This window comes from Armigeres subalbatus, chromosome 3 (assembly GCF_024139115.2).
Source record: "Armigeres subalbatus isolate Guangzhou_Male chromosome 3, GZ_Asu_2, whole genome shotgun sequence".
In the NCBI taxonomy this organism is placed as follows: Eukaryota; Metazoa; Arthropoda; class Insecta; order Diptera; family Culicidae; genus Armigeres; species Armigeres subalbatus.
This window is the reverse complement of record NC_085141.1, coordinates 247,186,467-247,330,645: the sequence shown is the minus strand read 5'-3', so window position 1 is coordinate 247,330,645 and position 144,179 is coordinate 247,186,467. Positions and strand designations below refer to the sequence as shown.

Sequence of the window (144,179 nt, the reverse complement as noted above, 5' to 3'; positions counted from 1 at the left end):
TACAGTTGATTTACCAAATGTGTATTTTACTTTCTGGAAATTATCTTCCTCATGGAAAAGAGCAATGGTTATAGCTATGCTAAATTTTCCGTTTACAGTGTAAACAATCTATTTATTCTACAATAGATCAACAGGTTTTTTTCTTGTGTTTTGTTATTTTTAAACATCGCATTAGATTAACAGATTTTCAGATAAATAAATTGCTTAAGACATAAAGACAAATTTACAACACTGCGCATCGCCTGAATAAAAACGTTCCTTTTGAAGTTCTAATTTATGTAATAATTTGTGTTATAAACAGAGAAACATTCATTCGAAAAGTGAACAAAGATTTCTCATCTCTTCCATTGAACACATTTGGTAAGAAAGTAAGCTGATGGAAAGCCAGATAAAAGCCAATTAAACAGTAAACTGGCTGTTGTCTTTTTTTTATATTTGCTAACATTGCAATCCCTTTCTTTTTGCCAAAAACAAAAGACTGACAAGCAATAAACCTCCATCCATGATCGGAAATACTACGACTCAGAAATTACATGAACATTATATCTGCATTCTTCAAATTAGTTTCGTTCGACAGTATAAAGCAGAATAGGTCCCACTTGCCCCGTCTGAAGGGGTAAGTGGGTTTCCCATGAAAATTCATTTATGTCACTACCAATATTTTTGTAACTGAATAAATGGCTTACAACACGTCTACACTTCAACAACGGAAGCATATAATGATGTATCCGTGGTTAATGTCCTGAAATACCCTGTTTTCTAAATATGCGTTAACGATTTTGCTGAACTAGCGTTTTTTTAGGACCCACTTGCCCCGGGGTACCTTATATTTATTTTATTAGAGAGAATTTAGTCTTTTCCCACAAAATTTTGCGATACATAATTTGAAAAGCTTCATCAGTCACTTAAGAAACTATTCTTTCTGTTAATAGTCTGAATAAGATAAAACCAAGAGCTGATCATGAAAATATGTTGGCTATACATTGTCCCTATTTTGGTTTTGTCGAAGGTTCTGCATCCAAGAAAAAATATTTACCAAAGTTCTGCCGCTAAGAAAAGAATCAAATCATTGTAATTTTGGTATTACCATGACCATGTTGATTAAATGCCGGTTGACACTACCTACATGGCCACGAAGGGCACGATTTCAGTGTGACTGTTGATTAAAGCATTTTGCATAACACGTTGTTGGTAATTCAAGCAACTATTTCAAAGGTACAAATTATTAGTTGCTTCGAAAATAAAACACCTTGTTAAAGGTTGTTAAAGATCAAAAATTCTTACCCTTTTAAGCTGAATAAAAACCGGGAAAAATTGACAAAATTCATCGGGAAAAGCGGGAAAAAACCGGGAATTCGAAAATCGTATTTCAGTGGCCACCCTGTATTTACCACCTCAGCGTGTTAATCGGTGAGCAGCAAGCCATGATTCGTCCGATCTCGGTGGCGTGCACACGCACCGATGGAGAGCTGCTGTCATGGCATTTTCGCTGCAGCCATTTGGTGCCACACACATGCGAAACTGCATGGTTCTAAAGTTTCATATTGATTGTTGGTGGTCCGAAGGTCCGAAAGTGTTATATACCATGTGTTATATACCACCCATAGTGTTATATACCAATCGACTCAGCTTGACGAACTGAAGTGATGTCTATATGTGTGTATTTGTACAAATTTTGTAAACACACTTTTGGAAACTTAGCATCGTCCAAATTACTCGCAAGCGCAACAGGTTCCATTTAACGGGGAATCCTGTTCCAGTAAATGCTATTAACAATTATTCAGATCGAGAAGTTATGGCCAAAATACTTTGTTATGTCCAAAACACGATTAAAAATACTCATATAGGGTAAATCACTACTTGGGCCTATGGACCCGGTTCCCGGCTCACTGCACAGAAAACGAATGATTTATACTGTTTGGAAGCCGTAGGTTCAGGATTGATAATTTTTAAAAAGTCTCCCATTTATTTTTCATATTACTCAATATTTTTCAACCACTTGTTTTACTCCTAATTGATCCAATTGCAGAAAATAAAAATGTAGATTTCAAAATTTCGCTCTCCGATGCCACACCACTGAGCCGGGGTGATTCTTTTCACTTTTACAAAACGGTATAATCGAATAAACACCTACCTGAAAATCGTCACAGTGCTCGATACAACCATTGCTTGAAGCTGTTAATCACCACACCATAATTCTAAACACACGCACTTCATTTCTTCCTAATTTTTCGTTTCACTAGAATTTATTTAAACATATTAGAATACATTTTAAAATGTATCCTCAAACCGAACAAAAATTCACCTCGGCCCAAGAACTTCTAGCCGCACCGTGCTGCCAAAAGGCCAGGATTATGAAAATGATCCTTCATCGTTAATAGGAAAACTGTCTAATACGTTGACGCTATCATGTTATTTATAATTCTCTCGAAAGGTGAAAAGGTGAAAAAAATATTGTTTTAAAGTATTTGGAACAAATTTGAATGAGTAAATATATCTTCTCAACCAAATAAAAATTATTATGACTAATACCATCTGGCATCTTGTTGTCGTGGAACGTGCATATTTTTGTTTACGTCGCATTTTCTACCATCCCGAGAGAGAATGAGAGTAAAATGTTGAGAGATTGAGTGAAATTTTGCTTAGGCCGGGAACTGGTTTTTTGTATGCCGGAATGGGAATCGCTATGACTGGAATGAGTGCTGCACCTTGTTAATTTAAATCAAATAAAAGCTTTTTTGAACGATATTTAGCACGAATATCTATTGTTAAGTACAAGTGAACATCAATGCAGTATTATATAGCCCACAAAATTCAGGAAAAGTTGCTTCCTGTCATAAATATCAATTAAATAATGCAGTCGTACGGAACGTTATAGACGGAAGCGGAGACAGCAGACCCGCCTTTTTCAGGAGAAGAAACGCCGCCTGGAAGAAGCGGAGTGCGAGGAGATGGAACAGCTGTGCTGTTCTCAAGATACACGCAAGTTCTATCAGAAGCTCAACGCATCCCGCAAAGGCATCGTGCCGCGAGCCGAAATGTGCCGGGATAAGGATGGGAGCATCTTGACGGACGAACGTGTGGTGATCGAAAGGTGGAAGCAGCACTACGAGGAACATCTGAATGGCGCTGAGAGTACAGGCAGTGAAAGTCAAGGCAGCGGAGGAGATGACTACGTCAGTTCAGCGGACGATGGAAGCCAACCAGACCCCACCTTGAGGGAAGTTAAGGATGCCATTCAACAGCTAAAGACCAATAAAGCAGCTGGTAAGGATGGTATCGGAGCTGAGCTCATCAAGATGGGCCCGGAAAAGCTGGCCACTTGCCTGCACAAACTGATAGTCAGAATCTGGGAAACCGAACAGCTACCGGAGGAGTGGAAGGAAGGGGTTATATGCCCCATCTACAAGAAAGGCGACAAACTGGAGTGTGAGAACTTTCGAGCGATCACCATCCTTAATGCCGCTTACAAAGTGATATCCCAGATCATCTTCCGTCGTCTGTCACCATTAGTGAACGAGTTCGTGGGAAGTTATCAAGCGGCTTCGTTCACGGCCGCTCAACAACGGACCGGATCTTTACTATACGGCAAATCCTTCAAAATGCCGTGAATACCAGGTCCCAACGCACCATCTGTTCGTTGATTTCAAAGCGGCATACGACAGTATAGACCGCGTAGAGCTATGGAAAATTATGGACGAGAACAGCTTCCCTGGGAAGCTTACCAGACTGATCAAAGCAACGGTGGATGGTGTGCAAAACTGTGTGAAGATTTCGGGCGAACACTCCAGTTCGTTCGAATCGCGCCGAGGACTAAGAGAAGGTGATGGACTTTCGTGCCTGTTGTTCAACATTGCGCTAGAAGGTGTCATGCGGAGAGCCGGGTGTAACAGTCGGGGTACGATTTTCAACAGATCCAGTCAATTTATTTGCTTCGCGGATGACATGGACATTGTCGGCCGAACATTTGCAAAGGTGGCAGAACTGTACACCCGCCTGAAACGCGAAGCAACAAAAGTTGGACTGGTGGTGAATGCGTCAAAGACAAAGTACATGCTTGTGGGCGGAACCGAGCGCGACAGGGCCCGCCTGGGAAGCAGTGTTACGATAGACGGGGATACCTTCGAGGTGGTCGAGGAATGCGTCTACCTCGGATCCTTGCTAACGGCTGACAACAACGTTAGTCGTGAAATACGAAGGCGCATCATCTGTGGAAGTCGGGCCTGTGGAAGACGGGCTCCAGAAGAAACTGCGGTCGAAAAAGATTCGCCACCGCACCAAATGTGTCATGTATAAGACGCTTATAAGACCGGTTGTCCTCTACGGACATGAAACATGGACAATGCTCGAGGATGACTTGCAAGCACTCGGAGTATTCGAGAGACGGGTGCTTAGGACCATCTTTGGCGGTGTGCAAGAAGACGGTGTGTGGCGGCGAAGAATGAACCATGAGCTCGCCCAACTCTACGGCGAACCCAGTATCCAGAAGGTAGCTAAAGCCGGAAGGGTACGATGGGCAGGACATGTTGCAAGAATGCTGGACAGCAACCCTGCAAAGATGGTGTTCGCTTCCGATCCGGCAGGTACGAGACGGCGTGGAGCGCAGCGAGCGAGATGGGCAGACCAGGTGCAGAACGACTTGGCGAGCGTGGGGCGTATCCGAGGATGGAGAGATGCGGCCTCGAACCGTGTATTGTGGCGTTGATTCAGTGTTATCTGTTTAGATGTTAACTAAATAAATGAATGAATGCAGTCGTACGCAAGTTAGGCCGGGAATGGGGTAAGAAACCCTAGGTATATTTTTTAATATTTTTTGCTCGAGAAAGGCACTAACACCGCTAGGTGTATTAATCATGGTTTTTCCGTTCATGATTTCGTCCAACAAATACAACTGTTTACAAATTATTCAATATATCTCTCTGACTTACAACTGAAGATATCCTGCAACAAATGTACGCAATGAATTGTTATTAAATAATTTCCGGTTTCTTTCTACGAACAAAATGTCATAAATCAGTCAAAAAGGCGCTTGATGCCGTTTTGCAGAACCCAAAACACTTGTTGCTTTCAATATATATATTTTTGTCGAATGAACTTTATTCCTTGTTTTTGTGCCCACGGAATTATCAAACATTGTATACCTACTAAATTTTCTCTTGTTTCTCTTTTCATACATACAGGACCTTCCGGTTACACAGCCATGTTCCACCACGTGGACTGATGCATCGTTGAACATCCATTAAGCGGGTCACATGAACACTGACTCCGTTGCAACACAGCTGCCATTCGGGCCTGCTAACTCTGCACGCCTCCTGTGGACCACCCAAAAGAGTCAGATTACCGCTGCGCCCATCGTCACTGCCAAAGTCGTGGGAAGCTGCCTGAAGAATCGTTCTGCCCCCTGATGCATAAGCAACCGCTAGTAGCACACTGTCGGGAGCAGAGCTTGTTGTTGGACAAACGGGTCGCAGCCGTATCCGCATGCCGCCAAAGTGCTACGATTCCGACGTTCTTCAGAAAACGGATTTTAAAGCAGCCAAGACTGGAGCAACATAGTGACGATAACAAGTTAGAGCAGATTGAGTCAGTCAGTGTAGGGGATGAAGGAGACTCTGAGGTGGATGAAAGTGAATCTGATTCCGATTCCAATTCTTCGGGAGAAGATTGCACCTCTGTAGAAGAGATTGGAATCGAACCTACAGAAGCACAGAAACCGGTGGAAATTCCAGATCCAACAAAGTTTTCGGTGTTGAAACAGGAAATCAGTGAATATTGTGCAGTTCAGGAGAAAGTTCAAATAATCATTTCAATGCTGAAATCGAGAGCTCAAGAATTGGAGAAGGACGACGAAGTCAATGAAGTCTCGAAAGAAGAACAGGAGGCAAAGGTTGAACCGAGTGAAGCTGAATCTTCAGTGAAGAATGAACAACCAGATATCGAGATTTCTGAGTTAGAATCGTTGAATAAATATTACGAGAACTCCGATGAAGATGATGTGGAAGTAAGTGAGCAGAAACCAAAAGATGAGGATGATTCCGATGTTGAACTAGTTGAAACGGTTGACTCCAAACCGGATGTAGTTATCGTTAACACAAGTGCGCTCGACGACGAAACCAAAGATGAAAAGCTAAACGTGTTTGACTCCAAAGAGTGTGTTCTACCAACAAAGTCCCTGCGAGATATCTCCACAACGGATTTGTTCGATCCTACATTGAGTACAATAAAATTGGAACCGATAGTCAAAAAGTGTTCGGTGGTTGATTCACTATTCAGTAGGTTCAATTTGAAAATTCCTACTTCTCCTCCGAAACCAGCCACGACAACAGTAGACCTCGAAAACGATGAAGCCACCGGAAGGTTGCGTGATCGTCGGAAGATTTCTGTCAAACGCAATTACGCTGAGGAGGATGAACCGAAAAAAGTACGCCCGTCGAAAATATTCGACAAGATCCACAAGCAACTCAATCTTGATCTCGAGAATTCAAACTCCAACTCGTCGACGGAGTTCTACGGCTTCGACGAAGGTGAAGTGATTAAGCTTGACAAACCAAGCGTTCCCGGTCTGCTTCCGACACCGATTGTCAAAAAATCCCGCCCCAATGCACCCTTCTTAGCGCCCGGCACTATAGCCGAGGACATCAAGATCGAAAACCGCGATGATCTCTTCCGTGAAGAGGGTTTGATCTCGTTTGGGTCGCTTCCACCGCGACTCGAATGTCCTCGGCGTCCGGATGATATGATCCGGCCTAGGACTGTCGCCCAAAAGCGGATTCTACTGCAGAAGAAGAACGATGTACGCTATCTTATGATTGATAACGAGTCGAAGATCTTCAACGAGATCGAGAAGCGAGGCAAAAACATCGACGTCGAATTGGATCAGGAACGGATGCAGGAACTGCAGGACCAGAACATTCCTTTCACCAGGGATACATGGAAAGCGTTATCTTGGTTGCGAACCGAAAAAGGGAAATACTTCTTCCAAACGGCGAGGATCGACAATCATTATATCAAGCTGCCCGGCTGTAAAGGCAATCACCCTGCCAAAAGACTGGGAAGAAAGCAACACTCTACTCCGACCACAATTAGTCGGAAACATGTTTGCCATTGTCCGGAGTATCCAGCAAATGTGAATCTCGATCTCAGTTTAATTGAACCTCCGGAAACGAAACCCATAAAGTTAGAACCGGAAGAACCTTCCCCGGTAGAACCAGAGCCGGATAAGAAATTGCTCTGTAACCCCGCACAACTGCCAGTCCGATCTCAGCCAGGTCCGCTGTCCTCCAAATTGCGATACGACTATGAACTGCTGAACCGCACGGAAGACGGCGCTTATCTCGGTCCCCTGGAACTGTTCCAAATGCCAAGTGTTCAGATCGAGGTGTTTCCGCGCATCGATCGTCCGCTGGATCCCACGGTCAAGCCCTATCTTAAAATGATGCTTCCGTTTCATGGAATCACCGAAAAATGGGCCCGTTTTGCAGTATCCACGCTGAAAACTCCTGACCGCAATGAGGAGGACATCCCGGAAGAGGATCGGTCGTTCTCTTTCACCATGCCGTACCTGAACAACCAACGGAGGATCCTGATTCGCCGCCGGTTGGTCCCAGTGGACCCTCCGAAATCTGCAGCCGAAAGTTTGGAGAAGTTCGAGAAGGAAATGGAGGAACCTCTTGCGTTTCGCAAACATTTGGATGATCCATCGGAGGGGGACGAGGCGGAAATTGATCCCGTGGAAAGAGAATGCGCCGACGTCTTATCGGAGCTGACGAACGCGGTTGCCATTGGTTTGGCGGGGGATGTTTTCGTTGGGGAAGATCCAGACTGTGACTACACCAAAGAAGACAAGCCGATGGAGCGATCGGCTGGTCAGCAGGACTCGGTGAAAAGCGTAGAGAATGCGGCCAAGTCGAAACGGATGCTGTAAGTATACTTTGTTTATAATTATTTTGTGGGGATATTATTCGATGGCGATTGGTAAGGTAAGAACAATCGAGCGCAGATAGTGCTGACACTGCTGACAAAGTCTCTGATAGGTTTATGGCAAAACTAGTGGAGTTGCATTTTCAGGAGGGCGATTTTCTTTCAGTTTCCTCGAATGTTTATAGCCCCTTTACATATTCGCTATTTCTAGCGGACAATGCACTATCCGACGCCGCTGTCTAAAAATAGAGCAAAGAAATTGCGAGCTTTAATATCTCAAAGATTTACTCAAAAAGAATCCTGGAATATGGTTTTAGATTAAAACTTAAAATATTAAGCTTTTTTTTTCTTTTCTGCTAGTGCATTATACTGACACTGCGTCTCTTTGATACTATTCCAGCCTCGTTACACAGCACATGTTTCCGAAATGGACAAGTTGATATCGATCTAAGATACGTAAATTCTCCTCCTTTGACTTTGACCAAAAGACTTGAACGCTCGGAGGCTTTCAAGCATCCTAAAAGGAGGCTTTCAAGTCTCCTGAAAGTAGGATTTCGAGTCTCTTGATGAGAAGCTTCCGAGCATCATGAAAGGAGGCTACCAAGTATCTTAAGAGGAGGCTTCTGAGCATCTTGAAAGAACGCTTTTCAGCGTCTTGAAAGGAGGCTTCCGAGCCTATTGAAAGGAGGAGATACCCCCTGGGCCAGCGAAGGTACCTCCAGGGGTACATGTACCCCAGGTTGAGAACTACTGCCATAGAAGATGATAGACCCCCCCCCCCTCTTAAGAAACATTTCGTGTTTCAAAACAGACAAACTTTGACTACTTTGGTAAAACGGGAAGTCCGATTGAGCTGAACTTGTGAATATGGACTTTTTTCAAGGAGATGAAACTATTGAGCACTAAAAAACGTTTTTGAAATTCGAAAAGTCGATTTTCATTTGCACCCTACTATGCACCGTCGATCCATTGGACATCATTCGTAATAATGATTTTATCACTCGTGATGCCTTTTGGCATGCATAATCGACGTAGCTCGTAAAATTGAACTTATAGTCGCCCAGATGCTTTACTGCTCTCACGGACTTGACTGTGCAGGTCCCTACCTTTATCTTGGAGTAATTCTCGCTGAAACCGGGCCACTATTTGCACGAGGTTCTTAAAAATGCCTAAATTTATATTCTTTCGAAAGCTTTCGGCGAGTATATAAAGGATCCGAGTTAAATTCTTCAGAAAGATGAACCCTTCGTTAGTTATACACGAAATCCTTTTAATGGACCCCTCGATTTTTGTCAGTTCATGACTCACCAAAACCGTCATAACTCCAACATTTCTCAACCGATCATAGAAATCAGCATATCGTTGGAAAAAGGAAGAGTGTATCCTCAATTTGCAATAATAAAAATATAAGCAGCCATATTGAATTTGGCCGCCATCTTGGATTTCTTTTTGAAAACTAATTTTCGGCCAGGTTTGCAACCACCAATTTAGAATACTAATACCTCGATGGAAAGCTTAGCTTATATTGTGTATTGTGTCCGAAAATCTCAGGTGTATGTTTTTTCTTTCAAAAGTTATGTACGATTTACCAATACCAAAATTCTTGAATTATTTAATACAATAACTTGAATACGGCTCTGTTATGCTCAAAACTTTTGAGCCCTTCAAATAAAATACTGTTGTAGATATGCTTTTCATTTTTGAAACATATTTGGCTTAGAATAGTGTATGAAATCAAGGAACTGACGTCGTAGTATCATATTAACCATAAAAATAATGTTCGTTGGTCAGATGGGCCTTCAAAAAATAATTTGGTAAATCGTACATTACTTTTGATAGAAAAAACATACACCTGTGATTTTCGGACACAATGCACAATATAAGCTAAGCTTCCCATCGATGTATTAATATTCAAAATCGGTGGTTGCGAGCCTGGCGGAAAAATAGTTTTTAAAAAGAAATCCAAGATGGCGGCCAAATTCAATATGGTTATATTTTTATTATTACAAATTGAGGATACACTCTTCCTCTTTCCAACGATATGCTGATCTCTATGATCGGTTGAGAAGTGTTGGAGTTATGACAGTTTTGGTGAGTCATGAATTGACAAAAATCGAGGGGTCCATTAAAATGATTTTGTGTATAACTAACGAGGGGTTCATCTTTCTGAATAATTTAACTCGGATCCTTTATATACTCGCCGAAAGCTTTCGAAAGAATTTAGGCATTTTTAAGAACCTCGTGCAAATAGTGGCCCGGTTTCAGCGAGAATTACTCTTGGCTTCCTGCAACCCACGACTTCCATTTTGTGGTGTGCTAAGGGATCTTTCACTAATTACGTAAGCACTTATAGGGGGAGGGGGTTGTCATTTTCTCCATATAAACAAAAAATAATTTGTATGCAAAAAATCTTACAATCCCCCCCCCCCCCCTTGGGGCTCGAAAAACACAGAAAAAATGCTTAAGTAAACGCCAACCTCCTTGAGTTGAGACTCTGCTAATCGCATTACATAATCCGCGAATCCGTCTATTTTCACGCCGCCCGGGAGATTTAAACGTAATTCTCCGTCATACAGGATATACCACAGTTCCGGTCCGACGATCGATCTCTGTGGAACACCTACTGACACCTCTATCGACTGCTGACCAGCAACCACAACAAGATCCTATTCTGAAAATAGCTTTTGAGAATTCTACACGGATTATCCGGAACTTGCAAGCGGTGTAGTGAGTCAGCAATAGTTGCCCAGCTTGCGTTATTAAAAGCATATTTTATATCTAATGTAATTAATGCACAGTACCTAATACCCTTTTTTTTATTTATAAACACGCGCTATCCTAGCCGTACCCTTCACCGATGGAATTGCTTCAACGGTAGAACGACCTTTATGGAAGCCATACTGGTTGCTTAATAGGCAGCCAACACGTTCCTTTTAAACTGACAATCTGTTCAGGATCACCCTCTCCAACACTGTACCAGTTGTGTCGAGCAGGTAGATTGGTCTGTATGCCGAAGGGTCTCCCGGGGGCATCTCTAATAGCACCACTTTCTGCCGTTTCCAATGATATGATATCCATCATCCAGGCACCGTTGGAAGCAGCTCCTGAACATATCCGAATTTTCAAGAATCGCATGTTCAAGGCCTAGGCTTGGGACCTGGTGCCTTGTTCGTCTTAAGTTTTCTTGCAGTGACGATAAGCTTGTCGTTAGTCACTAGCAATCCCACGTCCACTGACTCGTACGGTGTAACGGGCCAGTGTGATGATTCATGCATTGGAAACAACCCTTCGACGATCCTGGTTAACATCTCCGAAGAGTTTTCTGAAGGTGTGCTATTAGTCCTAGCCATCACTATCCTGTATGCATCCCCCATGGAGTGTCATTAGTCATCCGCCTGCAGTTTTGAACACCTGGAGTCTTTCGATCCTGTCCGCCTCGGTTCTAGCACGTCACAATCTTCTTTTAGTTCTAAGACAGGTGCTGCGAAGATCAGCAATCGTGTTCGTCCACCAATAAACCGGTTTGAAGTTGCCGCTTGGCTTAGTCCTCCTTGGCATTGTTACGTCACAAGCTCGTGTTAGGACATCAGATAACTCGTCGCCGCTCAGGCCAAGAGTCCGATTTTCCGTGCTGCGTCCGCTTCCTCCTGGTGGCTGGTCATAGCCTCGTTAATGACCTTGGTCAGAGTGGGGGCTATCCATTTTGATCTCGTCTGACGCTTCCTCTACCTTACCACGTTCCTCTCTGTCGCCTGCCCCTGGCGATCTATGGGGCGACCGATTGAGGTCACTTCGTCTGGCAAAAGGATCCACCTTGTTGTCGGACGCTTCACATGATTTTTTTGTAGTGACAAGCTGTCATCAAACCCTACAGAAGTAGTCGCCTATGTGATCCCCTGGTTATCTATGCTTGCCGAGGTAACAGGGAGGCCATGCGAGGGTTGACACTTGCGTGTTCAGAGCCAGATCAGCGCTAGACAGGAATTATCATCTGAGCCTACTTCCACCCAGTTGGCAAAACTGGGTGGCAGGATTGGACGGCGTGCTATAAGGCCCGCCATGGTTTCATGGGACGGACGACAGCCTAGCCATTAGCCTACTCGCCGTTTCAGGTCGGTGTCATCCGCCCTTACTAAGAGAGTAGAATGTCTCGACTGCCAAGCCTCACATCCACAATACACCCAGGTTTTTTTTTTACACGGTTGGAATTCTTTAATTTCTCGGTTAACCCGAACATTCACAGCTTGTAAAATACCACCTGAATTTTCTTTGATTTTTTGTGAATTTTTTCGTGGGGTTAACTCATTGTTTCATTGACGCTGAAGGTCTTAAGGTCACTCCTGACGGAATCCAATTTTCAAAGTACTCGCGTTTTGAAGGGGACACCATTCGATACGCAAGCAACGCACAACTGTCATTTTTATTTTTTCACGCATGCTGCGACGCAGCAAAGCGGACGAAATAAAAATGACAGTTGTGCGTTGCTTCCGTATCGAATGGTGTGCCCTTGAAAACGCGAGTACTTTGAAAATTGGATTCCGTCAGGAGTGACCTTAAACGACGAAAACCAAACCGTGTAAAAAAAAACCTGAGTGTATAGCAAAAACCAAAGCAAAGTCCATTAACACCACAATTAAGACTTAACTGGCATCAGTCTCGATGCGCTTTTCAGCGCTCCTAAATCACTATAAAATATAATGCAGATAACAAAAATGTCATAGAAGCAATAGTGAACACCGATATTGCAACAAAAAAGGAAGTGTTTGGTTCTCTGATTAATAAAGATGATCGGTAGCCCATTTGAGGGCAAGTCTGGGATTTTTAGGAGCTGCCATAGATTATGCAATGCTTAGAAGGAGAGGGGGCGTTTGCGAAGGGGTCTTGCAATAAGTGTTACGTGCCGTCATACGCATATTTGTCCCATGTTTGCTGGTATTTCTTATGTACATGGGACAATTATGCGTATAACGGCAGTGTTACATATAAAAAATTCAGTTGCATCATCATTGGCGTAACTAGCCTTCTTTTCAAAATTCACGAACATTTTACCACCACATTAAGCTGTCTTATCGGTAATATTATACAAAGCTAAAAAAAGACTTTGAAGTATGCTCATTTAAATATAAAGTATTCAAATATGACTTCAAAGTGCGCTCTTTCGTGGGAGAATGGGACTACACACAAAAAGGAGTAAATATTATGCACAATTATGACTATGTTTTATTCATTCATGAAAATAGGAAAAATGTGTAAAACTTATGCCTTTTATGCATCAAATTTTACTCCTTTTGTGAGTAGTCCCATTCTTGAGCTTGAGCTTGAGAGCTTGAGCTTGATTGACTGCTCGTAGTTGCTACTCCATTATGACCAGATCAGCTGTTCTTGCACAGGGAACCAACAGATGTTTGCTTGGGACTAGCACACATCTTCAATGTACAAGTACTGGTGATCTCATTTGTTAGGTCATACTGGCGCCTGCCACGTCAGAATGCAAGTCAATGTAGGGAAGGGGGAGGAAATGATGATGCAATCACTCGCCCACTGCAAGCCGAATATACCTCTGCACTTGCCACGAGTTCATGCGGAATTTGTTGAAATTTCTGGGTTAGGTTGGAGAGGCAGAGGTCCGTATTGGTTAACGAGCTGCCAATGTGATAGATAGGAGAAGGTAACTGATGGAATTTCTAATTGGATGTAGGAAACGAGCTCTAGAGTTCATTTCCAATTCTAGCAGATTACTGTTAGAATACTGAAGTTGAAGGTATAGGAATAGTAATGGGAACGGAACAGAACATGAGAAATAAAGAGAAAGATACAAAGTAGGAGAATGGAACGGACCTGGGATTGAACCCACGACCTCCTGCGTATGAGGCAGAAGCAGTAGCCATATGACTACCAAGCCCGCTCCCTTTTGTGAGTAGTCCCATTCTCCCGCAAAAGAGAATACTTCTCCACAAAAGAGCATACTTTCAGTTTTGCGTGTAAGACAACTGCTGATCAATTACACTTATCCATATTCTCTTTTCTCAAGCACGTGCTTTATGCTGTAGCCCACAGTATCGAAGTGCGTTTGATTACCAGCAGATGATTGCTGCAACGACTCAAATTGATAACGTAAGGGGCAAGCCAGAGTAAACGCGACGAGCGATGCGATGCGACGCGACTCACGTAAAAGAATAACAATAATTATCAACAGTTTGTCAAATTACACTGTCGCGTCGCATCGCACGTCGCGTTTACTCTGACTTGCCCCTAAGGCTATTGTGTTTAATTAAGTGTAGTAGCGCTAGAGTGTTTTACACGTCCGCACTTACCGCAGTGCGAATATTGAATCCGACCACTACCTCGTTGCAGTATGCCTGCGCTCAAAACTCTCGACGGTGTACAACACGCGTCGAAGTCGGACGCCGCGGCTTAACATTGGGCGGCTACAAGACGCTAGACGCGAAGCAGCTGGAAGTGGCACTCCCAACGGAAGAGCAGCTAGGCGCAGCGTCTCTTGAAGATGGCTGGAGAGATATTCTATCCGTCATTGGTAGCACCGCAACCGCTGCACTAGGCACGGTGGCCCCGGATCAGAGAAACGACTGGTATGACGGCGAATGTGAGCAGTTAGTAGAAGAGAAGAATGCAGCATGGGCGAGATTGCTGCAACACCGCACGAGGGCGAACGAGGCACGATATAAATAGGCGCGGAACAGACAAAACTATTTTCCGGAGGAAAAAGCGTCAGCAGGAAGATCGAGACCGTGAAAAGGCGGAGCAACTGTACCGCGCTAATAACACACGAAAGTTTTATGAGAAGTTGAACCGTTCACGTAAGGGCCACATGCCATAGCCTGATATGTGTAAGGACATAAAGGGAAACCTTCTTACAAACGAATGTGAGGTGATCCAAAGGTGGCGGCAGTACTACGAAGAGCACCTGAATGGCGATGTGGCTGACGAAGATGGTGGTATGGTGATGGACCTGGGGGAACGCGCGCAGGACATAATTCTTTCATTCATCTCCAGGAAATCCAGGAGGAGATTGGCCGGCTGAAGAACAACAAAGCCCCTGGGGTTGACCAACTAAAGAATGTGCACAGCAAAAAGTGGTCACCCGAAAAATAGTGTTACAGGAAGGAATTTAAATAAAATTCAACAACATAACGTTTATTTCATAGAAAAACAAACTGAAATTGTCATACATATTCAGTGAATTTGATATTTGATATTTTGTATGCAAATGCCCGTACCTTTCTCTTAACACCATTCATGAGGTTTTGCACGGCATCATCCGTCACTAATATGGCAGCCTTTTGCCAGTTACGCCAGAAGCTTTTCTCATCATTTGCTAAATTATTTGTTTCTAGAAGATTCCTTTTAACCAGGGCCCAGTACTTTTCGACTGGACGGAGCACAGGCGAATTTGGGAGGTTGAACTCCTTCGGGACAACATTAACGCTATTAGCAGCGTACCAGCTTTGAACCAGTTTTCCGTAGTGACAAGATGCTAGACCTGGCCAGAACCTTCATGTTTCCTAATAAATGGCAATAGTCGTTTATTCAGACATTCGTCAACGTAAATTTGCGAATTTATAGTACCGATTGTGACGAAAATGTCGCTTCTTAGACCGCAGCCACACAATGCTTGCCATACGAGAAATTTCTTTTGCTACTTCGACAGTTTTTTCTGCATAAAATGTTCCGCAACACCTCTCCTTTGATTCGAGGTATAAAATAGTAATCACAGATTTAGCGATATTCAACGATTTTGAAATGTCGACATATTCGGATTTTCCACCTTTTGTGCAAATTAAGTTCGCGCACGTGTTATTGATTCGAAGCCATTTTTCAGAACAACAGAGGCATGTTGGAAATGACATTTTTACCATTTCACACATACATTTATCTTCATATTAAGGTGTTCGTATTAACTATGCATGCACTGAGAAAACTGTGTTGAACCATTTTCGGTGACTACTTTTTGCTGTGCACATTCTTTACCAGGAGAGCTATTTAAACACGGTGGTCAGGCACTGGCTAGAGCGCTGCACTGGGTCATTACCAAGATTTGGGAGGAGGAAGTTTTGCCGCAGGAGTGGATGGAAGGTGTCGTGTGTCCCATCTTCAAAAAGGGCGATAAGCTGGATTGTAGCAACTACCGTGCAATCACATTGCTGAACGCCGCCTACAAGGTACTCTCCCAAATTTTATGCCATCGACTAGCACCAATTGCAAGGGAGTTCGTGGGGTAGTACCAGGCGGGTTTTATGGGCGAACGCTCCACCACGGACCAGGTGTTCGCCATTCGCCAAGTACTGCAGAAGTGCCGCGAAAACAACGTGCCCACACATCATCTATTCATCGACTTCAAAGCCGCATATGATACAATCGATCGGGACCAGCTATGGCAGCTAATGCACGAAAACGGATTCCCGGATAAACTGACACGGTTGATCAAAGCGACGATGGATCGGGTGATGTGCGTAGTTCGAGTTTCAGGGGCATTCTCGAGTCCCTTCGGAACCCGCAGAGGGTTACGGCAAGGTGATGGTCTTTCGTGTCTGCTATTCAACATCGCTTTGGAAGGGGTAATACGAAGAGCAGGGATTAACACGAGTGGTACAATTTTCAATAAGTCCGTCCAGCTATTTGGCTTCGCCGACGACATAGGTATTATGGCACGTAACTTTGAGAAGATGGAGGAAGCCTACATCAGACTGAAGAGGGAAGCCAAGCGGATCGGACTAGTCATCAACACGTCGAAGTACATGATAGGAAGAGGTTCAAGAGAAGAAAATGTGAGCCACCCACCGCGAGTTGACATCGGTGGTGACGAAATCGAGGTGGTAGAAGAATTTGTGTACTTGGGCTCACATGGTGACTGCCGAAAATGATACCAGCAGAGAAATTCGGAGACGTATAGTGGCTGGAAATCGTACATACTTTAAACTCCGCAAGACGCTCCGATCGAATAGAGTTCGCCGCCGTACCAAACTGACAATCTACAAAACGCTCATTAGACCGGTAGTCCTCTACGGACACGAGACCTGGACGATGCTCGTGGAAGACCAACGCGCACTCGGAGTTTTCGAAAGGAAAGTGCTGCGTACCATCTATGGCGGGGTGCAGATGGCGGACGGTACGTGGAGGAGGCGAATGAACAACGAGTTGCATCAGCTGTTGGGAGAACCATCCATCGTTCACACCGCGAAAACTGGACGACTGCGGTGGGCCGGGCACGTAGCCAGAATGTCGGACAATAACCCGGTGAAAATGGTTCTCGACAACGATCCGATGGGCACAAGAAGGCGAGGTGCGCAGCGGGCAAGGTGGATCGATCAGGTGGAAGATGACTTGCGGACCCTCCGTAGACTGCGTGGCTGGCGACGTGTAGCCATGGACCGAGCCGAGTGGAGAAGACTCTTATATACCGCACAGGCCACTTGGCCTTAGTCTGAATAAATAAATAATAAACTGCGCGGTCACCTCTGAACGCTCCATCAAACTCTTGGGGGTAATAATCGACGATAAGCTCACCTTTGGTAGCCACGTCAATTACTCCTGCAAGCGTGCCTCCACAGCAGTGGCATTGTCCCTGATGATGTCCAATAGCTCTGCGCTTTATGCCAGCAAGCGCAAGCTTCTGGCTAGTGTTCCTCTGTCCATACTGAAGTATGGGGGGCCAGCTTAGGGCACGGCCCTGCGTATAAACTGCTACATAACGAAGTTAGAAAGTACGTATAGGCTCATGTGCCTAAGAGTTGCGAGCGCGTACCGTACCGTGTCGCACGATGCACTTTGCGTCATCACCGGTATGATGCCTGTTGACATCGTTATCGATGAAGACATAGAGTGCTTCGAAATGCGCGGCACGAGAAGCATCCGTAGGACTGTCAGGTTGGCCTCAATGGTGAAATGGCAGCGTGCGTGGGACAATTCCACTTAGGGTAGATGGACACATAGGTTGATACCCGAGATATGTACGTGGGTCAAGAGGCGCCATGGGGAAATCACTTTCCACCTGACACAGGTCCTTACAGGCCATGGTTGCTTCAGACAGTATCTACACTGGTTCGGACACTCGGCCTCGCCCGTGGCGCGTGAACTCGAGGAATGTCTCGTTCAGGCGCAAATAAGAGGTGGTCCAAGGGTTCGAAGTCGGCTTTATGGGTCGTACCGGTGCCCTGTGGTCGAACTCGATCCTTTCATCGAACAAGTGGCCGCGCGAAGAACAACATGGTATCGTCGCTTCCGCGGCGTCGGTCAACCGGGCAGGTTCCGAGCCCGAGGACGGAAAGGGGTCCTAGTCAAGGCTGGGACAGGCGTAGGCATCGCGTCGGCCAGTCCCTCTGTGTGTTGGCGAATAGGCCCTATCGCAGAGAGATCAATTTGAGGTGCACGCGGCATCATCATTCTTGATACCAGTCGTGCAGGGGGAAGCAGGCGCGAAGTCGACCCTTTCCACCTTTCGAGGACATAGGGCGTGGTAAGGCCACCTGAAAAGCCGGCAATACGCTGGCACGATACCATGGTGTTCTTCTAAAAAAGCGAGTCACGATGTTCGGTTTTGCAAGGACACGCAGCTAACCTCGAGGGTGCGTTGTGCACTGGCCCCCTTTGAAGCATTACTTTCTGGTTGTACCGAAGGGACGATGGGCTTGGCGCCAATGGAAACGGTTTAGCGGGTCGGGGATGTAGTCCTGCCTCCCTCGTTTGCTGATGGAGGGGGTCCCTAACCCCGCACTTCCTGGACGTCCAACCCAGGATGTCTGTTGAGCAGATTCCTCCTTCATTACTTAGGAAGAAAAAAAAACACACACACTTACAGACATCACCTCTGTTAGTCGAGCTGAATGGATTGATATATGACACTATGAGTCTCCGGGCCTACTGTATACATACAGTTGTTGTACAAGAAACTCGATTCCGACGGCAATGTTTCAAGCATTCGGACGGGAATGTTCCAGTGAATCCGACGGACATTTTTCAGAGATTCCTTCGCAAATCTTCCAGGAATTCCAACGTGAGTGGTTCAGGGATTCGTAGGCAATAGTCCCGGGATGTAGAAGCAAATCGACCCCAAATTAATCCTCCAGGGATTCCGAAAAGAATCCTCCAGCGATTCCGGAATCTTCCAGGGATTTTTTTTCTTGTGTTTACCATTACTGAAAATAATATTTTCACTCGAACAGTCACCATATCTTACCTTGCCATCGCCATCAATACATCCGGTCCATCGCCTAAATCGTCTATTCAAAATGTATCCTATTGTCACCTCTCATTAAACATTTTACACTGTAACATCTTTAAGGTGTATTCTTACCTCTTCCAGCCGCGAAATGAAACGCCTGAATGCAAAAATCATCGAAACCATTCCGGAGCCAACGCCGCACCCGACCGAGGACAGCAAACCGCGCTGCGACGAACGATACTGCGCCCGAGGTTGCATCTGTGATGTTTTCCACGCCAAGCATGGAAACGTGACTCGGACACACTGCAGCAAGCTGGATTGCATTTTTGGGTGCCAGTGTGGATACGAAAAGAAGCGTTGCTTGAGCAAGGACGTCAAACCCGACATCAGCGAGGAGGGTTTGTCGACGCTAACCAACGAAGACGTGAAGTACCTGCGAGAGAAGGCCACCGCGCAGCTGGCCAAAGAGGAGCGCGATTTTACTCCAACTGTGATAATGACCAACAATAGTACGGTATTGGTCCGGGATACGGACGCGGAGACAAGGAGGCACAAGAAGAAGCCCAAAAAGTATGAGGACTATTACAATGAAAATAGTGTGAAGAATCTGATGAACGGCATTGTCCCAGCAGAGGAAGAACCTCAGGAAACCCCTGTTGATCGTTGTAAGACAAGCTCTGTTGTTGGGAACCAACCTCTAACCCTATCCGATCGAATACGCCATACGCACGTGGTACTAAATAAGCTGCAGGATATGGAACAAATCGAGCCGTGGTGTATGATCCACTGTCTGTACCGCTGCTACTGCCATGGCAATGCAACCCAGGGAAAACCGTTCAAATTCAACGAGGAGAGTGACATTGTGTTACCAACGCCAGTTGTTCCGCCGCCGGATCCGCTTCTGGTGACATACGAACCTCGCCGTAGGCGCCTGTACTCATTCGAAAAAACGGAAACTACAATTCCAGAAGTCAAAGAACCCTTCCGCAAGCGGGATAGCTCAGAAGAGTCCTACAAACCGTGGAGCGAAAAGCGAAAGAAAAAGAGGAGAACAGTCGAAGATCATCAGTCCCCTGCAACACCGGAAAAGAAGACCAATGAAGAATCTCCACAATCCTCAACGAGAGTTTCGATTGAAGATCTACAGATAAACGATGGTCAAACATGCCGACGAGCGATTCCGGCCAATAAAAACTTCTACAAAACAAGAAATTACTACAGGAGAAGTCGCTACTTGAAGGAAATTGAAGAATCAAAGCGAAAAAATCCCAACGCCGAGAAGCGACTCCGAGAGCTACTGCAGAAGTGTGAGAATACATTCTTCGAAGAACGAAAACAGGAGCTGGAAGAACTGGCAAGGAAGGCTATGAAGAACCGAGAACGTCAGCGCCATTTGAGCGAAGGAGAAATGGATGTACGGTATGCGAAGGAATCTCCCAATGAGCCGATTTATTACGACATCGTAGGAACGGATGCAAAAATTAAGCAGAATGTTCTACTCGGGCCTCTGGTGGACCTGAACAAGACTTTGATCTACTGCGGCAAGAAGAAGTATTATGTGGAAACCGATGCGATAGCGAACGGAAAAATCAACCCTGTCAGTATTGCGCGGAAGTTTAGAAGAACTGTCTGCATTTTCAAGCGCGTGGAGAGTGATTCGCGAGCCAAACCAATAACGTTTAGCTACAGGAACGAAACGATCATGTTAAAAGGTCGCAAGTATCGATTAAGTGAGCCATACGAGCAGCGTGCAAATGAGCACATCGATTTCGATTGTGAAAGTGATGATCATGATTCCGCTACTTCGTTGGCTACCTTGGAGTCTCCCACGACCAGCGCCGACAAAGACGATCCCCAGAAAATAATGCTGGATCAGGTGAATTCCGACATAATGCACACTATGCAGCACATTCGAGAGATGATGCGGAAGAATACGACACGGCTCAATCCTCCCAAGAAGGGTATCCTTTATTTATACCGATGGGAGAAGTTTCTACAGGCGTTCAATGAAGATCAAATAGAAGTATGGGATGTTACCTTCCAAAATGGTTCGGAATTGGTAATTCTGACTACGGAGAACACCAGAAAGAACGCTCCGTCGTTCAAGAATACGAAATCAGTAAGACTCGCTCGGAAAAGCACCTTCGATTCTCGTGGCATATCGCTTCTCACCAAAATGGTCCTGCAGCAAATCGACAATCGCGAAACGAACAAGCTTTCTTTGGTTCTTTTTGGGACCGAAAATTATTGGCGTTTTTGTGGGTTCATCAAAGCCGACAGTGACTTCGTGGATAAGGGCTGCGAAGTTCGTCCAACTCCGGTTTCCCATCCGAAGCTTGCACCAAAAATTAATCGCTATTTCGAAGCATTCGTTGCCAATAGGAAAAAGAATGAAGAAGTGGCGCAGAAAACTCTCCTACACCCGCAACCCAAACCGGTTGAAGTTCCAAAACCAATCAAAGAGGAAATTCCAACGGAACCGACGACACCGACACCCACTCCAGTTATTATACCCTCGGCGATAACAATGGTGAAATCCAACATTAAACTAATGGAAACCAAAATCAAGGATTTCAAAAACATTGCAATCCCGAACGTGGGCATGCGACGGTGGTTCATGCTGAACGTGAAGAACGATTTCAGCGACATTTACTTGCCAAGCTGGAAATCCTGTCTCACCTACAGTCGTATCAAGCAGGCCATCGAATTAGCCAATCGGTACCGAAAAACCGTGAGGCTAACTTCGATTGTGCAGAAAAACAATCAGGAGGACATCCTGCCTCAAATCTATGCCGCACCTATGCAGGGCGAGTGCATCTTTCTGGGACCGTACAGCTACACGCAAAACTTTGACTTGATCCTGTGCCAGAACGTGGACGGCCGGATGTTCACCAGGGAGGAGTACGAGCGTAACAACCACATCGTACGGACAGAACAAACGACCGGGTCGTGGCTGTATATGAAACCGAATGTCACATCGACCACAACATCGACGGGACTGGTTGCGGAGCAAGAGTCGTCGCAGAAGCAGTCGGAAGAAGTACATGTAAGTTGGTCACGTTTTGTTATACAAAAAAGTAGATTTACAAAAAAAAACAAATTAAACCACCTAGTAGTGGTACTGCCTTCCTCGTATTCAGTCAAGACACCAACCTTTTCGATTTGGTTCACCATTTTCTTTATAACTTTTGAACGCAATGACTGATCGTTATCAAATTCAATAGCGATCGACAAGGCTTTACCACCTTTGACCGTACAGATCGTAGTTGCACAAAGCAGAACAAAACATTTCGGATAATCACGCGGTCGATCTGCGTGCAGTTCAAAACGCGATGAAACACGTACTAATTTATTTTCTTTACGGCCGCGCAAGGCAACCAAAACATTTTGGGTGATCGCGCTCTGCGTGCAATTCAAAATGAGATCAAACGAGCACTAATCAGGCCGCACAAAACAAAAAACCCAGATTAATCCACCTAGCGTTGGTGGTGCCTTTCTCGCATTTAGTGAAGACACCAACCTTATATGAGTTTATATGGTCCAATGTACCATTTTCTTCATAACTTTTAAACGCAATGGCCGATCATTATCAAATTCAATAGTGATCAACAAGGCTTTGTCCCCTGTCGAATAAAACTTGTTGCGAGAAAATCGGTTAAAGATTACTATACGAAAAGTTGTCTAATGTTTTTTATAGCTTTTGTGCACACACATACACACACACATACACACATACATACACACGGACAGACAGACATGTGCTCAGTTTGTCGAGCTGAGTCGATTGATATATAACACTATGGGTCTCAGAGGCTTCTATAAAAAGTTCGTTTTCGGAGTGAAATGATAGCCTTTCGGTACAACTTCTTTGTAAGAGAAAGGCAAAAACATTTTTGATGATCGCGCGAGTGTTCTGCGTGCTATTCAATACACAGTAAAACACGTACTAATTAATTAATTTTTCGGCCGCGCAAACCAAAACAAAGGATTTCGCGCGATCGTTCTTCGTGCTGTCCAAAACATGATTAAACGCACACTAATTAATTTACTTTTCGGCCGCACAAAGTAAAACAAAATATTTCGGAGGATGACACGATCGGTCTGCATGATGCTCAAAACACGATTAAACGCGCACTAATTAATTTTCTTTCCGGTCGCACAAAGCAAAACGAATCATTTCGGATGATCGTGTGTTCGTTCTGTGCCTTTCAACACCGAATCAAAAGCAACTTCTTCTTCTTCTCTTCATCACTTCCTTGCTACATTGCCAGCTGGCTAAATCATGCCAAAACATAAATGGGCCATCATGGGACTGAATGAAGAATAAAATCCAGATTTTAACGCAGATAGATTTTGCAGGGCTGTGCAGAATTATTTTTCTTTTCTTTATCTTTATCTTTATTGTTGTTTAATAAGATTTAAAGGAAAGTTTAAAAAAATATTCACATGAAATGGCGCAATGAAAATAAAAATAAACGGCGTTTGTTTTATTGCACTCTGAAATACCTACAGCAATGATTCTGAATTACCTTTTAACATCAATCTTGTTCCAAAAAATCTTCCAGTTTCAGTTCTCACCAACATCAAGCTCCCCATCTGCCTCTGACACTCACTCTAACGATAATGATTGTGTTGTTATCGATGACGAAGAGGACACCGTTGAAGCGCCTGTCGCCACGCCAGTTCCAGAGGAAGTAAAAGAGAAGACTCCCGAACCTTACTCCAAACCAGAAGAACCACCGTCCAAGAGTCAAAACAACTGCCAGCTGGAATCTCTCATCCATCAGCTCTATAATGATTCCGATTCTGATGATGACGCTCCGTCGGAAACATCGTCCACCTCCAAAGCTACGACGAGTTCCACCACAATTACAGCCAATTCATCAGAGCGCCAGAATCTTCCACCAACCCCACAAACCAAAAACCAACTGTCGCTGCTTGTTGAAAAAACCATCGCTGAAAGCAAACAGCTGCAAATCAAACCCCCTGCAGAACCTGCACCTCCACCGGCAAAAGTTCCTCCCATACCCGTTCGACGGATGTCGTACGTACCGGAGCCTACTTTCGCCACACCAGCGGCCGTCGTCGAGAAGAAAAGGATGCAAATACCGCAACGAAGACTATCTTACATTCCAACAGCCACCACAGTTGTCTCCTCCCAACGCGGTGGTTTTACAAGACTAACAGAATTGTACTTGAAGCGCAAATCCACCGGAACGACGGAAATTCAAATCCGGCCTGCAGTCGAAGAGGTGAAGAAACCTCGTGTGTCACTGCCTGCATCGGTTCCTCCTGCAGAACCTACGAAGGTTCCCGTAGCCGAGGAGATCGTGTGCTTAGATGACGACGATGATGTTTCCAACACCACACCCAACAATTCCAATCAGTCATCGGCTCCAAAATCTAAAGCGCCCTCCTGTACGACAGTTCTCAACAGTCAGCAGGCAGCAATAATTGCCAGCAAGATCAACCTTTTGAATCCCAGTCAAAAAGGAGTGGTCTACAATCCGTCCACCGGAGTGCTCCGCATCAAACGGTCCCTGATGAATAGCCTGACGGAAGGCACCAGCGTCACAATTCCAAATTCGTCGAGCTCTAAACCGGTCTCCAATTCAACCATCGTCAGCCAACCGTCAACTTCATCCAGTGCTAAAGTTTCTCAGAAAACATCAACGGTTGTAGCTAGCAAGCCGGCCCCTAGCTCATCAAAAACTCTGCCAACGACCACCGACAAGCCATTGACCGTTCCAGCAGTCGGAAGACAGAAGCACATTGAAACACCGAAGGTGCCAACAGATGGGGTGCTTCGTAGCAACATCCCTGGCCTTGGAGCGGTTCCAGTATTGTGGTCCAGCAGTGACATCATCATCAAAGTGCGAGAACTATCCGTCAAGCAGCAGTTCGTGCGACTTGCTAATTTTGAAGCGGCTGTCGTTCTCTTGAATCGGTAAGCCCTACCTAGAATTAGTTTATGGAACCTTTGGTAACTTTCAATTCCTATTTGATTCAGGTTCATTCGGAAGAACACATACACTTTCAAACCCTTTGCGTTGACCATTGGATGGAAGTTCGAGGCTAGAGCCGAGTCGCTGCCGGCGCAGGAGCAACTCATCAACACCATCAACCTCAGATGCGTAAGCAAATCAGATTCGGTTGTAAATTTGTCAGAAGCTGATTTCCACATTTTTAAACACAGGTCGTCACCACCGATGGAGTTATCGATCTGTACAAGGCGAGTGCAATCATCGCATTCCAAAATACGAAGCCCAACTTCTACGAAGAATTGCTGCTGCTACGCCTTTCGATATTGTGCTGCAAAAAGGAGCAGTACGAAGAGGAACAGTGCCATAAATACTTTGAGAACATTTTCATTAAGGTTGGTGTTGAAAATGCACTCCAACTCGGAAATCCGATCAAACTTCTTCCCATTTCAGGCCACCAATGCCATCAAGGAGCTATCAGCCGCATCGGAAGCCCTGACGGCGCAAAGTGACACGCTTCGCGAGCAGCAAAAGGAACGCCGCGCCCTGCTGGACAAGCTAACGGCCAGTCAACCGAACCACGAGGGGCAATCGACATTGCAAATGGTGTCAAAGCGAGTTGCCGTTCCGAAATCCATACTGGATCGTGTGGCCAAGCCTGCCTCGGCTGGGCCGTCAAGTTCATCAGCGCCGGTGGCACCAGCGGCTAGCCAACAAAAGGAGTCTGTGATTGTGCTGGATGATGATTAGACAGAGAATGATTTATTTTATCGTTTCTTGCGATTGAAAGGTTGACAGAAATTCATCTCCCCAGGGGAAGGTGGACTAAGCGTTATTTAATGGTAGATTGAACGAGAGTGTTAGAGTAATTGTTACTATCTTCAGTTTTATTTTGAAGCATTATGTCGAATTTCGTTTAAGACAATTTTTTGTTCTAAGAATCGTTGCCCACACAAATATTCATAGGGAGATTTTAACTAAATTAAGCGTATCGAAGTTGTACATAGGCAAAACTGAGAAATGGGATCTCTTGGCGTCAAGCACACACTAAATTGTCTCGTTTAGATAGATGTATCACTATTAGCAAGCGATAGCAATTGCATCACAATATAAAACAAAACAAACTTTAAATTTGTGTTCAAAACATATTCGTAGATGACCATTCCTTATTTGTTATACCGTGCTGTGCCCTTATTCCAATCAGCGCCTAATTCCGTTCACGCAAGACAAAATGATAAATAATAAAGAGTTTTTGTCTAAAAACAACAGAAAAATATCCTTGTACTTTTCTATGGTTATGTATGCATGAAATGAAATGAAAACCAGCGTCATTTATAGCGATTAATAGTGAAAATTTAAACAAAATTTGTTGGTCGTCACTACGAGCGCCATTTTGACTGTTTTCATTAACCCACTTGCTAAGAACGTCTGTCATAATATTTAAGCATTTTTAAGTGAAAATTTGCCCTGGATTTCAAACACAGCAGCATAACAAGACAAAACAGGTAATATTATAGCGTATTATCAAATTGTTGTCTGTATTTTCCCGATAGAAAATGCAGAAAAGTGCAAAATATCTTGACCGGAATAAGGGTACATCTAAATCTACTCGTTCTTTATTCCGTTCATCGGGTTTGGAGGATGGATTCTGAAAATTCCGTGTTTGAGAATATAATCAATGGCAAGAAAAAATACATCGTACATGAAACCATATGAATGGTGAACATTTGAAACTTTATCCCGCAAGCAGGCAGACCGAAAGGAACGACTCTACGCGAAAAGGTTATGGGACCTTTTTCAACTCGTGCCGGGAAAATATAGTTTTTTCAGTTAATGATTTAATGATGATTTATAAAGTTAATGCTGGAAAATGTTGAGAAAGGGTTTTCGAAGAATACGGACAGTTTTAAACAGCACAATCCATTTAATAGTGGCGTTCTTGTTTAAAAGCTTTATCCGGAAATTTCTTGCCTATATAAGAAAATATCTTTCATTGTTTGTATTTAAAATTTGGAAGGAAATTACATTTTAAGCTTTTTATTTGCAATAATATAATAAATGAAAAGATGGATTTGTGAGAAAAATGATGCCTGGTATTAGCATCTCCAAGAAATCAAATGTTTTTCGGGTGATTGGAATTAGGAACACGAATGAACGGAATTAGGAACAATGCCATTTCAGGCGATTGGAATTAGGACCGCATAATTGGTCAATTTTGTTTTCACTATTGGAGCCTAAGTCTATGAATGTATCCCAACATATTTTATTTTCAATTGTATATAGAAAATAACACTATGCAGCGAAATTGCAGCTTCAAAATACTAAACGGCTATTTTTTAGAGCTTTTAGACATAGCGCTTGTCTTAGGTGAACGGAATAAGGGCACAGCACGGTAGAGGCAAAATAAAAATTTAATACCATTTACCACTGAGGCACGGCAAATGCTGGATAAAGCATACCATTGATACTTCGGGTACCTCATTTATTTAGTTTACATCTAAACAGATAACACTGAATCAACAATTTGACACTACACCCACAACACACGGTTCGCCGCATCTCTCCATCCTCGAATGCGCCCCAAGCTCGCTAAGCCGTTTTGCACCTGATTTGCCCACCTCGATCGCAGCTGCGTAGAGCTGGGCGAGTTCATTCTTCGCCGCCACATACCGTCTTGGTGCACGCCGCCAAAGATGGTCCTAAGCACCCGTCTCTCGAATACTCAGAGCGCTGGCAAGTCCTCCTCGAGCATTGTCCATGTTTCATATCCGTAAAGGACAACCGGTCTCATCAGCGTCTTTTTTGACCGCAGTTTCTTCTGGAGCCCGTAGTAAGCCCGACTTCCACAGATGATGCGCCTTCGTATTTCACGACTAACATTGTTATCAGCCGTTAGCAAGGATCCAAGGTAGACGAATTCCTCGACCACCTCGAAGGTATCCCCGTCTATCGTAACACCACTTCCCAGGCGGGCCCTGTCGCGCTCGGTTCCGCCCACAAGCATGTACTTTGTCTTTGACGCAATCACCACCAGTCCAACTTTTGTTGCTTCACGTTTCAGGCGGGTGTAGAGTTCTGCCACCTTTGCAAATGTTCGGCCGACAATGTCCATGTCATCCGCGAAACAAATAAATTGACTGGATCCGTTGAAAATCGTACCCCGGCTATTATACCCAGCTCTTCGCATGACACCTTCTAGCGCAGCGGTTCTCAACCTTTTTCATGAGAGGTACCCCTTGGAACATTTGCATTAATTGAGGTACCCCCTCTCGAAATATTAGGCTTCCAATCCTTTTGAAAGAATAATACCGAGCCCTTTGAAGGGAAGCTCCTTCTAGCTTTTGAATCCCTTTGAAGTAGACTTCCGCGCCTCTTCATTAGAGACTTCTGAGCCTCTTGTAGAGAGGCTTCCGAGCCTCTTGAAGGCGGTTTTTGAGCCACTAAAAAGGAAGCTTCCTTTGCAGCTTAAAACGACGCTTCCAAGCCTCTTGAAAGAAGGCTTCCGAACCACTTGAAAGAAGACTTCTGAGCCTCTTGAAAGAAGGATTCTGAGCCTCTTGGAAAAAGGCTTCCGAGCCTCTCGAAAAGAGCCTTCCGAGCGTCTTGAAAGGAGGAGGCTTCTGAGCCACTTGAAAGGAGGCTTCCGAGACTTTTAGAAGGAGGCTTTTCAGCCTCATGAAAGGATGCTTTTAAGTCTCTTGAAATGTGGCTTCCTACCCTCTTGAAAGGAGCCTTCCGAGCCTATTGAAAGGAGGCTTCTGAGCCTGGAAGGAGGTTTCTGAGCTTCTTGAAAGGATCTTGAAAGAAGACTTCCAAACCTCTTGAAAAGAGGCTTCCGAGCCTCTTGAAAGAAGGCTTCCGAGCCTCTCGAAAAGAGCCCAGGCTTCCAATCCTTTTGAAAGAATAATACCGAGCCCTTTGAAGGGAAGCTCCTTCTAGCTTTTGAATCCCTTTGAAGTAGACTTCCGCGCCTCTTCATTAGAGGCTTCTGAGCCTCTTGTAGAGAGGCTTCCGAGCCTCTTGAAGGCGGTTTTTGAGCCACTAAAAAGGAAAGCTTCCATTGCAGCTTAAAACGACGCTTCCAAGCCTCTTGAAAGAAGGCTTCCGAACCACTGGAAAGAAGACTTCTGAGCCTCTTGAAAGAAGGATTCTGAGCCTCTTGAATGGGGGCTTCCGAGCCTATTGAAAGGAGGCTTCTGAGCCTGGAAGGAGGTTTCTGAGCTTCTTGAAAGGATCTTGAAAGGAGACTTCCAAACCTCTTTAAAAGAGGCTTCCGAGCCTCTTGAAAGAAGGCTTCCGAGCCTTTTGAAAGAAGGCTTTCGAGCCTTTTGGAACAAGACTTCCGAGCCTTTTGGAAGAAAGCTTCCCAGCCTCTGAAAAGGATGTTGAAAGGAGTCTTCCGAGCCTCTTGATAGGAGCCTCTTGGAAGGAGGCTTTTGAGCCTCTTAAAAGAAGGCTTCTGAGCCTCTTGAAAGGATTTTGAAAGGAGGCTTCCGAGCCTCTTGAAAGGAGGATTTTGAGCCTCTAGAAAAGTAGGATTTTGAGCCTCTTGAAAGGAGGGCCTCTCGTAAGGCTTCCGAGCCTCTTGAAAGAAGGCTTCCGAGCCTCTTGAAAGAAGGCTTCCGAGCCTCTTGAAAGGACACTTCAGAGCCTTTTAGAGGGAGGCTTTTGAGCCTCTTGAAAGGATGCTTTTGAGCCTCTTGAAAGGATGCTTTTGAGTTTCTTGGAAGGAATTTTTAAGCCTCTTGAAAGGAGGCTTCCGAGCTTCTTGAAAATAGGCTTCCGAGACTTTTGGAAGGAGGTTTCCGAGCCTCTTGTAAGGACGTGCCTTTTGAAAGGAGTCTTCCAAGCCTCTTGAAAGGACGCTTCCGAGCCTCTTAGAAGGAGGCTTTTGAGTATCTTGAAAGGATGCTTTTGAGCCTCTTGAAATGAGGCTTCCGAGCCTCTTGAAAGGAGCCTTCCGAGCCTCTTGGAAGGAGGCTTCTGAGCCTGGAAGGAGGTTTTTGAGTCTCTTGAAAGAAGACTTCTGAGCCTCTTAAAAGTAGGCTTCTGAGCCTTTTCAAAAGAAGCTTCCGAGCCTCTTGAAAAGATATTGAAATGAGGCTTCCGAGCCTCTTGAAAATATATTGAAAGGAGGCTTTTGAGCCTCTAGAAAAGAAGTCTTTCGAGCTTCTTGAAAGGGAGGCTTCCGATCCTCTTGAAAATAGGCTTCCGAACTTCTTGGAAAGAGGCTTTTCAGACACTTGAAAGAAGACTTCTGAGCCTTTTGAAAAAGGCTTCCGAGCCTCTTGAAAGTAGGCTACCGCATCTCTTGAAAGGAGGATTCCATGCCTCTTGAAAGGAGGCAACCTAATCACTTGAAAGGAGGCTTCTGACTTGCTCAGGAGGCTTCCGAGCCTCTTGTAAGAAGGCCTTCAAGCTGCTTGGAAGAAGGCTTCCGAGATGCTTGGAAGGTTGCTTTCAATCCTCTTGCAACGAAGCAACCGAGCATTAGTGAAAAAATTAATTTTGTTCATTCGACGTTTTGCTCGTTCGATCTTTTGTTCCGCAGCCCTTTATACATTGTGCTGGTTGTGGAAGGTAGAATTCAATTGGGATTTATTGATCGCATTGCATATTATGTACAATAGAAATTTTTGAAATAAAAATACACAATTATCGAAACTATATCAATGAGTTTTGATTGGAATTGTAATACGTCCGCCATTACGCATTTTTGTATGAGGTACCCCTAGGGCCAGCGAAGGTACCCCAGGGGTACATGTACCCCAGGTTGAGAACCGCTGTTCTAGCTTTTCTGTTGAACAACAAGCACGAAAGTCCATCGCCTTGTCTTAGTCCTCGGCGCGATTCGAACGAACTGGAGTTTTTGCCCGAAATCTTCACACAGTTTTGCACACCATCCACCGTTGCTTTGATCAGTCTGGTAAGCTTCTTGTCAGGTGTTCGGATCTGATTATGAGGTTTTCCGCTGCGATAGAAATCCGTTAAACAGCCGGAAGTCCACCGGGGGTGGAGTTATGGTAGCAGTTCAATCCGGCCTGAAAGCGACGACTATTGAAAACGCTTCTTGGGCCTGTCTAGAACAAATCTGGATATCCTTAAAATTGGGCGACCGTAAATTGTTTTTGTGCGCGCTGTACATCGCCCCGGATCTAGTTGGAGATAATCACCTTATTGACGCTCACTGTCAGTCCGTCTTCACTATATTAGAAACAGCATCTCCGATTGACGAGATTTGCATCTTTCTGTATCCAGACCCTGAACACTCGCAATATCATACTGGTGTCGCTGGACTCCTTGATAGCTACAGCGTAGCAAGGCTAACCCAGATTAATAACGTAGCGAACGAGAACCTTCGCACGTTGGACCTGTGCTTTGTTTCCATCCAAGATAAAGCACCCTTGATTTCGGTGGCACCTTGTCCTCTTGTAAAACATGTTCCTCATCACCCCCCGCTGACTTTCGAAAACCTTCAAATACCTGTTAGCAATGCTCATCCCTCTTCTGTTTCCTATAACTTTTCGAAAGCCGACCACTGCAGTATCGCGAACGTGCTTACCAGCATTGACTGGTTAACCGTTCTGGACCCCAACAACGTTGAAAGCTCCGCTCTAACTTTCTCGCACATCTTGGCGTATGTAATTGACCGACACGTGCCAAAGAGATCGCAGAAAGGATCGCACCCTCCATGGTTCTCGACTGAACTACGAAAAATGAAGTCCACTAAGAGAGCAGCTTTTAGAATTTTCTCAAAACATCGAACGCTACCTCTAAGAAACCATTATGTGAGGCTTAATCATGAATACCAACGAGCATGTCGGCAAAGCTTTGCACGGTACCAACGAGATCTTGAGCTCAAATTCGAATCTAAACCAAAATCTGGAACTACGTCAACGAACAGCGCAAGGAATCCGGGCTTCCATCGACAATGAATTTGAATGGTGGAATCACCTTAACTACTCAGGAAGTTTGCCGCCTATTTGCCGAAAAATTCGCGAGCGTTTTCAGTGACGAAAGGATGAGTGACAGCCAAGTCTCTATCGCAGCAGGGAACGTTCCCCTAAACAACCAGTCTTTGGGTGCATTCAACATCGATTATGACATGATCCTGAGAGCCGCAAATCAGTTAAAATCGTCAAATAATCCCGGACCCGACGGCGTACCGGCCGTCTTCATCAAAAGGCATATCGAGAGTTTGCTCGTTCCACTTCTTTTCTTGTTCAGATCTTCGATCATCAATAGTATTTTCCCCTCCTGCTGGAAGTTTGCACTAATGTTCCCAGTCCACAAAAAGGGAGACAAACGCGATGTGAACAACTATCGAAGGATTACGTCATTGTGTGCCGCTTCGAAGCTGTTCGAACTCGTCATTATGGAACCACTGTTTTTACGCTGTAAGCCACTTCATAGTGATGATCAGCACGGATTTACTTTCGGTCGCTCAACTTCCACCAATTTACTGTGACTCACGTCCCACGTCTCAAACAGTCTTACAGAACTGGCTCAAACGGATGTTATTTATACTGACCTCTCTGCAGCTTTCGATAAGATTAATCACTCATTAGCCATTGCAAAACTGGACCGATTCGGATTCAGAGACAGTCTGTTGAACTGGTTTCATTCGTATCTTTCTGACCGCCATCTAACCGTAGCTATTGGGGAATGCACCTCTAAAAGTTTTCATGCACCATCCGGTATACCACAAGGGAGTCATCTAGGACCACTGACCTTCCTGATTTTTTCAACGATGTACACCTCGTTATCAAATGTCCTCGGTTGTCTTACGCAGATGACCTTAAAATCTTTCTGGAAATACATAGTGCACAGCCTTATGTGCCGACACCTTCCTAAAACAATTTTAAATACTGATGGCAGTTAGATATTGTAAAAACAAGGCCGAATATATTCAATTACTCAACGCAAAGTAATTTAAGCAATCAACATAAATTTAAAATGTTGCATGTAGGAATTGTTGGGTTAATTTACTTTCATCAATTTAAAAGTTATGTGAAATATCGCATACCCTTATCACGGTTTGGCGAAACCGTCGAAAACAGCTTAGTCAGATTTACTTAACTGGAGCGCGGTGGATTGACATGTTCAAACGTGCAATATTGGACAGTGTACGATATAGCGGTACATAGCCGCGATCGTCATTGATGATGATGCATTGGCGCATATGTATAGGACACTAAGGAAAAAATTTGTTTGGGTGAGGAGCGTGGAATAATAACTTAGCCAAAATGAGAGAGACAATAAGGCCCGATGCCCACGTAGCGTCTTTTCGACGCAGAGTGCACACGGCGGTAAAACGACGCAGGTGAGAATCGAGAAAAAGCGATAACGCAGGGTCGCCGCGCTGATGCACACCTACGTTTTTTCAACGCCACGGGCACGCAGCGTTGAAAAAACGCTACGTGGGCATCGGCCCTAAGAGTCTTCATTAAATCTACATACACGTATACAGGTGTATTGATATAAAGGGGTTTGTTGCCAAGTATGAAAAACAGAGAGAACATGATTTTGTTCTTACCAATATAAACTTGAAAGGAAATATTGATATTGGGGTCTGAGTGGTTCGGAAAATTCTTTAGGGAAAGGGGAATTTAATTCAAAGCCCAGTTGAAAGAAAGAGAAAAATATTGATTGATTGATTTTTAAGAGTATACTTAAAATCAAAGAGTAATACAAGCGGTAGCTGTTAATAGCTCGGCGGTATGGTGCGCTGTTTTACAAAGAACCCATGCTGGGTTCGAATACAGATTTTTAAGTGAATGTTTTCACAACTCCGTTGGTTTAGTAGTATCATACATTATGAAGCATTTGGGACTTGTTGAACATTACTCTGTGAGACAGCAATGTTCAAGTTTAGGTGTAAAGAAAGGGGCTGGACTTAGAGATACTCATTTTATACAAAAAAATATATGAATTAATACATTAGTAAATTGAAGTAGCCACTTGAATGTGTGCTCGAAATAAGAGAGTTTCAGAGAATGGAAAGAGAACAGAATTTTTCCAAGAGAATTTCAAAGGGGACATCCAAAAAAGGGGGCAAAGTTTCGTAAAGTATGGAAGTCCAATATTAAGGCTGAATTAGCTAATCTATAACAAGAAATTAAATAACAATTGTAAAAATTTGGAATAAAAAGGAAGTTGTTTCGGAATTTATGGATTTTTCAAATAAGCTGATCAAGCATTTCGTGCAAAAGAACTTTAGGGAGCATCCATAAAGAATGCAAAGTTGAGTAATGAATGGAAGCCAAAACTTGAGGATATTTACGAAGTTTAAATTAAAACCACATAGTCTGAATAGATAAATGTGGGATGAGGAAAATGGTTACGTTATTTAAGGATTCTTGGACCTTCCGTGGGGTCCAAAGTCCAGTCTGATGCAATTCATGAAATCATTATGAAATTCAGAACTCGGATTGACTATAAATACCGTGCGCTTTTCCAAGCTCGGGGTCAGTCCCAAATATTCAGCAGCACCTTTATTGGAATTCGGCGCTTTCTAGGTTTCCCTAGCCGGCCTACCGAACACTCCAATTGAATCAGGGTTGTCCCTTAGACACCTCGACACTCGTGACTAGTGCACGAATCGAGATCTAAGTTTAAATTAATTAACTTCTTGAAAAAAAAAAAAAGTGAACAGTTAAATCATTGACGAATACATAGACGGAGGGGTGGCCATTTTTCCGGGCACCACTATATACCCCTGGGGAGTGACGGATTACAATTATTACAATCACTGGACCATTGAGAAGCCCCTCAATTCGAACCACGTCAGTTTGACAACAGTTGTCATTTTCATTTTTGTTTACCTCTGATATGTTTTTGGCTACGATCAGAGTCTAGGGGTCGTTCAAAAATTACGTCCAAGGTTTGAGGGGGGGAGGGGGGGTCCAAATTTTGTGACAGTTTGTGACAGGGGGAGGGAGGGGGTTCGTCTTTTGTGACGTCCACCCTAAAAAAAATTGAAAGTATTTTAGGGACAATTTGCATTTTAAAAACATACATTCAAACTGTTAGTAAGGGACATAACTCACTATGCTATTGTAAAAGTAGTGTAGGAAAAAGAAAAACTTAAATAATCACCAAAATAAAAAATGACACATGTACGTACAGGGGGAGGGGGGGTTCATTAATTTGTGACAGTTTGTGACATGAGGGGGGGAGGGGGGTTGAAAATTCCGAAAAACGATGGACGTAATTTTTGAACAATCCCCTATTGCATCATGACATCATCTGTCATGACAGTTCAATGTTTTTCCCTCGCGTGTCGCACAACTTTTTCGGTTGATTTTATTCATTTTATTTAAACAAAGTGTTTGCTTGTCGTGAGCGTTGTTGATGTTTTGACCATTTATCTGCTACTCGGAAGAAAGAGTACGGACCCCGAGTCCGACGGCTCCCGGCCCGGATCGTCTCTGTCACTACGTAATATCGCCGGCAATGAGGGTGCCGCCGCTAGCTACCCCCAAGAGCAAAGTCCCAGGTACCGAGGTGTGCATCGAAGTATAATATTAATATCTGCATCGAGCACAAAACCTATCAAACGAGCCTCCAGTGACAGTGTAACCTTACGTGTCGGACCGACAGCAGCAGTGACCGCTGCCTGGTGGCGGTGGCAACAACGCGATGCATCGGCAGCCATTGGGTCCGGTCCCACGGCGGTTGACAACTCCGGCAGTAATAATCACAGCTCGAAGGCCAGCAGTGGCATCTCGGAACGGATGTCAGTTAGCAGTAATTTCAAACGACAGAACACCATAAAGGAGAACACGGCCAGATTAGCCGCACAAAACCAGAGGCCGGCGTCGTCGCACCAAATCAATCACATCGGCAGATAATTCATCGATCCCAGCCTGGCGAAACCGCGTACCACCAGTACGACCACGGGCAAGTTCGACCCTAGCAACGGCAACCGGACGGTTGGGCCCAGTTCCGGCGGCATGATGCCAAGGCGGTCCACGACGCTGTACGAGAAGACGTCCTCGACGGAAAAGACAAATGCCACCACGGATAACACCATGGTGAATCTCAATAGTCTTACACCAGCCGTTAATTATTCCAGACAACCGGTTGCATTTCCCAGGAATATTCCATCGCGATCGATTTCCCACTCGGGTCAATCCAGATCCCGTAACAGTACGACATATGCCATTGCCGGAACCAACGTAGGCGACTCACCAACGTAATCGGCAAAACTTTCCTGCAAAGACTTACTACCAACTCCAACACACGATTCGAATGTCCTGCACCAACAGGAACGAAGTAAATTTGTTGTTTTGCGTGTGCAATTTATCGGAAAGCACAAAAGCTGGCAGTTAGGTTTATTGATATTGAAAGGAATTTAGAAACGCTCAGGAATTGTACAGAGAAAAAAAAACTATCTCGTTTTAAAGAATAATCCCGAATGAATTTCCCCAGGATTCCCGAAAGAATCCCCTCCGGCTTGAATGGTTGAATGATTGGTTGATTGGTAAGTCGGCTGGTTAGTTGATTAGTTGTTTTGTTGGTTGCTTGAATGGTGGATTAGTTGATTGCTTGGTACATTGTTTGCTTGGTTGATTGGTAGCTAGCTTGAATGGTTGGTTGCTTGATTGGTGGGTTGGTTGATTGATTAGATGCTTATTGGTTGGTTAGTTCATTGGTCTTCTTCTTATTGGCATTACATCCCCACACTGGGACAGAGCCGCCTCGCAGCTTAGTGTTCATTAAGCACTTCCACAGTTATTAACTGCGAGGTTTCTAAGCCAGGTTACCATTTTAGCATTCGTATATCATGAGGCTAGCACGATGATTCTTTTATGCCCAGGGAAGTCGAGACAATTTCCAATCCGAAAATTACCTAGACCGGCACCGGGAATCGAACCCAGCCACCCTCAGCATGGTCTTGCTTTGTAGCCGCGCGTCTTACCGCACGGCTAAGGAGGGCCCACTAGTTCATTGGTAGCTTGCTCAAATGGTTTATTGGTTGGTTGATTGATTGGTTTGTTGCTTGATTGATTGGAAGTGGGCTTGAATAGTAGGTTGCTCGATTGGTTAGCTGGTTACTTGATTCGTTAGTTATTTGATTGATTGGTTGCTTTGTTGGTTGAATGGTTAGTTGCTTGATTGGTTAGCTGGTTACTTGATTCGTTAGTTATTTGGTTGATTGGTTGCTTTGTTGGTTGAATGGTTAGTTGCTTGATGGTTAATTCGTTGCTTGATTGATTGGTAGCTTCCTTGAATGGTTGAATGTTTGGTTAGTTGGTTGAATTGTTGGTTGGTAGCTTGCTTGAATGGTTGGCTGCTTGATTGGTTAGTTGATTACTTGATTCGTTTGTTGTTTGATTGATTAGTTGCTTGATTGTTTGGTTGGTTGATTGGTTAATTGGTTGCTTGATTTATTGATTGGTAGCTTGCTTAAATAATGGTTGAATGATTGGTTGGTCGGCTGGTTAGTTGATTAGTTGTTTTGTTGGTTGCTTGAATGGTGGATCAGTTGGTTGTTTGGTTGGTCTATTTGTTGGTTGGTTTATTGATTGTGTTTTGATTGGTAGCTCGATTGGTTAGTAGGTTACTTGATTCGTTGGTTATATTGTTGATTAGTTGCTTGCTTGATTGATTGATAGCTTGCTTGAATGGTTGGTTGATTAATTAGTTGCTTGGATGGTTGGTTGATGGGTTAGTTGCTTGATAGGTTTGTTAGTTCATTAGTAGCTTGCATAAATGGTTGATTGCTTGATTGGATGGTTGCTTTATTGATTGGAAGTGGGCTTGAATGGTTGGTTGCTCGATTGGTTAGTTGGTTACTTGATTCGTTAGTTATTTGACTAATTGGTTGCTTTGTTGGTTGATTGGTTAGTTGCTTGATTTGTTAATTGGTTGCTTGATTGATTGGTAGCTTGCTTGAGTGGTTGAATGTTTGGTTGCTTGTTTGGTTAGTTGGTTCAATGGTTGGTTGGTTGATTAGTAGCTTGCTTGAATGGTTGGTTGTTTGATAGGTTAATGGTTGCTTGATTGATTGGAAGTGGGCTTGAATGATTGTTTGCTTGATTGGTTAGCTGGTTACTTGATGTTTGTTTTTTGGTTGATTGATTCTTGATTGATTAGTTGGTTGATTGGTTAATTGGTTGCTTGATTTATTGATTTGTAGCTTGCTTGGTTGGTTGAATGATCAGTTGTTTTGTTGGTTGCTTGAATGGTGGATCAGTTGGCCTTCCGATTGGTCAATTAGTTGGTTGGTTTATTGATTGCTTTTTGATTGGTAGGTCGGCTGGTTAGTTGATTAGTTGTTTTGTTGATTGCTAGAATGGTGGATCAGTTGGTTTTATGATTGGTCAATTAGTTGGAAGGTTTATTGATTGGTAGCTCGATTGGTTAGTAGGTTACTTGATTCGTTGGTTATATGGTTGATTGGTTCTTGATTGATTAATTGGTTGCTTGCTTTATTGGTTGGTTGATTGCAAGACAAAATTTTCAAAACGACTTATCTGCTTTTGTAAACAAAGATTCAAACGACGATTTGACGAATCTGATAGCTCTCCCACGCAAACCAACACCATCAACAGGTAGCGGAAACCTTCACCTACCTATTGATGGTGTTAGTTTGCGTGGGAGAGCTATCAGATTCGTCAAATCGTCGTTTGAATCTTTGTTTACAAAAGCAGATAAGTCGTTTTGAAAATTTTGTCTTGATTGATAACTTGCTTGAATGGTTGAATGATTGGTTGGATGGTTGCTTGATTTGTTAGTTGCTTGAATGGTTGGTTGATTGGTTAGTTGCTTAATAGGTTGGTAGCTTGCTTGAATGGTTGAATGTTTGGTTAGTTGGTTGAATAGCTGGTTGGTTGATTGGTAGCTTGCTTGAATGGTTGGTTGCTTGATTGGTTAGTTGCTTATCTGGTTGCTTGTTTAGTTGATTAGTAGTTTTATTGATTGCTTGAATGGTGAATTAATTGGTTCTTTGATTGGTTGATTAGTTGGTTGTTTCATTGATTGCTTGGTTGATTGGTAGCTAGCTCACTAATAACTGTGGAAGTGCTTAATGAACACTAAGCTGCGAGGCGGCTCTGTCCCAGTGTGGGGATGTAATGCCAATAAGAAGAAGAAGGTATTGGTTACCAAAGTTTCATGGTTTGCTAAGAACGGAATTTCAGTTCAATGTCTGGAAGCAGTTACGGTTTTACCTAGTCATTCGATAATTTTTTAAATCCAACTATTATGCGTTTACGGAAATATAGTAAATTTTATCGAGGCTTGCTATTTGCTACCAGACATTTTCCCATCAGCTATAGAGAAAACTATGCATTACCGATGAGACCTGAAGAAAGAATGAGCCATCAAAGAGATGCCACAGCAACCAGGGACATTCGGGGGCGTCTACGATATCTCACAGAGCTTTTTATGATTAACGATTTGTTAGTTGGTTGAATGATTGGTTGCTTGATTGGTGGGTCGGTTGTTTGGTTAGTTGCTCGATTGATTAATTGGTTGGTTAGTTCATTGGTACACTCAGAAATAAGTTTATACTAAATAGTTTAAAAGTCATTCTAAATGGCTATTCGCCTGGTTGACCCCAAACTCGTTTTCAATCCAACAATATGGAGATAGTATAACTTTGAAAAAATCGTTCTTTAGTATAAGTAAGCTTTATGACTGTTCAGATTACTTTGGAATTGAAGATGGTTTCAAGGTTATTTTAGATTGTTTTTATTTTTTCTAACAATTAAAAAAAACAGAATGAAAGTATTTATAGTATAGTATAATTTCGGTTTTTGTTATAATCTTTATTAAAAAAACATGCGATAGAAATACTAATGTTGTGCGATCGATCATGGAGCACCCTGGAAGTACAGAATCGGGACCTAGTACTCGCTGAACCGGAGCTGGAAGTGTGCGGCTGGTGGTAATCCTGTGCTTGAGTGTCTTCCAAATAGGACGGTAGAGCTGGACGTGCTGGAACACACAGAATAGATGCATGCGGCTGGTTTTGACCCTATCTTCAACTAGCTGGTTTTGACCTTTGGCTTTCACCGACAATTATTCATTTAGCACCAAATAAATACGAGTTGTAGATCATTTTTGGGCGAGACTTTTTTGCTTTGAGCTATTCGATCTGAAAAATAATGAATAATTATTGATTATAAAAAATCCTCCAAAAATTATGCAGGCTTACCAAAATAACATTCGCACGCCAATACAAGTGGGTAGATTCTTCTGATCGGATCATCCGCGGCAAACATCACTAATTGTGATTATCTCGCGTCGTCGCAACATCTCAGGAATGATAGGGAAATTCAATTGTTTCCAAACGTGATACTCGTGTGCGTGGCAAAGATTCAAAACGGGGAACAACATGGCCAGAATTCCACAGTCATCATCAATGAGGAAAAGTTGCAGTTCTGTTTTGAAATTGGCCAGAAGAACGGTTAAATTCCTTAGTCCATCCAATCGGTCGTCCTGATTCATGGGTTTGAAGTGCTGTATGGCAGCCTGGGGAACACCGTACATACCGTAAATATGCGGCTGTTGAGGGTGCGGGTGATGGGGATAATTCTGCTTGTCATGGTAAAAATGAAAAAACGTTGGTAAACTTGAGAAAATTAGTTAGTGATTTTCAGTAGAAAGTATAGGACTGTTAAATCTACCAAAACAAAAATGTCACTTCGAAAAGCACTTTGACAAGAGCTAAAACTTTCAAAACAAAATTTTCCTCTCAAAATGAAATGTTTATTTTACATTGAAATCATATATTAGTATTGTCAAAATAACAGGTTGCGTCATTTTCAAATTAACATGTGCCTTTTCAATTTCAGTTCGCCCAAATCAAATTCTTCACATTCAAAATTGATTATTTTTTGTTCCCATTTAATTATTTAATTTTATTTTCATAAATTTTTGGGTTTTATTACTAACATACATGATAACGTATATTGATTTTTTTCTTGATATCGGCTCGGTCAGCTAAACTGGAATCGGGCAGTAGATTTTTCCACGGTGGCTTTAACTCGCTAGAACAACTCGCTTCCAAATTGATACGTTGCATCGTTGAGCGACCGTCAATTTCGTTCATGTAGCAATTGTTCATGTTTAGCAACAGTTTAATGCTGTTGGTGGGCATCCGTTACCTCGTCCGTACCTTAGCTCTCTCAATCTAAGTTTTGTAGAATGAAATAGAGAAAAGAAAGGAATAAATGAAATAATGCATATTGAAATAATTAAGCCTTACCATTTGCTTGATCAGGGATCGGTAAAACTTCATCTGAAATCCGTTTTTGATGTGATTCGCCAGGCTGCTGTAGCTTTTCTTCATAAGAAAATAGACTAATACTTGCAACACCGAGTGACCACAATCGACCAGAATCGCATTGCGGGGCTTTTCTTGAGAAACTCGCACAACTGATTTTATACTACTGGTTCGTCTTATCCTTTGAAGCCAGAACATCGGGGTATGGTGCTCTTTTCCCTCGGGTACCAATATCAGCCCACTGCCGTTCGATCCTATGCATGAACTGCACAAGTTTGATAGGGTTTTTGCTGATGTCCTAGCGCTAAAAAAGAACCACTTCGTTTACGCCGATGTTGCGATCAGGGTGTTGCACGCATTGCTACGGAAGACGGTGGCGATTTGTTGTTTGTTTTCCCACATTTACCAACGGTACCTTTCGGCTTGATCAGCAGTCAGCTCCGAAAATCATGGCCATCGAATAGCAATACTCGCCAAGTATGACTACTTTCGAGTCGGGATTGTTCTGTACGAAAAACAAAAACAGTCATCATTTACAAAAGAGGAACGTTTTTTTACGAACTTACCAGAAAATTATCCTGATGTCGGATATCGTTGCTGCCCTTGCGCAAAATTTCGCCAATAGATTCCTCCCGTATTCCTCGCGCAGTGTAAACGTTTCAAGCGGGCATCATCGCAAAAAAGAATTTCTCGGTTTGGTTGTATTCGGCATTCAAAATGTTCACATTCTATGCTGCACTCCAGCAGTTCCAACCTATTCCGATGCGTGATAAATGCCGGCATGATGAAATTTAGTACTCCAGTAGTTTGATGCTGGATCTTGTTCCCCAAACTGCATCTGCTGCATTATTTGAGCGAACCGATACGCGCGGAAACACGATTGCAATCAGTAACCTCCTCACGTGAGGATCTGAATATTCTTCGCGTTTTTAATCCCAGAGAAATCACTATTTCAAGGTGCAAGAACGGATCTACAAGGCGCGGAACGAGCGGAACGAGCACTGCCCTTCGAAAAACAAAACAAACAAAACGGATACAAAACGATACGATGCAAAACCGAAACGACGACAGGTGAGGGAGAAAAACAAACAGACAAACTGTCAAAACGTCGAGAGGGGTAAGTCAGCGCTCGTAAAATATTTATTTATGTATAATGTAATTCGTCACCCACGAGGGGTATTTTCTTTAAAATGAAGAAGAAGACATGGTGCCCGATTTTCTGATGGCTTTGTACCGGACATTTCGGTCTATGTATTCGTCAATGGTTAAATAGTCCGTCGCGGCAAAATCGAAAATCGGTGTTAGAGTCTCAGAATAAGTATCGATAAATAAAAAGTGTTAGTATCTCTGGGAAAGACATTGTCATACGGAAAATAGTGCAAAAGTTTGTAAAAAGGAAAATATTCGAGTTTATAATAATACAAAAAGTGTTAATTGTAATAATTGTAATGAATAAGTGCTAAAATGTAAAAGAAGTTTATAATTGTACAAACAAGTGAAACATAAATAATAAAGTTTTGTTCTAACCGTAATTGAGTGTTTGAACTAAAAACCCGAAAGACCAGTGCCGCGCCGTCGGCTTAGAACACTTCATATATCGTGGTAGAAGCGTCTTAATATTCCGCTCGGGACATTTGCACTCCATTTCCACTCCATTACATACATGTTAAAAAGCTACATCGCAAAGAAGGTCCTTATTTCGTTACAATAGTATCGCCGATTGTCAGCTCTTACAACGTCAACTAGATCGCTTCGTGGTTTATTGCTCTCCAAACCGAATGGTGGTAAACCCGGCCAAATGTTCTGTCATCACGTTTTCGCGAAAAAAAAAAACAGCCCATCGTTTGCAACTACACTCGATTCTGTTTTTACACGGATTTTTTTTACACGGCCGTGTAAAAAAAATCCCATACAAAATTTTTGCAAAGTTGTTCCATTTTGCATGATTCGTCGAGGGATCATAAAACTTTTTTTACACGGATTTTCAAATTTTGAACTGAGAACTTTTTTTACACGGAACGCATCCCCCGTGTAAAAAAAGAATCGGGTGTACAGCCTTCTTGGTACAGAAATAGAGCGAATGAGCCATATAAAGGACCTCGGCGTGATCCTAGACTCGCAACTAGTATTCAAGCAACACATCTCATTCATCGTCGACAAAGCATCCAGAACTATGGGATTCATCTTCAGAGTTGCGAAGTATTTCACCGACATATACTGTTTAAAAGCTCTCTATTGCTCCCTGGTGCGCTCGACTCTAGAGTACTGTTCTGTGGTCTGGAGTCCGTCTGTTCAACGCCGTTTCCTTCGATTCGCGCTTCGTAGACTACCTTGGCTGGATCCGTTTCGCCTACCGAGCTACGAAAACCGATGTCAGTTGATCAACTTGGAGCTACTTCGCTCAAGGAGAGATGTCGACAAAGCCATTATGATCGCCGATACCCTGCAGGGACGAATCGACTGTGGAGTTATGTTGGAACAAATAGACCTGAACGTCCAGCCACGCATGCTCCGTAACAGCCATATGTTGAGACTGCCCTTTCGTCGTACAAATTATGGCATGCATGGAGCTATATGTGGCCTACAGCGTGTCTTCAACAGAGTCGCAGCACTCTTCGATTTCCACGCCACACGGAGCATGTTACGCCGAAGATTTTTATCGTTCTTCGCAGATATAATCAGACGAAAACAATGACTGCTTGTTTAAATGTTTTATACCTATTTTGTATTATCCCTTGACACCATCTTTTGATGTTCACTTTTTTTCAAATACTATACATCATTGGAGCCAAATGTAGCCTGTTGATGCAACAACAATAAAGATAAAGATAAAGCTTCCCAGGGAAGCTGTTCTCGTCCATAATTTTCCATAGCTCTAAGCGGTCTATACTGTCGTATGCCGCCTTGAAATCAACGAATAGATGGTGCGCTGGGACCTGGTATTCACGGCATTTTTGAAGGATTTGCCGTACAATAAAGATCTGGTCAAGCGGCCGTCAACGAAGCCAGCTTGATAATTTCCCACGAACTCATTCACTAATGGTGACAGACGTCATAGATCTGGGATATTACTTTGTAGGCGGCATTAAGGATGGTGATCGCTCGAAAGTTCTCACACTCCCAGCTTGTCGCCTTTCTTGTAGATGGGGCATATATCCCCTTCCTTCCACTCCTCCGGTAGCTGTTCAGTTTCCCAATTTGTGCAGGCAAGTGGCTAGCTTTTCCGGGCCCATCTTGATGAGCTTCCCTCAAGGTGGGGGCTGGTTGGCTTCCATCGTCCGCTGAACTGACGTAGTCATCTCCTCCGCTGCCTTGACTTTCACTGCCTGTACTCTCAGCGCCATTTAAATAATCCTCGTAGTGCTGCTTCCATCTTTCGGTCACCACACGTTCGTCCGTCAAGATGCTCCCATCCTTATCCCTGCACATTTCGGCTCACGGCACGAAGGCTTTGCGGGATGCGTTGAGCTTCTGATAGAACTTGCGTGTTTCTTGAGAACGGCACATCTGTTCCATCTCCTCGCACTCCGCTTCTTCCAGGCGGCGTTTCTTCTACTGAAAAAGTCGGTCCTGCTGTCTCCGCTTCCGTCTATAACGTTCCACGTTCTGCCCGGTACCTTGCTGCAGCGCGACCGCCCGCGCTACGTCCTCCTCCAGAATCTGTCTGCACTCTTCGTCGAACCAATCGTTCCGTCGACTTCGTCCTATATACTTACTTGATACTTGATGGGCTACAGCTCTTCGATGAGGGCCGAATGGAGTATCCTTCTCCACTGGACTCGATCCTGGGCCAATCGCTTTCAGTCGCCCTGAACATTGAGCGCCCTCAGGTCCTCTTCAACTGCAAAAAGCCATCGTGTACGCGGCCTTCCACGAAGCCTGCGGCCTCTTCCGGGTTCTCTACTAAATATTATCTTCGCTTGACATTCTTCCGGCATACGAACAACGTGACCAGCCCACCGTAGTCTGCCGTGTTGTATAAGCTTAATAATATCCAGCCCTTTATACACCTGGTACAATTCGTGATTCATGCGACGCCGCCAGATACCGTTCTCCTGTTTACCACCGAGTATTATCCGCAGCACCTTATGCTCAAACACTCCGAGAGCTCTCCGATCAGCCTGCTTTAACGTCCATGTCTCATGGCCGTATAAAGCCACCGGAAGAATCAGAGTAGTATACAGCGCGAGTTTTGTTTCCGTTTGCAGACTACGGGACTTAAGCTGGTTACGAAGTCCGTAATAAGCCCTATTTGCAGCTGCAATACGCCTTTTCACCTCGCGGGTAACATCATTATCGCACATCACTAATGTTCCAAGATACACTAATTCTTCTACCACTTCAAATTTTTCACCATCCAGCACCATTTCGCTACCACCACCACTAATGAACTCACGTTGATTGCCAGCGACCATGTACTTCGTTTTGCTGGTATTGATCGTGAGTCCAATCCTCGCTGTCTCCCTCTTAAAAGGCACAAAAGCCTCTTCCACGGCACGGCGATCAATTCCGATAATATCGATATCGTCCGCAAATCCCAGGAGCATATGCGATTTTGTGATAATGGTACCGCTTCTTTGCACACCAGCTCTCCTAATCGCTCCCTCGAGCGCTATATTGAACAGTAGATTCGAGAGTGCATCACCCTGCTTTAATCCATCTAAGGTAACAAATGACGTCGATATTTCATCCGCAACCCTTACACTTGATTTCAATCCGTCCAACGTTATACGAATCAGCCGTATCAGTTTCGCCGGAAAATCATGTTCAAGCTTAATGTGCCATAATTCATTCCGTTTCACTGAATCGTACGCCGCCTTGAAATCAATAAACAGATGATGTGTCTGCAAGTTGTACTCCCGGAATTTATCAAGGATGTGTCTCAGGGTAAACATTTGATCCGTCGTTGATCGGCCCTCACGAAAACCTGCTTGGTATTCGCCGACGAAGGACTCTTCAAGCGGTCTCAATCTGTTGAACAGAATACGGGACATAATTTTGTACGCCGAATTAAGGAGGGTTATTCCTCGGTAATTGGCGCACTCCAGTATGTGCCCTTTCTTAAAGAGAGGGCAAATGAGGCCGTTCAACCAGCTAGCAGGCATTTCCTCGTCTTCCTATATTTTCGACATAATATGGTGCAGAACTTCATAAAGCTGCTCACTGCCATGTTTGAGAAGTTCAGCCGGGAGCTGGTCCTTCCCTGCAGCCTTATTGTTTTTCAGCTCTTTAACAGCTTTTTTAACCTCATCTAGTGTAGGTGACTCCACAGCTTGTCCATCGTCGCTAATATTTATTCTGTTCACCGATGCACCGTCACTTCCTCCATTCAACAAAGTCTCGAAGTGTTGCTTCCACCTGGCAGCCACTTCAGTTTTATCTGTCGGCAAATTCCCTTGTTGGTCGTTGCACATGACGGGAGATGACGCTGTCTTTCTCCGCACGCCACTGACAGACTCATAAAACCTCCGCATATCGTTCTGCTCCACTTTTTCCTGCGCCTCACTAATAACTTGTTCTTCGTACTCTTTTTTCTTCCTGCGGTGGGTTTGTTTTTCGGCTGCTCTTGCTTCCTTGTACCGATCTCTATTCGATCGGGTACCCGACACCAACATCCGGCTTCTGGCAACGTTCTTCTCGTCTGTCACTCTCTGACACTCCACATCGAACCAACCCGTCCTGGGTCGCCTCTGTGCAGTGCCTACCACTTCTCGTGCTGTTGTGCTCACCGCTCCATGGATCGACTCCCATAGATCGTTGATGTTGTCGCTAACGTTGATTGCTCTTATCCGTTCGTCGAGCTTCTGGCGGTACTCAGCCGATACTCCTTCCGCCGACAATCGCTGGATATTGTAACGCATCGTTCGCTGTGATCTTTCGTTCGATACAGTTAGAGATGTCGCAAATCAATCGATTACTTCGATAAATCGATTCATCGATGTGATAATCGATTAATTTTGAATCGATTATTACCAAACGATTAATCAATTCAATAATCTAGAGGAATCGAGAGTAATCGATTAGTTACTAATCGATTAATCAGGATTTTACGACATCATAAGGATGTCGCAATTGGATTGATTACCTCGATTGATCGATTCATCGTTGTGATAATCGATTAATTTGGAATCGATTACTATCCAACGATTAATCGATTCAATAATCGAGAAGGATCGAGAGTAATCGATTAGTTACTAATCGATTAATCGGAATTTTACGACATCTCTAGATACAGTTGACAACCGTTATCGAATTTTACTGACAACGAGGTAGTGATCAGAGTCAATGTTCGGACCTATGAATGTCCGCACATCGATAATATCCGAGAAATGGCGCCCATCCACCAGAACATGGTCTATCTGGTTGCAAGTTGTACCATTTGGGTGTCTCCAGGTGTGCTTTCGGATGTTCTTTCGTGCAAAGTAGGTGCTACTGATGGCCATCCCTCTGGCAGCAGCAAAATTTACTAGCCGTAGGCCGTTGTCATTGGTAGCGGAGGATATAACCCTACCGATTATGGGACGGAAAAAGTCCTCTACCGACCTGAGCGTTGGCGTCTCCGATAACAATTTTCACGTCATGCTTTGGGCACTCTCCATAGGCTTTATCAAGACATTCATAAAACGTGTCTTTCACGTCGTCGGATTTATCGTTTGTCGATGCGTAAAAGTGGATTAGGCTGTAATTGAAGAATTTGCCCCGTATCCTCAACACACAGATTCGTTCGCTAATGGGTTTCCACCGCACCACTCGCTTCATCTGCTTGCCCATCACTACGAAACCAACTCCATGCTCTGCTTTTTCACCGCCGCTGTGATAGATGTTATACTTGAATGCAGTATTGGTCGTGGGGTCCACTGCTCGGAATTCACGTTCTCCGGATCTAGGACTTCTTGAATAGCAGCCACGTTCACTCCAACCTTCTGCAGTTCACGAGCCAGAAGGCTCACTCGTCCAGGTTCATTTAGAGTCCAATTCCAGGTACCGAGTTTCCAATCATAGTCCTTATTTCGTTGCCGGGTCGGTTGCCAAAAATAACGTTCTCTTTTTCTTCTATCTCCATTTTTCGTGGTATTTGAGAGGCTTCAGTAAGCTACCTTACCAGGGTCGCGTTACCTACATCGCGCTGGTGGGGCTGCCACCTTAGGTATAGCTGACGCGATACAGCATTTCGTTAATCAGCCGCTGGGTACCAGGCAGACGCTGTTTGAGCCGCACCTCCTGGTGAACAGACGCTCGAGGCGTACCTTCTCACTCTAGCTGATGTCAGAAGGACAACAGTGCCCAGGCTGCACTACCAGCTAAGTACACAACCCTTAGCTGGCGGTCTTTTGTCATCGGACGACCCGTGGAAGCGTGAGATAGGGACTTGTGGGGACCAGAGCTCTATTGGGCGCTCCTTCCTTGATGTCAACCCACCATTTTGCAGCCCTCGTCCTATATAGAGATGAGTGACGTTTCACGGTCGCACACTGATGTGCAATTCGGCATGTGTAAATACATGTTTGTTTTCCTTCTGCTCATAACCTCAAAATTGATCGAGTCATCACAATGGTTGCGAAGGAGTAAAAAAATATATGGAAATATACTCATTTTTACCCAAACTTTGCTGAGTAGCACCATCTAGGAGTGTTTGTTTTCCTTTTATCGCCACTCACACATTTGGACGTGAGAATCTCAATTCGCGAAGTCGAAGCAAAATTCTTCACACAAACAATGACAGTTCTTTATGGGTTTTTACTGTAGAGCAACAGAGAGGAGGAGATGGCGGCCATGTTTCACTCAAACTCTGACAGATAGCAATGGGATTTCCCATTAGGGTCTCGCCGACATTTCTCACCAACACGAACGCAGGTTCGTGGTTGCAAACAATCCCATTTGATTTTGCCGTGACAGGTTGCAAACAAACCGAGTAAAAGTGTGAGTGAAACGTGCGTGTACGCACACGATCGCTGAAAGCCTAATAGGAGGGAAGAGCAGAATTTGCTTCGACTTCGCGAATACCCGACGTTGTTTTCCGCTGCGTCGTTAATGGCTGTTTTGACTGTATTCCAGCAGTTCGCAAGAGAGGCCCATTGAGCTCACCCTCTTCCGGCAACGCTGCCTTAAGATGCTGCGCGTATGCAGTGTGACGTTGCTTCAGTCGCTCTAGGTCAATCAGAACGTGATTGATTTGTGATTCTGTCTGCAATGATGATCTCCAGGTGTACCGATACGGGAAGCTGTGTTGGAAGTAGATGCTGCGAATGGCCATATTCTGAGAGGCGGCGAAATCAATTAGTCGTAGGCCGTTTTTGTTCGTCAGCCGGTGAGCGCTGAACTTCCCAATAGTCGGTCGGGCTATGGACGTTGATTATGCTGAAGTTGAACATGCCCTGCCCATCGTACCCTTCAGGCTCTAGCTACCTTCTGGATGCTGGATTCGCCAGAGAGCTGGGCGATGGAACCGTAGAATATGTACACGTATGACACTCACCCAAACAGCTTTTAGCACCCTGCGTCTCACTATCCTCAAAACTTAAGATGCCTACCTCAATCCGCAGTCTGTTCTTTTTGAGTCCTAGGTATTTCCTTCGTTTTCCCGCCAGAAACTTCACACAACCATGCGGCACCAGCAAATCTCAAATTAATCCAAATAAATACACGAGATTTATTTGGAGTCTAGTCGTCCTTTTTGGTCACCTTCATCCAGTCGACTAGGAAAGTTGCGGTGTCCCAGATCATATAAAATGAACGATGCAGTAATGAAGCGAATGTCATGGGGTCAACTTTGAGCATCTCGGCTGATATGCGATAACTTATGGCCTGTTCGGATAAATAACACCTCACCGAACACGCTCGACGCTCAATTCCTATATTCATGTTCTTGTCAAACATCATCTTACCTGGTTGTTCAGAACTTGAGGTGCCCCTTCTCGTCCAGCATATCCATGGCAGCCAACTCCTCGGCGTGTTTCGTCTTCATATGCACGCTACGTGCTTTGTGATGTGCGAAGCCAATATTGCAGATGCGACACTGAAGTGGCCGCTCGCCGGTATGTGTCCGCATATGGACAATTTTGTGCGTGGACGTTCGAAACGCTTTATCACACATATCGCACTTGTACGGGCGTTCGTTGCTGTGCACGTAGAGATGTTTATTCAGTGTGGTTCGCATCAGGAACATTTTACCGCAGATCTAGATAGGGGAAGGGTATAAAATAAACATTTTCTCCCAATTCAGGATTTTAATGAAAAGGTGAAAAACTACCAGCTGCCTAGGTTGCATATTTGAGGAAACAAAATCATTCAATCAACAAATAATTATAACCCGGCATCTAACAAACCTGACATTCGTGTTTCTTGTCCTGAGTGTGGGTCAACTGATGGCAACGCAGCGTGCCCGCAAACAGGAACGACTTCGGGCAGAGGTCGCACTTGTACTTCCGGTCTCCCTTATGGATGCGCTGGTGCCCTTTAAGATTGTTCTTCTCCAGGAAGGCCTTCCCGCAGACCTCGCACTTGAAGTCGCGCTTCCTCAAATGCACACTGTTGATGTGCGACTGCAGCTTGTTTCGTGAGGTAAAACTCTTCGGACACTGTTCGCACTGATGTGGCCGAATGTCCTCGTGGATCACCATGTGGCTTTTGATGTTGTTAACCAAGGCTCCGCAAATCGAGCAGATGGTTTTCTCCCGTTCTCGCAACCGCTTTTTCGAGAGACCTTTCGTGCCTTCCGTTTTCTTTTTTCGCCCACGCTTGGAGGGGGAGGATTCCATCGGTTCCGTGAGTTCGCCTACCATAGTACAATCAATTTCGGTTGAGTCTTCTGGTTTCCAATCGCTGTCTGACTCTTCATCGACAGAATAGTCATCCGCGGCGTCGTCTTCATTACTTTCGACATCTTCCTGTTCTGCATGAGACGGTTCTTGTGCGATAGGTTCAGTCAGATTATTCTTTACAGTTAGTTCGGTTTCCGTAAAACTAGTCACTTCCTGCTTAATATCAACAGGCTCTATTTTGAAAGGAGCTTCGTCTAGCTCTACGCAAACTATACTCGCCGGAATGGTGGTTTCCCTCACCTTTTCAATGTTGAGCCCTTGCGGTAGCTGTAAAAAAAAGTCCGTCGTCACATGTGTCCTCTATTTCGAGAGAAACCCAAGTCATACGAACCTTTTTGAGTAATTCTTCCGGGCTCGACTTATTTTTGTGCTTCGACTTGGTACGATTTATCGCGACGGGTTTTCCCTTAGCAGTCTCCTCAGACGGCGACGGCTGATTATCCTCAACTTTAACGAGATCCTCCGGTACGATGGTTTTGTCGCGAATCTTTTCCAAGATTCGCCTCGATTGGTCACATTTTTTCTTAAAGTTGTAAATTATATTCAAATTTCGCTCACATTTTTCGCAAATAAAATTTGGCAGTCGGTCTTTTTTGTTGATCTATGAAAAAAAAATAAAGAATAGAATTTCATCTTATATGTGATATAATCAAAAAATTAAGACATACCGTTTGTTCCAGCAATCGAAAGGCATCCTTCACGAAATTCCTAACGTAAAAAACATTCCGGCCCTGAACATTTGAGTAAACGTTGACCAGATGCTCGTTGGTTAAGCACAACCGGCAGAGGCGTTCGAAATTTTCCGTGTAGTAACGGATCTGGTCCACTTCCGGTTGTTTTTTTAGCTTTTCCTGGTCGTCTCCATGATCAGCATCAGCGGTTTCCATTGCATTCAACAAATTATTCGGCGCAGATACCTAATTTTTGAAATATTTGGAGAAAAATTACAAGCCGAAAATTATTATTAGTAAACAACGCATCCAGTGCGAACATCGCTGGAGGTAAACAAAATGCACAAGTTGAGGAGAGGGTTGAGAGAGAATGAGTTTTTAGATTCCATTCGCGTGAGAACCCTGAGATGCGAATTGAGCACCACTAGTTAATCACCCCTCGAGCGTCAAGTCCAATCACACAGAAGATGTAAACATATTTTAATTTTATTCTATTTTCGATTAATATTTCATAAATTAGTGAACTAAACAGCTAATAAAGTGATGAATTTGGATAACTTCGACGCGCTGCAGAAGCGATTTGAGTTTGTGCACCAAAACTTCTACCAGCTGTGTCGATTCTGCTTGGAGTCGAAAAATCTGCTCACCATCTTCTATCAGGCTGATCCCGCTGCCGATGATTCGCAGGACGAAAATGCAGCGGAATGGGTCTACAACGACGAACGGAACATCGGAAACCTTCTCCAGAGACAGTATATTCAGGTGAGATGTGCTTTAATGTGATGCTGGGAAATTGTATTTTTGAACAAAAATCTCTTGTGAGGGGTAAACTCTCATTGGATAATAATATGTCTGGTTAGAATGAACGAACAAATATAATAATTCTTACGGCTACTATAACCATATCCGTTTTTCTAAAACACTCCTTCTAAACGGCAACAGTCAGTCCAATCAACTTGACTAACTTCTCTAGTCTTGTGCGCCCCAATGGCTTCGTTAGTAGATCCGCCACCATGTCTTCGGATGGACAGAACACGCACTTCATTTCTTGCTTCTCAACCAGATCTTTCGTAAAATGAAATTCCGTTGCGATATGTTTCATTTTTTTTGTTAGCTTCACTCTCTCCATGATCTTCAGGCACCTTCGGTTGTTCTCGTGGACTACCCGCTGCTCGTCATTCAGTTCTTTCAGTACTAGCTTTAACCAAAGTGCGATGAATTCGGCTTCGGCTGTTGATAGCGCTACACATGTTTGCTTACGGCAAGTCCAGCTTACCGTTCCTCCGTTGACCTTGAACGCAAAACCGCTATGGGATTTTCGGTCGTCTCGATTTTCCGCCCAGTCGGCGCCAGAATAACCGATGATGGTACCGGTCTCACCTTTCCTGCTTAGTAGTGGTCGATAGTCGGCTGTACTCTTGAGGTGCCATACCACACGTTTCAGCTAGGTCCAGTCTCTTGGGTGGGCCGATTCGTCTTCCTGCTCAAAATGGATACCACAGTCGCAATGTCGGCTCGGGTGTTCACAGATATGTACAACACTTTCCCGATAAGCTTCTGGTATTCGGTGTCGGTCTCCAGCGGCGTCCCGTCGATCTCTCTTTTGATGTATCCAGGGTCCAACGTTGTTTTGGATGCTTTGGCCTCCGTCAATCCGCTTGATTCGATTAGCTCTCGAATGTACTTTCCCTAGGTAATGACGAATATCACCCAGTTCGCTGATCTCGAAAGTTCGCTTCAACTTCCCCACGAGCGCTTCAATCATCGACTAATCATCACTCACCACTACGAGATCGTCGACGTACACCAGTATGTAGCACCATCGCCCCTTCAACTTCTTCCGGTACAGGCAAGGATCGGATACATAGCATTCGAGTTGCTGTCGAACCAGTTCCTTATGTAGCTTCTGGTTCTACGCTCTTGCCGCCTGCTTCAACCCGTACAATCTTCGACTAAGTCGGCAGACTTTGCCTTCGCTTCCTCTTTGCACGAATCCACATGGTTGCTGCATATATATCTCCTCCTTAAGATCGCCATCCAGGAATGCGGTCTTATCATACTGCTTCATCATGTTTTTTTTTCACTGCAACCGTCATTAGCGTCCGGAAGGTAGTTTGCTGCACCATTGGAGAAAACCCTTCGTCGTAGTCCGATCCGTATTGCTGGCTAACTAAGCGAGCCTTGAATCGTACAATCTCTTTAGCGACGCCATGCTTGATCTTGTACACACACTTGCATCCTACAGCTTTGCGTCCTGGAGGAGATCAGCCAGCGTCCAAGTGTTGTTGACATGAATCGATCTGCTTAAGCGAAAAACATACTCTTAAAGGAACTTTTGGTTACTTGGGTATCCACATCGCTGAAGCCCTCGAAGTCGCTTGAATCATATGGCCGGACCTGAGAAAAGTTTTGTACGTTTTGTTTGGTGCCGTATTCCCATCTGCTTCAAGAAATTTTGAAATCCGATATTGATATACCCCTTACCATTATCGCTCCGCCTGCGCCTGGAATTCCTTGAATCGGCCAAGGACCTCTTCTTCAGATTTGGTCTTCAGGAGGTACACGAACGATCGTCAATGAACGTCACGTAATAACGGATTCCAGATGGTGACGATACTTTCATTGGTACCGCTATGCCTTCCAGCAATTCTTCAGCTCTTGGACCGCTTTTGCTGAATGGAATTCGGGTATGCTTCCCCATCTGACACACCACGCAGTTGCTGTGCTTATCGTTTGAAATTTGGATTCCGCACGCTATTCTACCGGCCAGTTTCTTCACGCTACTGTAGAGGTGTCCCATCCGCTTGTGCCAGGTATCGATAGATGCACATGCGGAGCTCAACATTGCTTGGCCGGGTTTTCTTTCCTGTGCTAGCTTGAACAACTCGTTTTCGATAATTCCGGTTGCCACCAGTTTACCTTCGGAGTTGAAGATTTCGCAGGCCGTCGATTGAATATAACCTTGAAGCCTTTCTTCACAATCTGTAGAGTAGAGTGAGGCAAGAGTACGCACTTAGTTTTCAATCGATCATGTGGCCCTTATGAAGCAAGCTTCTGCATATCAAATCAGTGTCGATGATTCATATACTCTTCCTTTATGTTACCCAGTGGAAAAAATATTGAAATTTACCGGTGGGGTAAAAGTGCGCATTGGGTGGGGTAAGAGTACGCATTTATCCAATCATGTGCTTTAAGTATATATTAACACAGATAAGAGTTAATAACATTTAATTGATGTTTAATGAGCATATATTAGGGAATGTTTAAAGATTACGTAACTTTTAAAAGGGGAGGGGGTCCTAAAAATGTGCACTTTCATACGAAAAACCATTGTTTTTTATATATACAAAAAACTACAGAGGTAAAAATATATATCAGGTTTTGCGTAGCCACCCTATAACCAGAGACCGGCGGAGTGAAAAACTGTCGAAATAACAACGTATGAAAATGCATGAAATCGTGAAAATAATACTGGCATCACTTGGACTTTTTGCTTGCTTCTTATGGATGCAAAAAGTAAACAAGTCGAATTGGAACCGCTTTTGATGGTTCGATTGGAAACAAGATGGCGTCTTCGCCGATCTCTTATTGTAGTATTTCTAGTTTTGCGTGGCGTATACAAAGGCATTTTCCTTAAAGAAAGTCCACCAATCACGTAACGTAAAATTTGGCTATTTCATCACCCCTCCCCCCCTATCTTACACTATTTGTATGAATCCTCTAAAATTATATGGATCGTCACACATCTCACAACCCCTCCCAGCAAAACGTTGCGTAATTTATGAATGTTTCTTTTGATTAAATGAAATTATAATTTTGTTGAAATTGTGTTTTCGTACTATGTTTAGGTGTACAACAAGTCCTAATACAGTTTCATTATTTCGCTTCAGTGCTTTGTTCGCTAAGTCCTTTCTAACACCGAATTACTTCAACTTATCCTAAAAACTTGTGATAATTTCGAATTCAGTCCCTTTTTTCTTAGTTGTGGATCTTTACGCTTTGGAAGAAGTCTTATTTCAGCCGGAGATACGGGTTTGACATCATAACTTGAAGATTCATATGCGTACTCTTGCCCCACCGGTTCCTGTGTACTTTTACCCCACAGTCCCAAAAATTATTCAAGTAATAGTTTTGATTTCTTGGAAAACCAACCGGATTGGTGTTCTGTACCATAAAGTACTCTATACAATAGGTTATCGAAATGGTATAATGTTCACCTGATTGAACGTATATATGGTAATGAAATACTAGTTGCGGAAACCCAATTATTTTTAGCAAAATGACCAAAAAGTTATTTAACTCCATATCTCCCTTGTTGTTTATTCAAATCGTTTACAATGAATCGACTGCTTTGAGCGTGCTTACAGCGGCACACTAGGAGTTAACTTTCTGAAATCAGTATGGCGAAAGGCATCTAAGGTTCGATTTCTCAAAACTAAGCACTTTAATCGAAAAAATATTTGGTAGGCGTAGTAGCGGACACCATCCCTCATAACCAGTACCAAATAGTTTTTCATGTAAAGTTCCTAATTTTGAGAAAACCAGCGTTAGATGTCTTTCGCCATACAAATTTCTGGCGGTTAACTCTTGCTGGCTATTTTGTGCATATACTATAGCGCCTGGATGTGGCTGCGGCGAGTAGAAAATCAGCCACTGCCAATAATTCATTACACATGATAATAGTTGGCCAGAATACCTGTCAAACTGATGCAGTGCTGCTAGTTTATCTTTTTTTATTACTTCAAAAAATCGAAAACGTACTCTTACCCCACGCGCACTCTTGCCCCACTCTACTCTAATAGTGGGAAATAGTGGCTATACCACACGCTTCAATCTTCATCGTCTCCTTGTTGGCAGCAAAAACTACCCCGCTAGCGTTGCTCACGTCATCTAGCAGCTGCAGATCCCTCGTCGTGTGCTTAGTTGCACCCGAGTCCAGGTACCACTGGTCCGCAATCTGGCCCTGTATTGTCGACAGCACCGTGCAAAAGGCGTCAGCTTTTTTACTTCCTGGATTCTCCGGATAGAACTTCGCGATGTGGCCAAATTTGCTGCACTTCCTGCACTGCGGCTCTCTGGGCGGCGCCGATTTTTTTTTCTATTTTTCTCGTTGCCATGGTGAGCTTGTGGTTTTGTTTGAAACTTACCCCTAGCAACGAGCTCATTCAGTAGGCCGACGGAGGTCCTTCGTAGCTTAGTTGGTAACAGCACCAGTCTAGCGTACTTAGGGTCGTGGGTTCGAGTCCCATCGAAGGGAAAGTGGTTACCTCCAATACATTTTTCAAATCAATATCTTCCACATAATGTACATATTCACATATGAGTTTTCAGAACATAGTAAATTAATGTCCAAGTCGGGTGATTTAATCCCCGGAATATAGGCAATAAACTTTGATTGAACTGAACCTGAGTTGCGTGCTCTTGCCTACGCAATGCGGTCGGGTCTGAGCTTGACGACCGACTGGCAAATAGCTCACACTGTAAGGTTTGAATCTTGGTCAATTCTGGGTCTGCATACAAATAAAACATCTGTCCATAAGTACGGTTGGGGCAAGAATGACTTTTCTATTTATTAAGTGTTGCTTAGATGCATTCTAGAATCATAGCTTACTATTACATGTTCAGACCTACAATCTCCCCTTATTTTTATTAAAAAGAATCGAACGTTCAACATATTATATTTTAAAGCAAACTAACAATAGTTAATACGGTATATAATCCTTGAAATGCTGTGGCTCTTTACGTATTCTTTTGCTAGAATCTACTTCTTTAACATCTTGTAACACCAATCCTTTTTCATTCTCATCCTCATTTCCTATTCCCTTAAGATGGGCCACATTTCGTCGATATTCCTTCCCAGTTTTAATTGATTGCAGCGTGCAATCCGCTCCATTTTTTCTTGTCACCAGAAACTCTTCGTTAATGTAATCAGTATCCAATTTATTTTGTTTCTTCATCCTTTTCATCAATACTTTATCTCCAACATCAATCTTGCTGTGATTAGCTTTTCGTTTTCTGTCACTATACGCTTTTCCTTTTTCTTTTTGCAAACGATCCATATCTCTAACTTCCTCATCTTTTAACTGATACATGGGTACTTGTGGTAATTTACTTCGAATACGTCTTCCAAACATCAATTCCGACGGTGATTTTCCAGTTGTGGGATGATTTGTGGAATGATACACTAGTAAATAATGACTCAACTCCTTCCTCCAGCTCTTATTCCTGTGCGATCCGAAGCCTCTTCAATATCGTTCTGTTTTGTCGTTCTACTTCTCCGTTTTGTTGAGGCCAATACGGTATCGTATTGACCAATTCGATACCATTCTCGATGCAAAAACTTTTCAACTCATTACACGTTTCCCGCAGTTGCGGTCCATTGTCTGCTCTAATTGAAATAGGAATTCCGTAACGACCGAAGATAACGCAAAGTTCTTCAATTACATCTGTGGCAGTTATAGTCGACATTTCCTTCACTTCAATATATCGACTATAATAGTCAACTACCACAAATAAATACTGACCATCTGGTAACGGCCCAAGAAAATCTATCGCGACATCTTCCCATGGACCTGACGGCATTTCTTTCCTTACCATTGGTTCAGGTGCGTCAGGGCAGACACCAAACAGCAACCTCTGCAATCCTTCACGAATTTTCAACATCTTGATCTAGTTTTGGCCACCAAACATTCGTACGCAAATGGGTCTTCATCATTCTGCTACCAGGATGACCATCATGAGCTATTTCCAGTACTCTTTTCGAAGCTTCTGAGGGATTATCAATCGATCTGTACGGAGCAAAACTTCTCCGACTTGACATAATTCCTTTTCAATGACTTTGTATGCTAAAGGCAGTTCTTCAAATCCATTTATTCTTATCATTCTCAGTACATTTTGAATCTCTTCATCCGCAGTAGATGCCGCTTTTATTTCTTCCCAACTCAATGCAATTGAATTTGCTGCAGCTTCTACTATTTCTCGGATTATCATTTCTTCGCTGCTATCAAAAGGCTTGGGATCTAGAACCGCTAGTCTAGACAGTGCATCAGCTACGTTGTTTTCACCAGAAATATGAACAATATTATATTCAAAAGCTTGTAACCGCAGCACCCATCTTTCTATTCTAGCACATGGTTTTGATCTAGGAGTAAACAGGAATTGCAGTGCTTTGCAATCTGTAATTAAATCGAAAGACCTTCCCAATAAATATACTTGAAACCTTTCAACAGCCCAGACTAGAGTAAGTATAGCACCTAGACCCACCGGACTGGCGTCTGCTGTAACAGCTGTTCGATGGCTCACATCATAATATCCCAATTGTCCTGCTTCACTCATAGCTTTCTTAATTTCTTCAAATGATTCCGTATGTCGTGGTGTCCATTCAAAAGGTACGCCTTTTTGTGTTAATTTTCGGAGCGGTTCATCAATTGATGCAAAATTTTGAATAAATTTATTCATATAATTGGCGAGACCCAGAAAACTTCGTACTTCAGCTTATAACCGTACGCCGGACCGTCTTCCCCTTTTTGGGTACTCAAGTACGATGGTTTATGCGCCACTCCCGTAGGAGACCATCGACCGTGCTGAAATGTGCCCGACCGTTGAGACCCTCTGAGGACGAAGGTTCCTTTTATCCCAATTAAGTATGGAAGACAGGTGGCTAACTTAAATTGCGCCTGTGAAGAACGCTACTAGTAACGGCTTAATAAAATAATTGCCAGTTACCTAATTACAACCGCCGGCCAGTGATGAAACTGTGTAGAGGGGTTTATCATCACTAGTAAAGCGACTAAATTTTCCCTCAAAACCAATCGCGTCGGATTTTAGAGTTGCCCGGTTGGTTTCAGAGCCAACCTCCCGGTAGAAACATAATATAAAAAAAAAAACTAATACGGAAAAACGTGCTACATTAATTACCTTCAATCAGCTTCACTCCATCGGGACCTTAAGAAAAATAAGATGGTTTCAATTTTATGGCCTGCGGTGTATATTTGAAAAGTTTCACGTCATAGAAAAGTTACAGTGGAGCTTTTATCCCATTTTATTAAGCTTTCAGCTTACTAATACTAGCGTACATACTGTTTCTCTGATTGCCTATCTATACAGTTCTACCGTTCTACACCTTTCCCATTGATTGCTATTTGGTCCCTAGCCTCCTACCGTGTGTGCTCTCCTGGTGTGGTTCACTCAGCAAAAATATGTGCCGTGCTACGCAAACGCCTCAACTAATGTGCGTACGGTCTTAAACAGTCCTCAACATATTCTCACGGCCGAGCCGTGTCTTCGCCTAGCAACAGGTATTGGCTATGTTGCGGCGGAAATTCACATGCGCATGTATTTTATAAAGGAGTACTCACTTTGAGAATGGACGCGACGACTAGTGCGACGGCGCGTCCATGTGATGGTTGAACTAGCGGATGATGGCGGTAAACTTACACGCGGTTCGCCGGCGGGTCGGCGGCTTGCCTAGTGGTTGATGGTTGGGCTAGCTGGGCTAGCGGATGATGCTGCGACTGCGGTTGTCGCCTATGGATGGCTTTGCTCCGGATCGAAAGACTTACGGTCTCATCTAAGGCGCGACGCGGCACGTGCGTCGATGTCCGTCGGTCGTCACCAACGGAACGGAAAAACGGTTGCCTTCTCTCTTCTTCTTCTTCGATGATGCCCTGCCTAGGGCGCGTTGATTGGCGATCGCGTCCCTCTTCCGGCGTGAAAAACCTCGCAAGCTGATGGTGGGGTCAAGAATGGCCTCGATGGTTCGGTGTGGGTTGTCGGGCGTCGTAACGGTGTGGTCAGGGATCTAAATACACGAGACGACCGTTGCACCTTGCACGTGTCAGCACAATATTTCCACCAATAAATTGCACAATTTACCTATCGTTATCAACCACCAGCACACACGATAACACACCGTTTAACTTTTGCACACGACTAATAAGCTACGCTATCTGAGGGAAAGGTTTTAAAATTTAATTTCTTTGGGAAAGGTTTTATGGAAGATTCACTAAATGAAAACATTTAATGTAGACTTTTACCTTCAAGAAACTACCACGGCGCGAGAACACTTGGGCCACTCCTGCCTCTTCCACGGATCAGTTCGAAGTGAATCTGATCACTTCAATAATCCTCAGATTAACCGCCGAATTAATTTCGTCACCGGAAATCACGAAGGTAATTTCGCGATACCGACGGCTGCTCTCATGCTTCTATCAATCATTTTCGCGCATGTTCGCGTCTCTTCACACGAACAGCCTAAATTAGCCACCTTTCTGTCCATGTGAGAGGGACTTCGGAAAAGGTCAACAAATCTTCAAAGGAATCCCAACAGGTCGATGCACGCCGAAGCTCATATGCAAATTTTGCGGGATCAAGCAATCTTGGGTGGCTTACGCAATTTGATTCCACGGTATCTCACCACCTGGCTTAGATCTCATTAACCATTTTATTGAGGGGAATGCAGAAAATGAACACAATGAACTATACCGCGGTGAATCTCCGTTTTTCTCATTAGGCTGGTTTATCTTTTTTTTAATTCTCGAAATTTGTTCAACTTTAGTCTATTTAATTTATTGTAACCGTAAATATAAACGAAAACATTTAACAAGAAACTAAGAACAATAATAACAATTAGAATATTTACAATAATTGTAACGACCCGAAGGCTCGTTACAAGCTTCATTCTTTGGCTCGCGAAATGAAAGAACAGCATCTGTCTTAACTTTAGACGGTTGAATACCATCAGCCGTGATGGTATGTCCAAGAAAGTCTAGCTCTTTGACTTTGAACATGCATTTATCCCAGTTCAATTCCACATTACGTTGCTTAAAACGATTGAGAACCTAAATAATACCAAATAGGATTATTTAATTTATGCTAAATAACATTTATTTCAAACAACAATATAAAAGTAAATTAGGCTACCTCATTCAAACGACTATCATGCTCTTCTACAGTCGCACCTTCAATGATAACATCGTCTAAATACCAATAGGTGCCTTCACAGCCAGTAAGTATTTCATCCATAATACGTTGGAATGCTTCTGGAGCAGTTACCAACCCAAATGGCAGTCGTTTGAATCTGAACAGACCAAGACTTGTTATGAAAGTTGTTACATTCCGTTTCAAGCTCCACTTGCAAAAATGCTTCTCTAATATCTAATTTACTTCGTATCATTTTTCGACCTAAACGTGCCAAATACTCATCTACTACAGGCATCGGATGGCGTTCCCTTAATACCGCTTCATTAACTCGACGCAAATCCAAACAAAGTCTAACATCACCATTCGTTTTTCCCACGACTACTAATGGTGATACCCAGCTCGTTGGTCCAGTCTTGACTTCTATAATGTCCCTCGATAGTAACTGTTCAAGTTTTGTTTTCACAGCAGCTTCTAACGGTATTGGAATTCTCCTCAACGGTTGAAAAACGGGTTTGACTTCGGGATCAGTGAAAATTTGTACTTGTATTCCAGATATTTTCGAAAATGGTTTCATGACCTTTGTGACCTGATTGACGTCTACTCCAACTTTCAATATACCCAACTGCTTCGATGTCTCGTCTCCCAACAAACATTGTTGTCCACCATTCACAACGAAAAATTCAGCCTTAACACTTCTACGACCTACGCAAATATCAGCAACAAATGTTCCTGTTACATCCAACAATCTCTCGTTTCCGTATGTCTTGAGTTTTCGAGCACATCCCTTCACGGACGAATGAATCTTGACGCCAGCGTTTTTCAACTTATTCCAAACTTCTGGTGTAATCAAATTACAAACGGCTCCTGAATCCACTAGCATATCCTGGTTCACACCACCAACGCAACACGTGATAATATTCGACTTATTTCCGGAGTAAAAAGCGTAATATGTTTTATCCGAATCAGTTGCTTCGGTATGCAATTCAGATTTCGTTTCAGTAGATTCAACAAGCCGCACTTTCTTCGATGTTTTGAGATCCTTTTGATAAGACGGAACACGTTTCTTGTCTTTTCGACACACTGTCTCAAAATGACCTCGCATCCTGCAATTCCTACATTCTTGATTTCGCGCAGGGCAATGCGGAGAATTTGAAAAATGACCATGCCTTCCACAGCTGAAACATTTCATTCCATTCCGCTGAATTTGATTGTTTTCGGTCACAATACGGTTGTTGCTTGGAGCCATACTTGATCCACTAGCTATTTGTCCTTCAATACGATAAACACTTTCTCCTGGCGATTCAACATTAGACAAACCCTTCACTTGTTCCTCCACGCTCTCTATCATAGCACCCAAAGCCTCTATCTGTGATAGTGTTTGATCCTCCTTTAAAATACGACTACGCAGTTCATTAGACTTGCAACCTTGCGCAATGATGTCAATTAGCGTAATTTCAGTTAAAACCTTTAAAATGCAATAAAATTACTAGGAACATATAAATTATGCATTGAGAATTTAGTACCAATACCTTCGAAATTTCAGTCGAATATTTATCAAACCCACATTCAGAAACTTGTTGTCTTAAACGCAAAACAAATTGTGCAAACCGTTCGTCCTTTTTCTGTCGCATTTCACGTAAGCGGTGCCTCTCAAGCGTGTCTTGTCGTACTGGTTTGAAGAAATCATCCAATTTCTCCACCGCAAGATCGCACCAATGTTTTCAAGGAAACCAACGGAAACTTCTCTGTGTCGGGCAAATTAACAAAAACTCGTTGCAGCTGCGGACCTCCAAGATACAACAGTTTAGCTCTCATGATCTTCTGGTCCTGTACACCGTGTGCTTCAAAATAGCATTCGAGGCCACATTTCCATGACTTCCACTCTCTAGCCAATCGTGAACGCTCAATTTGTTCACAGCAAAATGGTGGAATAGCTCGCATTTCCATTTCCATCTGTAAGTTGTGTTATGAATTAATACATTAAGTGTTGTTCATAATTGTATTGCATCACACAAATTCGACTAATTATAATGACCATTGCCATAGCTACAACACAACAGATTTTTCTTCTACTTCCAGGTAGATACTAAAAAATAATACGTTCGCTACTAAAGTAGAAACTCCATGTGGATCCAAAATCCGACCGCTATCATAAAGATAGAATCTCCGTTGTTTAAATTCCAATTTCGATCGCTACCAAACCGGTAGAGTCTCCATTCTTTGGATCCAAGATCCGAACGCTACCATAATAGTAGAAGCTCCATACAAACCATTTTTTCTTAATTTTAAATGCATAATCCAAACATTGAAATATATATACCTATTTAAAAAAACTACCTTATCCTTTCACCTCGTCGCCAGATTGTAAGGTTTGAATCTTGGTCAATTCTGGGTCTGCATACAAATAAAACATCTGTCCATAAGTACGGTTGGGGCAAGAATGACTTTTCTATTTATTAAGTGTTGCTTAGATGCATTCTAGAATCATAGCTTACTATTACATGTTCAGACCTACACACACAACCTCACTTGATCAGTATACAGTTGCTGAAGAAGAATGTGTGTAGCCGCCAGGCATTCTAAATACCAACGTTCCTCTAATGTGAACGTGTACTAACCACATGTGTATAGTTAATTGCCTATATTCCGGGGATTAAACCACCCGACTTGGACATTAATGTACTATGTTCTGAAAACTCATATGTACATTATGTGTTGGCTTGACAAATGGATTGCGAGTGATTTGACTATGCCAATTTGGTCCAATTTGGGAATCTCGAGCTCATTCAGTAGCCGATAGGTTGCGAAGGCCGACGGAGATCCTTCGTAGCTTAGTTGGTTAAAACACCAGTCTAGCATACTGAGGGTCGTGGGTTCGAGTCCCATCGAAGGGAAAGTGGTTACCTCCAATACATTTTTCAAATCAATATCTTCCACATAATGTACATATTCACATATGAGTTTTCAGAACTTAGTAAATTAATGTCTCGGGGGATTTAACTTCCGGAGTATAGGCAATAAACTTTGATTGAACGTACGAAGCTTTTTCACTTGAAACAGTTCTTCCTGCAGCAAAATTGTCTTGATGGAATCCCCCGTTATGACCGTTCCGGAATTCTTCAGTGCCATGACCATTGGCTGATACTGCTCCGGAAGTCCGGCCAGAAGGAGAATCCCGACGAAACGTTCTGGAATCGGAAACCCAATTTCGTTCAGCTGCTGGCACGTGGAAATCATCCTGTTTGCGTAGGCCTCCATAGTTCTGCAGAACTCCAGTTTGGTCTGAATCAGCTTATAAAGCAATCCAACTTCTCGCGTCAAGCCATTCTCATCGAACGCCGCGATGAGCTTCTCCCAAGCCAAAGCCATAGCTGTCTTCGCGTCCCGAACATGGTAATAATTTGCTTGTTCGAGAAACAGGATAATCTTCCCTTTCGCTTTCTTGTCTTTCACGGGGTCCCCCGCCGCCAACGATCCATCTGTGTTCTTCTTAGGCTCGACGGCTTTCCAAAGTTCTTCCACTTCAAGATAAGTTTTGACGCCATATTTCCAAGTGGTCCAATTTTCTCTGTCCACCAGCTGTTCGATTCCGGGATTCGAATTTGCCATTACTAACTGCTAACACTGGGCCCATAACCTCTTGTGAGGAGTAAACTCTCAGTGGATAATAATATGTCTGGTTAGAATGAACGAACAAATGCGAACGATTTATTTTCTAATTATTAATGACAATAATTTTCCGTTTTCCGTTTTCTCTACAAATCTTTAATGTGTAGTTCAACCCGGAGGATGAATACAGTTTACCGAATAACATTTGCGAACGATGCGTAGATTGTCTGGTCCAGTGGCATCGATTCCAGGAGAGTTTCATTTCTACGACCAAGCTGCTGCTAAAGGTGAGAGATCATTTTGGGGTGGCCATCCAAGCGGTTGATCAGGATGATAATCAGGAGAGCGATGATCAAGAAGAAGATAGTGAATATGAAGAAGAAATTCCTGATGATAATGATTTTCCAGAAGGAAATGAAATCTTTGAAATTGAAATTTTACCCAATTTACCGGAAAACGAAACTGTTGATAATTTTACAATAATTGAAACAGTTAACGAGATAGAAGATTTTGCGGGCGAAAATGGAGAAAAAGTCGTTATAGATTCTGATTCCATGGAAGATATGAAACAAATTTTGATACTGAAAAGTGAAAAATTGAAATCTGAGCCTAGCTCAAATGAGAAAAAACAAAAGCCTAAAAAACATCGAAGAAAAACAAAATCAAAAATCAAAGAATTATCTTCAAAGCCACAGCTGACGCCTCGAGGCGAACAGTGCCCGATATGTGGCATGATCGTTAAAGCCAAAATGAAGCACCACTTACTCCGGCATTCCGATCCCGCAGGACAGCCCTTTAAGTGTCCGGATTGCGATAAGTCTTACGCGTTCAAACGGACCCTGGCGGACCACATCCGCCAGGTTCATCAGAACATCCGGTACGGATGCGAACTATGCGGGAAGGAGTTTGTCAGTCGGGATGTTTTGCGGATCCACAAGAAGCTGCACACCAACGAGGAGCACCGGTGTGGCATTTGCCATCAGGTGTTCCAGCAGAGGATGTACCTGAGGAAACACATGGCGGTGCACGATATGAAGAAGTTCAACTGCGATGATTGTGGCAAAATTTTCCGATTTAAGGAACAGCTGAAGCAACACATCAGGGTGCATACCGGGGAGAAGCCATTCAAGTGCGAGAGTTGTCCCAAGAGCTTCCGAACTTCCAGCCATCTGAAGCAGCATATGCGAAGTCACACTCAGGAGAAGGTGTTCAAGTGCAAACAGTGTCGAGCGGAGTACGCCAATAAGAAATCGTTAGAAAGGCATGTGGCCGGGACACATTCTTAGGGGTAAGTCGATATTTTTTTCAATAAAACATTGGAAAACAATCAAGATGCAAAATGATTGATCCGAACACTTCGCGACTTTGAACACTGAATTTTACTAAATGGGGCTTTCGGTAATTTTTGTAATGAACCAAAGACAACATTTCACGAACAATAATTTATATTGGTGCAGCTCACATAGCGCACGACAGAAACGTGGGACAGTTCACTTTTTCAGATAAACATTGATGAAGTTTTAAGTAGAGTAGATTCTGCTAAAACGACCATTGGATCGAGATCGATCGCAGATGGATGGAAACGAAACATTTAAGTGTCAGATACAAACGTCTTTGTAATGCTAAAAATGTCTATTAACAATCTAAATATCTAACTGGTGGGATTTATTCTTTATCATTTCTACAATCGCCCGCGGCACGTCCATTGTCTGGTCATCGATCAGCACGATGTCGAAGGTGTCCATGTAGCGCGGAAGGTTTTGCTCGGGCTGTTGAAATAAAAACGACTCTATTAAACTAATTTTGCTGAACATTGTTCACCAGTACTTACGTGATCGAACAGAAATCCTATTTTGAGCACGTGCGACGAGGTGGGAATCCCGTCCGCCATGCCAGCGTCGCCCAGTGAGTCGCCCATCACGATCACGTGGTCTCGGTCGTGCACCAGATCGTAGTATTCGGTGCCCTCCAGAGCGGTTTCGTTCTTGTTGAACGTATGGATCATTTTGTCCTGCAGACCATTGAGCGTACCGTCGGCGCTGTACTGCAGGAAGTTGGAGATTACTTTTACGTTGGGATGCATTACGTTTGCTTGCCGCAGCACCGACACCACCGAATCGCCCAAACCGGCCGAGAACACCAGACACGGTACCTGGAGCTGGTTTAGGTCGTAGAACATCTCGTGGGTGCCGTCCCGGAGGCCGTCTTTGAATCTCTTGGCAACTTCGGTAATTTCTTCTTGGGGGAGCGGGAAGCCTCTGCGGAAGAATTAATTATGAGGAAATTTGTCAGTATGATCGTTTTTATCAAAGTGAGCTTCATTTATCGGATAGTATGAAGTTGAGCAATATAAACTTTGCGCTGTGCTGGATTGTATTAAAGATACCGTTAATTTGCTTAAAGGTTCCCCCAAACACACGCGACGCGACAGTCGCGAAGCGATTCTATCGCTTGGCGACAGCGATTCTGTCGCCGTTGGTATGGAAGCGTAAATTGAACATTGCCTGCAGCGACCCAACGATAGAATCGTGGCGATTACTTGTCGCCGTCGCGGCGATGGAATCGCTTAGGTTTGGGGGAGCCTTAAATTATTTTCTCAGTATGTATCTCATTTTGTTTGAGTGTGCATATTGTTTACACTGGGACGCTTATTAGAATCTGACAACTGTGTTGTAGAGAAAATTCACTTGTAAACGGTTTTTTGCGAAATACAGACGTGATAGAAATTACAGTCCACCGAGTTTTTGATTTGACCGCTGAGTTCCGAAGAAACATGGTCCATATCGAGCCGGATGTATCACGCGGAATCAGTGGATACGGTTATTGATCGCGCTCGCGTGTTGGGGAAGTGAATTTGTGATTCCTTGCTCTGGAAGAAGCAAGGAGAATAAAATCCAGCCACGGAGGCGAAAACGAAAATTGAATCATCAAGCGTTTGAAAAGTGGCAGCCATTTTGTGTGACCGGGAGTAGTTGCGAAACCGGTGCGATTGGAGTCATTTGATGATTGATTTGTTGCGCATAAAGTGTGTCGAAATTCGATTCGTGGTTCGCGGCAAAGAAATTGGCATTGCACCGCCGAAATAAAGTGATGACAACAGTTCGACGAGAAATTTGCCGCTGGAAGAAAAAATAAGTGAAAGTGAAAATCTGCGGTGAAGATTTCGACGCCATTTTGAAAAAGAAGAATCGCATTTTTTTGGGATGCTTTGCGACGCCATTTTGTGGAAGAAGAATCGCATTTTTTTTGGGATGCTTTGCGACGCCATTTTGTGGAAGTGATTTGAAGCCAAGTCGGAAGCATGATAAATGAAAATGGATTCGTTGATGCGTTTTTTGCGGCTCCATTTTGAAAATGAACTAGTACTTCGTGAATAGTGAAGTCACTTTGTGAGAATTCGTCCAAAATTGAAAAAAAGTGAAACTCTTTGAGTGAAGTGAAGTGATATGCAGTTGAGATCCGGGAAGCAGAAGCGGATTTTATTTTACAATAATTCGATCCTGAACCGAATCTACATTGCGGATGCTACAAAGGGAACGGAGTTTGAGGACAAATTGATAAACTTTGAAGAATTGTATGAGTTTGTACGGATTTCGCTGGCAGAAATGATTGATCAGCTTGAAAAGGAACAACAGCCAACTGCTGATCAACACTTAATCGATAGGAAGTTGATGGAAGTTCAAACCAACCAGCTTGGTAGTTCTAGAGCTGCATTCCAAGTAGTACCGTCACTTTTGATGCAGCAGACTCCGCTGCCGACCGATCGTCGGTATGAAAATTGGTACAAATTCAAGGATAGGTTCATAGATATCGTTGATAAATGCGTAGGGGATTCTCCAGCTACTAAATTGCACTACTTGGACAAGGCCCTAGTTGGGAAAGCAGCAGGAGCTATCGACCAACAGACACTGCAAGATAATAATTATGATGGGGCATGGAGAATTTTGACGAAGAGATTTGAAAATCTTCGGATGGTTGTTCAGGGGCATGTCACACAACTATTGAGCTTGAAGCAGATGTCTAAAGGGACACATGGGGAACTTCGATCCTTGTTAGATGTTGTAGAGAAACGTATCGAGTCTCTGGCGTTTCATGATTTGAAAATGAAGGATAAGTTGTCTGAAGCTATTGTTGTCAACTTGCTGATATCGAAATTAGATCCTGATCAAAGCAGTGTGGTCTTTGTTTTGAATGCTTGAAGAGAGGACACCGAACAGCCAACTGCAAGATGGATACCAGCAGGTTGTGTGAATGTCAGAAGAGACACCATCCCCTAATGCATATCGACGAAAAACCAGAGAAGGTGGAGACGGCAATAGGTGATACATCGGCGAAGCAGGCTGCTGTTGGTACGGCAGCGACGAAGGAATCACCGAGAATTGTAGCAACGTGTGCGGTTCCAGTGTTGCAGAATGCAGTACAGAAGCAGGTGTTATTGGCGACAGCGATCGTTGATGTCTTCGATAGTAGCGGTGTGCCACAAAGATGTCGTGCATTACTGGACTCTGGAGCAATGGCGAATTTTGTATCCCAAAGAATAAGTGATTTACTGCGTTTACGCAAGGAAAGAGTAGACATACCAATAGTTGGTGTGAACGGAACTCGAATGACAGTGAAATTCAGAGTCAACGCTACCGTAAGGTCTAGAGCTTCGGACTGTGTACTCTCCTTGGACTTCTTGATAGTACCACGCGTGACAGGAGCACTACCAGGAATGCAGTTGGACACTTCAAATTGGCCGATACCGATGAGCTTCAGTTGGCAGATCCAGGGTTCTTCCGCTCCAGTCGCGTGGACATGCTTATTGGAGCAGATGTTTTCTATGAGCTGATGCAAGCAGGGAAAATTAGGATGTCCGACGAACTTCCATTGCTGCAGGAAAGTTTGCTGGGATGGCTGGTGGCTGGATCTTTTAATGCTGATCGAGGCGTATCCAGCGTCAAGATTTGCCAGGCGGAAGTTACCGATAGGAGGGACGATCATCTGAGTTTGTTACTGGAACGTTTTTGGATGATTGACGACCAAATGACCGAACCCTTGAATGATGCTTGCGAAAGACATTTCCGGGCTTCGTATACCAGAGGAAAGGACGGTAGATATATCGTGCAGCTTCCATTCAAGGAAGATGCAAATAGACTAGGGAATTCGAGAGACCAAGCGGAGAAGAGATTCAAGGCTCTAGAGAAAAGACTGGAGAAGTGCCCTGAAGTAAAGAAAATGTACTCGGATTTCGTGAATGAGTACATAGATTTGGGCCATGCAAGAGTTTTGGATGCTGATGAAGCTAAGCTGGGAGAAGGATATTACTTGCCACACCATTGCGTACTAAAGCCCGATAGTTCAACGACTAAGTTGCGGGTGGTTTTTGACGCGTCCGCAAAAACAACCAACGATGTGTCATTGAATGATATCTTAATGGATGCTCCAACAGTACAGAAACCACTATTTGCTATAATTTTGAATTGGCGTTTGTATAAATACGTTTTTACTGCGGATGTTCAGCGTATGTATAGACAAGTAATGGTAAATGAAAACGACATGAAGTACCAGAGATGTTTGTGGAGAGGAGACAGAGCGCAGCCAATAATGGATTTGGAACTATTAACGGTGACGTACGGTATTGGCCCGGCAGGCTTTCTAGCAACTCGCTGTCTTCTTCAGTTGGCCGAAGATGAAGGTGAAAGATTTCCTGAAGCAAGCGCGGTACTTACGAAGGCGTTCTACGTTGACGACGCACTTTCTGGCGCTGACACACTGGAAAAAGCGAAGCAATTGCGAGAAGAATTGCAGAAGTTATTAAACAAGGGAGGATTTAAGCTACATAAGTGGTGCGCTAATAATCCGCAGTTACTGGAAGGAGTGCCAATTGAGGATCGTGAGAAACATCTCAGCTTCGAAGACAATGAAGTAAACGGAGTTATAAAGACGGTAGTACCTTTGTGGGACCCTGTTACCGATCACTTTATGTTTCGTGTCAAACCGATGACGGACATGGGTATTCCGACAAAGCGTGAAGTATTGTCCGAGATTGTAAGATTGTTCGATCCCCTCGGCGTTTTGGGACCAATCGTAGTGCTAGCCAAGATAGTGCTACAACAGCTTTGGCGGAAAAATGTGAATTGGGATGACCCGATTCCGGACGAAGAGTTTGTGGTTTGGAGTAAACTGAGAACGGAATTATGTAGTGTAAACAATATGAAGATACCAAGGCTTGTGACAGTGGATAATCCAATAACGTTCGAACTACATGGATTTTCGAACGCATCAACTAAAGCGTACGGCTGTTGTGTGTATCTGAAGAGCATAACTGCTGACGGCGTGGGAGAAGTGAGGTTGCTTTGTGGTAAATCACGAGTTAAGGAATCAGAAAGGAAGGAGAAGAATGGAGCAATGCCGGCGGAAATGACAGTTCCGAGGTTGGAGCTTTGTGCGGCCGTTTTGTTATCCAGACAGATTAAAACAGTGCGCGAAACCTTAGACGTCGATATCAATCGAATTGTTCTATGGTCGGACTCGAAAATAGTGATTTGTTGGTTGAAAAGAGTGAAACCCGAACAGTCAATATTTGTAAAAAATCGTATCACTGAGATACAGAATTTGAACCCAGACTCCGAGTGGAAGTATGTAAACACGAAGGAAAATCCCGCCGATCTAATTTCGCGTGGAGTGCAACCGAATGAACTAATGTGCAGTGAGTTATGGTGGAATGGACCCGATTTCCTTCATGTTCCGTACGATGCGCTGTCCACAGAGGTCGGAGATTATGAGGAACAGTGTGTTGAAAACAGTGTTGTTGCTGGAGTAGCTGTGGTTAAAGATGAAACAAATATATACGAAGAAATTTTGGCGTGTAGCAGCTTCAGGAAGCTGCAAAGAATATTTGCATATGTGTGTCGATTTATCTTCAATTGTCGAGCGAATAAATCAGATAAGAAGAAAAGATCCGGAAGTATTGGTTTGCTCGACTACCGTGATTCTGTTTATTGCATGGTGCGCGTTGTGCAAAGAATTGTGTATCGAAACGAGATAAGCAGAATTCAACGTGGTGAACGTGTCAAGGGAAAGTTGACGAATCTTAATCCGATTTTCGACGAAGAAGAGCGATTGTTGAGGGTCGGCGGACGGATTCATTACTCTGATCTGCCGAGAGATCATGATCTGCTGAAAATCATCACTTCACGAACATCATTATCGAAACTCTACATCGGGAGCAACTACATGTCGGACAGAATGGCTTGTTGGCAAAGATAAGAGAACAGTTCTGGCCAGTCAATGCTAAGCGCACCATCAATCGTGTGCTTAGAAAATGTGTAAGATGTTTCCGTGTGAACCCCAAGGACGTACAACAGTTTATGGGAGATTTGCCCAGTGCCCGTGTGACCATAGCACCGCCATTCGAAAGAACAGGTGTGGACTACGCTGGGCCGTTCTTAATCAAACAAGGACGATCAAAGGCTCCGACGAAGGCATATGTTTGTCTTTTTGTTTGTATGTGCACCAAGGCTATTCACTTAGAATTGGTGAACTCGATGACCACCGAAGGATTTCTTGGAGCGTTGCAACGATTTGTTGGGCGACGCGGAAACGTATCCGATATCTATTCAGACAATGGCTCCAATTTTATTGGAGCTAAACGAGAGCTTCAAGAGTTTTTGCATTTGTTGAAGTCGCAGATTTTGGAGGAAAAGGTGGCAACCTTCTGTCAACCAAGAGGAATAAACTGGCATTTTATGCCGCCCAGGGCTCCCCACCAAGGAGGTTTATGGGAGGCCGGGGTAAAGGCGATGAAGACACATATGTACAGAACGCTGAAGGAGGCCTATTTAACATATGAAGAAATGTGTACGCTACTAGTTCAAATAGAAGCTATACTCAATTCCCGGCCACTGGTTGAGCAGAGCAATAATCCAACCGATTTTAGGGCACTCAGCCCCAGGCATTTTTTGGTTGGTCGAGCTGACGGCCATAGCTGAGCCGTCCTACATTGACTTGAAGCAACATACGCTCACCAGATATCAGTTAATCCAGCAAAGAAAGGAGTCGTTTTGGCGCAGGTGGTCCCGTGAATATATTACCGGACTACAGAAACCAGGGAAGTGGTATAAGGGTTCTGAGCCGCTACGCGTAGGACTTCTTGTGCTACTGAAAGAGGAAAACGTACCACCACAAACATGGAAGTTGGGAAGAATTGTGGAAGTACACCCCGGTAAGGACGGGGTCATTCGCGTTGTAGCTGTAAGGACGAAGAGCGGCGTTTATCTGAGACCGACCACCCAAGTTGCGATTTTACCTATACGTGACGAAGATGAGTAGAGCCATCCGGCTCCGGGGGGTGAATGTTAAAGATACCGTTAATTTGCTTAAGGTGAATCGCGTTGGAGTCCAATTAAAAATCTACATAGCGCTTTAAATGGCACATAACTCGAAAAGTAAACGACAGACAAAAGCGGAAAGTAGTTTTTCACCTTTGCTCACTTGCAGCATACACGAAAAAATAGTTTCCGGATGTGCTAACCGCCTAAATATTCACATTTGTGCGAGCAAAAACGCGAGGTGAGGGATAGCACGGCCATTGTGGCTGCCATTTTTGAACGCCACCGCAACTCACCTTAAATTATTTTCTCAGTGTGTATCTCATTTTGTTTGAGTGTGCATATTGTTTACACTGGGACGCTTATTAGAATCTGACAACTGTGTTGTAGAGAAAATTCACTTGTAAACGGTTTTTTGCGAAATACAGACGTGATAGAAATTACAGTCCACCGAGTTTTCCGCTGAGTTCCGAAGAAACAGATTGTTTTCACTATTTTTCATGTATTCGTCATTAGGTACAGTCGATTATGTATAAATTTATAAGTCAGACTTCCGGGTAACCTTTCAGGTAAGAATAATTATTCAAGTTCTTTTAGGAAAAGTCCCTGTCCATGGATAAGGGGCTTGACGTTGATATTTCAAGTGTCTTAAAAAGATTTTTATTTTATTTTTATTTTTGTTGTTTAATAGAGTGCTTTTTTCAAACAAAGGTTAAGTTCAACACTAAATTAAAAAATTAAGATATTTTTCCATTTTTTATATCTCCTTCACAAGAATATCGTTATTTTAATGGTAATGGTTTGAAAATAAGCTCCGTAGAGAAACTTTTATCACCTCTTACTTAAATAAGGTCAACAGTTATACCAAACACTTGAGGTACCATGCCTCCAAGTTAACTAATGGTTAGTGTCGCACGATCTAACAACAACTGCCTATTGGTAAATTTGGAGGTGCCGGCAGGGCTCAGTAGAGGTCTAACTAACATAACTCTAATACTAACAAGACCCTGAAACAAACGCTTATCCAAATAGCATACATCTATTTATACTTGTAGTAGTAGCTAACAATAATTCATTTTGTACCCGTATACTGCCGTCATACGTATATTTGTCCCATGTTTGCTGAGATTCCCTATATACATGGGACAGTTATGCATATAACGGCAGTATAGCTGAAGTAGAATTTTAGTAGTGAAAAGTAGAATTTGTAGATTTACTAATTTGGCATTGGAGATAGTGAATGTATCTATTATATCTTCTCGATAATCTTTTTATTTTAGTCTCTCTAGCTGCATGGATCAACGCAAAAAAACTGTTTCTCTCTTCCTTCTATTAGGTTAGTTAGAAAAATTAGCGGATATATAGGGGATATGACTTAGTGTTTCTCGTATTAAGACAAATTCGCTGACCTTTAACTTATAATAAAATAAATGACCGATAGTAAAATAAATGACTGAAATTTAATGATATCAAATAAATAATAAAAAACGAAAATAAATACATGACCATCGGTGGACAGAAAGACAAGAGACAGAGTTCTGTTTAGAATAGTTAATTGAGACCATTGTACTCACAAGATAGAGAATAACTAGTACCACTATTATTGCTACAAGACTAATAACTTGACCACTTACGGAAATGAGGATAGACCATATGATGCGTTCATCCACTATTATATTGAATATTGTATACCCTGAATCTGAATAACTGAATTTTAGACCTCATTATTTTAATAAATAATAAAGGTTTGAATATTAGAAAAGGGAATAGAACTTGACCAAAAAAAGCAATTACGGAACAACTGGACAGAAATTTTGTATAATGATCACTATTAGACTACTGAAACTTTAACATATGACATTACTGTGACTGATAGGATACAATTAACTCGACGACGTATTGACAAACATCCGATACTCAACCGTGTTAAAATAAGGGAAGCTCTTCAATGTGTCCATTTATTACAATAGTACTTAAATTAATCTATTTTGAAACTACCCTACCAGAATGATATCATTACATCTTTATTCGAAATTGTTCCTTGGAAATGGCAACAGTACCACCCGTTGTCAACATAGACTACTATTAGGTATTGAATGTCGGCTCCAAGTAACTAATAATTAAATTTACATGTTAACTACTTATTCAGAAAACATCTATGTACATGTTGAGCTTCCATTATTTGTTCGGTTTATAATTGACAGACTGTAGATAGAAAGAATAATGTATCGGTATGATCACAATACAAACCCAGGCCGCAGTGACCTAGTGAGCAACATAGCTTGAGTCGTCTGCTAGTATTTTGTATCACATGGAGAGCCCAGCCGAGATACCAGTCTATTAAGACTACAACTGGTAAACTCTCGAAAAAAAAAAAAAAAGAGAAAAGTTCTTTTAGGAAAAGTAATTTTAAAATAAAGATATTGCTACGTGGAGTTTCATTACGGAAAAAATATTCAACCCGTTAACGCTCGAGGTATGGGCACAGATTGCTGAACGCTCACAAGAGCTATTCCTATTTCTAGAACGCTATGATAATATGGGTTAAGGAGAAAAAACAGGTTACTGACACCTTTTTTTGACTATCTCATCGTCAAATCGTTGCCTGGATATAATAATGATAATATTTCATTTATGTATCCCTCCCCTCGGATATGTTATCTTGATGCCATGGGTGGGCTTACGCCATTAGCACTGGGATGGCAACCAAAGACATATCCTGTCATGGTGGTATCACATGTAGACTTTTTTTGTTTGGTGCCGCGTCACATATCTGGCATTGACGCACTGATTCCACGCATGTGCATTTGATCCAACGGACATCATCGTGTCTTGGAGCTTTGAATGGTAGTGCAGTCAGGCAGAGGCCTTTTTCATCAATGATAATAATGTGAGATCTCTTCTTTTCGGCAATATTTTTATGATGCGTTCCCTGTGACGATGAGTCGTAGCTACGTTTGAAACTAGCTAAATAGGTTGATGAAAAATGTTTCGGACAGGTTAAAGTGTGGGCACGTCTCGATAGCAGTTGTTTGACTGTATCAACAGCTACAAGCTGAAATTTTATTTTAGGTTAGGTTACTGACAAAATACAAAGGCATGTAGACTTACATATTCGTGTTCCTTTCTGATTTGCATTCCAAAACTGGCTTCTGACTACTGCTAACAATTATTGTTACTATGCTACCCTACTGAATGTGAAAATCTGTATCTCTAGTGAGACTATTTCAACAAACTCACAATAATCTTCAATTCATTATTGTCTCAGTCGATTCTTTGGCTTATTTAAGGTCAATTTTCCCAAAGAACCCATATTTTTTGATGACCCTAACTATTTTTAAAATCGAAAACAACAACCGAAAAATTGCTGCTCGTGTGAACCGGTCTGAAAAATTCACTCGTTGTTCGTTCAAAATCGGGACAATTTAAAAAAAACAGCATTTTTTCGAGTTTTGTTTTAAATTTTAAAAATACTTAGAGGCGTCAAAAAATATGCTTTTTTTTGGGAAAGTAGACATTAAAAAACCAAAAAATCGATTGAGCGACTAAAAATTTTTGACGGGAAAGGTCAATGGTCCCATGCACCGAGTTCATCATTGACATTTGAGCGGTGCGCTGTTTACTAAGAATGAATACTTTTTCATTCATCCAGTTCATGCGAGTGTTCATTTTTAGTAAAAGCGCACCGCTCAAACGTCGTTGTGTTCATTCGGTGCATTGGACCATACAACTTCGCATCTTCACCGTTTTAACACATTTTTGTTGCATGTGACAGTTCAGTACTCTGCCTCACTGACGTCTATGCTCACTGTCTGACTGACGTTTATGCATCGGGCGGCACTGAACTCATATCTGACACTGCGGTGCTGAACTTATTTCACAGTGTTCCCGCAACATTCCCCCGCCCGTATAGACCCGGACCATCCAGAAATCTGGAGGTCTAAGGGAGCTAACGTCACCGGCGGTTGGTTGACTAATCCGTTACCGGGCGCGAGTATTTTGATCACCCGCACTGCGCTGTCATTTTAGTTTAGTCACTCTTTTCCGTACCAGTCACTGTTTTCGGCTATCAATTTGGTTACTGTAATCCGCACCGGTGACGTTTGACGTTTGGCAGTTCATTAAATATTGTGTATCCGGAATAAATTTATACCGCTTTTTATACCGAAGTTGGATTTTTCTCCAGATACAGGCAACTTTCCCAACTTCGGAAGTAGTGCGCTGGATTCGCCTAAAGATGCGCTAAACAACGCATCAATTAGTTTGACAAATAAAACTTCGGAAAAAAGTTCGGTTCGGAAGTCCCGACTTCCGAATTCTAACTTGGTGCTACGCCGACAATAGCAGCGCTCTTACCGCGCTACCAAATTTGGTCACCTGTCAGTTGCGCTACTGGTTTAACAGCGCGTTTAGTAGCGACCGGTAAAGTGTCAAGTGATGATACTGCGCTGCCAAACGGCTTATATTCACCACCGGTAATCTTGCTCTTAGTCACGTCCATATCCATCCTCTCAGCCAACCGTTGCGCTTGCCCTCCTCGATGACCAACACAAGCTCTCGAGGTTCTAACGGCTTGACCAACTCCAACCACTTGCTGCGTCTTGTTATATTCGGTAAAAATATGCCAACGCCTCCAAAACTTCCGTCGGCTGTTTCCATCTGACTTGTGGGTTGAACAACGCCCTTAGTACCAAACAGCAGAAAATGATTGGGCGTTAGGGCCTCTTGCTCTGCGGAGTCCAGCGGGATATAGGTTAGCGGTCTAGAGTTGACGATTACTTCCGCTTCAGTTATAACTGTCTGCAGAACTTCATCGCTCGAGTAATGAGAATGGTCTGCAATTGCTTCCATAGTTGTCTTCATACAGATCGCACCCTGCACTCCCATGGTTCGCCCATGTGGGGTGCCGAAGGTGGATTGAATTCCCAATTGAACTTTCTTGTCAAAAATTGCATCTCGTTTTATTGTCTTAATAAATTTGTATTTGGTCGGCACGAATGCTAGTCCATCGAAACATCGATTCGTTGGTAACGATCGATGGACAGCAGACAGATCGTTTCTTCTAAATACTGCAAAGAGCAAGCGCTGGGCCACGACAGCCACCGAAGAAGGCGAACGTTGTAAAACCCCCGAGCGCCAAATCGGTAGGTCAGCGTTCTGTCGCTCCACTACTGCTACAGCCGTCGAGTCAGACCGAACTGTCTGGCTCAAAAAACCCAACTGCTAGCCAATCTGCTGCTCCAATTACACGAACGGTGTCTCCTAGTACGTTGCAACCCAGTCAAAACAAAATCGCATATGCTAGCGAATAAGTGTACAAGGTGGAGGCGATATAAGCGCATTCCTCCATTTGACTGCAAGCAAAATGCACGTATATGGCCTCCACTTTGTACATTTATTCGCTATGATATACGATCTTGTGTTTGCTGGGAAGCTTAACCATTAACTCTAACAAGACAAAGTACATGGTGGCAGGTAGAGATAGGTGAAGACCTAGTGGTGTTGGTGCAGAGGTATGGTGGGACGCGATGGACTGCGATGGTGGGACGCCCGCAAGAAGAATAGTGTTATTGTGGATCGGAATGATCACAATTCTGCGTGGTGGGACGCACGCATTTAGTAGATTCTTTCTTTGCGTTGGTGGGACGCCCGCAAGAATTATGTTTTTATCGTGGATTTCGTGAGAAGGGATTTCCGCCCATGGTTAAGAACAGTTTGTCGATACTGTTCCGGTTCGGTTTCTAGTATTTGTTGCTGGTTGTTTGACATTTATAGCTACACATTGAAATGTACGTGTGCTCAGGGAGAGTAAAGGTAGTATTAGTACTGATGATTTGTACTAGAAGCAAAAGAGGGTTATTAAAAATGGTGTTTCCATTGCGAGTTGCCACTGCACAGAAGTGTCTTGAGAATGATTTTTCATATTTAGGTTGGGCAGCCATAGTGATGGTGTGTCCATAGTGTTTTTCGATTATCAATTTGGACGCTCGCTGTACAGTAATGCGCAGAAAGTGGTCGTTTGATTCAAGATGCCTTTTTGTCATAGTGAGAGAGTAACCTCACCATTAATAGTATGTCGGTGGAGTTGTTTTTTCTTTAAACATAGATGCCAGCCGTTTTTTTAAGAGAAGAGGGGAGATGTGTGGCGTTGGACAGGCCTATAAACATGAACAAGTCTAATATACTGTTCCTCAGTCACATGACAGATCGTAGCAGCCATCGCATGCAAGAGACACATTCGCAGTCAGTCAATTCCTCCTTCATCACGAGATGAGTCGCGTGTGCAAGCCATGTAAACATGATGGGTGATTCATATGTGCGATGTTGAATTGCACAGTGCGAATGTCGGAAAGAATAGCGAAAACAACATTCAACAGAGAACCAGATAGGGGCCAGCGACTTCGTGGAAGGCCACGAACACGCTGGCTGTTTGCGATGGAATCGGACCTGGGGACCCTGAACGTTCGTGGAAACTGGAAAAACATCGTCCAAGATCGACGATTATGGAGCACTACAATACGCCAGGCATATGTGTATCGACGCTGTAGCCAACCAGGTATCCAGGTAGGTAGATTTGCTGGGAAGTACAAAAACGCTCGCAGCATATCGTCGTCGTTGCGCACACAACCACAACGACTTATTCAAAAAGCCAGATCGAAAGATCGAACCGCCGGCAACGATACGGACGATTCGTCCACATCGACGAGAAGTAACCGGAGCCGAGGACGCCCGCCCGGCAAGAAACAGCGATGCCACGACGGTGACGACCACGAAAACCACGGTCCCGCAGTTATAGACGGGAGAAGACGAAATCATCGTCGAGCCTCAAGCAATCGAGGCAAATCTGTTTGATTTTTTCTCGAGTCTTTACTAAGAAGAAACAGCAGAAAACGATTACAATGCAAACAACGGGAACGATTTTGCTTGCGAACGTGTTCTCCCACCGAACGACCCAACGAAGCGTGCATGGAGGAGGTACAAACAGCAGAAATTCTGTCTACCATCAGGTCGAGCGCACCCGAACGATCCCCCGGTGCAGACATAAATTGCTCTCCCGCATCCTGAAAAACAGGATGGAACGCATTATGCAGGCCCACCGCTTCCTAAGCAACGACAGAAATGCTCAAACGCAGAGCGAAACATCTTCCACGACACTCTCGCTTGAAAAGATCGGATCGCCAGTCTCCGTCAGCACCGTCGCGCCGCGCCGGTAAGCTCATCAGCTTCGATCTGGATAACGCCTTCGATCGTTCCTTTTCGAAAACATACGGTGCGGCAAGGCGACCCGTTGTCCATGCATATTTTCGTGCTCTATCTCCATCCACTGGTATATGCAGGGCTTGAACAAATGTGTAGGGATGATCTGCCCGACGAAATCAGCGTGGTTATGACGTCATCGTGGCAAATAGAAGCGATGAATCACAGACAAACAGACATAACACTCGTCAAATTTCCATCGTTCACTGATTTACTGGTCAATTCAAATAATCATTAGTAGGCTAATCGGACACTAGTGGCGCGCCCATCGGATTTGCTCGAGTTTGACATTTGCTCACAACCGCCATCTGGTTCGTGATTTGCCCAACTAACTGAAATCAACAGATGTCGTTAGTGTTTAAATGACGATGAATCTGATGAGTGAATGTTCAATGTGTTATGTCTGTTTGTCTGTGGATGAATGTAATATTTCGCCGCTTTAGGCTTGCCGCCAGCGCCAAATTGAATTTGCGAAAAACGGTTGCAGTGAAGGTTTGCGCTTTCGAAGGTAATGAAATTTGTACCCAGAGGCGTGGCGTGGCGAAATACTGGGATTAAAGAGCTTTCCTCAACGCAGCAATCCCAACTTTACCTGCTGGCAGCAGGGTTTGCAGAAATCGTTCTCAATAGATAACGAACAACGATAAAAGAAAGGCAAAAACTGTTCCGAATCATAACAAGCCATGATAACAAATGTATCCAACTTGTATACAAGTGCGAAAAAACAATATCGAATAGGCAGCCCCACAGGAAAGTGATGATTCTAGCTTTGTTTTCGCTCATTTTGTGTTGTTTACTGCACAGCTGTGTTGAACAAATTGAAATGCACAATCAGGACCAGTGCTCCCCGCGTTTGGAGCTTTTTAAAAGAATATTATCATGAGGTATTGACTTCCGAATCAGTTCTTTATCACTGCCAACACTGTGACATACAGATACCTGAAACGCTCCAGCACAAGTTCTGTAGCTGCACTCGGTCCTACAGCGGAGACTAGCCGGCTACACGAATGGTTGGATGAGATTGTCTTTCGAGGACCTCGCGATCCTTGTTTGCCAGGAATTGGAAGAGCTGCACGAGTGGAGATTCTCCTCTTGCTTGTAAAATACTTCGGCTTTGTTAGCGAGTGTCTCGTACTTGACTCAACTTAAAGAAAACAATCGCAGCTTACATCATTTTAATTGGCTGTATAAAAGTTATTTAACAGATTCGAAAAGTTTGAATAAGCGATATTGAAGCAAATTATTATTACTAAATAGTTCGGTAAAGATTGAGAAAAAGTTGTAGTACATGCTGTAAAGTAGTTGTGCAGGCACGTCAAAACCAGCTAAATAGATTTGCCAGATTTGCTGGTGAAAGGATTGAATAGAAGTGTACATATAAACATACAGTACACATATTTAGCTTGAAGCCGTATAGATGAGTTAAAATAACATTTACATTGACAGACCGCATCGTGCTTTCGTGCTGTGCGGTTCTATTTTCTCTCTTTGCGGAAGGAAGTTTTTAATACTACCCGAAGCTATTTTAATTTCAACAGTGCTTCTCAGCGCTATTTGTACCCACTGATCCCGTTACGATCTTTGCAAGGACCCGTGCCTTCGTTTTACGTTGGACCCGTAACTTGGGAGGGGAAGGAAGTGTTGATGTAGTACTTACTTGACGAGAGGCCCCCGACTCAGCGACACCCTCATAAGTACCACGGACTTGGATATTGGGGAAGATATTCGTTGGGTCAGGATTTGCCTGTAGCTGACAATATGACCGTGGTAGATCTTACACCGTAACACACCACGCAAAGGTGTCTACCCAGCGTTACGGGGGGATCCTACAGGGACACCGTTCTAGGAAAAAAAACTCTTAGAAGGTGACGCTCAGCAATGAGTATTTAAAAACAAGAGGAAGGGGTAGTCTTTGAATTCTCCACTTCCTTCTACGAAACAAGGTTTCAAGACCGTCCTGCCAAAGCGCGGAAAAAATAGAAGGAAGCTGGAGAATTCAGATATTCCGTCTAACTCTAATATCGGAAATAATTCTTCTCCTATCGAACTGAGCAATCAGTTCGATTTGATTAATGATGAAATTGAGCAAATCGAATCTACCTCTAGCCCAGGTGATTCGATTCATGCGAAAAAGCAAAGGATTCCGCCAATTGTGGTATCTGTTGCCGAGTTTTCTGGCTTCCGGAATGAGATTTTGAGTAACCTTCAGGGGATCAAGGTTTCATTTCAGATTGCTAGGAAGGGTGACTGCCGCGTTTTGCCGGGATCCTTTGACGATCGCAAACGTCTTCTTCAGTATTTAACTGAGAAGTGCCATAAATTCTTCACATACGATGACAAAACTGAGCGATTGTTCAAAGTCGTTTTAAAAGGTCTCCCTAGTGACGACAAATCACTGGATGAGATTAATATTGAAATTTCTGAATTACCTGGATTTGCACCAGTCTAAGTAATTAAAATGAAATAGAAATCTCGCTCTGTTACTTCCCAGAAGGGTATTTCTCAAGAATTTTATTTAGTTCACTTAAAAAAAAAATAACTAAATAATATGAAAAGTTTGGAAAAGGCCTGTATTATGTCCCATGTCCGTGTTACATGGGAACATTTCCGCAGGCCTGGAGGAAATTTCCAAAACCCCACTCAGTGCCAAAAGTGGGGTCACGGAACTAAACATTGCCACATGGATGCTAAATGCATGATTTGTGGTGGAACCTCTCACGCCAAGGACGCCTGTCCTGTGAGAGAGATTCCAATAAATTTAAATGTGCTAATTGTGGGGGCAATCATAAATCCAATTTCTGGGAATGCCCTTCACGCAAAAAAGTTTTGACTTCCCGTGCAAAATTTATGACGGGAAATTCCAATAGGATCCCAGATTAATAATAATAATTCATACCCACCACAATCAACGAACAAATTTTGCTCCTACCTCTCAACGGGTAACGAGCAGTTCGTCGAATTCTAATTTTTCAAACACGCCCTCCTATGCTAGCATCGCTGCAGGCAGGCAAAATTTTATTTCCGAAAATTTACCGATGAATGACTTTCATACCCATTCTTCAACGGGAAATAACGTTCGTTTTGACGACTCAGGTAGCATGTCTGATTTTTTTTATTTTCTTAATGAACAATTGCAGTTCAGGTTGGTATCAAATTTACTCAAAGAATTGTTATTGGACTTCGTTTTAATGGATCCAAATAATTCTTTGAAAATTTTAAATTGGAATGCCCGCTCTTTAAAGGGTAAGGAAGATGAATTATTCAACTTCCTATCAGTTCATAATGTGCACATTGCCATTATAACTGAAACATATTTAAAACCTGGTCTTTTCATCAAAATAGATCCAAATTATTTCATTTACCGTAATGATCGTCTTGACAGCGCCTGTGGTGGGGTCGCCATTGTCATTAATAGACGTATCAAACATAAATTATATTCTTCGTTTGAAACCAAAGTTTTCGAAACCTTGGGAGTTTCTGTTGAAACAAATTTTGGACAATTCTCTTTTATTGCAGCCTACTTGCCTTTTCAATGCAATGGGCAGCAAAAGAATTTGTTGAAAGCTGATCTTCAAATTCTGACTCGCAACAAATCAAAATTCTTCGTAATTGGTGACTTCAATGCCAAACACCGTTCATGGAATAATGCTCAAAACAATTCCAACGGCAAAATTTTATTTGAAGATTGTTCTGCGGGATATTATACTATTCAATATCCCAATGGCCCAACTTGTTTTTCATCCACTCGAAATCCTTCGACAATTGATTTGGTTTTAACGGATTCAAGTCAGCTGTGTGGCCAATTGGTAACTCATGCTGACTTTGACTCTGATCATCTTCCTGTGACATTTGAAATCTCACAAGAAGCCATTTATAATCCAATCAGCTCTACTTTTAATTATCATAGAGCTGATTGGGAATTATAAAACGTATATCGATAGGAATTTTGATGTTGATACTCCTCTCGATACCAAAAGTGATATTGATAATGCTCTCGTATCTTTGACAAATTTAATTGTCGAAGCCAGAGGCATTGCAATTCCTAAATGTGAAATTAAATTCAACTCCATTATTATTGACGACGATCTTCAGCTACTGATCCGTCTTAAAAATGTGAGGCGAAGGCAATACCAAAGAACTCGCGATCCCGCGTTGAAAGTAATTTGGCGAGATTTGCAAAATGAAATTACAAAACGTTTCGCTTTTCTGAGAAATACCAACTTTGAGAATAATGTCTCGAAGTTGGATCCCAGTTCGAAACCCTTTTGGAAAATAACGAAAATTCTTAAAAAACCTCAAAAGCCAATTCCAGCGCTTAAAGAGGGAAATACAATTTTATTAACAAATGGCGAAAAGGCTCAAAAACTTGCTCAGCAGTTCGAGAGTGCCCATAATTTTAGTCTAGGTCTCACTAGTCCAATTGAGGATCAGGTTACACGGAGCTTCGAAGACATTCTCAATCAAGATAATGTTTTTGGGTTCTATACTATTTCCCAGAAAACCGTTCTCCAGAAAACCAAACCCCAAAATTCCATTCCCCAGAATGTACCATTCCCCAGAAAACCAATCTCCAGAAAGTACCATTCCCCAGAAAACCAATCTCCAGAATGTACCGTTCCCCAGAAAACCGGATGTATAGATGAACATGATTTCTTTTTCTTGTTCTCTTATTAAACCTCATTGCAAGACCATACAATTATACACAAATGGAGCATACAATTGTACATAAAATCATTTGTCTTGATGAGTTGGATGTGCAAGGGCCATTATGGTAATTGTTATAAGCTATAGTTTCAAATACTTGATTGAGGGAACAAATAGGGACCCACGTATTCGCCCGGAATAAGACAAATCAATCGATGATTCCTTCTTTTAAAAAAGCGCATTTTCCCGGAATAAGACAAATGAGTCAATTTTTTGTGTGCTACGCATGCGTCATTTTCTTTTCACGGCATTTCCACCGAATAAGGCAACCAAGTATTCTTTTTTCCTTTTTTGAAGCACGCGAAAAATGAGTAAATGATTCCTTTTTGAAAAGCACGAATTTTCTCGAAATAAGGTTAACGAATAGATGATGCCTTCTTTCAAAATACGCATTTTCTCGGAAAAAAGCAAATGAGTGGCACATTCTTTTGACTCACGTATTTTTATGAAATACACCTTCTTTCAAATCACACGTTTGCCCGGAGTATTGCAAATAAGTGAATGATGCCTTCTTTTGAAGCATAACTATATCCACACTAATAAAAATCCACATTTTTATTGGCAGAAATTTAAATAAATTTTCAAATACTGTCGTTATATGCATAACTGTCCCATGTACATAGGGATCCCAGCAAACATGGGACAAATATGCGTATGATGGCAGTATAGGAGAGTCCATATAAAGTTACTTCAAGCTAAAAATGCATTCTGAAGAGAACTTGAGCCAAGAGTGTGTCTCGGTATTGTAGTTTTGAACTTTGAACACTGTTCAGTGTACACTAGGTTCCCGCAAATCGAAACGATCATGGTAACAAGGTTTCCTAGATTTAGAAAAATACAAAAATGTATAGCATGCCGTCGCTTGAATTTGTTTTCCTAGTTGCTTAGTTTGGTTGCCTGTTGGATACGAGTTGCTGCGTTGTGTGTTTCATTTCAGATTACAGGGTGACCAGTGAGTCGGGAAATAGGGAAATGCGGGAAATATGCGGGAATTGAAAGTCCATGCGGGAAATGCGGGAAAAAGTCGGGAATTTCTTGAAATTATACAAACAATCGGGAAAAAAGTCATCAGTAACTGTTGTTCTTTTCATTAAATCATGGATAACTATTCTAGTGTAAAACATGATTAAAAACACTATTTTAAATGTATTTGTTTTTCCTCGTAACGTTTCAAATTATTTGAGGTATTAAGCCGGATTCAATTGTATAATGATAATGGTAAGCCAGAATTCTTTAATGTAGAGTCTAGAGCTCTTCTCGCTACTGATGATGGAAAGCAACATGCCATCTACGCTTCAGCAGGTTTCTAAGACCAAGAATATCTTCAGTCCATGAAAAAGCTAAATAGCATTTCGTTGCAGCTTGTGGATTCCTGAAGAAGACGCTAGATCGATATTCTCTTGAAAGCGACTCAAGTTTTGTCTGGAGACTTGTCGACAGTAGTCCAGTATATCCAATTATGTTCTATTTGACCCATCTTAAGGATCTCTGAACATTCGTTGGTCATATCTCAATTTTGTCACATGGTAACGCTGTACAGGAGAAGTGCTTTAGATTGATGGGCAGTGTTTGATCGTAAACCAGCTTAAGGATGAAGGAAGGACTGGTATAAAGAATAGATGATGTCATAATAATATCAGGATGTGTAGCAGTAGTAGAAATAATCATATCAATAATACATTACTGGCAAAGGTAGATTGCAAAATAGCAAAATAGATTGAGGAAAAAATTAGAGATAAGTAACAAGCAATGAAAAACATGAAGGTTATTTTTATTATTATTTTTATTAAAGTGATTTGCAGCAGTTTAAGAGATGAATATCTATAATAAAGATAAAAAATGATTTGCAGCCCTAGGCTTGCTGATCTCTGAAGTTTGAAGTTGTTGGAGAATATGGATGCCAAAATATTGGCAGATACAAAAAAAAAATTATTCTCTCAACGGACGTAACAGCTAACATTTATTCTACCCAGTTCCTCGTTTACATACATAGGCAAAAAACTGGAATGAATAAACTGGCTGTTACACCTTTTCCAAATGTTGGTCTAGAACTATCGATTTTTAAAATAGTTGGAGGATTTAAAAAATGACCTCAAATTAGCCAAAGAATCGACTGAGACAATGAAACTAAATAAATTTAAGACAGGAAATGTCAATTAAAATCACTTATAGAATAAAGACTTTTTTTAGTTAGAATAGAATAGAAATTTTTATTTTAAATCTTCAAAATTATATCGGGAATTTTTCAAAAAATATCGGGAAAAAGTCGGGAAATATGCGGGAATTTTAAAATGAAAGTTAAGTGGTCACTAGAGTGATTCAAATTTTGACTTTTTTGCTCCCCTGTGCTTAAACGATTGTTTTTGCTATTTTAATAGTCCTCCCAAATTTTTAGTTGATTCGGATGTAATTTGATTGTGCACGTGCCATTTGAAGGTTATATGAAAATTACTATGAGAATTGCCACTTATGTAAAGGATCGTTTCGTGAAGCAGCTCAGAATTTATTTGAACATATTTAACGCATCGCCATCATAGAATAGATCCTAAGCTGAAAGAGAGTTGTTGTTGCGAAGCAATCTGACTTTTGTGAGCAAAACTATAACGAAAACAGAAATGCTCATTATTGATATTGATGTTATTCTTTTACGTGTTAAATTGAATTTCCCACAATTCAGTATTTCCCTAATAACTTTTGTTGCCAGCATCAAATCGTTTAGCAACAACGACGATATTTTCCCTTGTTAAATTTCCTATGTTGCTAACGTATTCATACATTTTAAGATCTTAATGGGTAATGTTGAGGAACGGGTTTTCACAAAAGTTACTGTTTTCATAGTAATTTTCATACAAGCTTCAAACAGCTTGTGCTCAGTCAAATTACATCCAAATTAGCTAAAAATTTAAGACGATTATTAAAATAGCAAATGTCATCGTTTAAGCATAGGGGAGCAAAAAAGTCAAAATTTGAATCACTCTAGTGGTCACCCTAGATTATATATTTGTTTCTTGGAAGTTCGCTTATGACAATTAGAAGCGACCATTCATGTCATTCGAAAACGGCGTGAATATAATAAGGTCCATTTTTCCAATGACTGATTTGGGCTTTTAGAAACAAAAGCTTTTTTCTTCATTGCAGCAATCTTTTCAAAGGTATGGAAAAAATTCTGGGATATGGTGCATTCTGGGGAATGGTTTTCGGGGGAATGGTACATTCTGGGGAGTGGTTTTCTGGGGAACGGATTTCTGGGGAATGGTTTTCTGGGGCATGGTTTTCTGGGGAATGTTATAGAATCATGTTTTTGACCCTTCGTTGGGAACTAATTTGGATGAAGTGAGATCTATTACTAGAAAATTTAAAAATATGAAAGCCCCGGGTGATGATGGTATTTTCTACATACTTTGTTTTCAATTGGCATACTTTCCAGATAAATGGAAAAACGCCAAAGTTGTTCCAATTTTGAAGCCGGACAAAAATCCAGCTGAGGCTTCTAGTTATCGCCCAATCAGTTTGCTTTCTTCAATAAGCAAACTGTTTGAAAAGATTATTTTAAATAGAATGATGGTTCATATTAATAACAATTCTATATTTGCTGATGAGCAATTTGGTTTTCGCCATGGGCATTCAACCACTCATCAGTTATTAAGAGTTACGAATTTAATTCGGCTCAACAAATCTGAAGGATATTCGACTGGAGTTGCTTTTCTTGATATAGAGAAAGCATTTGACAGTGTTTGGCATGAAGGTTTGATTGTAAAATTGATGAATTTTAATTTTCCTCTGTACATCATTAAACTGATCCAAAATTATTTATCAGATCGCTCACTTCAGGTAAACTATCAGAATTCCAAATCTGATAGATTACCTGTAAGGGCTGGTGTACCCCAAGGCAGCATACTGGGGCCCATATTGTATAACATTTTTACTTCTGACTTACCTGATTTACCACCAGGGTGTCAAAAATCTTTGTTTGCAGATGACACGGGCCTCTCAGCCAAAGGGCGAAGCCTTCGTGTCATTTGTAGTAGATTGCAAAAAAAGTTTGGATATTTTCTCCACTTACTTGCAAAAATGGAAAATTTCCCCGAATGCTTCCAAAACTCAGCTTATAATTTTCCCACATAGGCCGAGAGCTTCTTATTTGAAACCTTCTAGCAGACATATTGTCACTATGAATGGGGTTCCAATTAATTGGTCTAGCGAAGCCAAACATTTAGGACTTCTGCTGGACCAAAAATTAACTTTTAAAAATCACATTGAAGGCAACGATTAGCTCGTTGTACCCCGATTAGCTCGTATTATAGTATGAATAGTATGAATGTGACCTGCCCTAATTCCGCGCATTGCCTAATACCGTGGATTTTATCCAAATTGATGAATATAGAGGTACTGTCTGTCATACGCATCACATTATTTGGTGAAATGCACAAATATATATCAGAAAATGTTAGCAAATTATTATTGTGGGTATTTGTGACGTAAATTAGGCGCTAAAAAATAAATGGGAAAATGTATGGCTCGACCAGTCAAAATTTTCATCCGCTTAGCAAAACGCTTAAAATTATGGTTATATTTCTAAGTCTTGTAACCTATTTTTTTAATGATATTTACTTCCAATATCTCATTGAGCCCATTTTTACAGCTATAAAATATGAGCTGGATACTGGAATGGTATTTGATATTCTTATTTTTGCATTTTTATTGATCAAAACCATTGTCGCGGTATTAGGCCATCTTCTTCGCCAGTAGTGCCTAATACCGTGACTAGGCTATACCGTGAAGTTGATACTCAGAAAAATAAAACAAAACCCTCACATTGGATACATAGACCACTAGACAGTATCATATACTGCCGTTCTACGCATAGTTGTCCCATGTATATAGGAAATCCCAGCAAACATGGGACAGATATGCGTATGACGGCAGTATAGGTATTGAAACATTCATGTTAGATATCTACGGCATTTTATACGTAGGATTACTAGGGGAGCATCATTCAAATGAATTACACATTGCGATATGCATCATCCAGTACATACTTCCCCAAAGAGAAACTTCTGTTGGAAGACTTGAAGATGATATACAGGGGTTAGACAAAAAGGTTGAGATAGGTAAAAATAAGTCGAAATTCAAATCAGCATAACTTTGCGTATAATAATCCGATTTTGATGAAACCAGGACCATCAGAAGCGGACACTCTTCTAGTATACTGTCCCCCTGCAAGTCCCCCTGAGATTGGTCCTTGGCCACCGGAAATGTTCCGGGTTTTCCGAGGGTGTATTCAAGATGCATTTTTTTCCACTGCTTGTCATTTTATGTGACGTTAACTTTCATCATGTTTTATGCTTTCTTCAAAAACTAGAACTAATATGCTGGCCAATGGTGGATGTAGATCGAGAATCCATCTAAACTACGCAGATATATGGCCATTTCCGTAAAAACGGTACCGGGAACATGATGAAATGATATCAGATCGGAATAATGCAAATATGAGTATCTGTCATCATGGCTTTGCGAGACGATGATTACAGAAACATTTCCAGAATAATAGTGTCCACTGCCACCCTTACAGGTTCCATGGGCCTTCTAGGAGGGGCCGGTTTTGGCACCATCTGGAACCATGCATATATGGGTGTCAAAATTCATGTTTTTCCAAGACGATGAATATATGATCTTTATTAGAGATATATTTTGAGGACTATAAGACTCTTTGGCCAATTTGTAACAGGTTTCGGAAGTTCTGCGAAAGTGACATTTGTTCAGGGTATATGGCCAATCCCGTATCGTTTTCGCGGAAATGGCCATATCTCTGCGTATACTTAACGGATTTTCGATCTGCAGCCAGCCATGGTCAGCATATTAGTTCTAGTTTCTGGGGAAAGCATAAAACATGATGGCAGTAAACATCATATGAAATGACAAGCAGCAGAAAAAATGCATTTTTAACATACCCTCGGAAAATCCGGAACACCCCCGGTGGCCACCAAGGACCAATCAGAGGTTTCGTATAGGGCCAGTATACTAGAAGAGTGTCCGCGTCCGATGGTCCCAGTTTGATCAAAATCGGATCATTCTACGCAAAGTTATGCTGATTTGAATTTTGACAAATTTTTGCCTATCTCAACCTTTTTGTCTAACCCCTGTACATCTAATGAACATACTGATAGATACCGGTGCATTTCATGCTCCATCAAATGTCAACGTCAATTGACGTATCGATTCCGATCGTCTCGATCGGCTTAAACGAACGAAAAGCATAAAAAATAAATTAGACATGTAGTCTATTCTGAACCATCAACCGAGACAGTTCTCCAATTAACTCCACTCATCACCTCGCATATCACAACCGTTTTCGCGCTATCGTTTTCTCCACTTCGTCTGCTCTACACTTGGTCATCGAACAAAAGGGCGTCTATAAAAGTGGCGACGAGGACGACTCCAGCGTGTACAGTAAGAAGGAAGTGTTAATTAATCAGCGACGGATCTACTTGATAAATTCGCGCCCCGTTTACTGTATAACACCGCACGTCAAGCATCAAGACACGACGCCGGCGTGATAATCAACGGAAATTTGTCACCAGAGTTCCTCATGAGCACGTAAGATCGAGCGCAAAAAAAAAAAAAAAAGTTTTTTTTATCAACTGCCTGAATAGAAAATCGTAAGTACAGTGGAGAACAATAATACGAAAGTACTGAAAATTTCAGAGAAAAGTGTAACATCGTGATAGCGTGGTAGCGTCGTTTTCATTTTATTTGATCAGCGTCATTTTGTTTCACACTCGAAAAGGCCTTTTCGCTTTCTTTTTTGTTCGAGCAACAATAGGGTGATCCGTAAAACTATAAAGAAGTGTATTATTCATTGTGTAACAAATGCATTTTTTGTCTTTATCGTTTGTCATTTAACATGGTTGCATAATGTTTTTTTTTTCTTTTATTTAAACAAAGGAATTTCATCTTTACCCAGTGAATCCAATAGGTCGGATCGTTTCCAGTCGACTTCCTGGCGATTCATTTGAAACGTGTTTCCAGTGCGATTGAATACGGGGAGCGTTTGCTCGATTGCTGGAAAAATCCAAAAGTCCATTTTATTTCAAGCGAGAGATTATCCGAAGCAGAGTGCAGCAAATTGGAATTGCAGGGTAAGTGATTATTTAGCAAAATAAGAAAATATCTGAGTGACATTACGAAACAAAGAAGATATGATTTATGTGATCCTAATGTGATATTTTTCTTTTATTCTGTTTTGACATTTATATTTCTTAACGATTTTTCGATTTTTAATTATCACTTTTAAACGAATTTTAAAAAATTTGGAAATTGTGGCACAAATTTAATTTTTTATAGTGTTACTTAACATTGAATATCAAATTACGCTTTTTGACGTCGTTTGTTTTTTTTTACCACTTTTTGTCCGTTATGAGCTCTGCAGTGGCATTTTCTCTAGAATCCTACCGCAGGGGAACCTCCTTTAATGACTGGTTCACCCGGTTGAAGTATTTCTTCCGGGTCAATAAGATCAAGGAGGAAGATAAAATGGCCTATTTTATAACAATGAGCGGCCCGGTAATTTTTACGGAAATAAAACTTTTGTTTCCGTCGGGTAATTTCGAAGAAGCGGCTCTAGATGACATTATTGCAAAACTCAAAAATCGCTTGGACAAAATTGACCCGGATTTGGTACAAAGGTACAAGTTTAGTACCAGGGTACAGGGTCCTGAGGAAAGTACCGAGGATTTTATTTTAAATTTAAAGCTTCAGGCAGAATATTGCGGTTTTGAAAATTTTAAAGAGGTAGTTATTTTGGACCGGCTTATTGCCGGTATTAGCGACAAAAATGAGAGACAAAGACTGTTGAGTGAAGACAAATTATCTTTAACTAATGCGGAAAAAATTGTTGCCACCTGGGAGGTTGCTCGAGCAAACGCGGGAACAACTAATCAACCAGCTATGGAGATTCCAAGCATGGTGGCAGCTATGAACAATGGACCACATGAGCCCTTAGGTGTAGCAGCTAGAAGATTGTCTCAAGTGTACTCATTTAGGGGGAGATATCCTAGTTTGGGCAACAACGTAGGAGAAGTGAGCAACAGAGGACCAGTGAAAAATCGCTTAGGAGTAAGACCGTCTGAAAGGCTACAACAAACATATAGAGGTGGACATGGATCGCGGAATTTTCGTCATCAGGAGAGACAGTCTGACGGCCAACGACAGTGGCCTAGACCCGATTATTCGCAAATGATCTGTAATTTCTGCGGAATTAAGGGCCACATCCGGAAGAAGTGTTTCAAGTTGAAAAACTTGAATCGGGATGCAGTAAATTTAGTTGAGTCATACAGGCCTGGACCGTCTGCCGACAGACATATCACGGAGATGTTGGAAAGAATGCGAACAAAGGACGATGATGAAGACGAGGATAATGACTCAGGTAATCTAGAATGTATGTGTTGTATCTATCAACAAAATAAGCAATCCTTGCTTAGTGCAAGTGGAAGTTGAAGGCAAAGGTCTGGAAATGGAAGTGGATTGTGGCGCATCTGTGTCAGTTATGAGTAAAAAAAAGTATTTTTCGAAGTTTGACAACCCGTTGAGAAAATACAGCGAACCTCTGATGGTCGTAAACGGTTCAAAATTGAAAATTGAAGGAGAAGCAACGGTTTCAGTCAAATTTAATGGTACAGAAGCCCAGTTACAACTGTTGGTTTTGGATTGCGAAAACGATTTTCATCCACTTTTAGGTCGAACTTGGCTTGATGTGTTTTATCCAAATTGGAGACATTTTTTTACAAATTCCCTAAATATCAATCAATTAAAGGAAGAAGCAGGTAAAATTACTGGAAATGAGTTTAAAAACAAATTTGAAAATGTGTTCACGAAAAATTTTTCATCGCCAATCGAGGGATTTAAAGCCGAACTTGTAATGAAGGATGAGGTTCCTATATTTAAAAAAGCATACGATGTCCCTTACAGATTAAAGGACAGAGTATCTACGTATCTAGATAAACTGGAGAGAGAGAAAGTCATTACTAAAATAGACACCAGTGAGTGGGCTTCACCGATTATTATAGTAATGAAAAAAAATAACGAAATTCGATTGGTTATTGATTGCAAGGTGTCCATAAATAAAGCTATTGTTCCAAACACATATCCTTTGCCCACTTCACAAGATATTTTTGCAAGTTTGGCAGGTTGCAAGGTTTTTTGCGCCCTTGACCTGGAAGGTGCATATACCCAACTGGAGTTAACGGAAAGGTCCAAGAAATTTGTGGTCATCAATACTATGAAAGGTTTATATAGATACAATCGATTACCTCAAGGAGCCACTTCTAGTGCTTCTATTTTTCAAAAAGTTATGGATAAGGTACTGGAAAATATTGAAAATGTGTCATGCTACCTGGACGATGTGCTTATTGCTGGAAAGACCCCTGAAGAGTGCAGGAAGAAACTTTTAATTGTGTTAGAACGTTTAGCAAAGGCTAACATAAAGGTGAATTTCGAGAAGTGCAAATTTTTTGTAACACAGCTAACACATCTTGGGCATGTTATCAGTGAAAGAGGTTTAATGCCTTGTTCAGATAAAATATCGACTATAGAAAATGCAAATGTCTCGAAAAATGAAACAGAGCTGAAATCTTTTCTGGGATTATTAAATTACTACCATAAATTTATACCAAATATGTCCTCAAAGCTTTATCCGTTGTACAACTTACTAAAAATAACGTAAAATTTGTCTGGGACGATAATTGTCAAAAAGCCTTTATTGCGAGTAAAAATATGCTAATCAATACAAATTTTTTAGAATTTTACGACCCCAGGAAGCCTATGGTAGTAGTTTCAGATGCCTCAGGCTATGGTTTGGGAGGCTTAATAGCTCATGTTGTAAATGGGGAAGAGAAACCAATTAGTTTTACCTCTTTCACCCTAAATTCCGCACAAAAAAAGTACCCTATTTTGCATTTGGAGGCATTGGCTTTAGTTTGCACTATCAAGAAGTTCCACAAGTACCTATACGGTCAACATTTTATCGTGTATACTGATCACAAACCTCTAGTAGGAATCTTCGGTAAAGAGGGCAAAAACTCTATTTATGTAACAAGACTGCAACGATATGTTTTAGATTTGACGATTTACGATTTTGATATTTTTTATAGGCCATCACATAAATTAGGCAACGCAGATTTCTGTTCAAGATTTCCTTTACAGCAGGAAGTTCCTGAACATTTGGACACGGATGCAATAAAAAATATCAACTTTAGTAAAGAAATGCCTATTGATTTTGAGTCCATAGCCAAAGCAACTAAAACGGATGCATTTTTGCAGAAAATATTAAATTATTTACGTGATGGCTGGCCCGAAAAGTAGAAAAACCATACATAGATGTTTATTCAAATTATTTTGATTTAGAAATAGTAGATGAATGTCTTCTTTTTAAAAGCAGAGTGGTCATACCAAACGTATTTCAAAAGGAAATTTTAAAACTATTACATGCTAATCATTCGGGAATAATAAAAATGAAGCAACTTGCACGAAGTACGGTGTATTGGTTTGGTATAAATGCAGATATTGAAAAATACGTAAATGAATGTTTTTCTTGCAATAGTATGGCAATAGTTCATAAACCTACGGAATCATCCAAATGGATACCGACTACAAAACCTTTCAGCAGAATACATATTGATTTTTTCTTTTTTAAAAGCCACACTTACCTACTGATTGTTGATAGTTTTTCTAAATGGATCGAAATAGAATGGATGAAACAGGGCACAGAATGTAGAAAGGTTTTAAAAAAGTTGGTGGTTTATTTTTCACGTTACGGTTTGCCAGATGTTTTGGTCTCGGACAATGGTCCTCCTTTCAATTCTTGGACATTTGTAAACTTTCTACAGAGACAAGGAATAAAAGTTATGAAAAGTCCGCCTTATAATCCATCAAGTAATGGGCAAGCTGAGAGGTTGGTCAGAACTGTGAAAGAAGTCCTCAAAAGGTTCCTTTTAGACCCAGATATCTCGGAGTTAGATCTGGAGGACCAGATAAATTTATTTTTGTTTAATTTTAGAAACTATAACCTAACGAAAGATGGACATTACCCATCGGAAAGAATATTTTCATATAAACCAAAGACGGTTTTAGATTTGATTAATCCTAAAAACCATTTCAAAAGAAATATTGACGTACCACAACCAAAGGATGATTATCATGAACATCACTGCGGGAGAATCCCGGACATCTCAAAAGATGCTATTGATAACCTGATGGCTGGGGATGAAGTGTGGTACAAAAATAAAAATCCCCAGCATCCATCCAGATGGATAAAAGCCACGTTTATTAAAAAATTTTCTCAAAATGTGTTTCAGATATGTTTTGGAAGCGTGGAAGCAATGGCCCACAGGACGCAGCTCAGGATATGTAGAAATGCAGAACCATGGCAACGGCCGAACGTTTTGGTCACGACCAGAGACGAAGATGATGTACTACCAGACAACTCGGCGCCTCCAAATGAAGAGCCGCCCATGGGCGTGAAAGAAGTTACTCCAAATGGAGGCAGGAAGCGAAGACATCCAGCTTCCGTATCCGATCAAATGGAACCTCGGCGATCAAAACGTTCCAGGAAAATAAACCGCAGTGATGAATATGACTATAGTTAAAATGTTTATATAAGGCAATGCAAAAATTTCGATTTTGAATTCAATTATTAAGTAACTCGATTTGAAAAAGTTTCGGTCTGAAAATGAATTGTTTTTGTTAGAGGGAAGGATTGATAGATACCGGTGCATTTCATGCTCCATCAAATGTCAACGTCAATTGACGTATCGATTCCGATCGTCTCGATCGGCTTAAACGAACGAAAAGCATAAAAAATAAATTAGACATGTAGTCTATTCTGAACCATCAACCGAGACAGTTCTCCAATTAACTCCACTCATCACCTCGCATATCACAACCGTTTTCGCGCTATCGTTTTCTCCACTTCGTCTGCTCTACACTTGGTCATCGAACAAAAGGGCGTCTATAAAACATACAAATGGTCTTTATTGTGTCATTCAGCACATGCGAATACGATATCATTTATGCGATATTTACCACAGACAATAGACGTAAATATTTTTCCTGTACAGTTTCCATTAGAAATGTAGGTAGAGTATTTTTCATCTGAATACAAATCCTCCCATTGTCTTCAAATCTACTTAGACACTCGATTGGATATCACCTATCTAAAAGCTAAATTAATGTGAAGTAAATTATTTGAAAAATTAATAAACGCTTTTAAACCGTCAATATTGAGAAGTTGCTAACTTCCCAAGGAAATGATTATTTTTCCAGTATCTGTGTAAAACAGTAATTTTTTATGACGTTTTTTAGTGTGACCTAATAATTTAATTGAAATTTGTATATGATTCGATTACTTACATATTTTATTGTAAATGTGGTCTTAAGTTCATCATTTGAGCTTGTTTAATAGGGCACGGTATTAGGCAATTTTCTGCGCGGTATTTGGAATCTTCTTCGAAATGTACGCGGTATTAGGCATATTCATAAGTCAAATGTCGAACACTATTTTCTTCATTTTTTTATGAGTTGAAGTACAAAACATATTTTTTCCTTCAAATGTATTTAATATTGATTAAAGCGACATAGTTTTCAAGGGTGATTGTTACAAATTGATTTTTTTATAGCGAATTTATTGTGGACCCGTCCTTAACCCCACGGTAATAGGGCATGTCACGGTATTAGATAATTAGCAAAAAAAAATTAGAGAAAAAACACATTTACATTGACACTCAATGTTAGTTGGGCAATTGGGTTATGTGAAAAAAATATACGCTGTGCAAAAAATTGCTCAAACATTGAAAATAAAACTTAAAAATCGATTTTCTCAAAATAGAATTTCTCGATAGGGTTACCGGAGGTAAAACTTTTTGGTTCGCCGTGGAAGTAGTCGAGCAAATTTTATCTTGGCAACACGTTAAGGTAATATCGCATCGCTTAAAATCTTTCAAGTTATCCCTTTGCACCACTTGGGGTGTACAGGACCCATATGTAAAAAATATGTTAGTACATATAAGTATGGACAAAAGTTCATCCATACGTTTTATTGTTAGATCTATGTCTTAAATGATCAGAACTGAATTGATCGACGAGTTGAGAAGATGGGTCGTACTAATAAAAACAAGTAACAAGTTTCATTTTAATACATTTTGAGTAGTGAAAGTTACTTGTGGAACATGTTCGAACAAATAAAAGAGACTTTACTACCTTACGTTACACGTGGGGAAAAAATCCCTGATAATTCCAGGTTTTTTAGGTAGTAGAAACGCTATAAAAATGCATGGCTCCAAACTGCCAGCACGGAGATGGAGTAGGAGGTTTATCGTCTACTGATATCGCTTTTGAGAACTGTCCTTTTAAATTTTCGAATCGCTTAAACCGCTGAAGGTGAATGTTTTGTGGTGATGACACACCCCTGTACTCGGCTTCTATTGTAGAGTTTGTGGAGAGAGAAAAGGAAATAAAAATCATTCTGTTACCAATGCAAAAACGTGTCGGGTCATTCATTTTCGCCTCCAACAAGTTCCGTCGAAATCGTGTGAAAATCGTTGTCATTACATTCCGTGAAATTGTCCGCCACATTGGTGACCCCGATGTGAGCTTAACGTGAGTTAACCAATGCCTCTATCCTATCCAATCCTATCATAACGGTTACTCCAGTGAAAAAAAAGTTGGATCCTTACATCAACATCCTTTACTAATTTTAAACCACTAATGCGCACCATAAATTGATTAACTGAAAGCTTCTGCGGTTCGGATTCTTCACAGACCCGGTTAAAGACTTGTTGAATACCGACTGCTGAATACCGACCTTCGTTGTCCAAAGATCGCTTTATACTTCACCACAACTTGATTAAATGTGACTTGATACGATATTTTTCAAAAACCTTTCTTGCGCTGAAACGCTTAGGCTTTGCAGTCCTGCCTAAAGTGATCGTGAGAAATCGATGTGAAATTTTATTATAGCTGTGCTGCAGGTTGTTTCCTCCCGGTGACTTGTTCCAGTAGGGGCAATGAGATGGCTGTTTTAAATTTCCATCTGATGCATAACCTCCAATAACAAAGCTTCTGACACTTCCTGTTCAAAAACTACACCAGTATCCAAATTTCTATTGCTTCGACCTTTATGGCTTTAGAATCTTCTTTATGATAATTTGTTTTGAAAGAAGATTACTATTTTTTGCATTCGAAAACATAATAACATGAACATTTTTAAGCCTTCTTATATCTGAATAGTTTTTTCGTATCCAAGCTGCAAGGTCTAAAGTATACGCTTTATAATTGATTTAAAACAGGCACTCAAATATATAATTATTAACAAATAGCTATAGACTAGACAATTTTCAAATGAAATGAAAACAAACATCTAGAAATGTATCTATATGAAGTTCGCGAGAATCTCTACTGACACCTTTTCCAAGTATAAATTATACGGGATAATTGTATAGCAATCAATAATACTCACTTCAGCAAATCCCCCGTCTTGGACCACCACTCGATCATGTAGACCACCTTTTCGTCCAGCGGCATGTGCGGGTCGATTTCGATTGGTCGGTACTTGTGGAATAGCCTTTTGGTTTCTTCTAGCACGTAATCCGGCAGCGATTTGCACTCGTTAAACATTCCGAAGCTGGTCAAAATCTTCTCGCCATTCTCGAGCCTCTGCTTGGTGATTGTATAATCGAAATCCGTCACCATCTGGAGCTTGCCGATGCCACCGGCCACCAGTTCGTTCAACATGTGCTCCACCTTGTCCGGGTCGCGAATCTTGACGTGGTCCCGCGTCAGGATGGCCACGTCGCCTAGCTGGAACCTTTGCTGACCGACCATGATGGTACGACGCGTGAACGCTTGCCAGAAGCGAATTTTCGTGCACTAAGTGGGCCACCTAGCGAAGCGCGAGTGCAATGTCAACTGTTTTTCCTCTGCTTCTTGATGTGCTCTCTTTGGGTAGAAAAAGGCGATATACGCACGGGGGAGTAGTTATTCAGTCCGAATGGTTAAAATTGTTCAGCAGTCCTGAAAAGTTTCAATGGTATAGTTATTTAACCTTCCGGGACTCACATGGACAAAATTGAACTTCACTATCGCTTCCACCAAAAAACGATAGCATGGCAAACCCATCGAAGACATATTTAGGAAAATTAAAAAGAAGTTCACTTAAATTTAGCCTGGCAACAAGTTGATGGTGTCCAAAATAAATCAAACGATGTTTGCCTTCCTCGCTTACTTTAGATGACGTCTGTGTTTGTGTGGTCACGTATATACATTTAGCGTTTAGGAACTTGGCTTGGTTAGCCTAATACTTTTTCGAGTCATTTTGAACGTTGGTCATGCCCTTACATTCTCTGGGACCATATGCAAGTACCTCAGCCGTACTTACGTACGCGTACGCCTCAGAAAGACACTGAGCCACATAGGAGAATTTTCTACTCAGTCCGTTTTAACACGAACAGACAAATATTGACCAGCAATATCCGATAAACCCCTGTCTGTGAGACGACGGTCTGGCGTCGTCAAGCGCAAGTGGCGACAATTTTCATAGAACCTTGTGTGTTTCTGTGAGGGAGTAATTTTATTTATAAATCTTTCGCTAGGTTCCTCTCGTGAAAACTGTTTGGTTTTGACCAGCTTACCCAGAAACAAAACAGAACTGGTGTTATTGCTCTACAGCTGAGTTGGATGCACTTTTACGGCGCTTCGACTGTTTATTTATTTAGCTTGTTGTTGTCGAGGAAGCTCCCCACCCACATAGCCCAACCTTGAGATTTTGTCACTGATTTCGGCGTGATTTGCGTTATTAATGAATGGGTTAGCTTTTGTTTCCAGCCGATTACCTATTGAAATCTTTTTGAAACACTGATAAGGAGACAGCTCCAAAATTTTATATTGTTGATAAGCACTACACTTTGTTTCTTGTCTTATCGACTAGCTAAGACCGTATTTAAGTCCAACTCGCCAAGCACTGGGATTCAATGACCCCGTTTTGAGACAATATCAATCTAGGACATTGAAATCACTTTTTCCTATTTGCTACCACATACGATGATCGAAAAATTATTGCGCACCAATGAAATTCCACTTTATCCACTTTTATTCATACGTGGAAGCAAGAGTGGTAGGATAAAAACCGTAAACACGGGAAAATGCTGGGGCGGCGCCGTTCGAACAGACGAACAAAGAAAAACTGGCGAGTCTCTGGCCGTCGTAACTGTAAACGTAAATATAAACAAAACTTCTCATTGGTCACTCAGCCACTCATTCTCTTTCTGCTAACCTGCCAACTAAACGTCAACTTACTCACTGACGAGAGATTTTTTCTTAACATGTTAAGAAAAAATCTCTCGTCAGAACAGAATCGTCTGTCAGTTCCATACAAATGCACGTTCAAAACGAGCAGGAGACCTGTCAAACGTGGCACATGACGTTACTCTTCTTGTAGGACTCTAATATTTACTATAGTTTTTTTTACTGTGCACAGTAAAAAAAACTATAGTAAATATTAGAGTCCTACAAGAAGAGTAACGTCATGTGCCACGTTTGACAGGTCTCCTGCTCGTTTTGAACGTGCATTTGTATGGAACTGACAGGCGATTCTGTTCCAATTCTGACACTTGACGACACTGTTATTATAGTCACTAGAGTCCTATAAGAAGAGTAACGTCATGTGCCACGTTTGACAGGTCTCCTGCTCGTTTGGAACGCGCATTTGTATGGAACTGACAGACGATTCTGTTCGAATTCTGACACTTGACGACACTGTTATTATAGTCACTGTAGTAAATATCACACGCACTTCATTCGAAACACGAAAACAATTTAACATAGGTACACGAAAAATAATCGAATCGCTCGATCCACAACACGCATAAATCCAAACGATGATACACGAGACGTTTAAAATCAGATGATTTCATCGTCAATTGACAGTTCGTCTATGAAAGTGACAGCTTCGGACTTGCAGGCCTGTTCAGCGGTTGTAAACAAGCGCAGTCTCGGCAGTGTCACATGAAAAGGCCTATAGCCGAACCCGAACTGCCTGATTGCACGTGGCTTACGTTTCGGGAAAGGTACCGCCGCGCTTTCGGCTCCCGCGTTTATACTAAGGACACACCTGTGGTACTTGTACCATGGTACAAGAGGACAAAAAAAATATTCCAAGACTATCTTTGATAAAGACAATAATCGATACGGTACTCATTTCAAGATTCTTGTACCATGGTACTTATACCAGGAACTAATAACCGGGACCTGACACTCGGAATTTTTCGGTGTTGCGCTTAATTCTAAATCGGTGTGTAGGAGTCCTAGGTATACAACTGAAAAGACACTAACCAGATGCTGTCAGTTATCGGATTCCGCATTATTTTTACCGTGCACGCATAACTGACAGCATTGATGTTTTGTTTTTGTTTTTCTCCCAAACTGTCCATAAGTCCATAAGTTTTGTTCGTTTTGTTAAATTTGTGAGTGAGATGCTGTTCAGAACCACCAAATGGAGCCATTTGAAAGCCAAATCCGGGCGATCTATATAAAATCCATGCAATCCACATCCAACTAAATTTGTTGCTAACATCTGCCTTGCACGAAAACCTTCGCCACCGACCAGATGCGACGGCACTATGATCTTGAGCACGGGAAATTTTCGGCAAATCATGGACCTGCAGCGAGCAATTTGGGTCCAATTGAAGCACAATCTGTTCCGCCATACGGAGCAGTATTCGCACCGATGTGAGTACTAACCATTGCAACATCAGACAAATCACGTGATTCGTGTACGTCGCGGTGGACGGATTTGGTCGCTCATCGGAAGCGGCAGCACATTTAGACATTTGTCGGAAAATTTCGCTCGAGAGGACACCTCAAGCTCACGTCCGGAAATACCTCTGCAACGTGGAGGGCATCAGAAATTGGACCAGTGGATGCACGAGACGGCTGCGAGGACTGTCCCGCGGATGATGCTGCCAGCAGAAACGCTCGACCGATTGGTGAACGTCCGATTGAACGGGTTCTGATCGGTGGTTCGGTTAACGATGGACTCGGCTTCCGAGTTAGAAGTGGAATTCAATGCCGTGGTGGTAACGGTTATGTAGGGCGAATTAGTACGGATACGGCTGCAGGAGCGGTCCGTTCAGATTTTTTTGTCTTTATTTAAGCCCTAGGCTGTCTCGTCTCTAGGATCGTTCAGAGTTGAATCTGTTTCGGTTTAGGTATTTGTCATAAGAAAAATAGTAATTATTTATTTTAGCGCTTTATAAATTTAAGTTCTATTCTATTGAATGAATTACTGTTAGAAAGTATTAATTTCTTTATTGGGGGGAAGTTTTCAGAATTCCCTATAAGGTTCCGTTGAAATATCACAAATTATGGTGGTTGTTTTTTTCTGAGTAAGGGTAAAACGGAAATCTGAAACCAGAAACCTGTAGGAGTAAACTTAGATAGTGTGGGGATGGGGGTCTAGAAAAGATATTTTAGTTACTAGATAAAGATTGTCGCTTCGGTTCCCTTTGTTCTGCTGTCCGGAACATGTTGGGTACCAAGCTGTCAAATCGTATGGATTTTCCTTCTTTGACATTTAGCTCCCCTATCCTCGCCAGCAAAAGATGTTCCGGATAGCGACGACAGCGACAATCTTTATCTAGTAACTAAAATATCTTTTGTGTCTAGTCCATAGTAGCGCAAACCCGACGCATTAAAACCAAAACCTTTTCCACTAGCCTGAGTCTTCTCGGTCATCAATTATGCAATACTTCGGGAGATGTGGTTCAATGTGCATGGACATATGTAAATAATACGTACGCTTTGCTATTTCATGTAAATAAATAGGGTCGGAGAACACGATTCAATAGATACACTACATTTCAGAAAGTTTTCATATTGCTGGACGTTGGACAATGATTATGTCTTATGAAAGAGTCAAAGGTACAAGGTACTAAAGAGAGTTCGCTCACTGATAGTATACGCCGGTATGATTTTTATTCATTTATTTAGTTTAAATCTAAACAGATAACACTGAATAAACAGTTTGACGCCACAATACACGGTCGAGGCCGCATTTCTCCATCCCCGAATGCGCCCCACGCTCGCCAAGTCGTTTTGCACCTGGTCTGCCCACCTGCCGTATCGGAAGCGAACACCATCTTTGCAGGGTTGCTGTCCGGCATTCTTGCAACATGCCCTGCCCATCGTACCTTTACGGCGTTAGCTACCGTCATCTGGGGGAAGATGATCATTTTTAAGACATAACATGCAATAACAATGTGTGTTTAAATTTTAAATCGAAGCAAATATTTTCAAAACATGTACTGCTGTACGTTGCAATAATCAACAACTTTAGTTTTCTGAAATGCGTTCGCATTTATTAAAATAAATTAAATTATCACACAGTTTTTTCAGTAATCTGGATTGGGGTGAAGTTGATCAAGGCAGCTTTACTAAAATCATTATGACCTAGTAGTCAAAATACACTAAAGAAGTCTACGAAGTCAATATTTGAAACAAAAATAGCGTCATTTATGACTATCTCTGCATTTTTATGATTATAATCGAAAAACTCGGATTTTCTACCTATAGCGGTAACATTACTTGAAGGGATAATATTGTTGACTACCGTTTCATAAAAAATAGGCATTTTTGACTGACACATCATCTTCGCCTCAATGATCATGTTCCCTCCATTTGACGGTGTTTTCTGGATACTGGGTTCGCTATAGAGCTGAGCGAACTCGTGGTTCATTCTTCGCCGCCACACACCGTGTTCTTTCACACCGCCAAAGATGGTCCTAAGCACCCGTCTCTCGAATAATCTGAGTGCTTGCAAGTCCTCTTCGAGCATTGTCCATGTTTCATGTCCGTAGAGGACTACCGGTCTTATCAGCGTCTTGTGCATGTCACATTTGATGCGGTGGTGAATCTTTTTTGACCGCAGTTTCTTCTGAAGCCCGTATCGTAACACTGCTTCCCAGGCGGGCACTGTCGCGCTCGGTTCCGCCCATGAACATGTACTTTGTCTTTGACGCATTCACCACCAGTCCAACTTTTATTGCTTCACGTTTCAGGCGGGTGTACGGCTCTGCCACCTTTGCAAATGTTCGGCCGACAGAGTCCATGTCATCCGCGAAACAAATAAATTGACTGGATCTGTTCACTGAACCAACGAGACACGTCAATTTTACCTGAAAAATCACGTAGATACTGGAGAATATAAATACAATATGATCTACGTATCGCACATACAATTTACCAGTATGGTGGTGAATTTCACTAAAAATGCAGGTACTATCTACGTGAATTTTACGTAACTTTCACCCAAAAGTGTGGTAAGAAAATTTTAGCAGATTCAATATGGCGCAATCGGTAGAAATTTTGAGTGAAGTCCGGAAAGAATTCTAGGACAATTGCGCGGAAAATCCCCGGAGAAATTCCTGGAGAAAATACCTGGAAGAATTTCCGGGCAATGATGTTATCGATTATTAAGTAATTTGCGTTTGATCATTTAGTAGTTTGTAAATAACTCATTCCAAAAGCTAAATTTCAAAATGTGTTGTATGGTGGACTCCTAGTGCGAAGGTTTTTCTACAACTCTGCCTGATGGTTCATTGTGTGAATTCCACTAATAACAGAGTTATGGCTAAAATTTCAGTAACCTAGACACCCATATTCTTGTTTACGTATACGTATTCGTATACGAATGCGCTTTCGTTCGCAAATGAAGCGCATTCTCGTTTACGCCAGCAAAACCAAATGGAGAAACGGTTCGAACGGATCGCATTCGTTCGAAAGTATCGTTCGTTCGTAAACAAGAATAAGGGTGTAAATTTTAACAAAATTCCAATCATTTATTCTAAGTTACTGCAACTAGCGTTAAAACTCTGTTATTAGTTGAATTCTAACAACAAACCATTAGACAGAGTTGTAGAAAAACCTTCGCACTAGAAGCCCACCATCCAACACATTTTGAAACTCAGCTTTTGGAATGAGTTTTTGATAAACTACTTATGCTACGTTTAGACAAGGCAAGTGAATTGAGCAAGTCGCTTGAATCGAACGCGAACTGAAAGTGTAAACACCTTAATTCAATTCACTTGAACGAAAAGAAAGTTGAACATGTTCAACTTTTGGCAAGTCAATTGAATTCAACTGAGTTGTTCAATTCACTTACCCTGTCAAAACGTAGCATTAATGATCAAACGCAAATTACCAAACGATAACATCCTTGTTTCCGGAAAAATTCCTTGAGGATTTCTCTATTGAATTTAGGTATTCCCGGAGAAATTTCTGGAAGTTATCCCGGAAGAATTAAAGGAAGAGTTCCTGGAGGAATGCCCGGAGAAGTTACTAGAAGAATTTCCGAAGGAATTTCTTATAGATTTACAAGTGAAATTATAGAGCGAAATCGGAGGATTTCTGTCATAAATTTTTGAAGAAACTTCTGGTTGAATTTTGGAGGAAATTCCGTATGTATTCTTGAAGGAACTCTCGAATGCATTCCTGAAGGAAATTCCGAAGATTTTTCTGGAAGAATAGCCGAATAAATGTCTAGAAGTAAAACTTGGAGAAAAAAAATCTTCAAGGAATTTCCTCGTGAATTTCCTAAAAAAATGTTTGAGAAACTCCGAAGGATTTTCGAACGTATTTCAGAGGAATTTGTAGATAACTTTTCGGAGGAATTTAGTAGATCCCATGGGAGTTTCTTGAAGGACTTCAAAGAGAATTTTTGAGCCCGAAATGTTTCGAGTTGTTTTGAACTTTCATATAAATATTATGGATCCTGGATACCCTGATAAGTTTTGTTTGTTTCTCAGAATATATATAAATATATACCATATTATATATATATACCAAAATAAAACATTAGAAGTAAATAATCGGGCCACCGCGAAACGTCTCATAAAATGCCTTATTGAATATTTTGTAGATTTATGTTCGGGAATAGGGTTTTAATTTGTGTCACATGGCTTTCATACAAGTTCTTCTTGAAGGTGATTTGTTCCTTGTGGTTGTAAACATGGCACAAACAGTAACGATACACTTGAACACTTTGGCCGGGCTGCGGTGCTTGTAAACTATGATGAGCTAGGACCTAGGAGGGATTTGCAGTAACGGAAGACGTTTTGATGTAAACTGCTTCTGCAGAGACAGCTGTTACAGGCCTTGGTTGGAGTGCGATGGAGGTTGTTGGTTGGCTTCTCAAGGCAGTCCAACTTGCCGAAACGATTCTGCTTGTTAAGATTGGAGCTCAACTCCTCCATAGTGGATTACTGGAGCACATGGCCATGGCCATGGACCGAGCTGAATGGAGAAGACTCTTATATACCGCACAGGCCACTTCGGCCTTAGTCTGAATAAAAATAAATAATAATACGAGGATTGAAATAACATTTGAAAGAAGCGAGTAGAGGGATATTTTGATCACTCCCATAAGCAAAATTATTTTGCAGTTGGCTCTTCTAATTTCTCTTTTCATGCTGCACGAGGAAGCACAAATGCGCGAGACACTACATGACTTTACTATGGTTTGCTAGTACTCCCCCTTCAACAAGCTGTTAGATTTCGTACATTTTCGTAACAAGTGCGTTTCAATTGCTTCCCTACTATTTCGCCGCTCGAAATATAATGATAAAATAGTTGTTACCAAACATACACAACTTAAACATAGTTTATTTTTATTTCATTTCCAAATAACAACAAAACTTCTCAATATAAGATTTGAAACGAACATAACCACAATCTTCAATGTTTGGCTCCGGCATAAGAGACAGTTTTGGCTTAAGTTTGACAAGCAAATTGATTCTATCCGCACCACCCAGTTTCGAACGAATGCGATTCGTACGTAAACAAGAATATGGAATGTGACCATATGAAACAAATACTCTCAGAATACATTCCTATGGACTTGTTATGCAAAATCATGAAGTTTGATATGTCGCAAGACAGGTTTCGGAATTGATAAAAAAGCGGCCACTTCCCCAGGGAAACAACTTTCCAGGGCGCCCCGGAATATGACCAGATGGATCAAATACCCTCAGAACAAATTCCTATTGACTTGTTTTGCAAAATCATAAAGTTTGATACGTCGCAAGCCAGATTTCAATATTGATCAAAAAGTGGTCACTTCCCCCAGGGAACCAGCATTCCGGAATGTGACCAGAATGACCCAATAGTCTCAGAACAAATTCCCATGGACTTGATTTACAAAATCATGAAGTTTGATACGTCGCAAGCCAGGTTTCAGTAATGATCAAAAAGTGGCCACTCCCCCCAGGGAAGTAGCATTCCAGGGTGTTCCGGAATGTGACCATATGAACCAAATTCCCTCGGAACACATTCCTATATGGACTTGATTTACAAAGTCTAGAAATGTGATAGACCGATAGACCGGTAGTCCTCTACGAACACGAGACCTGGACGATGCTCGTGGAGGACGAACGCGCACTCGGAGTTTTCGAAAGGAAAGTGCTGCGTACCATCTATGGTGGGGTGCAGATGGCGGACGGTACGTGGAAGAGGCGAATGAACCACGAGTTGCATCAGCTGTTGGGAGAACCATCCATCGTTCACACCGCGAAAATCGGACGACTGCGGTGGGCCGGGCACGTAGCCAGAATGTCGGACAATAACCCGGTGAAAATAGTTCTCGACAACGATCCGACGGGTACAAGAAGGAGAGGTGCGCAGCGAGCAAGGTGGATCGATCAGGTGGAAGATGACTTGCGGACCCTCCGTAAACTGCGTGGTTGGCGACGTGTAGCCATGGACCGAGCCGAATGGAGAAGACTCTTATATACCGCACAGGCCACTTAGGCCTTAGTCTGAATAAATAAATAATAATAATAAATAATAAGAAGTGTGATACGTCGCAAGACAGGTTCTGGAATTGAACAAAAAGTGACTACTTCCTTCAGGAAACCAGCATTCCAGAGCGCCCCGTAATGTGAACAGAATGACCAAATACCCAAATACAAAATCATAAAGTTTGATAGGTCGCAAGCCAGGTTTTAGTATTGATCATAAAGTGGTCACTTCCCCCGGGAATCAACATTTCATGGCGTTCCGGAATGTGACCATATGAACCAAATTCCCTCAGAACACATTCCTATGGACTAATTTTGCAAAATCATGAAGTTTGATACGTCGCAAGACAGGTTTTGGAATTGATCAACAAGTGGCCACTTTCCCAGGTTTCGGAATTAGCCTGCTCTTCTTTCCCCCGTCCTCCCCTATATAGTAGAAATACAAAAAGAATCCTGTAGGAATTCCATCTAGGTTTTTTTATGGGATTCGGGCAAGAATTCTGGCATTCTCAAAAACATAATTTTTCTTCGGATACTTAAAAGTTCCATATGCAATGCTTTCACGTAAGAACTCCAGTCAGTGTCGATCCACTTGAACTGTTCGACCAGGCTACTTGTAGGGACGGTGTGCCGGATTCGTCCAGTTTAATTGGACTGGTAATAACGGGTATGGCGATAGGTTCATAGATTGGGCTCATTAAACTGCTAAGACAGCATCGAACTGTTATGGGCCTTGGTTGAAGAGCGATGTAGGCTTTGGTTGGTGAGGCGGAGGTGAGCCTTCGAAATTAAGAAGAGCAATGACACTGGCACCACCACTTCGAACCGTTCAAACTAGGGCAGCGATGGTCGGACTCGGAGGGCACCGGTGGCTTAATGTTGTCATCTTGGCGAACAATCTCAAGGCGGTCTATCATGTCGAACCCGTTTTGCACCTTGTTTGCAGATGTCTACTACTTGGCTAGTCGTGCCCTTCTGCTCAGCTTACTGCGGGTCTCTTGTAAGGTCAGTTCACTGATGACGAGACTTGCCTTGGCCGCATCCGCATACTTGTGGCTTGTTCCGATGCTGCAATAGAGCCCTAGACTGGATTTGTTCCAGCATTTGTTTGTACCAATCCTTTTGATAGACCGTATCGGGTCATCGTCCTATCCAGCTGTACTGATCTCATCCGCCGGTACATGCCTTCACAACTTGAAGGCAAAAGAAAATAATAGCAAAATGGCCTGTACAAAAGGAACGCGTCTCCAATCTCATAGCTTATAAGGGCTTTTAAATTTCTGATGTGTTGAACCACTGCAACGATGATTGCATTCAAAATGTCGGATTGCCTCCACTTCGTAAATGGATTGGTTGCACGACTGATTTATCAGATTAGAGCTGAATTCATCTATGGTGGATTGCAGGAAGACGATAAAGCTGCAACAAGAATAAAGTGTATGTCAGATGTGTTATGGATGTAGTTTGATAGTCAATAGTTTAGGGTTTTTGACTGCAACTTGTTGCGAGAAAACAGGATAAGAATTACTGTATGGAAAGATAGCAAATGTATTTCGGTTTTCGCATGCACACACGTTCAGATAGACATTTGTTCAGCTCGACGATTGGTTTATAACATTATGGGTCTCCGAGCCTTTTATAAAAAGATTTGATTTTTGAGTGGAATGATAGCTTTTCGGATCGCGTTGGTTGTTTTGGTTTGACGTCAGCCTGCGAATGGCACCGCTCGAATCGAATGTCAAACTTTTGAGTAGTCGTTTCAAATTTCCAACGGCAATTGAATAAAAAGGGAATGGATACTTACGATCGAGGCCACCGATGTACGTCATGGTGATTTCGCAGTGCCCCCAGGCGGCGGACACGATCGGGTAGAGCTTTCGTCCCTTGAGCCCCCGGAATGCCACCCCCAGATACTGACCGTCGACGATGAAACTGAGCGTTCCCTCGTCCATGTCTAACGCTACTAGGAATTTGTCCGTTCGAACCGACCAGACTTTGATAACCACCACTACGGAGTGGAGTGGTGCCTCGGATGTGGCAATACCGATCACAGCATGTGTACCTCGCTGCCGCGTTGATCAGAACACTTCCCACACGTGCAGTCCCTTGGTGAAGCCCACCTTGCCCCGTATGCAGTCTGTGCTCTGTGCCACCGGGTGCCGGTGGAATGTCATCTTGTCGTCCTCCTTCACAAACACATTGAGCGAACGGTTTTCCGAGTTCCAGGAGTATTTGATCGGCGTTTCGCGAGCGGCCGGTGGCATATCGAGCAGGAGATCAAGTCGGGCCGGACGCTGGAAGTGCGCCGCCAGTTCGCGCGGGATCTTCGGGATAAAGGGCGATGGTTGGTCGCGGCTGCTGACCGTTTTGACACCTCCACTGATCTTTTGGCCCATGTTCATGCCAGGGTGAGCCCCGTTATTAGTACGACTGCTGCGGGTGCTTCGGATGGTAACCTTGTACGAAACTCGAATGCGCTCAAACTCACGGGGATCGATGCGGTTCAGGACCACGCGGGGCAGTAACGTTGAGGTGGATGACGATATACTCTGTGGACGGCGGCGATCGCTTGACCTTACCACCGGACCCCGGCTACTTTTGTATCTGCAAGGAGAACAAAACGGAAATGCTGTTAGTGATTTTTATTAGCGTGGAAGTAATAAATAATGACAAAAATCTTTATAGGAATTTTAGCGATCTAATTTATATTGCCATCCTATCGCAGATCGTCAGACAAATTAACACACGTTGATATTGGGTCCCAATTAGGAGTCAGTAAGCGTAGCCCTTGTTAATTAAATTAACAATGAACAGCCTGGCGCAAATCAGGCAGATTAAAAAAGGTTGATATACTTGCTTGAGATGGCCGTATGGATTGCAATTTTTACTTTGGACAGCTTTGGGCAGAAAACGTAAATAAAACGTGACGTGCGAGGAATCTGCCAAAACTCACAGCAAACACTTTAAAAAAAATTTACCATAATGTGAGTAAAATACACTAGCGCCTCTGGCGGTGCTGGTCTCGTCAGCTCATCTGGGTTGCATCTGGGTGATGCGAATAGAATCGATTTGGTTGTCAAACTGAAGCCAAACTTTTCTATTGTGCCGGAGCCAAACATTGAAGATTGTGGTTATGTTCGATTCAGATACTATATTGAGAAGTATTGTTATTATTTGGGAAAAAAATAAAAATAAACTTAGTTATAGTTTTGTATTCTTTGTAACAAATATTTTCACATTATATTTCGAGTGGAAAATTAGTAGGAATGCAATTAAAAAGCACTCGTTACGATATTTCACGAGATTCAACAGCTGATTGGGCCAGAAATGTATGCGAACCATCGTAAAGTCATGTAGAGTCTTGCGCATTTGTGCGACCTCATGCAGCATAGAAAGAGAAATTCGAAGAGCGGGAAATGTTTGACAGGCAAGTAACTGCAAAATAATTTTGCTTATGGGATTGATTTCAAAATATCCCTCTACTTGCTTGAGAGCAGAAAAGCGGCTCTATCCGCATCACCCAGGGTTGCATGAATTTTAAATCGGTTCTTCGGGACTCCGATGTCCCGGTTATTAGTTCCTGCTTATACCACCAGTGTGTCATTAGTATTACTTGATTCTTATGGATAAATGGCATCTGACTGAGAATCCACGAATGAATAACATACAGAGGTTGGTTTCCCGCCCGCCGCTGCTGTATCCATGCGCTATACCTGTCATAAGACGAGTTTATACAATCCCCTTGAATTCCACCACTTAATTGTATCTTGACAGATACGTATTTCGACCTCAACAGTAAGGCCGTCTTCAGTGTCTCGTACTTGACTCGACTTTACGTACGAGACACTGAAGACGGCCTTACTGTTGAGGTCGAAATACGTATCTGTCAAGATACAATTAAGTGGTGGAATTCAAGGGGATTGTATAAACTCGTCTTATGACAGGTGAAAACATTCCACTAAAAAGCTCAAAATAATTTTCTTATCAACATGCGCTATAGTTTTTAAAACTATTCTCAAAAATTCTAAAAGCAATTTAATTAAAAACGGTAAGCAGTACGGGGTTGGACTTTTCTTTTACTGTGAATTAAGTGTAATATCACAAAATAAAATTTCGAATAGAAATATTGTGTTTATTATACAGTAGAAGAAAAGTCCAACCCCGTACTGCTTACTGTTTTTAATTAAATTGTTTTTAGAATTTTTGAGAAGAGTTTTAAAAATTTCTTCGTAAGCTTTCCCGTGGAGATTTTTTCGATTATCATCTTTCTGCTTCTTCTTCATCATGCAACATCAAAGCGCCAATCGCATATTTATGTAAAAATAGCCAGCATGAGTTAACCACCTGGAGTTTGTATGACGAAAAACATCTAACGCGGGTTTCCTCAACTTTTCACGAAAAACTATTTGACACCAGTCATGTAGGAAGGTGTCCGCTACTAATACTAAGGACACACCTGTGGTATTTGTACCATGGTACAAGGAGTCAAGAAAATAATTCCAAGACTATCTTTGATGGAGACAATAATAGATATGGCACTCATTTCAAGATTTTTGTACCATGGTACTTGTACCACCAGTATGTCATTAGTATAAGCCTATCAAATATTGTTTCGATTATGCATGGTGCTTATTTCACACCATGGTGCTTATTTCAAGCTCTATCTGGAATAAGGGCGAATGTCGCAAGAGAGGATTCTCTTCGCCGACTTCCCCTCTTTTGAATAAAAGTGACAAGCAGTGGATTTCTGTGCGATAGAAAACAATACGAACTTGCATTCTGAGGTGATAAACTGCAAAGAAATTCTGTGCTTGTCACTTTTATTTAAAAGAGGGTAAGTCGACGAAGAGAATTCTCTCTTGCGACATTCGCCCTTTTACCAGATAGAGCTTGATTTTCGAGATATTAAAAATTAGATGGCTTTCTCCATATTGATTTCCAAAAGTTGACTCTTATGGGCCAAACACAATTGATACGTTTGCGTGCGTTTTGACAGTTTTCCCATGGAAAAACTGTCAAAACGCACGCAAACGTATCAATTGTGTTTGACCCATTAAGGCCCAAACACAATGTCAGCGGAACGGCGACGGAAACGGCAAATTTGACAGAAAATATATGGGCTAACTGTCAAATTTGCCGTTTCCGTTGCCGTTCCGCTGACATTGTGTATGGGGCTTTAGTGTGCCACTGTAAGCACGCTCAAATCAGGCGTTTCATATCCAGCCGGATGGCATCCTTACACGGTTAGATAACTTTACCCATTAATGGGTACTCTGTTATTGTTGATATTATTCCCACCGTGAAAAATTCACCCATTTTCTTTAAAAAGTGCCTCTACCCATTAAAATGGCTCACTGGCGAAAAGGCCTTTTTTCCCTTCCCCTCACCCATCAGGAACGCCAGTGAGCTTTCCTCCAGCTAGTGTCAAACAGTACAGTGACCGATTGATTTTTACACAGCAGCAAGCCGCCATTACCGAGCGTGGAAAGCTGGATTACATTGAATTAAATTATTAAATTAAAATTAAAATCCTAAACCAGCGAATCCCGATTGTATTGTAGATCCAGTTGAAAACCGAACTGAGCTCTCACGACAATCGCATTTTCTTCCATTTCTAAATGTCGCAACTACATCGCGAGTGGTGCGCATGACGGCGCACGGCTATGGCATAGATGCGCACTACTCGCGATGCAGTTACGACATCCGGAAATGGGAGAAAATGCGATCTACAATACTGAACCATAATCTTACTGTAGTCTGATGACGTTTTGAGCATAGTGACTTCGGTTTGTAGAGGTTGCGACGTGCTAGAACCGAAACGGAAAGGTTAGAAAGACGCCGGGTGTGTTTCAAACAGCGAGCAGAGCTCTGAACTACGAAATCGAATGTAGTTAGAGAGCCTGCTTTGAAGAGCAGTTAGCATGCTTAATAATACTTCATGGGAGGATGCATACAGGATAGTGATGGCTAGGACACCTCCTGAGAAATCCTCGGAGATGTTAGCCAGGATCGTTGAAAGATTGTTCTCGAAGCATGACTCATCGGACTGGCCCGCGACACAGTACACGTCAGTGAACGTGGTACCGCTAGTGACTACACGCAGAATAAAGCGCATATTTGAATTAAGTGCCAAGCACTTATAATATGACCAGTGAGTTTCGCATTCATAAACTATGTGCCAAACTAATAGACATTCACCGATTCACTCATCATAAATTTTAAGTGCGAAGTTATTGCATTTTCATAACAAGTGCACATAAAATACATAAGGCTCAATGGACAATGATTTATTAGTACTGCACATATATTTTAAAGGGTAATTTAACAGCTTTGTTTTATTTACGAACTATGGAATTGTGGTTTGTGTTTCATAATATAATAATTATTTTATTCGCAATAATAATGGTTACAAATTTCTGTAGGAATAAGAGCTAGAGTTCTGCTAACGAAATACCAGCGTGCAGTATACGCAGACACGATTGGGTTGTTGTTTTATAATTGCCGGAATGATGAATAGATGATGCTCCCGAAGTTTCTGCTGCATTTCGGCATTATTCGTTTGTTCGCACAAAGCCCCTATAGTTATAATATTCCGATTAACCTCCGGCTCGACATCCAGTATCTTGGTGAATGGAGATAGAGGTGATTCTACTTGCAGACACATTTCAGGCTTTTTCCGCACTGCAGCTTAGAACCACCTGCTGATGAATAAACATTACTTGTTTCAAACGGAGGTTTCGAATTCAGAAGAAATGTGTACTTACCTGAAACTACGCACTGGGTTATCGTAAAAATGAGTTCCAACCCATTTTTTCCTCTGATATTCTAAATATCATTAGCACCGAAGTACATCTCCCCAATTCAGTTTTTTATTTTATTTTTCTATCACATTCTAGGGGTAAATTTGTTGTTTTACATTTTATGTGCGACAAATATAATACATTTCGGAAATTATCACAATGTAATTGTTGACGCACAAAGCAATTAGGCCCTTTAGATCTGTGGTCTCAGTCATACTACTACATCTACCAACTCATCATAGGTTTGACAGCTACGGAACACGTACCTAAAAACAAAAGAAGAGGAGAAATTACGCTATTGTGAGAGAAGATAGTCAGCTATATTTTGTTTAAAATCACCTAAATCAATATTATACATAACTATACCTTTGCTTATTTGCTACCTTAAAATTAGTGGTTTACAGCACCGCTTTCTTAATTTGTTGTAATTAGCAGGGCAAACAGGTAACATCTGTATACGCTAGTGCAATGCCGGAACAGTGAACTTCAACTTTAATTTTATATAGGTCGTATAATTTATAAGGTCAAAGTTGAATTGTTTCTTATACTATTCTGTGAGAAATCAGTTTATTGGCGTGAGTATGAATTAATTAGATATTATCCATAGATAATTGTGAACTAAATGTATTTACCTAAACAGTTACCACAACAAAAACCTCATTATTGGCAAAGGTGAAGGGCAAAAAACGCTCAAGTTATTGAGAAAACTTAATTGTAAGTAACAAATTCAATAAGTATGTTGCAATAATAAAATGAAATACATTTTTAGTCGAGTCTCGACACAATCGGACTGCGAAATAGTTAACAAAACTCGAAATTAACGAGTCACGATGAGCGTTACGAACCCTAACCTCACTATTCGGGATGGAACAATTAGTTGCAAGAGTTGCAATCGTCCGGATGCTGCCGAGGACATGGTGGCATGTGATAAGTGCAACGATTGGTGGCATTTTGGATGCGCAGGCGTGCAGGCTTCAATATGCGAACGTTCTTGGCAATGCCCGAACTGTTCTACGTATAGCGCTACTCTCGGATCCGAACTGTCGACGACTTCAAGTGCCCAACTACGTCTGAGACAGCTTGCGGAAGCCAAAGCACTCGAAGACAAAATCCGAAGGGAACAAGCTGACAAAGAACGTGAATTTCTGGCAGCGAAGCATCAATTGGAAGCAGAGATTGAAGCTAGGAAATCGGTAGCTGGAAGTCTGCGAAGCCATAAAAGCCGACATAGTCGTCATAGTCGAGTTGGAGACTGGGTGGCAGAGCAGGATTTTACGACGGAAATAAGATCATTGAGAATCTGCAGCCAGAAACCGGCCAAACCTCTACCCCAATAGTTTCGGGTCAGGTAGGGACCGGAGATAAGGCAACGTCGTACGAACGTCCACAACTGGCCACGCAGGATCCGCAGCAGAACACGACTACTCAGCAGGAACATCCTGGAGCCACAGCTTCCAACGAGCAAGTAGACCTATATCTGTCTAATACGCCTTTCGGTTTACCAAGACAGCTGCTTCCTCCAACGAAATCATCGGGGCTTACTGAGCCAGCGTTTCTCTCAGGAAAGCCAGCAAAAACCGAAGGAAATCATTTTCTGCTGAGCGGACCAGGGCCAGTAAATGCAAAAGATCAAACTCTTTCCCCAACTAAATGTACGCGTATCATGGAGCCAGTGCTTATCCAGAGCAATTACTCCAACATGAAACTAGCATCGTCAGTGCCGATTTACACCGCAGCCTCAAGGAATCTCGTCGGATTTTCAATGGAGCCTTGGTCCACCAACCAGACGCGCCCTACGGCACCCTCTACGATGTCTTCGTCAAGATTAATTATGTCACAACTTCCTCCGGCAGGACTTTCGACCACAATGGCGTCAACTGTGCCATGCAATCCACCTCTCACTGTTCCTTTGACCATACAAGCATCAACGCCTTTCCCAAGCGAAGCAGTAGGTACAAAGAAGCAAGTCAGTGTCATCGGACAAACCGTATCTACGGCGCGTCAGCCGGTTCTGCACAGAAGTAGTGAGACCGCTATAACTTCGACGGTAACGACCAGCAACAATGAACCTCTTCTTTCTACGCATCATCCAGTAAATCAAGAGTTCCGTGAAAATACGGCAACCGTAGGAATGCCGGCGCAAAATCACTACATTCCACATCAAACGTTTTTTCCACGACAGGCAACGAAATGCCAGCGCTACCACACCAAGCGCATCTACCATATTCTTCATTGTACCAGCAGCCAATACCAACGTACTGGCCACCGCCTTACTACCTGCCACAGTATCCGACGCCAAATATAGCCGCAGGAATATTAAACGCCCAACAACTAGCCGCTCGTCATGTGGTTTCGCGGGAACTGCCAAAATTCTCTGGGGACCCACTAGAATGGCCCATGTTTCTAAGTGCTTTCGAGTCCACGACTACGATGTGTGGTATACAACCAGACGAGAACCTCGCCAGGCTACAGAAGTGTTTAGTAGGGAAGGCAAGAGAAAAAGTACACAGTATCCTCACATTTCCAGAAGCAGTTCCCGAAATAATAAATACATTGCGAGATGAGTGTGGTCGACCAGATCAGCTGGTACATTGCCTCATGAACAAGATAAGAAATGCTCCTGCTCCTAACGTCAACCGGCTTGAAACGCTAGTCACCTTTGGTCGTGAAGTACGGAATTTGGTGACTTACATAGAAGCCGCGAATCTACAAGATCACCTTTCTAATCCTATGCTGTTGACGGAACTGGTTGGTAAGCTTCCACCTAGTATCAGATTGGATTGGGGTCTACATACACAACGGATCTCTCAAGTCACACTGAAAGCTTTCAGCGACTACGTGTCGTCGATAAAGACAGCCGCCTGTCAAGTCACCACGCTTTCGGAGACCAGCATTCAAGATGATCCAGGAAGGTCTGGCCGAAAAAGGAGAGGAATGCTTTCATCAACTCACATTCCGTGGAAGTAAGCAATAGAGATAGAATCGCACCAACGAAATCACAGAAACAACCACAGCCGTGCTTGATGTGTCAGCGTAGCGATCACAAGATTAAAACCTGCAACCGTTTTAGTTCGTTATCTGTAGCTGAGCGATGGAAGTTGGTGGAACAACAAAAAATGTGTCAGCGCTGTCTCACATGCCATGGAAAATGGCCCTGCAGGACGAGTCTGCCATGCGGAATTGACAAATGTGAAGAGATGCACCATAAATTATTGCATCCTGGTAAACCAAAACCGAGTGCTCCTGTTGCCAGCGGACCAAGGGTCGTCACTACCCACCGGAGTAAGCAGCACAGTACACTCTTCAAAATATTACCAGTAACGCTGTCAAACAATGGAAAGTCGATAACGACCTTCGCCTTTCTAGACGATGGTTCCAATGTGACACTTCTCGAAAATAGCATCGCAGAAACACTCGGCTTAGAAGGGGAAGAAAGTTCGCTCTGCTTACAGTGGACAAACAATGTCACACGAAAAGAATCAACGTCCAAACGAGTACAATTGACCGTAGCTGGAGAAGGTGGAAATAAGCGACATCTTTTGACGCAGGTGCAGACTGTGGACAACCTAGACTTACCACGGCAAACCCTGGATTACTTTGAACTAGTGGACCAGTTTCCTCATCTACGTGGACTGCCGATCAAAAGTTATTCCAAGGCAGTCCCCACGATATTGATCGGTGCCGACAATGCCAGATTAAAGCTACCACTAAACAAGCGTGAAAGACGAGATGACGAACCAGTTGCCGTCAAAACAAAACTAGGTTGGACGATATTCGGGGGAAGACGCGGAATCCATGTCAATAATCAAACAATGGTACACATTTGTGACTGCTCCATAGATCAAGAGCTGCATAACTTGGTTAAGCAATACTTTGAAATGGATCAGTTGGGATTGACTGTCTTATCAACTCTAGAGTCAGAAGAGGATCAACGGGCAAAGCGAATACTCAAAGAGACAACTAGGCGTTTAGAATCCGGCCGGTTTGAAACCGGATTATTATGGAAGAGCGATGAAATAAAGTTTCCTGATAGCTATGCGATGGCTGTACGGAGACTCAAATGCTTGGAACGTCGATTACAGTCTGAACCAGATCTTCGCAGAAACGTGGATGCGCAGATAGAAGACTACCAAAAGCAAGGGTACGCGCACAAGGCATCTGCAGAAGAGCTACAAAAGTTTGACAATCAACGTGTATGGTACCTGCCACTCGGAATCGTACGCAATCCACGTAAACCTGAGAAGATTCGCATAGTGTGGGACGCAGCTGCGCGCGTTGGAGGAGTTTCTTTGAATTCCATGCTTCTTTCCGGACCTGATTTATTGACCCCGCTCATGTCAGTTCTCTGTCAGTTTCGTCAAATGCAGTATGCTATCGCTGGTGATATAAAACAAATGTTTCATCAGCTGCGTATCAGACAGAGAGACATGACAATCGCAGAGATTCTTATGGCGTACGAATCCCGAATGTACTCCGGAAATTTTCGTTATGGATGTGGCGACATTCGGGGCTACATGTTCCCCGTGCTCAGCCCAATAATTAAAAAAAAATTAAACGCGAAGGGAAATACCCGGAAGCAGCAAGAGCCATCATACAAAACACGTATGTTGATGACTACCTCGACAGCCGAGACACTATAAAGGAAGCAATCCAGTTGGCAGTCGAAGTTCGCGAGATTCACAGCAACGCCGCGTTTGAAATTCGGAACTGGCAGTCCAACCATCAAGAAATATTACGACAAATTGGAGTGGACCCAAGTTCGCTGCAAGAAGCAAAAAGCTTCACCGATAAGAAGTCTAAGGTTACAGAACGTGTTTTAGGAATGTTGTGGGAACCCAACGAAGATTTGTTTGTGTTCTCGGTTAAATTTCACCAGGATCTCCTTCCAATATTATTGGAAGTTGTACCCACTAAACGACAAGTTCTTCGAGTGGTAATGAGCCTCTTCGACCCACTCGGCCTCATCGCGTCCTTCATGATCCATGGAAAGATCCTTATCCAGAATATTTGGAGGTCGGGTGTTAGCTGGGATCATCGGATAATCGACAACGACTTCACAAATTGGAAGCGCTGGATTAAACAGGTTCCTGAATTGCAAAAAGTACACATCCCACGATGTTATTTCCCAAACTATGACCGAAAAAGTTACGAATCTCTACAGTTGCACGTTTTTGTGGATGCCAGTGAGGTCGCATACTGCGGTGTTGCCTACTTCCGCATCATCGACCGTGGAATGCCCCGATGCTCTCTAGTAGCAGCGAAGGCTAAAGTGACTCCTTTACGACCACAATCCATTCCTCGGAACGAATTGAACGCTGGGATAATAGGTGTACGTCTAATGAAAACCATCACGGAAAATCACTCACTGCAAATTACAAAACGTTACTTCCACACGGACTCAACCGTACTTCTGGCGTGGTTACGTGCTGACCCAAGGAAATATCGACCGTACGTTCAGTTCAGAACCACTGAAATACTAACTGAAACAGAATTAGAGGATTGGCGCTGGGTACCCACTCGGTTGAACATCGCAGACGAAGCAACAAAATGGGGAAACGGTCCCAGTTTTGATGCTCAGAGCAAGTGGTATCGTGGACCAGACTTTCTTTGGCAGCCAGAAAGTGAATGGCCAGAGAAAAGGGTTCCTACAAATGATCCAGTTGAGGATCTAAGAAGAACCAACGTACATCATGGAATGTGCAAAGAAGTTGTTCTAGACTTCGTCAAATATTCACGATGGAAAGATATTATCAAATCTTTGGCCTACCTCTACCATTTTGTTAACCGCTGCTCAACGAAACAACGGGTTCGATCCAGTTCGCGTACAGTAATGTTGACTCGTCAAGACTACGTATCGGCAGAAACGGGTTTATGGCGGATGATTCAAGCACAGGAATTTGAAGAGGAGATCATCGCATTTCATAACAGCAAATCATCAATAAAGAAAGAAGTTCGGCTCGCTAAGTCTAGCTCGTTGTCCAAACTGTCGGCATTTATGGATGAAGATGGAGTTTTGAGGATGGAAAGTCGGATAGACCCGAAGGCAGCTTACTATCCCTATAGTTTCCGGAATCCAATAATTGTCCCTAGAGAACATTACGTAACCGAGCTTCTGGTATTAAAATTCCACCAACAGTACGGTCACGCTAACAACGAGACCGTCGTCAATGAGCTTCGGCAGCTTTACTATATCCCTAAGTTGCGCTCCGTGGTAAAAAGAGTAGGTAAGCAGTGCATGTGGTGCCGCGTATACAGAGCCAAGCCGAATGCACCGAGAATGGCTCCATTGCCACAGCCACGGGTTATGCCCTTCGTACGTCCCTTTACCCACACCGGAATTGACTATTTTGGTCCTCTCATCGTAAAGCAAGGACGGAGTCATGTGAAAAGATGGGTGGCGATTTTCACATGCCTCACCATTCGTGCGGTACACCTTGAAGTGGTACATTCTTTAACGATTCAGTCGTGTAAAATGGCTATTCGTCGCTTCATCGATAAAAGGGGTGCTCCGCAAAACATCTTCAGTGACAATGGAACTTATTTTCGTGGTGCCGCCAGGGAGCTGGCTGCAGAAATCAAATCCATCAATCAGGCCATCGCAAGTACATTTACCAACGCTGACACGGACTGGCATTTCAACCCACCATCCGCTCCGCACATGGGAGGTGTGTGGGAGCGAAAAGTTCGCTCTATTAAAGATGCACTAAAAGTTCTTGCACACCGTGAAAAGCTGGACGACGAAGGACTTTCCACATTACTCGCGGAAGCTTCTATGATAGTTAATTCGCGGCCCCTTACATTTGTTCCGCTAGAGTCTCCTGGACATGAGGTCCTGACTCGAACAACTTCTTGCTGATGAGCTCGAATGGAGTCAACAATCATGTGAGATTCCCGATTAATGAATCAATATCGCTACGCACCAACTGGCAAGTAATGCAGCATATATTGGATCAATTTTGGGCGAGTTGGATCAAGTCGTATCTACCGACTATTGCTAGGCGTACCAAATGGTTCAACGATGTTCGTCCGCTTCAAGTGGGTGATCTGGCAGTGATCGTTGACGAAACTGTACGAAATGGTTGGCCTCGGGGACGAATTATCAAGACTTTTTCCGGTATCGACGAACAAGTACGTAAAGTAGACGTTCAGACTGAGTCAGGAGTACTACAACGACCGGCGATCAAAGTAGCTCTTCTAGATGTGCTGGACAATGGTAATGCCAACTGACGGTATGGCTTCACGGGTTGGGGTGTTGACGCACAAAGCAATTAGGCCCTTTAGATCTGTGGTCTCAGTCATACTACTACATCTACCAACTCATCATAGGTTTGACAGCTACGGAACACGTACCTAAAAACAAAAGAAGAGGAGAAATTACGCTATTGTGAGAGAAGATAGTCAGCTATATTTTGTTTAAAATCACCTAAATCAATATTATACATAACTATACCTTTGCTTATTTGCTACCTTAAAATTAGTGGTTTACAGCACCGCTTTCTTAATTTGTTGTAATTAGCAGGGCAAACAGGTAACATCTGTATACGCTAGTGCAATGCCGGAACAGTGAACTTAAACTTTAATTTTTATATAGGTCGTATAATTTATAAGGTCAAAGTTGAATTGTTTCTTATACTATTCTGTGAGAAATCAGTTTATTGGCGTGAGTATGAATTAATTAGATATTATCCATAGATAATTGTGAACTAAATGTATTTACCTAAACAGTTACCACAACAAAAACCTCATTATTGGCAAAGGTGAAGGGCAAAAAACGCTCAAGTTATTGAGAAAACTTAATTGTAAGTAACAAATTCAATAAGTATGTTGCAATAATAAAATGAAATACATTTTTAGTCGAGTCTCGACACAATCGGACTGCGAAATAGTTAACAGTAATAGAAAGTCGAATATTTTTCATAAAGCGCATTTATTTAGTATTAGGCGCACATAAATTAGAAAAGCAGTCGAGTTTTTCATTTCTATGCGAGTTCTGCACATACATTTTATCACTGATATAATTTGAGTGTAGGAAACTTCCCAGATCGTTGGAAACGGCAGAAGTTTGTGCTATTGCCTAAGCCTTGGTAATCCCCGTGAGAGCCTTCGGCAAACAGACCAATTTGCCTACTCGACACAACTGGTAAGTTATCAGAGAGGTTGATCTTGAATAGATTGACGAACTATACGGAGTATGCTGGTGGCTCATCAAGCAACCAGTATGGGTTCCACAAAAACCATTCTACCATCGAAAGCAATTCGGTCGGTCTTTTTCCTTTACACACATCCGTCTACTAAAGCGTTCGTCACAAAACTGAGCTATCCCAACGGACATGCTCATTTCATACATGTCTTTCGCGAGCGGCCTCCTACGTTTTTTACGATCAATAACATGACTCTTTCTCTCACGTAGGTCGTCACAATTCAATGTTTGGCTGGCACTCTAATCATTTGTCTAACGAATTCTACAAATAACGCGATGTATGTTTTAATTGAATACTTGAATAATAAATTATTTATTTAAATACGATCCTACTTTCCAACTGTATTGCTTTTATTATATTCTCAGCATTTTCATATTATTTTTTAAACAATGTAGAGACTTTTGATTTGAAAAATGTATTGGAGGTAACCACTTACGACCCTCAGTACGCTAAACTGGAGCTTTAACCAACTAATACTAAAGACACACCTGTGGTATTTGTACCATGGTACAAGGTGACAAGAAAATAATTCCAAGACTATCTTTGATGAAGACAATAATAGATATGGCACTCATTTCAAGATTTTTGTACCATGGTACTTGTACCACCAGTGTGTCATTAGTATAAGCTACGAAGGACCTTCGTCGGACTTTTCACAACTTAGCGGCTACTGAATGAGCCCAAGATTCCCAAATTGGACGCATTATCAAAACACTCACAATCCATTTGTCAAGCCTAGAGTCAGAAAGTCAATAAAATAATTTCGATGAGAAAATGCAGATTTTCATAATTAATAACTTGCCATTTTCAAATAGTAATAATTTACTTATATCTAAGTAGTGCAATGCTGTAAATGGACCAATCAATAAGCAAAAACTGCCGCTATGAAATGAGCAGATCGCGCCACCGTAGACATGTTCTGTCAAACACACACGAATAGAAATATGCGTATACAGTGCCGCCGTTGTTTTGATGCGGTGAGTGCAAAATGAGTTACCTTGATTGATCCATTAAGCAATAGTAAGGACAGACATGACATAACACATAGAACATTCACTCACCACATTCGTCATACAAAAACTAACGACATCTGTTGTTTTCTCTACATTGGGCAAATCACGAACCAGATGGCGGTAGTGAGCAAATGTCAAACCCGAGCAAATCCGATGAGCGCGCCACGATTGATCGATTGGCCAACTAATAATTATTTGAATTGACCAGTACATCAGTGATCGATGAGAGTTTTACGAGTGTTATGTCTGTTTGTCTGTGGTAAGGGTAATTTTCTTTGCTCAAAATGAAACGAAACGAAATATGTTTTGTTGTCACGTTGCCTAAATTCATTATTAGAGCAATTTAGATTTCTTTGGGTTTAAGATATTAAGGAGACACCTTAGGTGACCCATCTTGCCCTCTTACACTTAGTTTTAAGTCCAAAAAATGGTAATAATATTGCATTACTATCTATTTTATAAAGCTACATGCCAACGATAAGCGCACTTTTAGGACCGTCTCCATCATCAGTAGGATGTTCCTCGCTGGAAGCAACCAGGATGGAATGCGTTCGGTTGTGTTGCCTCAGGTGATTCGTTGTGCGGAAAGCTTTACCACAAATTTTACATTCAAACGGTTTTTCACCAGTGTGTATTCGCAGATGGTCTTTAAGATATTCGCTGGAAGTTGGGAAGATGGTTCAATATAATAGCTTCAGAGGTACTAAAAACATAGAATCTTACCCGACCAAGAATGATTTTCCACAGTATTTACAGATGAATTTTTTGATCCCCAAATGTTTTTGCTTGTGCTTGTAGAGATACTTTTTCGACTTGAACACCTGATCACACTGATCGCATTCGAAACTTTCCGTGTTGTGCAACTTCCGATGGGCATTCAGGACATCTCTGGTACTGAAAACTTTCCCACAAAAGTCACACGGATAGCGGATCATGAGGTGCTCTCGTTCTTGGTGCTGGCGTAAATTATCCCTACGGCAGTACGTTTTTTCACAGCTGTCGCACTTGAACGGTCGCCCGGTCGGATCGTTGTGGATCATCAAGTGCTCTCGCAGGCCCCGTTTCAATACTATACCGCAGATTGGACATTGGCGATGATAAATGTACCGTTTCTTCTTGTCTCCCAATATTTGCTTTTCGACGAGCTTAGCACTATGTACCATCAATGCAAACGGAATTGGTGTCGACTCTGCCTTTATATTTGCACGAGTAGTAACAGTGTTCTGATCCGCTGGGTTCAATTCCTCCGGTTTATGCTCAAATACATCAACAACTTCTTCTTCAATGAAGATCTCCTGTTCCTCAATTTTGATATTATCCGGTGTCTAACGATGAGCAAATAGATATAAAAAAGGGTGGCAATTATGAATATGTTTTATTCGGGACTATGTCGAATGAGAATTTATTTGTGCGCAATCATCCATTTTACTAGACGTCGTATTATTTTTATTTAAAGAGTTTTTTCAATCCTCCTCAAAACGCTTTTGTATGAATGATTTAATTTATTTGTATGCAAGGATTGAATTGCTGATGATAATTTACATAAATAAAGGTAATAAGCCTTTGGCGCTGTCGTCACTGGTGAAACTCTTGTGTAAAATGGTGGTTCTTATACGAAGCGATTATGAAGTCACAACGCGCCTTTTTTTATCACTCACAGCACCCAAACGTTAGTCTGAACCTTGCGTAAAAGTACTGCTGTCCGAAAGTCACGCGATGGTTTTCCTGTAAGATGCCACCATTTAGAGTACATTTTTAGCATCGCCACTAATGTTCCGGAACCGCAACCGACATGCATTTGGAAGCTTACTAGGGATGTCCGCATGGATCACTAACATTCGGAAAAAATGCTATGAGGCTCGTTATTCGTGTGACAATGTTTTTATAATATTTGGTCTGGGTGCCATGGAGAAAAATTGAGTTAATGGCGAAGTACCCCAACACCAGTATGCTGGTTCACCAGGAAATGGGGAAAAAATTTGGAACCATTCGGAGACTCCGCAAAACTTAATAGCCAAACTAGAATAAAAACTTGACCTTATGTCACAATTCCATCAAGATTTCACAAAAACAAAAAAGTTATGACTAAACAATCTTTATCTTGCATTTAACATTTAATATATCTTGTTAAATTTTATTAATATCTAAATAAAAAATCTCGTTAAATTATATGTATAAATAACCTAATAAACATAAAGATACATTTTTTACATTTAGGCCTGAGACCTTACCAGATTTAGGTATAGGTCATTTTTAATCGCAACGCTTGAAATGTCACTTACCGGACTTACTGCCAACACTGATGTGGAATCAACAAAAACTTCCTCCGGCTCCTCGAGCACATCAATGGGACAATCTTGCAATCGTTCAAGCAATTTGTACGATTCATCACATTTCAAACGGAACCGGTGCCAATTTCGAAGCACCTCGACACACGTACTACAGATCAAATCCGGCAGACCGTCATCCGATTTCACAGATATGTAGCCCGGACCCAACACGTCTTCTAAGTCGCCATTCACTTTTCCGCCGCTGGTGAAGATTATCTGCAACTTTTCCGACGTCAGACAGCACCGACAAACTGCGTTGACATTATTAACTGCAACAGGTACATTTTTCACCAGAAAATATTCGGAATTTTCCATTTTTTTGGGCTGGAAATACAAAACTGAACAACCTGCTAGAAGAAAGTTTGTAAACAACAAACAGCTGTTGCGTTGCATGCTCCCAACTCTCTGAGTACCAAACTGTGAGTGACTCGCCTCCCTCGAAAGTTATCTAAAACCTCTCAAACACTCACGATTTTGTTTGACATTCCGCTCCGTGATCGGTGTGTTTGGGTTTGTCAAAAAAGATTATTAGAATTTTAAATAGAAAACCAAATTTTAGTGTTAATTACAACAAGTTAACCATTATGAAACGTCCAACTCGTGCACAGTTCGATCAAATTTGTCGTTTGTGTTTGGAAGGAACGGATTTGGTCAATATCTTCGAGCGACATCCGAGGACGCAGAAAGAATCGCCCAGCATGTTGGTGAGGGAGACCGTTGAGATGCTCGGTTTGTTGGTGAGTACCGAGAGCATAAATTTCTGTCGCACAGTGGCGTATAGAGAATTATTGTTTTAAAGGGGTGCTATTCAAATTCAGTTTATTGAAATAATATTTAACAATAAAAAACTTAAAAATTGGTTCTCAAACTAAATTCTAATGATATTTTTGTCATAATGAATTATTGGCAGTGGCTGATTTGCTACTCGCCGCTTCCACTTCCAGGCGCTATCGTATATGCGCAAATAGCCAGCGTAAGTTAACCGCAAGAAATTTGTATGGCGAAAGACATCTAACGCGGGTTTTCTCAAAATTAGGAACTTTTCATGAAAAACTATTTGGTACCGGTTATGTAGGAAGGTGTCCGCTACTATGCCTACCAAATATTTTTTCGATGAAGGTGCTTAATTTTGAGAAATCAAACCTTAGATGCCTTTCGCCATACTGATTTCAGAAAGTTAACTCCTAGTGTGCCGCTGTAATTACGCTCAAAGCAGGCGATTCATTGTAGAGTTAAGCAATTTTGATAAACTTTTTAGAGACATAGTGTATTATTTACATTGTTAAAACCGGCACTTTCAATTTGTTGATTAACGATCGGTTTTCAAATCTTTTACTATAGATTGAATCAGACGATGGATTTCCTAAGAAAATTTGCATACCTTGTAAAGATTTTCTACGCCAGTTATACAAATTCAAAAATCAATGTCAGGAAGCAAGCGATCTTCTTGCAGAAGCACTATCCTCTTCTGAGCAGCTAAGAGCACCATCGCCCCTTCCATCGGCTGCATCGTCAGCTTCGCTTGCAGTGCCGCCTTTATCCGTAGTACCAGTTGTACCTATACAATGTCCGCCACCACAGTCACTGCCCTTACCAGAAAACGAGCAACATGACACACTTTTGAAACCTGCTTCATCAAAACCACAAATTTTAGTCGTACCAGCAGCTGCCCTTTTGAAGCAGGAATATATCTGTCAATCATCCACGGAAACCGAATCTGAAGATCACGAGAGTACTTCAGTACTGGACATAGAAACCGAAACAGAGCCTATTCCAGAGGCAGATTCCAGTAGTAGTTGCTTACCAAATAATTTCAACGTAAAAGTAGAAATGATACAGTCCCAAGAGCATTCCGAATATATTGAACATGAGGAAGATTACCCTGTTACTGAAGAAGAGTATTGCGAATACTTGGAAACCGAAACCGAAGCCGTTGAGGAAGAAGTACTAATAGACGAAGATACAATGCACGTAGAAGAGGAAGAAATATGCATAACAGATGCACAAGAGGAATCTTTGAACCAGCACGTCACTGATATCTGTCCAGAGGAAGAAACTGAGACCGAAAACGAATCAAATGATAGAGAAGCGGAATCACAGCTGTCCGATAACTCGAAGGCCCTCAAGGGCCAAGTTTGCCGAATTTGTGGCAAAACATCCACCTGTTTGAAGTATCACATGATGTGTCACACCGGTGAACGTCCGTTCGCGTGCAAAATCTGCGAAAAGACATTCCGAACCAGCACCAAGCTTAACATCCACGTCAACGGAGTTCATCTCAAGGTTAGGAAGTACGATTGTAGGGTTTGCGGCAAGAAGTTTTTGGATGCCGGGAACTTGCGCAATCACATGGTGACTCATGGGGGAGAGCGGAAATTCGTGTGCGATTTCAAAGGGTGTGGGAAAACGTTTGCTCTGCAGGGAACGTTGACGGTGCATAAGAAATCGCACACGCAGGATAAGCAGTTTGGATGTGATTACTGTTCCAAAACGTTTCTCTACAAGTAACTATGATTTAAAATGAAACTGCAAGGAATATTTTACGTAAATCTCCTTTTTCAGGTGGCTGCTTGTGAAACATCATAGAACACATACAGGCGAGAAACCTTATGAGTGTGATGTGTGCCACAAAAAGTTCTCTACCATCACTCACATGCATACCCACAAAAAGACGCATGACCCGGAAAGAGAAAAGAGTAAGAAAAGAAACAGTGGATTTCCGGAAAAATAATTAAGTATGTTACAACATTGAGCAGATAAAAATGATTTTTAAGGAAAATGTTGGACATCCTTCCACTTTTAAATTGTATGTACCAACAATATCGCAAATGTAGGATATTCTTGGTTTTGTAGATATCAATAATACTAAAAAAATCAGCATTCCTTGTGTATTTGTTTTTATAATTTTGTTGATTGAAAATCCCGCTCATATACTTACAATAGAGAACTCGATCCAATTTTTTTTTCTTTATTATGATACTTTCAGCTAAAGGCTGCTTGGCTCTAAATAATACGTATCTGATCAACTAGTGCTTATTGAATTACTTGAAAGGCGATCCAAGCAGTGTGATATCATCACATGATTGAGTTTATAGAATCGAAAGGTTGTGCTTATTATAGTCGTATCCAAGTAAAAACAAGAAAACAACGGACGATGTTTGACAGATCCTACAGCACAGCATAAAGAAAATAATCAATCAGTCACATCTGGATATTGCATCTGTATACAGATCGGACTGAATTGCAATTAGCGGCAGTGTAACTCCGTACATCGAACCGTTCTTAAATAAATTAAATAGTTATTAGCAGTGGCTAGTTTACTACCCGTCGCTGCCAGCATCCGGACGCTAACGTATATGCGCAAATAGCCAGCATGAGTTAACTGCCAGAAATTTGTATGGTGAAGGCATCTAACGCCGATTTCGTCTAAAGTAGAAACTTTTTTGAGAAACATATTTCGTACCAGTAATGCATGCATGAATGTTATCAAATACCTTTTCGATTAAGATGTTTATTTAATTTCGAGTAATTTAAACTTGGATACCTTTTGTCATACTAATTTCCGAAAGTTAACTCTGTTGCCGTTATTCATTGAGAATTTTGTAGACGAGTTTCAATTTTTTTTCATATGCTTTCCCGTTTTCCCGTATTTAATTTATTTCTATCATAATATAATATAATAATATATAATATATATAATAATATATAATATATATATAATATATATAAGGCACGGCAAATGCTGGGTAAAGCGTACCATTGGTACTTCGCGTACCTGAAGGAATAAAATAGACCCCATCTCGCGGTCCTTAGCCTCTTACCCAGCAACTCCTATCCCTACCTCCCCGCGGTGCTGGCCGGGATACGAGCAACCTTAGGGAAGATCGGGTAACCAACCCCGGTGGGAACTATGGTCGTATGCTGACAGGGAAGGGGGGTTTGCTCCTCTCCGGAGGTGCAAATCTTATTGAGCGTCTGTTCTCCATGTCAGGATCGGCTCACAACAGCGTCTGTTCTCCATGTTAGGGGCGGCTGATCATCGTCCGAGTGCCAGCGAGGGACTCTAAGTGAAACTGTGCACCATGGTCCACCGGAAATAAGGAGGAATGGTCCTCCGGAAATTTAGGTGGTTTGGTGTCAGGCCCTGCAAGCCAGCCTTTAAAAAATCATAAGCAACGAACAATCAACAAGAGAGTACGGACCGGAACCATCGGCGAAGACCACTGCGACGAAAAGGGACTAGCGATTGGAAACTCGGTTCGTGGAACTGCAAATCTCTCAACTTCATCGGGAGCACACGCATACTCGCCGATGTGCTCAAGGACCGTGGATTCGGCATCGTAGCGCTGCAGGAGGTTTGTTGGAAGGGATCAATGGTGCGAACGTTTAGAGGTAATCATACCATCTACCAGAGCTGCGGCAGCACACACGAGCTGGGAACAGCTTTCATAGTGATGGGCGACATGCAAAGGCGCGTGATCGGGTGGTGGCCGATCAACGAGAGAATGTGCAGGTTGAGGATCAAAGGCCGGTTCTTCAACTTCAGCATAATCAACGTCCATAGCCCACACTCCGGAAGCACTGATGATGATAAGGACGCATTCTACGCGCAGCTGGAACGTGAGTACGACAGCTGCCCAAGCCACGACGTCAAAATCATCATAGGAGATTTGAACGCTCAGGTTGGCCAAGAGGAGGAGTTTAGACCGACTATTGGAAAGTTCAGCGCCCACCGGCTGACGAACGAAAACGGCCTACGACTAATTGATTTCGCCGCCTCCAAGAATATGGCCATTCGCAGCACCTACTTCCAACACAGCCTCCCGTATCGGTACACCTGGAGATCGCCACTGCAGACAGAAGCACAAATCGACCACGTTCTGATTGATGGACGGCACTTCTCCGACATTATCGACGTCAGGACATATCGTGGCGCTAACATCGACTCTGACCACTATCTGGTGATGGTTAAACTGCGCCCAAAACTATCCGTCATCAACAATGTTCGGTACCGACGACCGCCGCGGTACGACCTAGAGCGACTGAAGCAACCTGATGTCGCCACTGCATACGCGCAGCATCTCGAGGCAGCGTTGCCGGAAGAGGGTGAGCTCGTTGGGGCCCCTCTTGAGGACTGCTGGAATACAGTCAAAGCAGCCATTAACGACGCAGCGGAGAACAACGTCGGGTATATGGGTCGAAGTCGACGGAACGATTGGTTCGACGAAGAGTGCAGACAGATTCTGGAGGAGAAGGACGCAGCGCGGGCGGTCGCGCTGCAGCAAGGTACCCGGCAGAACGTGGAACGTTATAGACGGAAGCGGAGACAGCAGACCCGCCTTTTTCAGGAGAAGAAACGCCGCCTGGAAGAAGCGGAGTGCGAGGAGATGGAACAGCTGTGCCGTTCTCAAGATACACGCAAGTTCTATCAGAAGCTCAACGCATCCCGCAAAGGCTTCGTGCCGCGAGCCGAAATGTGCCGGGATAAGGATGGGAGCATCTTGACGGACGAACGTGTGGTGATCGAAAGGTGGAAGCACCACTACGAGGAACATCTGAATGGCGCTGAGAGTACAGGCAGTGAAAGTCAAGGCAGCGGAGGAGATGACTACGTCAGTTCAGCGGACGATGGAAGCCAACCAGCCCCCACCTTGAGGGAAGTTAAGGATGCCATTCAACAGCTAAAGACCAATAAAGCAGCTGGTAAGGATGGTATCGGAGCTGAGCTCATCAAGATGGGCCCGGAAAAGCTGGCCACTTGCCTGCACAAACTGATAGTCAGAATCTGGGAAAACGAACAGCTACCGGAGGAGTGGAAGGAAGGGGTTATATGCCCCATCTACAAGAAAGGCGACAAACTGGAGTGTGAGAACTTTCGAGCGATCACCATCCTTAATGCCGCCTACAAAGTGATATCCCAGATCATCTTCCGTGGTCTGTCACCATTAGTGAACGAGTTCGTGGGAAGTTATCAAGCCGGCTTCGTTGACGGCCGCTCGACAACGGACCAGATCTTTACTGTACGGCAAATCCTTCAAAAATGCCGTGAATACCAGGTCCCAACGCACCATCTGTTCGTTGATTTCAAGGCGGCATACGACAGTATAGACCGCGTAGAGCTATGGAAAATTATGGACGAGAACAGCTTCCCTGGAAAGCTTACCAGACTGATCAAAGCAACGGTGGATGGTGTGCAAAACTGTGTGTAGATCTCGGTGGACGCCGCCACTTCGTTCGAATCGCGCCGGGGACTAAGACAAGGTGATGGACTTTCGTGCCTGTTGTTCAACATTGCGCTAGAAGGTGTCATGCGGAGAGCCGGGTGTAACAGCCGGGGTACGATTTTCAACAGATCCAGTCAATTTATTTGCTTCGCGGATGACATGGACATTGTCGGCCGAACATTTGCAAAGGTGGCAGAACTGTACACCCGCCTGAAACGTGAAGCAACAAAAGTTTGACTGGTGGTGAATGCGTCAAAGACAAAGTACATGCTTGTGGGCGGAACCGAGCGCGACAGGGCCCGCCTGGGAAGCAGTGTTACGATAGACGGGGATACCTTCGAGGTGGTCGAGGAATTCGTCTACCTCGGATCCTTGCTAAAGGGTGGTATGGACTTCTAAAGTACTGTGCAAATAGATAGGACAAGTAGCAGTCAAGGAATGATTCTTCTGCTGATATTCCTTAAACAGTACGGAGCTGGCAAGGAAAATGAAAAATTTGGAATAGCAGGCGTATTGATGTGAAGAAATCACAAACCGACATCTTTCCTTGCGAAATAATGCACTGGTGCATTATTCCGCAAGCAAAGTGACGTTTTGTTTTCTCCACATTGTTTTTGTTTTTTTATTCGAAATTCATTACTGTTCTACTGATCTCCAGATGTACCGATACGGAAGGAAGTAAGTGCCGCGAAAGGCCATTTCGTCTTGGAAGCGACGAAATAAATCAGTGGCAGGTCGTCAGCAGATGGGCGCTGAACTTCTCAATACTTGGACTAATCTCTTCCTTCTGGTGATCCTGAGACTTCAAATCTGGCTAATTGATTTTGATGGGGTTGCTGAATCATCTGTCGTGTGATGTTGGTAGATGGAATAGCTACCTCTAACGCTCGTACCATCATGAGATATTGAAAACTTCTCCACATTCTGTTTTTATTTTGATTGCCATTCATTTCAGGTTAACTATATTTCCGACAGTGGTGGTCAATTAGGCCTTTCACATTCATCAAGCAAAGAGGCTGAGCTCTCCAATCGTCGGTTCAAACTGCTCCTGGCCAACCATTCGTTCGAATATCCTATGCAGATTTTGCTGGCATTATCTTGAGCAGCTGTCGTACTCACGTTCAGCTATCCTGCATAATGAATTATCAATATCAGTGCTTCTCCAGTGTACAGTTCATGCATCTCTGTATATCACCTATCACTAATGGAAGCTGTTTCCAGCCCAGCTCGTGAGTGATATCGCTGTTCTGGTGAATGGTATGATAACCTCCAAACATTCGCTCCAATGATCTTTACAAACACGCTGGCTAACAAGGCTTTACATCAACTCGCTGAATTGCCGAAGAACTATATATCACAGTTTTTGCAGGCATTTGGACGATGTTCAGCCGCCCTAATAAGGGGAACAGACGCTCGATCAGATTTTCATCATTTCATTCGTTCAATACGATTTGTTCGCTATGCTCTGAACTTAGCTGGCCAAATAGGCCAAGTATTGAATACCATTATTTTAAAAAAACATTCACTAGTGGTTTTTGGGAAGTCAAGGGGTGGAAATGAACAATAAATATTAAAACAAGTCAAATCGATAAACTTTTCGGATACTGTATTGGAAATTCATCAAATTTTCCTAGAAGGAAGAGGATTCGTTAGTTATTACATTCGTTAGAAATCCAAGAGCGTGATATTGCCTCAACGTAGAGTAAGTTGCTATGCTTGTTTAGAAGACCGTAGTGTTTTCATCGAACAAAGGTAAAAAAAAAATCTATAAAATACATGAATATATTAATAATACTTGATGTGTATTGTATATGCTCTTTAAGCATTTGTTAGTGACTTAAGTTCTTATAAACGTCAATATGTGTTTATTGGATTGAGGTTTACCGATATAGGATAACCGTACCCTTTGTGGAGGTAGCACGAGTAGTGGGGCTGTCCATAAACCACGTAGACTCTTGAGGGGGAGGGAGGGGTTTCGAAAAAGTCTACGATAGTCTACGAAGGGGGACGGAGGGGGTATACCAAAAGTCTACGTGGACTTTTTGATTTTATGTTTTTTTAAAGCGATTTATACATCAGCTTCGTGCGAAGTTCACTTGTTTCATTTTTCTAGGATGTTCCGGTTTTTTTTGCAAGACTTTACCGATATAATCTCTTGCATTTCTTCTTAAAAATTTAATGAATTTCACTAAAGTAAAAGTCTGAGCTACGGCTTAAAACTATCATAGATTTCACCAGGAAATTCTTCTGTGTTGAGCAGGAAAATTCTCCAAAGTATGCTATAAAAACTTTCGATTTTTTTTTCAAAATCTTCACTTAGATTTTACTGCAGATTCCTACTAGAATTTCGATTGATTTTCGGAAGGAACTTCTTTGCAAACTATGGAAATTATGTCGTACTTTAACGGATTTTTTTTTGAATTTACAAAGGAAGCATTTTGGGATATCCAAGAAAAAGTCTTTGGAATGCCCAAAAGATATTCTTTGGAACTTGTAAAGGGAATTCTCCGAAATTTCCGCGAGAAACCCTTCAGAATATTCAGTGGAGATTTCCTGGAAGTCCCCGAAATTTTTTGCTGAATTTCGGAAATTCTTCGGAATTTTCGCTAGAAATTCTTTGCAAATATAAGCAAAATTATTTGAAATGCCCGTGGAAAATTCTCCTTCTTAAATTTCTTCGGCAGTTCTTATGTAAATTCTTTGGAATTATCGATGGAAAATTTTCGAAATTTCTAATTAAATTGTTGAAAACTTCCACAAGAAATTATTTGAATTTCCCACCAAAAACAGTTTGAGTTTCCACAAAAAAAATATTTGCAATTTTTGTAAAAAAGTCTTTCTAATTTTCATGAAAATTTATTCGATTTTTTACGAGAAGCTCACAAAAAGTTCAACTGAAAATTCTCCATAGTTTCCACCGAAAATTATTCAGAAAATATTTTTTGGAATGTCCATAAGATTTATTTAAATTTCCTCAAGAAATAGCTCCAAATTTGCAAGAGAAATTAAAAAATATCGTAGGAAACCATTCTGAATTTCCACAGGAAATATTTCGGAATGTCCGTATACTAAAAATTACCTCGGGAAATAATTCTAAATTTTCACGGAAAATCGGGTTTTTTAACGGGGAAACTTTTGGAATTTGGAAGAAAAATCTTAATTTCAACAGATGATTATTCAGTGGGATATTGCATGGAATTTTCAAGAAAAGCATCGGAATTATCACGGAGAGTTCTTTGGAGTATTTCAAGGTTATCAATTAAGAAATTTTACTAAATTTCCACGCAAAACTAATTGGAATATAGACTTGACGTTCTCGAAATTTTAACTCGATTTTTTTTCTAAATTCTGAAAATTCACGATTTTTACAATTTTGAACCGGCGTTGAGAAATATAGGTCAGATGCGTGACAGATTTTATCAGTGTCGCGCCGATGCAAAAATGTCGGTGGTGGTGGTGCACACATTGACGAATACATAGACCGAAATGTCCGGTACAAAGCCATCAGAAAATCGGGCACCATGTCTTCTTCTTCATTTTGAAGAAAATACCCCTCGTGGGTGACGAATTACATTTACATAAATATTTTACGAGCACTGACTTACCCCTCTCAACGTTTTGACAGTTTGTCTGTTTGTTTTTCTCCCTCACTTTGCGTCGTCATTTCGTTATTGCATTTTTGCTTATTTTTGCGATATCCAAACACATCTTCATAAAATAGAAGACCACTTTATCAAGGATAATGTGGTCTTCGCGTATACGGTTGTGGCCATGGCGTCAAATTTGGTGGTAATATTCAGGAAGCAATAGTTTAATTTGCAGATGAAAGGTAAATAGAAATGCTTTGGAAATAATTTTGATAATCATTTATCTTGTTTATCTCCCCACAGACTCGAATAGAAACGTCTCCGCAAACCAACCTGTAAACCACCGTTCAAACGCCGTCGATTGTATCATCATTTTCTCGCGATCCAACGTATGTGTTCATCGCCAGCTTCAACCTATAGTATTCCGGTTAAGAACCGATGGTTTAAACATCAGTCGGATATTTAGGATCGCTACCGGTAAATTATGGGATAATTTCTGGAAGTCTGCCCACATATGAAACACCTCCGCATAATCTCCCGCCATCAAACGCCTATACACGACCTGGGAAGACCGCTAGCAGTTGAGCATGCGTAGCGTTCGTACTGGCCTTCTAAAGAGCAACAATTATATCCCATACTTTTCTCCGACGACGCACCATACGATTGTTCCGGAAATGATCATCGCTAGCGTAGAAACAAGGCCAACTGAAGTCCGATTCTAATATCCAAACAAGTAAGTTTATGATGAATGTTTATTCCATTTTATGTTGATTATAAGCAATGCGCTTAAATAATAATTAAATATAACGTTTGAGCTGAGGAAGCGCAATTTTAATTGTACCTAAGGGTGCGGCCAGAGTAGACGCGAAGTGCGAAGCGAAGCGTCCATACGATTTGACAGCTCCTTATTATTGATTATTATTCCTTTGCGTGCAGTTTTCGCGCGGCGTCGCGTAGACGCGTCTACTCTGGCAGGCACCTAACTCACATAAAGTACCATTTGTAAAGTACCAGTACTGCCGTGAATCGCATATTTGTCCCATATGAATAGGAAAGCCAGCAAAGATGGGACAGATATGCGATTCACGGCAGAGTACCAACATTGAAAAAACGGAAAAACATTAAATAATTCATTGTCATATTTATAATCATTATGAGAAAATGTGTATAAAGAATCACGCAATTAGCACACATATTAAATAAGTAAATAAATATATCAAATCATAGTTTTTTCTTGATTCCAGACGTTCATTGATCATCGGAGCATCGAAGATATTTGCGCATAACAGTAGCAGCAAAGCTACAGCGATGTTAAATAAATCGGAAGTGCTGATACCATCATAGAGACAACCCTGGTAAATCAGTCATTCTCCTCTAGCACGCAGCGTTCACCATGTAGATAGGCCATATGCGCGAGCCGGACCAAATTCCTTGGTTGGCTCCATTCAGACAAAAAAAAGTACTTGAACGAGAATGATCGCATGTCGTTACTTTTAAATAATTGAGACAGAATGTGGCGACTGATACAACTAAGTATTACTTTGAGGTCTCTCTTAATGAGATGCTGAAAGCGTTGGATCATGGCACCGCTGTTTACCAATTCGGCGACCCAGTGGACTATAACCGCCATTACCATCCGGAGCAGTCTAGCGCATTGTCACCTTGTACACACGCAAATGGTACGACATGATCAGCAGTCGCAGGAGATTAGAGGAAATTAAATGCTATTAGAAGATCAATAACAGCTTCCTCCTCCGGTACAAGAATCTGAACACCAACTGCAATAATATCAAGTGCATCATCATCCGCTACATTATGTTGCAGCTAACATCACTACACCAGCACCGGAATCATCACACCGGAATGATCAAATACCTTCTCAATGTCCTCAGAAACAACCTACTACCCAGAGAAATTCATTGAGTGAACCCAGTAGATTAATGTGGAACTGCTTGTCCATATTAGCCCAGCAAGCGTCGCCAGCAAGTTTACTCAGATATGGGTAAAAATTACCTATATTCGTTCCATATGAATTTATTGAAACATAAAAGTTGAAATTATAATTTCTTTGACTAGCTTATACCAAAATTAAATGTATAGGACATAAGATGGTACTGCCTCGAGTGCTGCACCAGCAGTTGAAAAAGTGGTTGACGGGACCATCTGCCATTTGCTGAACTCTCGAATCAGGAATATGCTTGTAGGTGGCAGGCACTTTATGGTACTGGCGAACATGGATCACGATGTTGACAGTGCTGTAAAGAGAATATGTTCTTAGTAGAGAAGAGGTTCATGTAGTTCATTGTTGGAATTGTCGACAAGAGAACTTTTTGTCACACATTAAGAATTAAACCCAACTTGTGTAACGGCTCAAATCGTTATGTCCAATGAAAAAAAAACTTAGCACTTTCGTGGAACTTATGAGGAAAATTTCTCTAGGCGACCATTTCGGGTTTCAACTTAAAATGATCAAAACTTACCTCAAATGCATCTGGCGAGTACGGCGCCTACTACAAATTCAGTGAGTATCAGTAGGTGGATTCCGCATTCTAAGATCCGTGTCTTGCAAAGTCTGTTATGTCGTGATGGGGATTTTGTTGATGAATTATCCCCACGAAAGCCCAATTTGCGACTAGGGGGTGAGGGTAATTTTCAATACCAGCCGATGACCTTGTGAGCATCTTCATATCCGTGAAGGAAATAACGCCAGCCGAAACGGTATTTGTTGCTTCGATTTTTCACCGGCACCAGTAGGTTGACAACAATCTGGGAAGAATCCTGCGGGGTACTACAGCTAAAGAGCTGTATTTGTTTAGATGCCGGCGATTGGTGAGAAGCACCACCATTTCCACGAACTGCACAGACGATAATGAAACAAGTTTCCACCGGGTTGCAAAGCTAGCAGCGCCAAACCCTTTAATGAGCGGCCTGTTGTTCCACGGCTGTTGAAGTTTCTGTAAGGATAACGGAAATAATGGCATAGTGTGTTTGAATCGTGCATCATCATAAGCTTACCTGATCCTGATTTTATTCATTTATGATAAAATAATTACACAGCCTGATTGTAAATTCACATGTACTGATTGGTCTCAAGCTCAACCATAATTTAGTATTTACTAGACATTCACATGAAAATAAGGACGACAAGAAAATCAAGGTTTTTTCGATGAAAACGATAATTATAAACAATAATTATTTAATTTAGGATAATTTAGGATTACATTCAATCAAGGATGGATGAGAAATTTAGGTTCGATCATTTAGTAGCTTGTCAAAAACTCGTATCAGAAGCTGAGTTTCAAAATATGTTGTTGAGTAGATTTTTTTTATAACTCTGTATAACAGGTCGTTGCTTGAATTATTTATTATTTATTCAGACTAAGGCCGAAGTGGCCTGTGCGGTATATAAGAGTCTTCTCCATTCGGCTCGGTCCATGGCTACACGTCGCCATGCAGTCTACCACGCAACCACGCAGTCTACGGAGGGTCCGTAAGTCATCTTCCACCTGATCGATCCACCTTGCCCGCTCCGCACCTCGCCTTCTTGTGCCCGTCGGATCGTTGTCGAGAACCATTTTCACCGGGTTACTGTCCGACATTCTGGCTACGTGCCCGGCCCACCGCAGTCGTCCGATTTTCGCGGTGTGAACGATGGATGGTTCTCCCAACAGCTGATGCAACTCGTGGTTCATTCGCCTCCTCCACGTACCGTCCGCCATCTGCACCCCACCATAGATGGTACGCAGCACTTTCCTTTCGAGAACTCCAAGTGCGCGTTGGTCCTCCACGAGCATCGTCTAGGTCTCGTGTCCGTAGAGGACTACCGGTCTAATGAGCGTTTTGTAGATTGTCAGTTTGGTACGGCGGCGAACTCTATTCGATCGGAGCGTCTTGCGGAGTCCAAAGTACGTACAATTTCCAGCCACTATGCGTCTCCGAATTTCTCTGCTGGTGTCTCTGCTGGTGGCGCTGAAAAGCTCAAAAAAGCATCGTTCAAATGTAGTTAACTTATTGTCAGATTTTCTGGATATGATACACTGCGCGGCGTTTGTAGTGTTCCCAAATGGGTACTTGCACAAAACTTCACGCGGCGAATGACTGTCGAAAGGTACGGCCGCGCCAAACGATACACCGCAATGCTATTCACCCATAAGAATCAAGTAAACGGGGTGCAGAAAGTGCGGCGGTACCTTTCATGAAGGGTTCGCCGCGTGCAGTTTTGAGAAAATCAGGCAATATGTATACTAGAGAAAGTTACCTTTCATATGACGTCGACGAATGACGAAAAATGCGTTTGGAAATTGTTGAAATATGCGTTTGGAAATTGGTCAATGGTCATTTTTTCTGTTTCTATCGCAGTAATGCGCTGTTGTAATTTTTCCGTAATGAATCTTACATATATGATAATATTCTTGTATTTGAATACTGAAATTTGAACTTATTCGCATTTTAAGGCCAGATATCTTGTTCTATGTAGATATGCCCATAATGGCCCATAGAAACTGATTTTGGGAAAAAAAAGTTTTATGATAAATTCAGATTTGTATCAATATAAACATGTGTGCACAATATTCAATTTTAATATATCTTTTGATTGTGGTGTATTTTTGACCTGTATTTTAATCAGTTTTGTGTCAAAACCTTATTTATAAACTTGAAATCTTATAATAATTTTGCCTATGCAGTGAAAATTTACATTTTCGAGTATATTTTCATGTTTGAATTGAATTTTAATGCGGTTTTCACGTTGATGCATATGTGGAGCATCCTCTTAAAGATCATATAACTTTTTCATGATAAAACTTGTCAATAAGCTCAAAATGAGGGTGGCTCATACTGCCCCGTATGTTCATATTGCCCCTACTGCCCCTAGGTACAGTGAACGTTCGCTAATTGGGGTTTTTCTAGTTGGGGCGCTTTTTAGTTGGGGGTTCGCTAATTGGGGCGAAACCCAATTAAAAAGCAGCTAAACGTCAGAATGTGATGTCAAAAACGCGTTGACGTTTGGTTTCCGTGTTTGGCGGGATCGATATTTTCTGGCGCGTAAAATTTTCCTTTGTTCAATGCAAAAAGTAAACAACATTGACGCTTGTCAAAACGCCCCAATTAGCGAACGGCATTCGCTAGTTGGGGTGAGGTCGTGCCCCAATTAGCGAACGATCACTGTACTGGTACTGGTAGAATGATTAATTGATTGGTTGGTTGCTGCTTGACTGGTTGATTGATTGTTGGTCGGCTGGTTAGTTGATTAGTTGTTTTGTTGGTTGCTTGGATGGCTAATTGGTTGGTTGCTTGATTGATTGGTTAGTTGGTTGGTTGCTTGATTATTGGTTGGTTGGTTGATTGATAGCATGCTTGAATGGATGGTCGTTTGATTGATTAGTAATTTGGTTTATGGGTTGCTGCTTGATTTGTTAGTTTGTAGAATGGTTGGTTGCTTAATTGGTTGATTCGCTGGTTGGTTGCTTGATTGCTTGGTTGATTGGTAGCTTGCATTAATTGCTGGTTGCTTGATTGTTGATTGGTTGCTTAACTGGTTGATTGGTTGGTTGCTTGATTGGTTAGTCGGCTGGTTAGTTGATAAATTGTTTTGTTGGTTGCTTGGTTAATAAGTTGATTGGTAGCTTGCCTGAATGGTTGGTTGTTTGATTAGTTAGTTGATTGATTCGGTGGTTATTTGGTTAGTTGGTTGCTGCTTGATTTGTTAGTTGGAAGAATGGTTGATTGGTTCGTTGCTTTTTTGTTTATTGATTCCTTGATTGGTTGGTAATTTGGTTGATTGGTTGCTTGACTGATTGATTGATTGGTTGGTCGGCTCGTTAGTTCATATGTTGTTTTGTTGGTTGCTTGAATGGTTGATTAGTTGGTTGGTTGAATGATTGCTTGGTTGATTGGTACCTTGCTTGAATGGTGGGTTGCTTGATTGCTTGGTTGATTGGTAGTTTGCTTGAATGGTTGGTTATTTGATTGATTGCTGCTTGATTTGTCAGATGGTAGAATAATTGATTGATTGCTTTGGTTGATTGCTTGCTTGATTGGTTGGTCGGCTGGTTAGTTGACGTTGACATGTGGTTTTGTTGGTTGCTTGGTGGTTGATTAGTTGGTTGGTTGGTAGGTTGCTTGATTGCTTGGTTGATTGGTAGCTTACTTGATTGGTTGGTTGCTGCTTGATTTGTTAGTTGGAAGAATGGTTGATTGATTGTTGGTTGGTTACTTCATTGTTGGTTGGTTGGTTGACTGGTTGATTGGTAGGTTGCTTGTTGGTTAGTAGGCTAGTTAGTTGATTAGTTGTTTTGTTGGTTGCTTGATTGATTGGTTAATAAGTTGATTGCTAGGTTGCTTGATTGGTTAGCTGATTGACTGGTTAGTTATTTGGATGATAGGTTGGTTGGTTGCTGTTTGATTTGTTAGTTGGTAGAATGGTTGATTGGTTGGTTGCTTCATTGTTGGTTGATGGATTGATTGATTGGTAATTTGGTTGATTGGTTGCTTGACTGGTTGATTGTTTGGTTGCTTGATTGGCTGGTCGGCTGGTTAGTTGATATGTTGTTTTGTTGCTTTCTTCAATGGTTGCT

The 144,179-nt window shown here is 42.2% G+C and overlaps 5 protein-coding genes, 2 long non-coding RNA genes and 2 pseudogenes across 10 annotated transcripts; 4 read left to right on the top strand and 5 right to left on the bottom strand.

The window, feature by feature from the left end:
- Positions 1-5,299: 5,299 nt before the first annotated feature.
- LOC134222389 (uncharacterized) lies at positions 5,300-26,211 on the top strand (the record flags this gene model as incomplete). The annotated part of the gene is made up of 6 exons (XM_062701542.1): positions 5,300-7,920; positions 19,241-22,145; positions 23,665-25,046; positions 25,110-25,233; positions 25,296-25,475; positions 25,534-26,211. Coding segments are annotated over 6 exons (7,509 nt in total), but the record flags the coding sequence as incomplete, so codon positions are not given.
- Positions 26,212-35,405: 9,194 nt separating this feature from the next.
- Positions 35,406-38,555, top strand: LOC134222388 (uncharacterized; annotated as a pseudogene).
- Positions 38,556-40,676: 2,121 nt separating this feature from the next.
- Positions 40,677-42,187, bottom strand: LOC134223233 (uncharacterized). The gene is made up of 3 exons (XR_009982488.1): positions 41,884-42,187; positions 41,300-41,822; positions 40,677-41,224 (listed from the first exon to the last, which is right to left on the bottom strand). It is a non-coding gene; the product is annotated as an uncharacterized LOC134223233 (long non-coding RNA).
- A 7,963-nt stretch (positions 42,188-50,150) lies between these two features.
- LOC134223227 (myoneurin-like) lies at positions 50,151-52,150 on the bottom strand. Its single transcript, XM_062702375.1, has 4 exons — positions 51,807-52,150; positions 51,470-51,739; positions 50,644-51,405; positions 50,151-50,495 (listed from the first exon to the last, which is right to left on the bottom strand). The coding sequence occupies exons 1-4, from the start codon at positions 52,023-52,025 to the stop codon at positions 50,211-50,213; spliced, it is 1,536 nt and encodes a 511-aa protein (XP_062558359.1). The 5' UTR covers positions 52,026-52,150; the 3' UTR covers positions 50,151-50,210.
- A 14,616-nt stretch (positions 52,151-66,766) lies between these two features.
- Positions 66,767-101,852, bottom strand: LOC134223230 (7-methylguanosine phosphate-specific 5'-nucleotidase). 2 transcript variants are annotated; one of them, XM_062702379.1, is made up of 4 exons: positions 101,293-101,852; positions 100,122-100,675; positions 67,171-67,597; positions 66,767-67,108 (listed from the first exon to the last, which is right to left on the bottom strand). In XM_062702379.1, the coding sequence occupies exons 2-4, from the start codon at positions 100,484-100,486 to the stop codon at positions 66,983-66,985; spliced, it is 918 nt and encodes a 305-aa protein (XP_062558363.1). In that variant the 5' UTR covers positions 100,487-100,675; positions 101,293-101,852; the 3' UTR covers positions 66,767-66,982. The 2 variants fall into 2 exon arrangements, with proteins under 2 accessions (XP_062558363.1, XP_062558364.1); XM_062702380.1 differs by having other exon boundaries at positions 101,494-101,852.
- LOC134223232 (uncharacterized) lies at positions 91,918-97,488 on the top strand. Of its 3 annotated transcripts, none has more exons than XR_009982486.1 (3): positions 91,918-92,209; positions 92,558-92,751; positions 96,964-97,488. XR_009982486.1 is itself a non-coding variant. In XM_062702381.1 (2 exons), exons 1-2 carry the CDS (start codon positions 93,560-93,562, stop codon positions 97,017-97,019), a joined length of 534 nt encoding a protein of 177 aa, XP_062558365.1. In that variant the 5' UTR covers positions 93,526-93,559; the 3' UTR covers positions 97,020-97,488. The 3 variants fall into 3 exon arrangements, 1 of the variants encoding a protein (XP_062558365.1); XR_009982487.1 differs by having other exon boundaries at positions 91,918-92,271; XM_062702381.1 differs by lacking the exons at positions 91,918-92,209; positions 92,558-92,751 and adding an exon at positions 93,526-94,037.
- Positions 101,853-109,609: 7,757 nt separating the features above from the next.
- LOC134223231 (protein gustavus-like) lies at positions 109,610-112,450 on the bottom strand (annotated as a pseudogene).
- A 13,302-nt stretch (positions 112,451-125,752) lies between these two features.
- LOC134223228 (zinc finger protein 519-like) lies at positions 125,753-128,198 on the bottom strand. The gene is made up of 3 exons (XM_062702376.1): positions 127,746-128,198; positions 126,187-126,788; positions 125,753-126,123 (listed from the first exon to the last, which is right to left on the bottom strand). The coding sequence occupies exons 1-3, from the start codon at positions 128,184-128,186 to the stop codon at positions 125,928-125,930; spliced, it is 1,239 nt and encodes a 412-aa protein (XP_062558360.1). The 5' UTR covers positions 128,187-128,198; the 3' UTR covers positions 125,753-125,927.
- Positions 128,199-137,497: 9,299 nt separating this feature from the next.
- LOC134227776 (uncharacterized) lies at positions 137,498-140,091 on the top strand. The gene is made up of 3 exons (XR_009983754.1): positions 137,498-137,846; positions 137,908-138,337; positions 138,849-140,091. It is a non-coding gene; the product is annotated as an uncharacterized LOC134227776 (long non-coding RNA).
- The last annotated feature ends 4,088 nt before the right edge of the window (positions 140,092-144,179 follow it).

Bases quoted from the DNA above. Each gene is read 5' to 3' on its own strand.
- LOC134223227 (XM_062702375.1), bottom strand. From the start codon at position 52,025: ATGGAAACCGCTGATGCTGATCATGGAGACGACCAGGAAAAGCTAAAA. The intron at 51,740-51,806 runs GTATGTCTTAAT...TTTTTTTCATAG, and splicing joins TTCGATTGCTGGAACAAACG to ATCAACAAAAAAGACCGACT. The intron at 51,406-51,469 runs GTTCGTATGACT...TTTTTTTTACAG, and splicing joins CGGAAGAATTACTCAAAAAG to CTACCGCAAGGGCTCAACAT.
- LOC134223232 (XM_062702381.1), top strand. From the start codon at position 93,560: ATGGAGATTCCAAGCATGGTGGCAGCTATGAACAATGGACCACATGAG. The intron at 94,038-96,963 runs GTAATCTAGAAT...AATGTGTTTCAG, and splicing joins AGACGAGGATAATGACTCAG to ATATGTTTTGGAAGCGTGGA.
- LOC134223230 (XM_062702379.1), bottom strand. From the start codon at position 100,486: ATGGTCGGTCAGCAAAGGTTCCAGCTAGGCGACGTGGCCATCCTGACG. The intron at 67,598-100,121 runs GTGAGTATTATT...ATTCTTCCGCAG, and splicing joins AAGACGGGGGATTTGCTGAA to AGGCTTCCCGCTCCCCCAAG. The intron at 67,109-67,170 runs GTAAGTACTGGT...TTATTTCAACAG, and splicing joins TAGGATTTCTGTTCGATCAC to CCCGAGCAAAACCTTCCGCG.
- LOC134223228 (XM_062702376.1), bottom strand. From the start codon at position 128,186: ATGCAACGCAACAGCTGTTTGTTGTTTACAAACTTTCTTCTAGCAGGT. The intron at 126,789-127,745 runs GTAAGTGACATT...GCTCATCGTTAG, and splicing joins CAGTGTTGGCAGTAAGTCCG to ACACCGGATAATATCAAAAT. The intron at 126,124-126,186 runs GTAAGATTCTAT...CCCAACTTCCAG, and splicing joins GGAAAATCATTCTTGGTCGG to CGAATATCTTAAAGACCATC.